The sequence below is a fragment of the Engystomops pustulosus genome, chromosome 4 (assembly GCF_040894005.1).
Source record: "Engystomops pustulosus chromosome 4, aEngPut4.maternal, whole genome shotgun sequence".
NCBI lineage: Eukaryota > Metazoa > Chordata > Amphibia > Anura > Leptodactylidae > Engystomops > Engystomops pustulosus.
In genome coordinates, this window is record NC_092414.1 from 179,658,507 (window position 1) to 179,802,685 (window position 144,179).

At 42.7% G+C, this 144,179-nt stretch overlaps 2 protein-coding genes across 2 annotated transcripts; both read right to left on the bottom strand.

Moving 5' to 3' along the window:
- Positions 1 to 13,172: 13,172 nt before the first annotated feature.
- Positions 13,173 to 16,048, bottom strand: LOC140128508 (uncharacterized). Its single transcript, XM_072150207.1, has 2 exons — positions 15,958 to 16,048; positions 13,173 to 15,300 (listed from the first exon to the last, which is right to left on the bottom strand). The coding sequence occupies exons 1-2, from the start codon at positions 16,046 to 16,048 to the stop codon at positions 14,651 to 14,653; spliced, it is 741 nt and encodes a 246-aa protein (XP_072006308.1). The 3' UTR covers positions 13,173 to 14,650.
- Positions 16,049 to 40,499: 24,451 nt separating this feature from the next.
- On the bottom strand, positions 40,500 to 113,531 carry ADRA1A (adrenoceptor alpha 1A). The gene is made up of 3 exons (XM_072148800.1): positions 113,327 to 113,531; positions 60,189 to 61,779; positions 40,500 to 41,485 (listed from the first exon to the last, which is right to left on the bottom strand). Exons 2-3 carry the CDS (start codon positions 61,084 to 61,086, stop codon positions 40,971 to 40,973), a joined length of 1,413 nt encoding a protein of 470 aa, XP_072004901.1. The 5' UTR covers positions 61,087 to 61,779; positions 113,327 to 113,531; the 3' UTR covers positions 40,500 to 40,970.
- Positions 113,532 to 144,179: the final 30,648 nt, after the last annotated feature.

Below are 144,179 nucleotides of genomic sequence, written 5' to 3' on the forward strand. Positions count from 1 at the left end.
TCCGTCATGACAGGTCTATAAAAAGAGGCCACGTAATGATCTCCACATGAATGTGTATGCAAATCTCAGGGAACAGGCAGAGGTGAACCATCTGTTATGGTATTATGGGTTGAGACGCGCGGTGGTAGCGAGTGCTCCCTGCGCCACAACTTCTATAATACTGTTGACATTCATCTGAAATTTGTTTTTCATAGACCAGAGTCTCAGAGAGGGGGAAGTGACAAAGAGAAAAATAATGAATACTGATTCCTACAGCAGTAGCAAAACATTGGGGGGGGGGGGGGATTTACAAATTCTGGCGCAAGGAAATCAGTCTCTGGAAAGCACAGCGCGATGTATTAAAGTGGCGCACGGCTGATAGTAATTCATGGGTAGAACTAAGAAGTGAAGGCTACCGCTGTGGTTATTACCACTGAAATAGAGGTTAATATGCCATTCTTAGTTTTTTCGCCTGGGAAGGGGTTAGACAGTTACTGGCACCTCCTGCCTTATCAGGCACTATTCAAAATAATTGTGGTTCACTTGCGGTCAGTATGCGTTTTCTGTGTGGCTTATATGGACATCTTGCCGATACACGGGTTGCCGTGGTGCGTTTCCCCTATAGGATATTGCTTGGATGGTCTGAGCAATACTGTAGTGTGACTACTAACACATATATTGCCATCACGCATATATTTACTTGCTCATGGGTCCAGTTCAGCTCGATGTTGTATACGGCTATTACCGTATATACTCGTGTATAAGCCAAGTTTTTCAGCACAAAAAATGTGCTGAAAAACCTCACTTCGGCTTATACACGAGTCAATTAAAAAAAATAAATGTTAATACTCACCCTCCGGTGCCCGGATCCACCGGCGGCGGCTCCCGATACCCGGCAGCGGCTCCCGAAGTTCAGCACATGAAATAAATAAACTTAGCTCTCACCTTCCGGCGATACTCACCCCGATCCACGGCGCCGGCTTCCGATCCTCGTTGGTGGCTCTCGATCCCCGGCTGCGGCTGTCTTCTTTCTTCTTTTGCCGCATCATAGTGAGCGCCGCCGGGGAGATTGCATGGACGCGCCTCCGCCAGCAAGAGAAGACAGAAGACGCGGCCGGCGATCGAGAGCCACCGCAGAGGATCAGGGGTGAGTATCGCCGGAAGGTGAGAATTAAGTTTATTTTTTTTTAAATGTGCTCAACATACATGGGGGCAGGCTGGCTGTGTACATGAGGGGAAAGCTGGCTGTATACATGAGGGGGCAGGCTGGCTGGCTGTATACATGAGGGGGCAGGCTGGCTGTATACATGAGGGGGCAGGCTGGCTGTATACATGAGGGGGCAGGCAGGCTGTATACATGAGGGGTACAGGCTGTATACCACTTGGGGCTGGCTGTATACTACACCCTCGGCTTATACTCGAGTCAATAGGTTTTCCCAGTTTTTGGTGGTAAAATTAGGGGTCTCGGTTTATACTCGGGTCGGCTTATACTCGAGTATATACGGTACTCGTTCTTTTAATATAAAGTGGTGAGACGATGGGGACTTTTTTTATGGCTTGTTAGCTATGGATGTTTTAAGATATATGGATTTTTTCACTTGTATTATGTCAGTGTTCACACACATGAGTCGATGATCATGATGTGCTAAAAATATATATGTATACGTATACCAAGTTGAGACACATGCACATTAATCTAATGATGTATCTATTAGATATTTGTATTTTATGATTGCTTGAACTTAGCACTTTGTTTGTATTGGTCAATAATGATCACATGACCTCCTCCATTTTGTTTATATATCCGTACACAATCATGGATATTCAGCTTGAGAAGGACGCACTGTTTGGAGATGAAATGTTGGTCTTTCACATGGAATAAATCCACTAAGGTATTTTTCACTACAATCCGGTGTGCTGCCTTTTTTTCATTTGTCTCTATAACTGAAAGACCTGATGCCCGACCCGCATAGGCTGCACCCGCTTTTTATTTTGTTTACTCATTGTGTGTTTTGCTAGTGCTGCTTGGATCTTTTCATACTGTAGATAACTAGACAGATAGATGGTAAGCATCTTCACCCGGGCATTCAACCAAGGGGTATTAAAGGTGTAATACATCTGTCACGGATGTTCCTGCGACCCATGTCTTAGGTCACAGGCGCACCTGTGTGCCCAACCATGCCGGCCGCAGCCTCACTCAGCTGCCATTGCACCAGCGCTTACTTCCTTGCTCCGACGTGCCCGTCTCCTACGGCGTGTGAATTTTAAAGGGCCAGCGCGCCACTACTTGGCTTTGGCCGGCTGCTGCCCTAGTATATAGCCTGCCTCTTCCTGTGACCTCTGCCAAATCTTTATGCCTCATAGCCCGAGAGAAAGCTAGATTTTGTGACATCAGTGATTATCCGTTGTGACCCTTGTTTTCGTTCCTGATTTCCGTCCCTCTTGACCTTCCGCTATGCGGCTGACCACGACTCCATAGAAAATGTTGTTTCTCCATATTCTGACCCTAATAAAGTTTACATACTATGGTGTACGGAGCTGTGTGAGGTGTCATTCTTTTTGGAGAGATGAACTGACTTTTTCATTGCTACCATTTTGAGGGCTATGCAACCTTTTGATCACTTTTTATAAAAATTTTTATGTGATGTAAAATGGTGTAAAAGTTTCAGACATAGGAGCGCTATTTTCCATTAGGTGGTTCACCGCCAGCAATAACCGTTTTTATATTTTGATAGATTGGGCATTTTGGGATGCAGCAATACCTAACGTGTTTGTGATTTTTACTGTTTATTTAGTTTCATATCAATTCTTGGAAAAGGGGAGGGGGGATGATTTGAATTTTTAATATTTCATTATTTTTTTTATTTTTTTACTATTTCCTAGACCCCCAAGGCTACTTTAACCCTAGATGGTCTGACTACAGCATACATACATCACATAAATTTTATATACATATTTTACTATACAATGTGCAGCATAATATGTATATAAAGGCACACAAAATGTGCTGAAAAACCTCACCTCAGCTTATACACGAGTCAATGAAAAAAAATAAACTTAATACTCACCCTTCGTCGTCCCCGATGTCCGTCACAGCTCCCGATCCACGTCGCGGCTCCCGTTGGCTCCCATTCTATCTTCTCTTTGCAATAGCTGGCATAGTCATGTCCGTGCGATCTGCCAGCCGGCGCACAGTATGATGCGGCAGTGTCGCTGCTGATGACGACTGTTTGGAAAACTGCGGGGGGCAGGCTGTATGCTACGTGGGGGCAGGCTGTATGCTACATGGGGGCAGGCTGTAAGCTACGTGGGGGAAGGCTGTACGCTACGTGGGGCCAGGCTGTACGCTACGTGGGGCCAGGCTGTACGCTACGTGGGGGCAGGCTGTACGCTACGTGGGGGCAGGCTGTACGCTACGTGGGGGCAGGCTGTATGCTACGTGGGGGCAGGCTGTATGCTACGTGGGGGCAGGCTGTACGCTACGTGGGGGCAGGCTGTAAGCTACATGGGGGCTTGCTGGGCTTATACTGGAGTCAATAGGTTTTCTTGGTTTTGGGGGGTAAAATTAGGCGGGTCGGCTTATACTTGAGTATATACGGTAAATGAGTAGGTTAGGGACCACTAGTAGTAGTCAGTTCACGCAATGTGTATGGGCTCACCTTAATGCAGTTGCCGATGGTGGTGTAGTATGTGTAATCGGAGGTCCGTGTCAGCTTCCACATCACTTGATCCTGGAGCGCCTGCTTGCTTTGCTCGTACAGCCAGCTGGCCGCTCTGAGAGGCGATCTCTGAATCCATGTACACCAATGTCATTCAATACAGTGTTAGCCAGTTGTGTGTGCACTATGCCACCGAACTCAGAGACAGCTCTGAGACAGGAGGATAACCGTTTACAAAGCTACACAACCTAAAGTCTGACATTTGTGTCTGTATTAATATACAGGGGCTCAGTTACTCACCTTGAGCTTTATTCCCACCATACACTCCTTGACAATAGAGGAGGTGCATTTATCTTAAGGAGACCCCATCTCAGTATTAACCTACGGTGTGGATCATACTTAGAGATGAGCGAACATACTCGTCCGAGCTTGATGCTCGTTCGAGCATTAGCGTACTCGAAACTGCTCGTTGCTCGGACGAATACTTCGCCCGCTCGAGAAAATGGCATCTTCCGCCGTTTTGCTTTTTGGCGGCCAGAAACAGAGCCAATCACAAGCCAGGAGACTCTGCACTCCACCCAGCATGACGTGGTACCCTTACACGTCGATAGCAGTGGTTGGCTGGCCAGATCAGGTGACCCTGGAATAGACTAGCCCCTGCCCGCGCTGCTCGGATCATTCTGTGTCTGGATGCCGCTAGGGAGAGAGCTGCTGCTGGTCAGGGAAAGCGTTAGGGTGTTCTATTAGAATAGTGTTAGGCAGGAGTGATTCTACAAGAACCCAACAGCCCTTCTTAGGGCTACAATAACGTTATACATTTTTTTTTTATTTGCTTGTGGCTGGGCTTGCTGGCACTAGTAGTGCAGCTAGTACCATATTGTGAGGAATTTGCAGGGGGACTTGCTACCGTTGTGTTTAGCTCTTAGTGACACACATATCCACCTCAAACACCAAAGTGGGACAATTTATTAGGGGTTTGATTAGAATTAGGCAGAGTCTGCTGATTTATTATTTTTTTTACCTTTATTTCATTTTATAGCTCAAACTCATCTTGCAAAGCAGTGTGCTTTCATTGTAGGCTACAAAATAGCCATAGGAGAACCCCAACGGCTTACTTAGGCCTACAATAGCGTTATATTTTCCTTTTTTTTGTTTGCTTGTGGCTGGGCTTGCTGGCATTAGTAGTGCAGCTTGTACCATATTGTGAGGAATTTGCTGGGAGACCTACGACCGTTGTGTTAGCTCTTAGTGACACGCATATCCACCTCAAACACCGAAGTGGGACAATTTATTAGGGGTTTAATTAGAATTAGGCAGAGTCTGCTGATTTTTTTTTTTTTTTTTACCTTTATTTCATTTTATAGCTCAAACTCATCTTGCAAAGCAGTGTGCTTTCAGTGTAGGCTACAAAATAGCCATAGGAGAACCCCAACGGCTTACTTAGGCCTACAATAGCGTTATATTTTCCTTTTTTTTGTTTGCTTGTGGCTGGGCTTGCTGGCATTAGTAGTGCAGCTAGTACCATATTGTGAGGAATTTGCTGGGAGACCTGCGACCGTTGTGTTTAGCTCTTAGTGACACGCATATCCACCTCAAACACCGAAGTGGGACAATTTATTAGGGGTTTGATTAGAATTAGGCAGAGTCTGCTGATTTATTTTTTTTTTACCTTTATTTCATTTTATAGCTCAAAGTCATCAGGCACAGCACAAAATCCAGTTGTGTGCTGTCAGTGTAGGTTAGAAACTAGCCATAGCAATAGGATAGCGTCGTTTTGTTAAAAAAAAATAAAAATAAAAAAAAATAAACACAAAAAAAATAAAAATTAAAAGTTTACACTTTAATTTGGAAAATGTTTAACCTGAGGGCTAGGGGTAGAGGACGAGGGTGTGGACGTGGGCGTCCAACTACTGCAGGGGTCAGAGGCCGTGGTCCTGGGCGGGGTGAGACACCACCTGCTGATGAGGGAGCAGGGGAACGCCGCAGAGCTACACTCCCTAGGTTCATCATGTCTCAAGTTACTGGGACTCGTGGTAGAGCACTGTTGAGGCCAGAACAGTGCGAAGAGGTGATGTCGTGGATTGCGGACAATGCTTCTAGCCATTTGTCCACCAGTCAGTCTTCCACGCAGTCCACCCATGTCACCGAAATCAGCACTCCTCCAGCTCCTCCACCTCAGCCTCCTTCCCCGCAGTCTGCCCCCTCCCAGCAAAATTTGGCATTTGAACCGGCATACTCTGAGGAACTGTTTTCTGGACCCTTCCCACAGTCACAAACCACCGGTTGCTGCTGAGCAATGTTCCGATGCCCAGGTTTTCCACCAGTCGCAGTCTGTGGGTGATGATGACATTATTGACGTAGTGGAAGAAGTGTGTAAAGCGGTGTCGGACGATGAGGAGACACGGTTGTCAGACAGTGGTGAAGTTGTTGTCAGGGCAGGAAGTCCGAGGGGGGAGCAGACTGAGGGATCGGAGGATGATGAGGTGACAGACCCAAGCTGGGTTGATAGGCCGGGTGAACACAGTGCTTCTGAGACGGAGGCGAGTCCTATAGCAGAACAGTTTGGAAGAGGCAGTGGTGGGGCCAGACGGAGAGGCAGGGCCAGAGCTGGTGCATCAGCGCCAAATGTTGCCCTTAGTCAAGCTCCCGTGGCGAGGGCTAGATTTTCAGAAGTCTGGAGGTTCTTTAAAGAAACACCGGATGACCGACGGACTGTGGTGTGCAACCTTTGCCAAACCAGGATCAGCAGGGGTTCCACCACTACTAGCTTAACTACCACCAGTATGCGCAGGCATATGAATGCTAAACACCCCACTCAATGGCACCAAGCCCGTTCACCTCCGGCCGGGCACACCACTGCTCCTTCCCCTGTGTCATCTGCTAGTCAGCCCCCTGCCCAGAACCACGGCCCAAACACCTCCCGTGCGAAAACCCCATCTTCGCCTCCACGATCCTCCACAGCATCCACCAGCGTTCAGCTCTCCATACCCCTGACGCTGGAGCGCAAAAGGAAGTATAGCGCAACCCACCCATACGCCCAAGCCCTCAACGTCCACATCTCCAAGTTGCTTAGCCTGGAGATGCTGCCCTATAGGCTGGTAGAGACCGAGGCCTTTCGAAACCTCATGGCGGCGGACGCCCCTCGGTATTCGGTCCCCAGCCGCCACTACTTTTCCCGATGTGCCGTCCCAGCCCTGCACAAGCACGTGTCAGAGAACATCATCCGTGCCCTGACAACGCCGTTTCTGACAAGGTCCACCTGACCACGGACACGTGGACGAGTGCTGCCGGGCAGGGCCACTATATATCGCTGACAGCGCATTGGGTTAACTTGGTGGAGGCCGGGACCGAGTCTGACCCTGAGGCTGCTCATATACTGCCGACGCCGAGGATTGCGGGGCCTACCTCGGTCCAGGTCTCAAAGGCCTACTATGCCTCCTCCTCCTCCCACCCCTCCTCCACCTCCTCCTCCTCCGAATTACCATCCGTGGGCATGGCGCCATCAGTCGGTAGCTCTAGGCACAGCAGCAGTGCCATCGCTAAGCGACAGCAGGCGGTGCTCAAACTGCTGAGCCTAGGCGATAAAAGGCACACCGCCCAAGAGCTATTACAGGGCATCACGGCGCAGACTGATCTGTGGCTGGCACCGCTGAACCTGAAGCCAGGCATGGTTGTGTGTGACAACGGCCGTAACCTGGTGGCGGCTCTGCAACTCGGCAGACTGACACATGTACCATGCCTGGACCATGTGTTAAATCTCATAGTTCAGCGTTTCCTCAAGACATACCCCAATCTGTCTGATTTGCTCACGAAGGTGCGCCGCATCTGTGCGCATTTCAGGAAGTCCAGCACAGATGCTGCCACTCTCAGGGCAGCGCAGCGCCGCCTCCAACTGCCCGCTCACCGACTGTTGTGCGACGTGCCCACGAGGTGGAATTCAACATTAACCATGTTATCCAGAGTTTACCAGCAGCGCAGAGCGATTGTAGACTGCCAGATGTCAACTTCCACCAGAACTGGTAGTCAGGTCAGTCAGCTTCCTCAAGTCTACAATGAGGAGTGGACGTGGATGTCTGATATCTGTCAGGTGCTGAGTAACTTCGAGGAGTCAACACAGATGGTCAGTGGCGATGCCGCCATCATCAGCCTCACCATCCCGCTGCTTGGCCTGTTGAAAAACTCTCTGGTCAGCATGAAGTTGGAAGCTTTGCGCTCGTCACAAGAGACGGGGGAAGAAGATTCCCTTGTTGATAGCCAAAGCACCCTTAGGTCTGTTTCTCAGCGCATATCGGAGGAGGTGGAGGAGGATGAGGAGGAAGAGGAGGAGGATGTTGGCGAGACAGAAGAGGGGACCATTGTTCAGTCCTTCACTGTTCAGCGTGTATGGGCAGAAGAAGAGGAGTTGGAGGAGTTGGAGGAGGAGGAAATGGGCAGTCAGGCCAGTGAGGGGAGTGAATTCTTGCGCGTTGGGACTCTGGCACATATGGCAGATTTCATGCTAGGCTGCCTATCCCGTGACCCTCGCGTTCAAAGAATTTATTCCAGCACCGATTACTGGGTATTCACTCTCCTGGACCCACGGTAAAAGCAAAATCTTTCCACTCTCATCCCTGGAGAGGAAAGGAGTGTGAGAATGCATGAATACCAGCAGGCCCTGGTGCACAAGCTGAAACAGTATTTCCCTTCTGACAGCGCTAGCGGCAGAGGGCGTACTTCTGCGGGACAAGTAGCGAGGGAGAGTAGGCGAGCAGGCAGCTTTTCAGGCACTGGCAGGGGTACGCTTTACAAGGCCTTTGCCAGTTTTATGTTACCCCAGCAAGACACTGTCACCTGTCCCCAGTCTCGGCAGAGTAGGGCTGATCTTTACAGAAAGATGGTGAGGGAGTACGTAGCTGACCATACCATTGTCCTAAATGATCACACAGCTCCCTACAACTGGGTTTCAAAGCTGGACATGTGGCACGAACTGGCGCTGTACGCCTTGGAGGTTCTAGCCTGCCCTGCCGCTAGCGTTTTGTCCGAACGGGTTTTCAGTGCAGCTGGTGGCATCATCACCGGTAAGCGTACACGCCTGTCGACTGACAGCGCCGACAGGCTGACGCTTATCAAGATGAATAAAGCCTGGATTTCTCCGGATTTTCATTCTCCACCAGGTGAAAGAAGCTCAACCTGAATAATGTATGCACGCCTCCTCCTCATTGTCCTCCTTCTCCTCCTCTTTGTACACTAAAGCATAGGAAACTGGCTATTTTTTGTCAGGGCCAACTGGCTCTAGCTATAGTACTCTATGTATTTAATTTTTCTGGAGGGCCACCTACCCGGTCCTCTGTTTTAAGCAATTTTTGGAAATGCCACATAGAGGCACTCAATCTATTTAATTTTTCTGGAGGACCACCTACCTGCTCCTCTGGTTTGAAAAATTTTTTGGACTGCCACATACAGGCACTCAATTTATTTAATTTTTCTGGAGGACCACCTACCTGCTCCTCTGGTTTGAAAACTTTTTTGGACTGCCACATACAGGCACTATCCAAATTAAATTGTCTCCATAGCAGCCTCCACATGTCGTCTTTTTAGCTGGCTCCACACGTTGTTTCCATTGCTACCTCCACACGTCATCGCCATAGCTGCCTCCAAAAGTCGTCCATATAGCTGCCTCCATACATTGTCTCCTTTTCAAACGAACTGTGTCAGGCAGAATTTTGGGTTGTTTTCATGGATTCCACATCAAACTTGTTACCACCCTGCTGTGTAATCCACAAAATATACTGGCAAACTTTTATCATTTACCGATATTATTTCAGCGCTTCTTGCGCATCTGTTTACATTCCCCTCACCCGCCATATCCCAAACTTATAAGAACGCTACTGCACTTGATCTTATACAAAAGGTTCTTAGAAGTGCTGTTTGGGGAGTAGCCTAGAGACAGGGGCTTGGATTGGCGAAAGCTCGCCTGGCAGCGGAGCGCCAGCTCCATCTGAAGAGCCAACTAACATAGTTTTAACTGCAGCACCTTTAATCTACTACTAGTTCACTGCCTCCATATATCGTCCCCTTATCAAACGAGCTGTGTCAGGCAGAATTTTGGGTTGTTTTCATGGCTTCCACATCAAACTTGTTAACTTTGTCGCCACCCTGCTGTGTAATCCACAAAATATACTGGCAAACTTTTATCATTTACCAATATTATTTCAGCGCTTCTTGCGCATCTGTTTACATTCCCCTCACCCGCCATTTCCTAATCTTATAAGAACGCTACTACACTTGATCTTATACAAAAGGTTCTTAGAAGTGCTGTTTGGGGAGTAGCCTAGAGACAGGGGCTTGGATTGGCGAAAGCTCGCCTGGCAGCGGAGCGCCAGCTCCATCTCAAGATCCAACTAACATAGTTTTAACTGCAGCACCTTTAATCTACTACTAGTTCACTGCCTCCATACATCGTCCCCTTATCAAACGAGCTGTGTCAGGCAGAATTTTCAGGTGTTTCACCAGATAAATAGTGGAACTCGGCCCATCTGTCGCCGCCATGCTAGAGACCTGAAGTTGCAATCATAGCAGCGCAATATGGATGCCCCATACTGTCGCTCTTAATCATGGAACCATTTCCGTAAAAACAATTAAAAATAGAACCACTATGCTATTCCATTATTCCTAGGTGAAATATTCAAACGACCCGGCCTGATTTGAAAATTATAATTTTTTCAAAGTAAACGCTTCTGGCCCCCAGGCCCATTTTGGGTGGGGAGGAGCCGAGAGACAGGGGCTTGGACAGGCGAAAGCTCGCCTGGCAGTGGACCGCCAGCTCCATCCCAAGATTAGGCAGCCTCAGAGGCATCCATGCATGCTGCCCCTGCTGTTTCCTGTCCATTTTGCCTCCACGATCCTCCACAGCGTCCACCAATGTCTCATTTCAACTCTCTATACCCCAGACGCTGGAGCACGAGAGGATATGCAGCACATCATCCCCTTATCAAACGAGCTGTGTCAGGCAGAATTTTCAGGTGTTTCACCACATACATAGTGGAACTCGGCCCATCTGTCGCCGCCATGCTGGAGACCTGAAGTTGCAATCATAGCAGCGCAATATGAATGCCCCATACTGTCGCTCTTAATCATGGAAGTCGTCTCCATGGCTGCCTCCACATGTCGTCCCCTTATCCCCTCGCCATGAGACTCTCTAGCCTGCCACTGCTGCCGCTGCCTCTGCATGCCGTCCCCTATAGTGTCAGGGTCAATTATTGCATGTTTTAGATGCGATCTAGCCTCATTCGGTCACTCTGTCATGGCCATGCTGTTGCCCATAATTTTGGCATAATGGTTCGATTAAGCAGCCTCAGAGGCATCCATGCATGCTGCCCCTGCTGTTTCCTGTCCATTTCCGTGGTGTTTCCATCCTTTTCTGAGGTTCCCAGGTGTTTGGCCAAGCTTCCCTGTGCAGAGCCTTGGTCCCCTTGAAAAATGCTCGAGTCTTCCATTGACTTCAATGGGGCTCGTTAATCGAGACGAGCACTCGAGCATCGGGAAAAGTTCGTCTCGAATAACGAGTACCCGAGCATTTTAGTGCTCGCTCATCTCTAATCATAATCTAAGTGTCACTCATTTGTAATTTTAAGAAATTAGGAGTACCTACACTCCTACACTATGGCTCATAGTGAATGTACATTCACATGAACGTATAAAAATGGCCGTATCTGTACCGTACCGTGCGGATACATGCATTTTTATGAACAATACGTCCAACCATTTATATTGCCGTTGTTTGACTTGTACCATACCTTACCGTATACTGGCCGCAAAAAAAAAAATATAGAGCATATTCTATTTTCTGCCGTATATCAGTCCCATACGCTCAAAGTCAATGGGAACATATAAATACGGGCTACATACATGTTGCAAATGGTTGTGCACCGTAAGCTTCCGTATATATGTGCCTTGATTATACTTGGATTTACCCCCTAATCCAAGTTCGTCCCAATGCACAGTATTGGGCCTAACTTGATGAGACGCCTACAGAACATAAAAGGAAAGGTTCTGAAAGAGTCCGTAGAACCTATAAAACCTTCCTTCGCATTATCTGTAGGAGTCTAAGCACTGACACCGCAACGTTCAGTAAGTTAGGCTTTATACTGTGGATTGGGCCGAACATGGATTCGTGGGAAAACCCCATTATAGAACAGACAAAACATATAGCTTTAAAGAACTGTGTTCAGCCATTCCTGAGCAGTGGCACAATACTACTGGTTGTGCACAGTTCATTGGCAGCGAGTGGCTTTGTTATATAGAAATATATTGCAGAGACATTCCCCTTACCAGACTATGAACTGGGGTGGAACTATTCAACTATGCAATTCTGGCAAGTCTGATTGGCCAACAGGGGAATTGTCTCTGCATAATATTTATATATAATGCAGTGTGTCGCAACCACACCAGTCTGTGCAGCCCGTGTCATAGAGCAATCAAGCTGCTTGTGTGTACATTGAAATAATCCCTCATTTTCCACCCCCACACGCAAAAAAAAACAAGATACACAAATTTTTAAAATAAATTTAATTAAAATGATGAGGTCTTGGTTGACTCCTTTGACTCCTTTTTATTTTGTTCTGCAGAATCAACAAATTAAAAAGGGGTCAAAGTAGTATTAAGCTCACAACCCGCGTCAAGGGGCCCCATCTCTTGCGAGTCCCTACACTAAACTACCTCTTTAACCTCGTAGAAGTGCAGGTCGGACTTACGTCTTCCCTTGGCCAGCTGCCGAAGATCCACTGGAGCGGCAACAACCATTTGTTCAGGAGAAATAATATGCCAAGATAATATGTCTCCAATGCCATTAGAGGCACGGAAAGGGCATTAGCCTTGATATTCTTCTCCGCAGGATGGAAATGGATCAACAGGTTGAAACAGGTGATTTTTATGGTCTGTATATACACAGACTGGATGTTAAGCTCCTTTCAGTAGATATCGCCATTCTTCCAGGGCAAGTTTGATGGCCAATAGTTCTTTATCTCCTATGGAGTAATTCCTCTCTGTGGAGGAAAAAGTCCTAGAGGCCTTTAGGCCCTTTCTGGGTGAGCTCCGCCCAATCACCTGTAGATGAAACCTCTAGATGAATGGGCTTCTCCATGTCAGGCCTAATGAGAAATGGCACTGAGGCGAAGACGGATTTCAACCTTCTTCAGCTGCCGAGAGACAGAGGCGGGGGGTAGCGCCACGATGAGAGACAACAGAGTGGAGAAATAAGGGAAAAACTGCCGATAATAGTTTGCTAAATCCAGGAACCTCTGTATGTCACATAGACCTTGTGGGTGTGGTCACTGAAGAACTGCAGATAGTTTAGCAGGATCCATCTGGAGACCTCTGTCGGAGATAATATAGCCGAGGAAAGGAAGGCTCCGTTGGTGAAACTGACATTTCTCAAGCTTGGCGTAGGGACAATTAGCCCAAAGGCGACCAAGGATTTTCCGTACTTGGAGCAGATGCTTCTCAAAGTCTGGGAAGAACACCAATATGTCGTCTAGGTAGACTACGACGCACGTATACAGCAGATCTCTGAAAATGTCATTTACGGTTTCTTGAAAGACAGCTGGCGCATTACACAGTCCGAATGGTATCACTAGGTACTCTAAATGTCCATCACGAGTGTCTTCCATTCGTCACCCTTGCTCATCCGGATGAGGTTGTAGGTCCCATGAAGGTCCAGATTGGAGAAGACCCTGGAACAAGGTCAAAGATCTCCGTGATCAACAGCAACAGATAGCGGTTCTTAACCATGACCTTGTTGAGTCTGCCAGGGTACGGAACTGAACTGCATACTCTCCCATTGATGAGTCCCCTTAGCTCAGGTTCAGCAGTGCAATCTCAGCTGAGAAGGCTCTTCCGATTTTCAACTAGAATTCCACCAGAAATGCAGCGTGAGTAGCCATGACTGGATCGCCTCTGTCCCATAAAGGGGTAGCCCAGACCAGGTCTTTCCCAGAGAGGAGGCTGATCATAAATGCCACTTTGGAACATTCAGTGACAAGCTGCGATGACATAAGTTCAATGAGTAAGGAGCATTGCGTAATAAAGCCCTTGCACAGCTTGGGGTGCCCATCATACTTGGTAGGCATAGAAAGTCTTAGCTTTGGTTCAGTGGCATATAGACAAGCCAGGGAAGCAGGAGAAGGTGCAGGAGTCTGACGCTGAGGCAATCAACTGTTGCAGCATGGCGGTGACTTGCCAAGCTGTTCTCCTTGCGAAGGACCACAACGCTGGTAAGATTAGCCAGTTTCAGAAGCAGCCAATTGGTGGGGTCCATAGCCAGTTGTTACTGTCAGGCTTGTGGGATAGTGAAACCCTTGCACCACTGCGGACAATGACACATGCCGACACCTGGGACCGGAATCTTAGTGGCATTCGGTCTTCACCAGAGCCCGCCGCAAAGTAGGATGGTCTTACTGCGGCATGGTGCTACCAGGTCGTTCCACAGGCACGACTCGTCCGCGGTGGTAGCCAAGGTCGAGGTACAGAAACACCAGGCAGTCTCGAGGTCGGTGACAGGCAGGTAGTCAGGGCAGGCGGCAGTGGTACAGAATCAGGAACGGAGCAGGAAGTCAGGGCTGGCAGCGAAGGAGCAAAGTTAGGGTCAGGTCCGGGGTCACAACAGAAGATCAGAATACAGGAATCCCTCAGGAGAAGCTTTCTCAAAGGAATGAAGCTTTAAGATCCGGCGGGGATTGCTGGGAGAAGCCGGCTTTTCAAGAATCCCGGAAGTGACCAGCTGGGACGGTAGCCGGAACGCGGAGAGGTAAGTGAGGCCGAATCGGGCTGCTGCCACGGAGAGTGGCACGGGTGTGCCTGCTATCCAAGATGTGGCTCGCAGGGGCACCCGTGACAGAGATGATGTTAGGGAGATTTCATAGCAGAGGTGTTCCTCCTTGCTACTATTATATCTCCTTCCTAAAGTTCTACACTTTAGTTCCTCTCCTCCTCTTTGTTGTTCACCTCTTTTTCTCCGTTTTGTATTCTGAAGATGTTCAGTCGTCTGACGATGATGATGACGATGATGATGATGATGACGACGATTCATCATGATGTTCACTTTCTGGAGTAATTGTTATGGAGATCTCAAAGCGCCCTTGTTCCTCTCTCCTATACAGATGTTCTGCAGTTATTTCACCTTCTTTCATTGGTGTCTCCAATTTAGTTGTTTTTTGCTGGTTCTCCTTCACTTTGTCTCCTCTTGACTTTTTTACTCCTTGAGATTTTTTCCACCATGTTGTTAGTGACCACCTTGATGACGTCTCTTTTTGTTCAGTTGTTTTATTATTTGTTTCCTCTTGATCTCCTTTTGTCTCCATTATTCTTTGAGATGTCTCCACTATGTTATCGGTGGTCTCATTGGTGGCTTCCATCTCTTTCTGCTCCGTTGTATTATCCATATTTTCCTCTTTGTCTCCTTCTCTTTCAGATGTCTCCTCTATATTGACCATGGTCTCCTTGGTGGCCTCTATCTCTGTTTCCTCAGTTGTTTCATCCTTTCTAAAGTCTTGATCTTCTTCAATCTCAATTCCTATTTCAGATGTCTCCACCATGTGGCTAGTGGTCTTCCTGTTAGATTCACTTTCTTTCACATGAGCGATTTCATCCTTTTCAGCGTCAACAATCTTTTCCTTGGTTGTTTCCACTGTGATTGTTATTTCATCAGGAGAATTTTTTCCTAATGAGAAAAATAATAGGGAACAGTCAGCGGACATTGCAGGATACAGGTTGTTTTGACTTCTACAAGAATTATTTCACTTTGTGTAATGCGGAGCAGAGAGGCTGTAAATACCCATGCTAGTGCCTAGTCACATTTCTGGTTGTGTCTGTACACCTAGCACATATGGCAAAAATAGATTTCTTGCTCCATGGACTTTTACATTTTTAAATTCAATTTACATTGCATTTCACAAAAAATGCACCATTTCATAGAAAGACTTTTCTTCCTGTTACACAAGGCTGGTGTACAGCCACCACTAGTGGATGGACTCTGGATGGGCAATGAGAAGAATCACTCCAGCACATTTGCATATTACAGTCATGTGCCGTATAGTTAGTAGGAGGGTTGGAAATGCCTTCCAATTATTGGATAAATTATTCCTATGATTTATCAAAAGTGCCTGAAGCAAAACTGTTCTAATTGCTCATAGCAACCAATCAGAGCAGGCTATAAATTGATGGCTGAGATCCGATTGGTTGTAACAAGAAACTAGAACTGCTTTTCTATCAGACAGTTGTGATAAATTTCCTCCATTGTGTCTAGATCCTGGCAGTAGCTCCATTATTACATAGAAGTTGTTACCTGATGTCTCCACAATCACTTCTTTCAGCTCCTCCACATCATCCTCCTTGTTTTTGCATTTTTTCTTCTTTCTATTGGGAGTAATAGACATGTTTTCAGTTATACTTGTGTCTTGTCAATGGTTTCCCTTTGTGGCCCCATACATAATATACTATGATATGGGTAACAATATTCTCCCTCCTCCCCTCTCTTGTAGGACGTAAGCTCCTCCTTATTATCCTTCTGGTTATTGTATATGTTTTGTAGTGGATATGTAAATCTACCGCCATATGTTTTGTATGCTATATGTTCCCTACATATAATAGATATTATCATGTGTAGATCATGTCAGTAACTTACCGATAAACACAAAAGCAGATCCCTGCAGCAAGAGCCAGAACTGGCAGAAGCAGCAGCACAAAGTAGTAGTAGTTACCTGTACAAGACACAAATGATTATGGTTAGCACTGAGACGCCGCCATTGATAAATATCAAGGAATTTCCACATTTCATGGAGCAGAGAAATCGGAAAGATTTGTGTAAGAGAAGCCATTAATGGCGTATTATTATATAGAAATCGTTCTGAGACATCCACCCTGATGGGGAACACATGAGAGACATTCACACATTGCAGCTAAAAAGTTCACTACTTTTACAACCAGATTGTTGTTCCCCAGATTGTACACTTCCTATTCCCCACAATGTCACATTCTCACCAACCTTCCATCTTCTCTCTTCAATAACCCTCAAAGACTAGCCATGTAATACACCTGTATATATAGAGCCCCATTATGATGTCATCGCCCCTGTGATGTCACTATGAGGAGATTCTAAGGTTCTAAGGAGACTTCAAGGGCAGCTAAATATTACTTTCTAATATAAAAGTAAAATAGAAATGTTATGTTTTTTATTATAATGTTTTTTTTCTATGTCAGGATTGATTTTATTTCACCCCAGTATTTAATGGCTTATTGGCAATATCTTGCTTTACCTGTAAAGTGGGTCTCCACCTTTTAACACCATTGTATCTTATATGCAATATCTGGAGCAGACTTTAATGTCTTATTCTATTACTATACTCCAAATTTCCAGATACCGCCTACAAGGGGATAAAGTTTATACAGCAGCTCCTAGGCTCCCCCTAGTGGTCGGGGGTGCAGGCTTATATTTGAATTTTTTTTTTTTATCCACGTAGCACAAGCTTAGACCCTAAAAGGGGTAACTTATGAATTTACTAAATGCATTTTTAGGTAAAAAAAAAAACACAAAAAACCTATAAGGTATATAACATTGGAGAATCCACTACTTTTCCAAATATGAAAAGTTCTACAATTCTGCTCCCCAGATTTTATAATCCCCATTCCCCACAATGTCACATTCTCACCAATCTTCCATCTTCTCTCTTCAATAACCCTCAAAGATTCAGCCAGTTGTTACACCTGCATAGTTATACGGCTCTATTATGATGTCATCGCCCCTGTGATGTCACTATGGCAAGATTCTACGGTTCTTAGGAGAGTTCAAGGGCAGCTAAATATTACTTTATAAAATGACAGTAAAATCAATATTTTGCTTTACTTTTAAAGTGGGTCTCCACCTTTTAACACCATCTTATCTTATATGCAATATCTGGAGCAGATTTTAATGTCTTATTCTATCACTATACTCCAAATTTCCAGATACCGCCTACAGGGGGATAAAGTTTATACAGCAGCTCCTAGGCTCCCTCTAGTTAGTGGTGGGGGCTGCAGGCTCATATTTAAATCTTTTTTATCAAAGTAGCACAAGCTTAAACCCTAAAAGGGGTAAGTCATAAAGTTACTCAGTGCATTTATGTTAAAAAAAACACAAAAAACTTATAAGGTATATAACATTGGAAAATCTACTACATTTGCAAACATGAAAAGTTCTACAATTCTGTTCCCCTGATTTTAAAATCCCCATTCCACCCAATGTCACATTCTCACCAACCTTCCATCTTCTCTCTTCAATAACCCTCAAAGACTCAGCCATCTAATACACCTATATATACATAGAGCTCCATTATGATGTCATCGCTCCTGTGATGTCACTATGACGAGATTCTAAGGTTCTAAGGAGACTTCAAGGGCAGCTAAATATTACTTTATAATATAAAAGTAAAATAGAAATGTTAGGTTTTTTTCATTACAATGTTATTTCCTATGTTGGGGTAAGTTATGAAGTTACTAATAGCAGTTACAGGTAAAAAAAAAACACAAAAAACCTATATGGTGTATTGCATTGGAAAATCTACTACTTTTACAAAGTACAATGTAAAAGTAGTAAAGTTCTACAATTCTGAAAAGTTGTACAATTCTTCTCCTCTAATTTTAACCTGTTAACGCTCAGCGTCCGATATATCGGACGCTGAGCTCAGTGACTTAGCGCTCAGCGTCCGATATATCGGACGCTGAGCCCATGCCGGTTCAGCTCAAGATCTGAGCTGAACCGGCATCGGGAAACACGGTGTTGTCTCTGATCGCGGGTGCTTAACCCGTTTAATGCCGCGGTCAGCGCGACCGCGGCATCTAACATGCATCTGGGGGGTCTTTCCCCCACGATCGCCTCCCCCGAACCGTTTTCGGGGGGCGCCGATCATTGCTATAGCAACTCTGGGGTCTGATCTGGACCCCAGAGTTACCTGCAAGAATTGCCGGTAAGATGGCGTCTGTGATGTCATCTTACTGGCACAGTGCCAGCCTATGCAAGTGTATAGGCTGACACTGATAATACTCTGCAATACATGAGTATTGCAGAATATTATCATGAACAAGCAATCAGAGGATTTCTTGTTCATGTCCCATGGTATAAAAGTGAAAAAGTAAAAAAAAAAAAATGTTATTCAATAAAAAAATAAAGTAATAAATCACTAAAAATGCCCAAAAGCCCCAAAACATATAAAGAGACATATAACTAAAAAAAAAGTCTAAATCATAACACAAACCCCACATATATAGTATCACCGCGTCCGTAACAACCCGTAGAATAAAAGTAAATCATTATTGAACCCCCACGATAAACGCCATAAAAAAACTGTTATAAACCCTCCAAAAATTATGATTTTTACCTATTCAATCCCACAAAAAATGCTATAAAATGTGATCAAAAAACCATGTGTACTCCGACATGATACTGGTGCAAAGTACAACATGTCCCGCAAAAAAACAAGCCATCAACCAGCTCCGTAGCCAAAAAAGTAACAATGTTATGCCACTTGGAAGACGGCAATACATAAATGATAGATTTTTTCCCCACATTAGGGTTTTGTTTGACAAATTTAGTAAAACGTAAGAAAATATATTCAAGTCTGGTATCCCCGTAATCGTATCAACCCATAGAATAAAGATAACATGATTATTAGTCTATACGGTGAACACCAAAAAAAAAAAAGTAAAAAATCCAGTACAGAATTGATGCTTTTCTACTCCTGCCCTCAAAAAAAGTTCCTAAATTTTCACCAATAGGTGATACTAACCCTAAAAGGGTAACAATGGAAAAAGCATCTCATCGCGCAAAAAAAATTGCATCACATGGCCCAAATAACGAAAAAGCGAAAATTTTATAGCCTTCAAAAGGGGCCAATGAGGAAACTAAAATCCTGGCAGCTGCAGGGCCCTCCTTCCCTTCTGCACCTCGCTGTGCGCCCATAAAACAAGTCACAGCCACATGTGGGGGGTCTTTGTACTCAGGAGAAATTGCAGAACAAATTGTATGGTGGGTTTTCTCTTTTTATATTTTGGAAATGTGTAAATTTTAGTGCTAAATGTACGTATAAGGGAACAATTTGACCATTCTAAATTTCACCTCCATTTTGATTCAATTACTATGAAGATCTCAAGGGGTTAACAATCTTCGTAAAAGCGGTTTCTGATAGCTTGAGGGGTGCAGATTTGAAAATGGGTTGGTTATATAGGGGGTTTTGATGCTAAATATGTAAAATTTCATTCAAAACTGTATTTATCCCCAAAATAGTCAATTCTGAAAATCCGGAAAAGCGATATTCTTTTTGTAAGCCGCGTGACATCAAAATAAATTATCCAGACATTTCAGAAATTATGAAAATGTAAAGTAGACAAATAGGAAATGTTATTCAGCAACTTATTTAGGTGGTAAATCTATTTGCCTGAAAACGCAATGATTTTGAATTTGGAAAATGGCAAATTTTTCAAAAAATGTATCATATTTTCTTTTTTTTTGTAAATAAACGCAAAACTTATCAAAATTTACCACTAAAATGAAGTACAACATGTGGGGAAAAAACTATCTCAGAATCGTTTTGATAAGTAACAGTGTTCAAAAGTTATAACCATATAAAGCGACGCAGGTCAGAATCCAAAAAATTGGGCTGAGCCTTAAGCTACAAAATGGCTGCGTCCTTAAGGGGTTAAAATCCCCATTTCACACAATGTCACATTCTCACCAACCTTCCATCTTCTCTCTTCAATAACCCTCAAAGACTCAGCCATGTAATACACCTATATATATAGAGAGAGCTCCATTATGATGTCATCGCCCCTGTGATGTCACTATGGCGAGATTCTAAGGTTCTAAGGAGACTTCAAGGGCAGCTGAATTTTACTTTCTAATATAAAAGTAAAATATGTTATGTATTTTTAATTACAATGTTGTTTTCTATGTCGGGATAAGTTATGAAGTTACTAAGAGCAGTCATAGGTAAAAAAAAAAAACACAAAAAACCTATATTGTGTATTACATTGGAAAATCTACTACTTTTACAAAGTACAATGTAGAAATAGTAAAGTTGTATAATTCTGAAAAGTTCTATAATTCTGCTCCCCAGATTTTAAAATCCCCATTCCCCACAATGTCACATTCTCACCAACCTTCCATCTTCTCTCTTCAATAACCCTCAGAGACTCAGCCATGTAATACACCTATATATATATAGAGCTCCATTATGATGTCATAACCCTGTGATGTCACCATGATAACGGAGGACATCACTACAATAGAAAGAAGATGGAGAAATTTGGATTGTATCTTCCGTCCAGGGGTCTGAAGATGAACAATCAGGGAACCCAGAGCAGGATCTCCAATGATAATCCATCTCTGATCAAACCTTCTCGCTCCTCCTGTAACATGTGTCGCTTTAAAATAGCGCTGAGCACGGCACGTTCTCGCTGTCTTACACCAAAGGAGGAAGCGGTGAGTCCTCTGTGGCAAACTCTGTGCTGGAGTGAAGGTTTGGTTGTACAGAAAATTCTGAAACAGGACCATCAACCTTGGACCAAGATTAAAGAATTATTTGCCATTGAACAAATACAGACCCCAGATCAGATGCCAAAATAACTATATCAGAGAGCACCCGAAGAAACAACAGGTCCCCAGTAAAAATTATTATGGCCAATATTCACAATACCCCGGACCCAGCTCCAATACTGTTTGGCAGTAATGTGTGATGTATTGGTGAACTATTTATAGACCTAAATTAAGATGGAGCTTTACTAAATATTGATTTATTTAGCCATCATCGATAATTGTTAACTAAACGTTGTTTTGCTTTATGATCCATGGTGGCTTATGATAATATGACCTTATGGTATTATTGATGTTTCTTCTGTATTTAGGATCCTCTAAGCCTCTCTAGTTCATTATTCTACTCTTTATTCCGTTGATTTTTCACAGTCTATTACTTCACATTACTTCAGAACACAAAGTCGCCCAAATTTTTTTTTTAGCTAATTCATAAAGTAAAGCGAAGAAGTCATTAGAAAATCAAATATTTGTTTGTAAAATACATTAATTTGTAATTTTTTACCTAGAAAACTCTGGCTCAACTGCATTGCTCCCTTTGACCATATCACTAAATGCTGTTAATAGTGTGGAGGCAATATGGCAAATATCCCAAATTTATATAGAAAATAGAATACAAAGAATCTCCAATAAGAAAATAGAAATAACATTATATGTTTTGTTATCTGGTATTCAGTTTATCAGACCTATAGGTGAGCTAGGACCCCTATAGATTTTTATATCTATAGAGATGAAGATTGCAAAGCCATGTAACTGCTGACCATTATAGAGATATCTGATCGTCTGATCCCTACATCTCCAAGTCTGTGGCTAGAAAGACTTTGAATAACAATCCGCGCTGATTCAGTCTCAGTTTAAGGCAATGAGGCCACTTTCACATATAGCGTTTGGATTGTGTTTTTAAAAGCAATTCAAGACTTGTGGGGAGACCTGGGGGATAAAGCATAATTACTCTGTTGTCTGTCACCTGACACGGCTGTTCCTTCTTAAAGGGGTTCTCCTGTTGAAAAGATTGAAAAACATGGCTATTTCTTCCAAAACAGTGCCACACCTGACCATGGGTAGTGTGTGGTATTGCAACTAAGCTCCATTTATATTTATACACCTGAGCTGCAATACCTGCACACACCATGGTCAGGTGTGGCGCTGTTTTTGGAAGAAAGCAGCCATGTTTTTCAATCTCGGGAGAACCCTGGATGATGTATCTGGAGTAGTGGAGGCTGTGGATACTTTATACCTGCTATTAGTTGGATTCGTTTACAACTGAATTTTCTGGCAGGGCTCGTCTTCTTTTATCAAGGCCAAGCCCCTTTTTGGACAACTTGGAGAACTGCCTTAAATGTGGAGCAAGGTACAGATTACTCCAGATTTTGGGTGTAGACGGATTGATACATCTCCCCCATTCTGCTTGAAAAGTTTTTAAACATTTTAATTTAAAACATTTTTGCACAGTACTGTAACTAGAGATGAGCGAACATGCTCGTCCGAGCTTGATGCTCGTTCGAGCATTAGCGTACTCGAAACTGCTCGTTGCTCGGACGAATACTTCGCCCGCTCGAGAAAATGGCAGCTCCCGCCGTTTTGCTTTTTGGCGGCCAGAAACAGAGCCAATCACAAGCCAGGAGACTCTGCACTCCACCCAGCATGACGTGGTACCCTTACACGTCGATAGCAGTGGTTGGCTGGCCAGATCAGGTGACCCTGGGATAGACTAGCCGCTGCCCGCGCTGCTCGGATCATTCTGTGTCTGGATGCCGCTAGGGAGAGAGCTGCTGCTGGTCAGGGAAAGCGTTAGGGTGTTCTATTAGCTTACTGTTAGGCAGGAGTGATTCTCCAAGAACCCAACAGCCCTTCTTAGGGCTACAATAACGTTCTACTTTTTTTTTTTTTATTTGCAGCTAGTACCATTTTGTGAGGAATTAGCAGGGGGACTTGCTACCGTTGTGTTTAGCTCTTAGTGGCACACATATCCACCTCAAACACCAAAGTGGGAAAATTTAGTAGGGGTTGGATTTCAATTAGGCACAGTCTGCCATTTTTCCTTTTTTATTTTACGTTTATTTTGTTTAATAACTCAGTGTCATCTCATCTGGCATAGTAGTGTGCTTTCATACTTGGCTAGAAAATAGCCATAGGAGAATCCAAACGGCTTACGCCTACAGTAGCGTTATATATTTGATTTCTGGTTGATCTGCTGGTGGCTGTACTTGCTGCAGTGCATCTACTAGCCAATTGTGAGCAATTTGTAGTGAGACTTGCGACCGCTGTGTTTTGCGCTTAGTGACGCACATATCCATTGCAAAGACCGAAGTGGGAAAATTTAGTAGGGGTTGGATTTCAATTAGGCACAGTCTGCCATTTGTCCTTTTTTATTTTACGTTTATTTTGTTTAATAACTCAGCGTCATCTCATCTGGCATAGTAGTGTGCTTTCATACTTGGCTAGAAAATAGCCAAAGGAGAATCCAAACGGCTTACGCCTACAGTAGCGTTATATATTTGATTTCTGGTTGATCTGCTGGTGGCTGTACTTGCTGCAGTGCATCTACTAGCCAATTGTGAGCAATTTGTAGTGAGACTTGCGACCGCTGTGTTTTGCGCTTAGTGACGCACATATCCATTGCAAAGACCGAAGTGGGAAAATTTAGTAGGGGTTGGATTTCAATTAGGCACAGTCTGCCATTTGTCCTTTTTTATTTTACGTTTATTTTGTTTAATAACTCAGCGTCATCTCATCTGGCATAGTAGTGTGCTTTCATACTTGGCTAGAAAATAGCCAAAGGAGAATCCAAACGGCTTACGCCTACAGTAGCGTTATATATTTGATTTCTGCTTGATCTGCTGGTGGCTGTACTTGCTGCAGTGCATCTACTAGCCAATTGTGAGCAATTTGTAGTGAGACTTGCGACCGCTGTGTTTTGCGCTTAGTGACGCACATATCCATTGCAAAGACCGAAGTGGGAAAATTTAGTAGGGGTTGGATTTCAATTAGGCACAGTCTGCCATTTGTCCTTTTTTATTTTACGTTTATTTTGTTTAATAACTCAGTGTCATCTCATCTGGCATAGTAGTGTGCTTTCATACTTGGCTAGAAAATAGCCATAGCAATAGGATAGCATTGTTTGGTTTTAAAAACTCAAAAACACACAAAAAAAAAAAAAACACAAAAAAAAGTTAAAAAAAAATTAAAGCTATAACTCTCATTTTAAAAATGTTTAACCCGAGGGCTAGGGGTAGAGGACGAGGGCGGGGACGTGGGCGTCCAACTACTGCAGGGGTCAGAGGCCATGGTCCTGGCCGGGGTGAGACACCACCTGCTTATGAGGGAGCAGGGGAACGCCGCAGAGCTACACTCCCTAGGTTCATGTCTGAAGTTACTGGGACTCGTGGTAGAGCACTGTTGAGGCCAGAACAGTGCGAACAGGTGATGTCGTGGATTGCTGACAATGCTTCGAGCAATTTGTCCACCAGTCAGTCTTCCACGCAGTCCACCCATGTCACCGAAATCGCCACTCCTCCAGCTCCTGCACCTCAGCCTCCTCCCCCCCAGTCTGCCCCCTCCCAGGAAAATTTGGCATTTGAACCGGCATACTCTGAGGAACTGTTTTCTGGACCCTTCCCACAGTCACAAACCACTTGTCCGGTTGCTGCTGAGCAATTTTCCGATGCCCAGGTTTTCCACCAGTCACAGTCTGTGGGTGATGATGACCTTCTTGACGTAGTGGAAGTGTGTAAAGAGGTGTCCGACGATGAGGAGAAACGGTTGTCAGACAGTGGGGAAGTTTTTGTCAGGGCAGGAAGTCCGAGGGGGGAGCAGACTGAGGGATCGGAGGATGATGAGGTGACAGACCCAAGCTGGGTTGAGAGGCCGGGTGAACACAGTGCTTCTGAGACGGAGGAGAGTCCTCGACCAGAACAGGTTGGAAGAGGCAGTGGTGGGGCCAGACGGAGAGGCAGGGCCAGAGCTGGTGCATCAGCGCCAAATGTGTCAACTAGTGAAGCTCCCGTGGTGAGGGCTCTTGCGGCGAGGGCTAGATCTTCAGAAGTCTGGAGGTTCTTTAAGGAAACACCGGATGACCGACGGACTGTGGTGTGCAACATTTGCCAAACCAGGCTCAGCAGGGGTTCCACCACTACTAGCTTAACTACCACCAGTATGCGCAGGCATATGAATGCTAAACACCCCACTCAGTGGCAACAAGCCCGTTCACCTCCGGCCGTGCACACCACTGCTCCTTCCCCTGTGTCAGCTGATAGTCAGCCCCCTGCCCAGGACCCTGCCACAAAAACCCCATCGTCGCCTCCACGATCCTCCACAGCATCCACCAGCGTTCAGCTCTCCATACCCCAGATGCTGGAGCGGAAACGCAAATATAGTGCAACCCACCCGCACGCCCAAGCCCTTAATGTGCACATCTCCAGATTGCTTAGCCTGGAGATGCTGCCCTATAGGCTAGTAGAGACCGAGGCCTTTCGCAACCTCATGGCAGCGGCCGCCCCTCGGTATTCGGTCCCCAGCCGCCACTACTTTTCCCGATGTGCCGTCCCAGCCCTGCACCAGCATGTGTCAGACAACATCACCCGTGCCCTGACCAACGCCGTTTCTGACAAGGTCCACCTGACCACGGACACGTGGACGAGTGCTGCCGGGCAGGGCCACTATATATCGCTGACGGCACATTGGGTTAACTTGGTGGAGGCTGGGACCGAGTCTGACCCTGGGGCTGGTCATATACTGCCGACGCCGAGGATTGCGGGGCCTACCTCGGTCCAGGTGTTTCAGGCCTACTATGCCTCCTCCTCCTCCCACCCCTCCTCCACCTCCTCCTCCGAACTACCATCCGTGGGCACGGCGCCATCAGTCGGTAGCTCTAGGCACAGCAGCAGTGCCGTCGCTAAGCGACAGCAGGCGGTGCTCAAACTGCTGAGCCTAGGCGACAAAAGGCACACCGCCCAAGAGCTATTACAGGGCATCACGGCGCAGACTGATCTGTGGCTGGCACCGCTGAACCTGAAGCCAGGCATGGTTGTGTGTGACAACGGCCGTAACCTGGTGGCGGCTCTGCAACTCGGCAGACTGACACATGTGCCATGCCTGGCCCATGTGTTAAATCTGATAGTTCAGCGTTTCCTCAAGACATACCCCAATCTGTCTGATTTGCTCACGAAGGTGCGCCGCATCTGTGCGCATTTCAGGAAGTCCAGCCCAGATGCTGCCACTCTCAGGGCAGCGCAGCGCCGCCTCCAACTGCCCGCTCACCGACTGTTGTGCGACGTGCCCACGAGGTGGAATTCAACACTGACCATGTTATCCAGAGTTTACCAGCAGCGCAGAGCGATTGTAGACTGCCAGATGTCAACTTCCACCAGAAGTGGTAGTCAGGTCAGTCAGCTTCCTCAAGTCTACAATGAGGAGTGGACGTGGATGTCTGATATCTGTCAGGTGCTGAGTAACTTTGAGGAGTCAACACAGATGGTCAGTGGCGATGCCGCCATCATCAGCCTCACCATCCCGCTGCTTGGCCTGTTGAAAAACTCTCTGATCAGCATGAAGTCGGAAGCTTTGCGCTCGTCACAAGAGACGGGGGAAGAAGATTCCCTTGTTGATAGCCAAAGCACCCTCAGGTCTGTTTCTCAGCGCATATCGGAGGAGGTGGAGGTGGAGGAGGATGAGGAGGAAGAGGAGGAGAATGTTGGCGAGACACAAGAGGGGACCATTGTTGAGTCCTTCACTGTTCAGCGTGTATGGGCAGAAGAAGAGGAGTTGGAGGAGTTGGAGGAGGAGGAAATGGAGAGTCAGGCCAGTGAGGGGAGTGAATTCTTACGCGTTGGTACTCTGGCGCATATGGCAGATTTCATGCTAGGCTGCCTATCCCGTGACCCTCGCGTTCAAAGAATTTATTCCAGCACCGATTACTGGGTGTTCACTCTCCTGGACCCACGGTACAAGCAAAATCTTTCCACTCTCATCCCTGCAGAGGAAAGGAGTGTGAGAATGCATGAATACCAGCAGGCCCTGGTGCACAAGCTGAAACAGTATTTCCCTTCTGACAGCGCTAGCGGCAGAGTGCGTAGTTCTGCGGGACAAGTAGCGAGGGAGAGTAGGCGAGCAGGCAGCTTGTCCAGCACTGGCAAGGGTACGCTTTACAAGGCTTTTGCCAGCTTTATGTCACCCCAGCAAGACACTGTCACCTGTCCCCAGTCTCGGCAGAGTAGGGCTGATCTTTACAGAAAGATGGTGAGGGAGTACGTAGCTGACCATACCATCGTCCTAAATGATCACACAGCTCCCTACAACTACTGGGTTTCAAAGCTGGACATGTGGCACGAACTGGCGCTGTACGCCTTGGAGGTTCTTGCCTGCCCTGCCGCTAGCGTCTTGTCCGAGCGGGTTTTCAGTGCAGCTGGTGGCATCATCACAGATAAGCGTACACGCCTGTCGACTGACAGCGCTGACAGGCTGGCGCTTATTAAAATGAATAAAGGCTGGATTTCTCAGAATTTCCAATCTCCACCAGGTGAAGGAAGCTCAACCTGAATAATTGATCCACTCCTCCTCCTCCTCATTTTCCTCCTTCTCCTCCTCTTTGTACAGTAAAGCAGAGGAAACTGGCTATTTTTTGACAGGGCCCACTGGCTCTTGCTATAGTACTTTATGCATTTAATTTTTCTGGAGGGCCACCTACCCGGTCCTCTGTTTGAAACAATTTTTGTGAGTGCCACATACAGGCACTCAATCTATTCCATTTTTCTGGAGGGCCACCTACCCGGTCCTCTGTTTTAAAAAATTTTTGGGACTGCCACATACAGGCACTCAATCTATTCCATTTTCCTGGAGGGCCACCTACCTGCTCCTCTGGTTTGAAAAATTTTTGGGACTGCCACATACAGGCACTCAATCTATTCCATTTTTCTGGAGGGACACCTACCTGCTCCTCTGGTTTGAAAACTTTTTGGGACTGCCACATACAGGCACTCAATCTATTCCATTTTACTGGAGGGCCACCTACCTGCTCCTCCGGTTTGAAACATTTTTGGGACTGCCACATACAGGCACTCAATCTATTCCATTTTTCTGGAGGGACACCTACCTGCTCCTCTGGTTTGAAAACTTTTTGGGACTGCCACATACAGGCACTCAATCTATTCCATTTTTTTGGAGGGCCACCTACCTGCTCCTCTGGTTTGAAAACTTTTTGGGACTGCCACATACAGGCACTCAATCTATTCCATTTTTCTGGAGGGCCACCTACCTGCTCCTCTGGTTTGAAAACTTTTTGGGACTGCCACATACATGCACTCAATCTATTCCATTTTTCTGGAGGGACACCTACCTGCTCCTCTGGTTTGAAAACTTTTTGGGACTGCCACATACAGGCACTATCCAAATTAAATTGTCTCCATAGCAGCCTCCACACGTTGTCTCCATTGCTACCTCCAAAAGTCGTCCATATAGCTGCCTCCATACATCCTCCCCTTATCAAACGAGGTGTGTCAGGCAGAAATTTGGGTTGTTTTCATGGATTCCACATCAAAGTTGTTAACTTTGTCGCCACCCTGCTGTGTTATCCACAAAATATACTGGCAAACTTTTATGATTAACCGATATTATTTCAGCGCTTCTTGCGCAGCTGTTTACATTCCCCTCACCCGCCATATCCCAAACTTATAAGAACGCTACTACACTTGATCTTATACAAAAGGTTCTTAGAACTGCTGTTTGGGGAGTAGCCTAGAGACAGGGGCTTGGATTGGCGAAAGCTCGCCTGGCTGCAGAGCGCCAGCTCCATCCCAAGATCCAACTAACATAGTTTTAACTGCAGCACCTTTAATCTACTACTAGTTCACTGCCTCCATAATAATAATAATAATAATAATCTTTATTTATATAGCGTCATCATATTCTGTAGCGCTTTACAAATCATAGGAAACAAATACAAATGTAATGTAACAGAACACAACATTTGTATGGAACAACAGGAGTGAGGTCCCTGCTCGCCAGAGCTTACGGTTTATGAAGATGATGGGGTAACACGAGGTAAAAGAATATTTAATGGTCAAGCCATTCTTCTTAGGGAATAGAACAAAATATAATAAATGGAATTGCTGTCGCTTGAACCACTCAGCCGTCATCTTATATACCAGGTCCAGGGTGAATGGGACTGCAGAGAAGTCTGGTGCCTGTTGGTTGCTGGATAACAGATGGGAGGACGACACAGGACGGGTTAGTAGAAGAGTTAAAGCTTCATGCAGTTAATGAGTGTTATAGGCTTGCCTAAAGAAATGGGTTTTAAGACCACGTTTGAAACTTTGGAGGTTAGGTATTAGTCTGATAGTCCGGGGCAGAGCATTCCATAGAATTGGTGCAGCTCTAGAGAAGTCTTGGAGACGCGAGTGGGAGGTCCGCACTAGGGTAGAGGTTAATCTAAGATCACTGGCGGATCTAAGAGCACGGGTTGGGCGATAGACTGAGATAAGAGAGGAGAGGTAGGGGGGTGCAGCATTATACAGAGCTTTATGGATGAGGGTTATTATTATTTTAAACTGTATTCGAAAGGAGACTGGCAGCCAGTGCAGCGACTGGCATGAACTGTAAGCATACATGGTCCCCTTATCAAACGAGCTGTGTCAGGCAGAATTTTGGGTTGTTTTCATGGCTTCCACAACAAACTTGTTAACTTTGTCGCCACCCTGCTGTGTAATCCACAAAAAATACTGGCAAACCTTTATCATTTACCGATATTATTTCAGCGCTTCTTGCGCAGCTGTTTACATTCCCCTCACCATATCCATATCCTAAACTTATAAGAACGCTACTACACTTGATCTTATACAAAAGGTTCTTAGAAGTGCTGTTTGGGGAGTAGCCTATAGACAGGGGCTTGGATTGGCGAAAGCTCGCCTGGCAGCGGAGCGCCAGCTCCATGCCAAGATCCAACTAACATAGTTTTAACTGCAGCACCTTTAATCTACTACTAGTTCACTGCCTCCATACATGGTCCCCTTATCAAACGAGCTGTGTCAGGCAGAATTTTGGGTTGTTTTCATGGCTTCCATGTTAACTTTGTCGCCACCCTGCTGTGTAATCCACAAAATATACTGGCAAACTTTTATCATGTACCGATATTATTTGAGCGCTTCTTGCTCACCTCCTTTGGTTCCTCTCTGCCACCCATTGGTTTGAAGCCTGAGTCCATTTAGGGTATGTCGCCATGACACTCTCTAGCCTGCTGCTGCCTCTGCATGCCGTCCCCTATAGTGTCAGGGTCAATTATTGGATGTTTTAGATGCTATCTAGCTTCATTCTGTCACTCTGTCATGGCCATGCTGTTGCCCATAATTTTGGCATAATGGTGCGATTATGCAGCCTCAGAGGCATCCATGCATGCTGCCCCTGCTGTTTCCTGTCCATTTCCGTAGTGTTTCCATCCTTTTCTGAGGTTCCCAGGTGTTTGGCCAAGCTTCCCTGTGCAGAGCCTTGGTCCCCTTGAAAAATGCTCGAGTCTCCCATTGACTTCAATGGGGTTCGTTATTCGAGACGAGCACTCGAGCATCGGGAAAAGTTCGTCTCGAATAACGAGTACCCGAGCATTTTAGTGTTCGCTCATCTCTAACTGTAACCTTTCACTGTTGGATATAAATAATAAAGAATAAAAATGTTTGATACCATATGTTTCTCAGAACATTTAGGAAGTTTATCTTAATGCAACAATGACATATACAGTATATATCATTTGTAATTGTGTTGCCTGCTCCTCCTTACATGGCAGGACAGAGACATATCACTGGTATCCAAGTCTTCCGTCATGACAGGTCTATAAAAAGAGGCCACGTAATGCTCTGTAAATGAATGTGTATGCAAATCTCAGGGAACAGGCAGAGGTGAACCATCTGTTATGGTATTATGGGTTGAGACGCGCGGTGGTAGCGAGTGCTCTCTGCGCCACAACTTCTATAATACTGTTGACATTCGTCTGAAATTTGGTTTTCATGGACCAGAGTCTCAAAGAGGGGGAAGTGACAAAGAGAAAAATAATGAATACTGATTTTATTTCTCATTGGACATCCAAGATGACATTTTACAAGAAGCCACTCGTCCCCCGATAGTAATGATTTTAGGGACGAGTGACACAATTACACAGACTGCTGAGCATTGCTGTCAGTTCTGATACAACATCTGCAGTTGTGTACAGAGGCATAATCTGAAACTGCTGGGATCAGATGCAAAATCCTTACCAAGCCCATAACTATGTGTAGTTTATGTGTTAACTTTGTGTCTTCCTCATATAATCTGTGAAATTTAAAGGGCCAGTGTGCCACTAATTGGCACTGCCCTAATATATAGCCTGCCTCCTCCTGTGACCTCTGCCGGATCTTTGTGCCTCATAGAAACGTTGAGATTTTCAAAGAAAATCTGCTGGATTGACCCACAGAGTCCCCAGACCACAACCCAATTGAACACTTGAAGGTAGAGTTGAGGAAAAACTATATTCATACCTATGTGAGTTGACCGGTATTCAACCAAGAGTGGGAATGTGTACATGAAACAGGGATCAGATTTTGGTGGAGACAGGATTGATGCATGTCCAGTGCTGACAGCCAAAGGTGGAATAAAAAAAATACTAATAAAATATATGATATCTTGATTCTGCATAATGTAGTCTATGCTAAATAGTCACAAGTCAAATTTATGTATGAGATAGTGAAGATGATTGTCTATAAAAAGATCGTCACATATTCAAAGTTTTAGTGGAGGGTGAGATCTAGAGCCTGAAACTCAAAAGTTCAAAACATTGATAGCCTTTTGCTTATTACTGCACTATAGCAGTTGTGGCGCACCTATGGCAGAGGTGGAACTCAGAGCTGTCTCTATGGTCACTCAGACTGCCACCATAGCACAGAGTTTGCCAAACAGGACTAAAAACATTCTCCTACAACAGGGGTAGGGAACCTATGGCTCGGGAGCCAGATGTGGCTCTTTTGATGGATGCCTCTGGCTCACAGACAAATCTAATAAATGGCTTTTGGCGCAGTGTGCGTAAAAGGTACACCCAGCTATGATCACTATACGTGCGATCCAGGTGCTGTTGCTGCCAGCATCATTGCTTAGACGATGGCACCTGGGTCATAGAGAGGAGTGGACACCTGATGCCAGTGTTCATTCCTCTCTATGACCCAGACGCCTTTGCCTAAGCAATGATGGCAGCGCCTAGGTCATAGAGAAAAGCAAGGGTGTGACAAGGAGCCAGCTGCAGGGAGCATTGGTAGGTTGGCATAATTTTTTTTTTTTCCTGTGACTACCTAGCTACTGGAGGACATGTGCTGTGACTACCTATTTTCTGGGGGGCATGTGCTGTGGCTACCTATCTGCTGGGGGGCATGTGCTGTGGCTACCTATCTGCTGGGGGCATGTGCTGTGGCTACCTATCTACTGGGGGGCATATTCAAATTGTATGGTTCTCACAGAATTACACTTTAAAATATGTGGCATCCATGGCTCTCTCGGCCAAAAAAGTTCCCGATCTCTGTCCTACAATCTAAGGGATCCCAGGACATGCCGTGCTCAATTCTATTTTCAAACACACATCCTGGACTTTGTGAATCCGGCGCCCCCTGCACTGCCTCGACAGAGTGCACCAACTTTTTTTTGGTGCACCTTTAACATAGAGCATGTGACACATTTCTGTTGGACTTTGTATGCTAAATGTGGTGCACGGTACGACTGAGCAACAGAACGCCCCATTCACTGCAGAAATATGTGTTGTGTCAGGTATAGTGCAGCCGGGATAGAAATGTTTTGCGGATACAATGTCCACAAGGTCATATTTGTTGGATTTCATTCCCGTTTGCAGAACTTCTTGTGACTGTAACTGACATGAGGAATATGATGAGTTCTCTTGAGGATTTTAATGTTTCCATTAATCATTCATTTATATTTTTAGTATTTGATTAGTGAAATTAGCTCAAAGCATTTTCTTAAAGGGCTTTTACCAAGTTTAGAAGTTATTTTGTATCCATTCACGAGAGTGAGACCCCCATGATCCCAAGAATGGGGATCCCAATCTTAATAATGGGAGGAGCATCAGAACCAGCGTTAGTGAGAATAGGATTGTGGGGGTTCCGTTCTTGTGAGGGTCCCAGGATCTACACTGATCACCTTGTTACCTCCTACTCTGCATATAGGAGATAACTTGGGACAACTCCGTAAAGCAATTCTTCTTGGGAAAACATATCTTTGGTTTAAAAATGACAGAAACTGTTCTAAATAAAAAAATTCTACTTTATCGTATTATATATTTATTTTATTATATTAATTATAGTATTCAAGGTTTGACAATAGCGGGATATCCATTTTATAAGGAGTACACTTTCACTGAATGAAACCCTAGAATTCATAAAGAAACGTTTCATTCTGAGCTTTACGTTTAATAGCCTATATCTTACCGTTCTATAGAGATCACAACACTTCTCGGCAGTCAGCTCAAGAACATTCTAGAAATGAATCATTAACTATAAGAAACCCTGGCCTTGTCCATGCTCCAGTGGATTGTCCAGTACATAGAAACAGTGAAGCCACTGAGTCAAGGTTGCACGAGACATGACTATGGAAAGGATAATAGCTCCCGAAAACCCTTCAACAACCTTGGCTCTGTGCACTTCCGGTCAGTCATTGTGAATTCATAAGTGGCATCCTAAGTCTTGAAGGTAGAAAAATCTCACTAAAAAGTTCAACATGACCAACTACCATCTGGATGAAATTCTATGCCGGCTTCATCACATCATCAGGTCTTATGCCTCCATCTACTGGATGATTTTTCAAGCTGCAGTAAGCATGGGTTATTGTGTCTCTGAGTCATTAACACCACACCATAAATGGCCATCTCACCTACCACTGGCTAGGGATGGCTACTCCAGGAAGATCCCCAGGGGCACAAGTAAAAACCAACTACCTCTGTGCAACCCCCTCACCAATGTTGCCCCAGAATCCAGGGACTTGAAAGAAGATTGTTAGACTATACAGGCCACCATGCGGAGCTGCTACTCCCATCCTCCTATACTCCCATAATGGTCAACAACAGGGGTGCAACTTGGGGGGTGTACAGGGTGCGGTTGCATCCGGGCCCAAGAGGCTTAAAGGGCCCATAAGGTGTCACTTTCCCATATAAGAAAACTAGTATTATAAACCTTATAAACCAATACAATATGGTTAAGGGCCTGGCAGAGACTTTGTACTGGGGACTATCAACTTCAAGTTACGCCAGTGGTGACCAATATATAGATTAAAACAAGTAAAGCCCCAGACTAACTCTTTAAAAGGATTTGGACCTTTGAGAGTCAACTGAGTCAAAACCCATAAGGGGCTTCTGTTCCTCGTTTCCTGGCATCATCATGGGTCTTAGCCACCAAATTCTCATCAATCATGGTGTCACTGCAAATCAATATTATAAATGTATAGTTAACACAAGTCAGATGAGACATGAGTCTTCATCTGGAGGAGACCAAATCTGGATCCATGTAATATCAGAAGACATTGTTTGGCACTTCTGGAACGTGAGCCTACAATGTGGAAAATATTGTAAAATAATTGTGCTAAAAACAATAACATCAAAAACTAAAAGAATAGATCTGGTTCATGATGGGTCAGTACATTCTGTTCTTCTACAAGGAAACACTTACCAGATTGCACTCTGTGACTTGCTTAGACAGAATTATCCGCCACATGTCTATTCTGCTCATTGTCATCCATCTTTCAATTTCATCCCGTATAACAAAAATTGAAAATTAAACATATCCAAAATAACCCCCGAACACAACAAACATCCCATCAAAAGGACCTTGAAATATTCCAGACACCAGAGAAGATATAATCCGGTATATGGATGGATTTTTTTATACATATTCTTTTTCACTTACACAAAATTTAATGCTGATTTTGTGAAGTGACCTTGAATTTCTCAATGTCAAGAATCAGTCTGGATGCATGGCATTTTAGCTGTGAATCTGTGGCGTGGGAGAGGGACCTGGGCTGGAATTCAACCTATTTTGGAACGTAGGGCAGCAAAGAAATAACACAGAAGGAGAATCAGATTAGAGTTACCATGGGGAGGCATTTCCAGCTACGACATGGCACAGGCTGAATTATCTGATGCTTGTTATAATAGATCCTGTAAGCAGCTATGGGTCCGCGGATGTAGCAGAGCTGAGATACTTATAGGACTCATTGGACTGAAGTCATGTGTGATTTTCGAAAAAATGGCAAATTAACCTATTATATCCATAAGCTCATCCCAGAATGTGTCACTTCCTCCACTTATTCTAATACTAACGTCCATTATTTAACTCCAACATCTCAGTTACAAAGAAAAATCATAGCATTTAGTCAGGATAAATTAATGTACAGGGGTTTCTGGTGCCTTTCCAATCAGATTAGTGATTCTTACTCATGCCATGACCTACTAGATGATCAGAGTCATTGTGATGCACAAACAGTCCAGGCCCAAAGACCTATGTATAGTTATCCATCATACACCGGAACGTGCTGTCTGCCATAGGTGAAAATCAATGAGGTATAAAATAACCGCTAGATTGTATGGGAAGCATCCACAAGGTCACCTATATAATCATGGAGGTGTATATCAGACATCCCATATTTCACATTCTATATCGGGATGTGCATTTATTGAATTAATTGAGGCGGATGAGGTTACGGCTGAATTTAATTATCTAGCGGTACACGCTGGTACCCTGTACTGATGGGATGACATAATGAGGTATGTGGAGATGTGATGTAGGAGTTCAGGAACACTTGTTTTGTAGAACAGCAGCACAAAGGAAGCGCTGTTATAAGAACAAGTCAAAGAACTATTCATTCAGATGAAAGCTGCATGTTTTTATTATAAGAAATGCCATGTCTAACCTGCAGATTTTGAGGATTTACTATTCATTAAACCAGTGCTTGTCCTTGTGGAGATTGGTTCTGGAAACAATCAGTAGCTCCTCCTCCCCTCTCACAGCATCAGTATCAGGACTTACACACAGGGCGCACATTTATGCATTCATATACTGCGCTGCTCAAGGAACGGTTACTTTATTTGCAATATACAGTAGCGGGGGACAATGTGTTTCAGGAATGGACTACTCCCTTCTTCAGGTCCAATTGGTGCAACCTGCGACTGTCAGTCCTCAACGTCTAGCCAGTCTGTGTCTTATCTGTGTCAGCGAATGAATTTTCGAGAAAGTGCACACAAAGTGCTGGTGGAGATGGGACTGCTTATTGCTGTGATGTCAAATAGGTAATCTGTAAGAGAGAGACCGGGAGCCGGTCACACACATACAGTATATACACACCATTTCCACACACATACAGTATATACACACCATTTCCACACACATACAGTATATACACACCATTTATACACACATACAGTATATACACACCATTTATACAAACATACAGTATGTACACACCATTTCCACACACATACAGTATATACACACCATTTATACAAACATACAGTATGTACACACCATTTCCACACACATACAGTATATACACACCATTTATACACACATACAGTATATACACACCATTTACACACACATACAGTATATACACACCATTTATACACACATACAGTATATACACACCACTTACACACACATACAGTATATACAGTCATTGGACCACTGGTCTGAGACAGTTTTCTTGTGCAGTTTGCCCATAAATACATGTGCAAATTTTTATGTACCATTTACATCAGTATCGCGGCTGCATTATATTCTCCCCGCAACACAATATTCTGCACCTTAAGGGGTGTTCTGATGCGCATTCCCACCGGCCATCACATTTATGTCGGCAAGTAATTGTGGCTCACGCCCGTGCACCAGAGTGCACCAGAAAAAATATTATTAAAGCCGGTCATCATTAGTTTGGAGCATTATGCACATTAGTGAGTCAAACTTCATGTAGTGCAGTTTGCCTCACTAATAGTAAAGGTAAGCCATTATATTTACTCATGTTCTGATGTACACATACATTTATACACACTTATTTATCCGGTAGTCTTAAAATTGATGCTAATTACGGGTGGGATTAGAGGTCACATGCAGCCCGCATGGAGGAAGTAGGGGGCAGGATGTGAGAGACTTCTGGTCCTGCCATCCTCTGCCCCCACATTTCTTCTCTGACCGAAAGACTCAGCCTGAAGTTTTGTACTATGCATGATGTGCAGCATAATGGGGGTCATTTACTAAGGGCCCGATTCGCGTTTTCCCCACGTGTTACCCAAATATTTCCGATTTGCGCCGATTTTCCCTGAATTGCCCCGGGATTTTGGCGCACGCGATCGGATTGTGGTGCATCGGTGCTGGCATGCACGTGTCGGAAATCGGGGGGCGTGGGTGAACGAAAACCGACGGATTCGGAAAAACCGCCGCATTTAAAAAAAAAAATTGGTCGCACGCGCCATACTTACATGCACCAGAAGCCGCCGCTGGAACGCGAATGGACCGGGTAAGTAAATGTGCCCCAATATGTGATGCTGTACATCCTCCATTCTTTAGTTTATGGCAAGGCCCCCTGACACTATGGGGCAGATTTACTTACCCAGCGGCGCGTTCTCTGCGGTGGATTCGGGTCCGGCCGGGATTCACTAAGGTAGTTCCTCCGACGTCCACCAGGTGGCGCTGCTGCGCTGAAGTTCCCCGAAGCCCGCTGGAATGCACTCAAGTACACCGGCCTATTCCTGGTGAAGGTAAATGCAAGTTCTGCAACACTTTTTTTTTTAAATGCGGCGGTTTTTCCGAATCCGTCGGGTTTTCGTTTGGCCACACCCCCGATATCCGCCGCGTGCATGCCGGCGCCGATGCGCCACAATCTGATCGTGTGCGCCAAAATCCTGGGGCAATACAGGGAAAATCGGCGCAAATCGGAAATATTCGGGTAACACGTTTTGCATGGTGCAAAACACGTATGTGTAATTTTTTGAGGAACTTACATTATGTAGAAAAAATTAAGTTATTTAACCTCCATTAACATATCCTGCAAATAATTTTTTTTACTATCAACTTCTAGTACTCACTACTCCCTTGTACTCCTGTCCTAGCTCTTGGCATTTTCACTCCATATGGACAAGAAGAAGTTGAGCTTTCACCATTGCTTTTTCTTGTATGTGCACAGTCTTTTCTTCCTTCTCCAGCCCACAAAGGCATACATATTTTTCTATGCCCTGATGCCTCATAATTCCTTATAATATTCCCTTTTTTCTCTATGTGTATCGGGTTGAGTGTATGGTACAAATAGTCCCGCTGATGCTTTTCAATCTGGAAATCTCATGTCTGCATCGAGTGGGGAAAACGGCTCGTAATTCTATTATTTACTGAGAGACGAACACAACAAGTGTCTACTAAGAGTCTTTTAGTAATTATTTCCTGAGCATCGGAGAAGTTTAATTATTAGAAGTGTTTGTGTGCAGATGTCCCTTAAGCTCCTGTAAAATCTTAATCTCACGCCACACAGAGACATTGACCATGTAGAGGGCCGTGTGGTTCAGTCACCATGGCTGAGCTAAAGCGTTCTCTTCTCGGATTGTCTGGTTCACGGGAAGGAATGCTGTGACGTTAGGTCTCTAAAAAATCTTTGTGTCTCCTGGTAACGCACCTGTACATTCAGCTTTAGACACAAACCACTTGTCTATTTCCATTCCTTTTGCGCATTTTCCTCTGATATAAATGTGTGTGGTTTAATTATGGAAATTTTAGATTGGAGGTTTCATCAACTGATTTATTATCAGCGAAGTCGCTAAAGTCTGAATGTTTGCAACTCAGATTTTTATTTCACAAATCCAGTGACATAACAACCAGTATAGCAACCATAGCGGCTGCTACAGGGCCCACAATGTTAATGGGCCCTCCCCCTGGACCACGGCTGCTATGAAATCTGAAATGGGGCCATGCCTCTCCTAGTTACACCCCTGCACAAATCAATAGCTCTTGGGATGTAGAGCAGTTTCTTTGATATCCTCCTCAGGGCAGTTTCTCAATGCCCCTGTCGATACATGAACGACGAACTGTGAAGAGTCCTGTGACCTGGACCAACACTGCTGAGGAGATAAAACCGGTGCATCATATTCATATATAATGTATGGAGTTCTTGTTTTTATATTATACACAGGGTTCAGTCCCCGGCAGAATGATGAGCTCTACGGACTCACAGAGAGGAGTTGGTGTTAACAGAGCCCCTTCATGCAGTAGCTTTACGAGCTGTTACACTGTGAAGTAGAACATCCCCCTACCACTGTTTAAGATTACCGCAGGCAAAGAGATGGGAAAGTGCTGAGGAAGCAGGGGGAGATGTGTAATACTTTATAAAGGGATTAGGAAGTATCACAAGATGATTAAACATTTGCATGTCCTTGGCACCTGGAGTACTGCTGTTCCAATCTAGAACACTATTCTCTTCGTCTAAGACAATTCCCTTGGAGGCAGCAGCTTACTCATTGACATAAATTTAAAAATCGGAAAATCGGAAATGGCACGCTTTGTACAGAAGGGGAGTCCTTGCAGTGTACAGAACTGTGATGCAGGAAATTCCCACCTGTTGTCCGGACTTCATGTGTGTAACAGTTAATAAAGTGCCAGCACTGCAGTGTGGCCTGCAGACAGGGAGTCCTTGCATCATATTTTTGTATGACGAAAGGACTCCCCTTCTGTACAAGGTGTGTAGTTCATAGGATTGAGCCGATTAAAGAGCCATTTTCCATGTGCATTCGGTTTCTGGGGTTATATTCAATGCGTCACTGTAGCATTTGTGCTGTACTGTGGTAGATGATGCTTCTATAGTAATGGTTATGAGTGCAGCAGAGGTTTAGGACAATGCAGCCCTTGCACCAATAAAGATTTTGCAGGCTTGCCATAGATGTACAGTGAAGGCCTATCGGGATTACACATGGGTGCATGAGCCCAAACTATTCTGCCTGCATTTGACTGCTAATGGCTGCAGTCTGAATAATATCCTATTTTTCTATTATTTTACATTATAAGCTATTACACCCTTTGCGCAAAAAAACCCAAAAAGTAACCTAGTTCTGCCGTTCTCTTATCCTAAGCCTAATAACTATAGTCCTTGGAAGAATCTATACTTTGTGTTCTTCCATAAAGGGAGTTTAGAAATTGTTTAAAGCACAAAGTCTACTTCCATACAACTACATATAATGACAACCTTGTGAGACCGAGAATACACAAATCTGGCTGTAATAAGTGATGACACAATTGTTTGTGATTGTGTTTATTGCAAGTGAACTGCAGATGGAAACTTTAGCCATCCGAGGCTCGATCTGGACATCTTCCACCTGTATCGAGTGCACAGCACATGTCACCCTCCACATACCGTAATAGGACATAAATAGTACAGCGTCAGGCAATTTATTTCACTCGCCATTTCCAGAGGACTTTATTTTGGATTTACATAGCACCAAGGAGGCTTTTTTAACAAGTTAGTTTTCTTTCCATGCATCCACATCCGAGGTGCAATTTTAGCAGCATTGTTCGAGGTTCAAAACGTTGAGAGCGAAAAGTCATCAGTTCAAGGGTTAAAACGAGGCTCAGATATAATGGAATGTAAATGGTGCTGATGGGAATTGAACCATGAGACTGGAATATCCAGATTGCACAGAAACGCGTGGTCACTTCCATTCCACATGCAGCACCGGACTTTACTATGATCGTTGTGTCCTCCTGTATTTAGACGGGTTCTCCATTTTCACTCGTGGAGATTTTATGGATTTTGATGGTAGGAATATTATGGCATGTGCGTATCTGCTCTGTCCCAACACAACAACAGGCCCGTAAAATCGATTTACTGCTCACCCGAGCAGTTGAACAGTTTGAGAAGTCTTTTGGTTGTCCATAAGGAGAGGATGGACTAGGTATTGGAGAAAAATATTTCCATTCGCAAACTCCATCGGACTTTGTGATCCTGTAGAATGTCTCACCAGAACCTACTGGGATCCTCACCACATCTCTTTGCTCCTCCGGACTGCGATGTACGGGGCTGCTCAGAATGTATCCGGATGAGTATTTACTTGAAGCCTGTCTCCTATGAGAGCAGCGACCATGCAGAATGTTCTGGAATGCCTTCCTAAACTCCCGGCTGGAACACGGGTAGATAACTGGGTTGATGCAGCTATTAAAATACCCCAACCAAAAAGTGATCTTGAATATAGTGACGGACGGTTTGGCGGGAGGGTAGAGGGAGCCTGTAAAATAGACAAAATGCCATCAGCATTACTATTTCCAAAAGTAAGCAGAACAATACAGACAGCTACTAAATGTGGACAATAGTTTCTCATTAGTTATGTATAAGAAACCCTAAAAGTAAAAAACAAAGAAACATTCATACATTGTAAAAGACAATATTGGAAAATCTGCCCCATTGTATTTTACTGGACCATAAGGGGCTGTGCATGCAGTCATACAGCGCCTACTACCTTTTTCTTTGCAGTAACATATATTACACATAAAATCAGAACACACATGAACTGTGAGTCTACATGTTCTTTACTTGATTCAATGCAGCCATTGTCGATTGCAATATGTTGGTTGTACTATGTGTAAATTAAAAACCAGAATAGCCAAGCATGTCACCGGTGCCCAGAATACCTCCTTGACTGTCAATCGAAGTACCTCTGGAGCCTTTTTGCACAGGATCAGGCAGCAGTCTCTCTTTACTCCTGCACCTACACCCTGCGTTCCAAGACTGTCTCTCAACTGTCACAGGTGCTCCCTTGATCCTCCATGTGCTCTTGCCCCCACTGCAAGATCTTACCTCTACCCGTTCCTGACGCCTGCCCGGCAGCCGTGCGCACGCGCGTTCCCGTCTCCTAGGGCGCGCATGCACCAGCTTCAGAAGATTAAAAGGGCCAGTGCAGCAATGATTGGTGCTGGCCCTTTCAGGAAATGGTTAAAAGCCGGCGTCTCCCAGCATTCTCTGCTGGATCTTCATGTTCTATGCCATCGAGAAAGCTTACTCCTTTGCCTTGTACCTATGATTTGATTCCCGTTGTGAACCCGGACCTGTTCCCATTTATGCTCCTCCACTGCCATGCCTGACCTTCTGATCTGCATCTGACCCTGAACCACTGCCGTCTTTCTTGACCTCCTGCCTCTCCCTAACCACGAATTTGTACATTGCCATGGCTTTCACCACCGACAAAATCGCACCTGTGGAACAACCTGGTGGTACCACGCCGCAGCAAGTCCAACCCACGGCGGGCTCTGGTGAAGACCGGGTGCCATTAAGACTCCAGTCCCCAGTGTGTCATCGTCCGCGGGGGTCCAGTGGGTCCACTACCCCTGGAGCCTGACAACACACACACATCTTTATAGCAGGGAAAGGAGTTGTAGAAGAGATGACTGTGTGTTTTATAGCTCATATGAAGCAACATTTAAGTGTGTCATTGTGTGTTATATCCATCTCATGGATCTCATCATCTCTCATCTTTTTTTTTCTATGAGTCAGATTCTAGTAAAATGCTAGAAGCTAAATGAAAGTGTAGATAAACCCTGTACCCTGATAATCTAAGCACATTGTCAGCACATCACCGCATCTCAGCACTAAAGATCATGAAGTGTCTGCTTAGAGAGACCCCACCCATACTCTGGAATATTAGACTGACCATCACTGAATGATAGGAGCTAAAACAGCAATCAAACTGAGTAAAATTGTAAGTAAGGGGTTTAACCCCTTCCCGACATTTGACGTAATAGCACTGCATCGCGGGAGGTGGGTTCCTGCAAAATGCAGTATTATTACGTCATGCTTCTGGCACCGGCTCCTGAACGGAGCCGCCGCCAGAAGCTGCGGGTGTCAGCTATATATTATAGCTGACACCTGCCTCTAACACCCGCGATCGGAGATTTCTCCAATCGCGGGTGTTAACCCCTGACACGCTGACTGCGGCGTGCAAGGGGCATTTTAGAAGAATCGGAATCGATCGCAGCCCCAGGACTGCCGGTGCCCAGGGCTGCGCGATCCTCCTCTGTGTGCCGGGTCCCTGCCTTCTGGCAGGACCCGGCTGTAACACACTGAGCATGCACAATGTAATACATCTGTATTACACTGTGTAATGTGAAGAAGAGCTTGAACAAGTGATCAGTGGATCACTTGTTCAAGCTAACCTGTAAAAGTTAATAAAAAATGTTAAAAAAAATACATAAAATAATTTTTTAATAAAAATAATTAAATAAATAAAGTTAAAGTCCCCTAAACACAAATATTCCCTATACACATGCAAAAAAACACAAAATCGCCAAAAAAACCCCACATATTTGGTATCACCGCATCCGTAACAATCCGTACAATAACTCGGAAACATTATTGGACCCGCTTGGTGAACGCCGTAAAAACAAAACTCGAAAAACACGCCAAAAATTTACATTTTTCATAAAATCTCTAAACAAAAATGTTCTAAAAAGTGATCAAAAAAAGTTATGTGCACAAAAATGGTACCAGTGAAAAGAACAACTCAACACGTAAAAAATAAGACCTAAACTAGCTCTGTCAACCAAAAATATTAAAGTTACGTCTCCGAAAAGATGGCAATGCAAAAACAAATGAGATTTCCTCTATATTAGTTTTTATCCAGTAAAATTGTAAAAATAAATGAAAAACTATATAAATGAGGTATCACCGTAATTGTAGTGATCTATAGAATAAAGATATTATAGTATTTTTAGTGTATGGTGTACGACCCCCAAAAAATACAAAAAGAAAGTAAACCAAAATTGACAATTTTCTTTTCAACCATACATTCAAGAGTTAATAAAATCTCATCAATAAGCTAATGACCCACTAAAATGAAGTATTTGTAAAGTGCATCTCATGTCGCAAAAAATAAGCCCTTTTATGTCCAAATTGCCAAAAAAATAAAGATTGTATAGCCAATAAAAAGTGACAATGCATAATCTGCTCTGAATGGCGCAGCTTCCCTTCGATGCCCTGGCGTGTGCCCATACAGTAGGTTACCACCACATATGGGGTATTGTTATACACAGGAGGGATTGGGTATCAAATTTTGTGGAGCGTTTTGGTATTTTATCCACTGAGAATTTGTACATTTTTTTAAAAACACATTAATTTAGCCAAAAAAATTTTACTTTTAAAATTGAATCCGATTTTGTTTTAACCCCTGTAAAACAATTAAAGGGTTAACAAACTTCATGAAAGTTTTTTTACATACGTTGAGGGGTGTAGTTTCTATAATGGGGTAATTTATGGGGTTTTACTTTTATTTAGGTCTCTCAAAGTGACTTGAAACCTGAGCAGGTTCCTCAATAGCAGGATTTTGCGTTTTTTATGAAAATGTGAAAAATCGCACCTAACGTTCAAAGGCCCATAACATCCTACAAAAATAAGAGTATGCATAAAAAAACCATGTCCACATAAATTAGACATTTAGTGAATGTTAGTTATTACGTTTTTTTGCGGTTATGACTATGTATGGAAAAAGTAGAACATTTTGAAGTTCGAAAATCAAGAATTTTTCCAAATTTTCACCAAATATCTGATTTTCTCATATATAAATGCAAAACATACCACCAACATTTTTCAACTAACCTGAAGTACAAAGTGTCATAAGAAACTATTTTAAAATCACTTGGATATGTTAAAGCGTTCCGAAGTTATAACCACTTATAGTGACACAGGGCAGATTTGAAAAAATGGGCCGTGTCACGAAGGTGAAAAGTGGCTTCAGCGTTAAGGGGTTAAAAATTACTTCATTTTGCAAATATAACTAGGAGATTAAAAATTGGGAACTTTCTTTCAAGGGAAAAGCTACATGACTGTTACTGCCAACGAGCAAGTCCCTTGACCATGGTGGTGGTGACAAAATTCCCCAAAGGTCTACCCGTTTATATGGCATCCAGCATCCTCATGTCTCTTAGGTATGAATGAGGAATCTATAACTTACTCCGAAACGTGTCACCCTGCCTTTTCTTATATGTTTTTTCTTTTTGTTTGTTCTGATCGCCAGTGACTTATATGCATACCATTAAAATGTAAACTTTTATCTGGAAACAGTGCTAGAAACAGTGGGTAATTGCACCAAATTTTTTTTTAGATTTTCTTTTAGATTTTTTCCAGCGATGTGCCATCCCAGCACCCGTCCTCGAAGTGATCCTATCCTTGTATCATTATAAAAATGGTGAGCTGATTTTTCCTTTTTTTTCTTTTTGTTTACAACCTACTTACCGTAGCACCTACCCTTTTCATAACATAGCGGGGAGTGGTTGTGTCATTAAGGTCACCTTAGCTTATTGCGGTAAAATTTGTCGATAAATGTTGCATCTAATGTATTGTGAAAATACGTAAGTATTTCAACATGTAAAATTAAAACCACATTTACCAAGCTGTCTAAAACTATAATACAATAACTCTAAAGACTGCAATAAATCTTAAGTACAAAATACAGAAAAGGCTCTCCAAAAAAACTGCAAAAGATACTTACTCATAGATCTGCCCAGTGTTTTTCCTAAAATGTTCCTTCACAAAGTGTCACTTACCCTCATATTTCACATTAAATCTGGATATTTTCTTGCTAGGGAAAATCCACACTGACAACTTACAGTAGAGAGCCATAAAACTGGACTAAACTGATGGGGCCTCAATAAGCAGCCGAATTCCTTTGGCATAGTTAGAGATTTCCATGACTGTAAACCTTTCCAATTTTCTTGCTGCAGATCCATGGAAACCATGCTGGGTACTATTAATTAGCTTTTCTATATCCTTTACATACTCAGTATACTGAGCATAGCATCCGGAATTATACAGAGACCAAAGATGACTTACACTGTTTTAACCCCAAGTAATAAAAAAAGGGCAAACCTAAATCCTGTTCTCTATAGACAAGGGTGAAGAAAACCTATACAGCTGTGTACAGATGAATGTCTATAACTTTTAGAGGTAATAAATACCTTCCTGATCCATGTCCATGACTAGTCACCTAACCAAACTAGTTCTCTACTGTACTGATGAGATGTAATAACATGGAAACAGCACTGTCTAAAGTTAAGAGTCTTTTTCTTTTCACTTTTGCTCTTATTATATGTCTTGTCTAGGCTTCTTGAAAGTCAGAGATTGATACAGTGGGAGATGCCTAATTTAAAGCGAACCTTATAACAACTACGTATTTTAATGATTCAGAATGCTGAAAAGACAAATCAGCACAGAATAGCATAGGCTATTGTTACCTGATAGCAGCTAAAACTGACATTCCTGCTGACAGGTTTGCTTTAAAGGGAACCTGTCACCAGGAGACCCATTTTTAGCACTCCCCAGTCCCCACAGAGCATAGTACATGTTTTTGTATTAAAAATTGGTTTTACAGAAAAAAGATATATTGTACCTTTCATTAGCATCTGCTGTGTGACTAGGCACTTGTCCCCTGGGAGGGGCTGGAAAGGAGCAGTTCCCCCCCACCCTTGGAAAACCGCTGCTCCATGTGACCTTTTCAAATATATGAAAACACCCATCACTTGGCTTAGCAACGCCCCCTGCTCCTCTACAGCCAATCCTGAGTGTGGGGAGTTATTCACATATTTGAAAAGGACACATGGAGGAGCGGTTTCCCAAGGGTCGGCGGAAACTGCTCCTTTCCAGCCACTCCCAATGGACGAGTGCCTAGTCACACAGCAGATGCTAATGAAAGGTACAATATAACATATCTTTTTTTCTGTAAAACCTATTTTTTATACAGTACTATATGTACTGGGGGAGTACTAAAAATGGGTCACCGGGTGACAAGTTCCCTTTAAGGAAGCACTGTCTGAGGCATAGTTTTCCTTCTCCACCCTGGAAAACACATTTGCATATTCCTTTTCTCTACAGGTGGCACCAGAGAGGAATTTTTCTTCCCTCCTAAATGTAACATGTTGATATTATATGCTATTTTATAAGAATAATCTACGCCTAAGAAAGTTTAACAGAGAAGTAAAGTGTCCTTGGTGACATTCAGCCTTCAATGCTTACATTATTGACAGCTTTCAGGGAATTTGCGAAAAGCTGCACAATAGAAATAAGGTTTCTGTTATATAGTTACTTTTTATTTTTTTTATACTGTATTGTCTTATGTCTTGTCGAGTACAGTACTTTGGATAAGCGATTTAAGGAACTGTGACAGCAAACAAACCCTTTTAAAGAGCACCTGACACATCGTCTGTTATCTTCTTGTCTCTTATAATAAATACTTGTGTTTCCATTATATAATTCTTCAGCATCTTTTCTCATACTTATGTGTTTACAGTGTCTCTTATGTGTTGTACAATGTATTACCCATCCTAAATGCTAAATGGGAATTATTATTCTCTCTCATATCAAGGTTTGCCCCTAGACCAGTGGTGGCGAACCTTTTACAGACCAAAGTACCCAAACTACAACAAAAACCCACTAATTTATCACAACACTGCAATTTAAGCAGTAACTTAACCCCCACCCCCTACTCTGCCACAGCTTTCAATTGTATTGGCGTTGTGAGGACACCAATACAGTAGAAAGAAGGAGGAGAAATTTGGATAATTATTGCTCAGGGTCCCCTGAATAGGAAGAATTGTGGGGCTTAGAGCAGGAGCTCCAATGATCCAGCTCTGTCCACACCTTCTCACTCCTCCTGTCCCAGGTAGTCATAGTCCCTTTAAAATAGAACTAATCATGGCACATCCTGGGTGGCCCTGGACTGAAGGAAGAGGTCTTGAGTCTAGTCTTGGGAACTCTGTGCTGGGTTGACAGCCTCGGTACCCACAGAGAGGGCTCTGAATTCCACTTCTGGCACCCATGCCATAGGTTCACCACCACTGACCTAGACAGTCTGCCACTTATTGGCCAGTATCAGAACATGGAGAGATTTTATTAGAAGAAATAACCAATAAATTGTTATAATCAGATAAATATGTATCAGGAAACAGATACAAGCTCAGGATGGGGGTGCAGGATCCAGAATGGGGTACAGGTTCAGAAACAGGCTGGATACAAGGTTCTGGGCTCCAGATCAGGTGGGGTACAAGGTTCAGGGATCAGACATGATGATCAGGCCTTGGTTCCAGGTCAGGCCGGATAAAAGGGTTAAAAGTCTGGTCAGATACAGGGTTCCAGTTATGGAGAGATACAGGGTAAGATACAGGTTACAGTTCAGGCTTGGGTTCAGGGTACCATCTCAGGCTGGATAAAGGCTCAGGTTCAAGTCCAACAAAACGCAGACAGTTGTACTACAGGTCAAAAGAGAAAGTATAACCAGTCCTGACTGAACTGGAAATTGGCTCTTTATTCAGATCCTGGACCCCGTTCAAGAAGCTGATTGGCTATCCCCTGCATCACTCAACCCACGGTTGAGACCAACACTAAGATGCTGAATGAACCACCCAACTTTCCAGGGATCAGATACAATAAAGAAGTGATCAATCAGTTCCCAGCAATGTGGCCCTGGTTGGGGTCCACAAGCTCCAAACTCAGCAGCAAGGATTCATCAGAGGATTCTAACGGAAATGCTCCCAAAAAACCCAAAGCTTTTGAACTGTCCCCCAAAATAGTGTTGAAGCCGCTTAAATGGCATATGCAGAAACATATACAAGGTGTTAGAGACAATTGATAGTACAGGCGGTCCCCTACTTAAGGACACTTGACTTACAGACGTTCCCTAGTTACAAATGGACCTCTGGATGTTAGTAATTTACTATACTTTATCCCTAGGCTACAATGATCAGCTGTTAGAGTTATCAGAGGTGTCTACAGTTAAGCTTTATTGTTAACCCTGGTTCTTATGACAATCCAACATTTTTAAATTTAATTGTCACAGAGACCCAAATAATTTTGGCCGGGGGTTACAATGATAAAGTATACAGTTCCGACTTGCATACAAATTCCACTTAAGAACAAACCTACAGAACCTATCCTGTACGTAACCCGGGGACAGCCTGTATTTACGAAAACAGCCTACACAGACCGAGGTTTGTCATACCGGGTATAATAATACGTATACTGTTCACCTTTATTCTCAGACACAGTTCCCTATTTTTATCCTGACCCCATAAGGCTTCAATATTCCAAATACATCTCCTCAAACACAATTTTCTTGGCATTACTACAGTCCTCTTACAGCAATCTCCTCATGTGACAGAAGTGACATTTCATGATGGATAGAACGTTCATGACAAAATCCATTCCCTCAATTAATTCCCCAGAGAAGGTCACATACATGGTGCCAGGTAATCTCTTATAGTCATGGACGGTGATCATGTTGGAGAAATGTTATTGTTTAGAAGAAATGAGAAGTTGCCGATGTCAGTCGTTGCATGTTGAGCAGAAAATCACTAGCTGCCATGTCCTCTGCAATGCACAACTCTGGATAAATTGACAAGTCAATGGGGCTTATTTACTAAGGGTCGCGGAACGCACTTTTGTCGGACTGTGCGTTGATTTCTGGATTTGGACAGGTATTTAACAGGGGTTTGCGCTGGGATTGTGTCGCACGTGATCGTTTTTGGCACAGCTGCGCTAGTTTCCATATGACACAAATCGGGGGCGTGGCGTTGGCCAATCAGACTAATTCGGACTGAGCGCGGGATTTAACTTTTAAATTGTGTCGCAAGATCAAGCACTTACATGCACCAGGAAGAAGAAGGTGAACTCTGGCCGACCTGAGCGAGGAAGCGACACTTGCAGGATATCGGGCGCACGATCTTAGTGAATCGCGGCACAGTGCATTATCATCGGACAATGCACTTTCTGCTAACTCCACGGACCAGGTAAGTAAATGAGCCCCAAGGTTGTAGAAAAGTTAACAATACAGAATATTTATTACTTTTCATAAGCAAATATTTGCAGACATGAAATCACATTCCCAGTGACATCCTATCTGATGAGGAAGATGTGATCGATGAGGTTTGTACTATGTAAATGGCTTTACTATAGAGCGGAGCTCTGGAGACACAGCAGGATTGTGCCGTTTACTGATTTATGTGATGACAAAACTTACATTTTGTGAAGGCGGATGAGGCTGGGAATTTATATGTAATCTCCTGAAGTAGAACAGTTAAACAATTACGGATTTGATGGCGCTGAGCAGAATACCAATATACACGGCACAGTCCCAGCGCTTCTTGAGAAGCTCTCCGAAAGGCGTCTCATATCTCCACTTGTTGGCTGCTTGGAGGTGTAGATAAGGGAGGTTATTGTAAATGTCACTATAAAGTCTATGAAAAGTGTTCAGTCTACTTTTAGGAAGCGATAACTTGAACAGCAAAAGTATCTCAGTAAAATTACAAGTCAATGGATTTCGAGGATTAGTAGCGGCTTTTTACTTTCGAGATGGTTTAGATATGAGGCAGTGAATAAGCTTATCGCTTGTTGAGTGCAGGTAGCTTTGAGATTATATCAGTACGAATCATTTATTATCACCAGGTTTTTTTCTCATACCTTATTTAACCACTTGAGGGCCAGAAGACTTTTTTTTTTGGATTTAACCTCTTCTTGGTGATTTTATTTTTTTAAATGGCTTTTAGAAGCTCTATTAACCCTTTAGGTTTTCTTCAAAGTTAAATCAAAATGGAGAGGATAGCAAAGAGGGGAGAGGTATGCAGCTGGGCAGTGAACAGGTTAATTGTATGCAAGGGATTTATGGTGTGGAGGGTCACTGTAGGCATCTGATCTCCTTTCTCTGTGAAGGAGGAGATTGGATACTGATACTAGGAGTTCCGCCAGGCAAAGCCTTCTTTTTTGCTGTGATTTGTCAGTCTCTACTAACTGACCGATCACAGCAATCGCTTGAGGGGGGACTTCTATTCCTCCCCTGAGCTTTGGCTCTCCACAACGTTATAGTGTCTTGACGCACTGCTGCCCATAACGTTGGGGAACGTCATGGTAGCTTAAGGGGTTTACAGAGTCAAGATGGTTGCCATTTACACCGCACTCTTAGCACGGATGCTTTCAGCTTACTGTGCGCCAGCAATAACGTCTCGGCCTGTCATAGGTTAACAATTACTACGATAGACCCATGCCAATGTTTTTTATTTACATATTCCTTACTCAAACTAGGTTGAAAAAGAGCAAATTAAAAACACACTGAAATCCTTATTTTTTGTAAACTTTTTTTCTCCATTTTATTTCATCCACATCTGCTGTATAGTTGGATGATGTGTTACTTCAGATTACAAAGAGGATGACTATAGTTTCCTACATGAAAGAAAATCCAACAGATGTCTTCCCACGTGATCGCACCTTCTATAAACTTTAATGTTATAAGCTTTGGCCTTTAACCCTACGGATTCCTTTAATCTCTATTATTCTTACTTTAACGGTTCAGCCAATTTAAAGACTTTCAGAATGAATGGATTGTTTGCCGTTACTTGGGTTCAGCCAAAAAAAGTCCACGTAGGAGGTAACAGCTGTAAAGTGAAAAGTTCTATTCCATCAAACAACATGTATATATTTAGTCACATGTAACACACCTCTTTTAGAACGTTTTGTCAACAATTACCGGAAGGATATTTCTAAATGCATTTTAATAGTCATTTTTTGGATAAGCATCTTTCTAGAATATTAAAAAACCTGGAGAAGAAATCCACTAAAAAACAAAAGTAAAACTTGAAAAACCTAAAGTTTTTATATATTATTATGTTCTGCCATAACCAGAACTACAACCAAATTATTAACCAGAATAAAACTTGATGGTTAATTCTTACAACGGATCTTTTTTAATTCATTAATAATGTTTTCTAATGAGATAAAGAGGTCACACATCATCCTCACATAAGGTGAATATACATTAATGTAAAGTAATGTGCGCCATAACATCCCTTAATCCCGTTTATATTGATGGATGTCTCACTCATCAGCCTAACCTCCCGGGGCCCGTCACCTCCATCAAGGTAACGTAAATAGTTTATACGTTGTAGGATTCATCCGCTGGAGTCTACTGCAAACACTTCACATCTGCTTTCTCTAAAATGACATTTATCGCCCTTTGCCCTATGAAAGGCCGTACAAGAAATACCCAGGCAGGCTAAGTTTATGGAACAATGGTTTGAACAGCAATCCCCCATTTCAAGTGACAGCTTCCTTTTCCAAACACAGACAGAGGAGCTTAACTGGTTCTAATAATATATGAGACCCTCAAACATGTTTAAATGTTTCCCTCTAGTTACAAATGCCCTTTGTGCTATACCTTTTTGGTGAATATGTTCATAATTTGGTAGTGTCACCAAAAAAAAAAAAAAAACAATTGTGTCAAAATAGTATGAGAAAAGTGAATTAAAAGCATCCCCATCTCTCTCACAGTGTGTAATACCTATTGTCTCCTGTGGTGGCGCTGCAGGTATATAGATCACCCAGATAATAGAGTTGAGCGGAATTGGTTTTTAAATTCGCGTCCGGGGTTCCGATGTTTCCACCCCTGGATCTGTCCAACTGGGGAGTGTGGGGGGGGCTGTCTTAAAGGAGCCTCATTGCTAGGAAAACACCTGAACTTAAACTCATCTGTATTGGGCATATCAGCAATGGTAATGTCTAATAATGGGATTTTACAAAAAAAACTGCACTGTATAATAACCACATTTATTATCTTAAAGAGGACCTGTCACCCCTGAAAAATAGCCCCACCAAATTAGTTCCCCCTAATCCTGTCCCCAGCCCCTTTATTGATTTTTTAATTAAAATGTGTATGTGCATACTTAGTTTTAAACGATCCGACCTCTTATCAAATAAGAGGTCGGATCATCGTAGAGGTCCCCGAGCAGTCGGCCGTATTCATGAGGGGGCCGGCCGACACCCTCCCCCCCCCACGCCCCTGTCAGTCAGGGACCTGTGAGAATCGCTGGCAGCAGCGCATGTATTGCGCAATCACTGCCGGCTCTATGCGATGCGGCGCACTGACAGCGGCCGCAGAGGGGCTTATTCACAGCGCCGGCCAAACATTCAACCAGCGCTGTGAATAAGCCCCTCTGCGGCCTATGCGGGGGTGACTGAAACTTACCAAAAAAAGTATATGATGTGATCTGAACAAATATGGTAAATGTATAGGATCACCCTCCCAGGTCATAGGAGCCCTATGGGAAATGTATACCTCTAATGTAAACTTCCAATATATGTCACTATACAGGGAACCTGTATACAAAGCTGTATATAACAATGCATACAAAATAATATGTAAGGCATCATGGGGTGCAGTTGAGTCAATAATTTACTAGTCTTGTAGGACATTCATGTCAGGAGGGGACAGGCCAATGTCATCCTCTCCTCCCCTATGACTCTTTGAATCATTTATAATACAGGGTTCTGCTGTCTTTTGTGTAATACTGAATCTCCCAGAATAAAGGAACACTTCATTGTGAACCTGCACCTGTCCCGGCTAATCGGTTTATTACCTAAATCCTTATGACAGGTTTCCTTTAATGTTTCACCAGAAATGCTGGGTATTGCATTCAGAAGATCTGCCAATGACTCTTGGCTTGTGTCCGCAGTCTTCTGGAGTGAACTGATTGCTTGGCCAGAGGAGCTGAATACAAGTCCTGTACATGACACGATAGCCAAGTGGTTGGATAAATCTATGAGTGAGCAGTAAAAGATAGAGGCTTCATGAATAGACGGCTCGGAAGAATTACCATAGAAATCTAATCATCTTAGTAGCTAGGGAAAAAGCCTTTCTTGTGTATGCTGTCTGAATATTGCCATTCAGTATCGGGAATTAACATGATTATTTGTAGAGCTGCTAGTTATCCCCCAGGGAATAGAGAACAAAACAGGGCCAGATCTAGCACCTGCCCCGAAAACATTAGCTCTACAACCTTTTTCCCCTTGTATTAGGGACGCGGTATAAGAAATATTTCTTATATTATCTAATATATCTAATTTTGTATGATAATATCCAACAATATCTTTATATTCAAATCATAATTGTGAATATAGTGGTGAATTGAATTGTCAGGTGTGTCTCCATGGTTACAGACTACAAACAAATCCTGTGTAGTCTGATCAATGACTCCAATGAAGTGAAGTATACAGCCTGTGCGGTCAGTAAATACAAAGAAACGTAGGTTTCCATTGGGTCTGCAGACACAAATTTCTAAAAATCTCATTAATCTCATGACATCTAAACATGGTAACAAAATACTCAAAGCAAGCATACTGAAAAAAATTCGAAAAACAACTGAAAACTTTCCCAAAAATGCAACCTATTAGCATTCAAGTGAATGTGGATGGGATCCAATACCAGACACAGCTAGTGCACAAGAAGGGCGCTATTTCCTGAAAACCCCTTTAATATATTGGGGCACATTAACTTACCCCGTCCCTTGGAGTTCACAGAAAGTGCATTGTCCGTGTATAATTCACTCTGCCGCGATTCACTAAGATTGTGCACCCGATATCCTGCATGTGACGCTTCCCCGCTCAGGTCCGCCGGAGTTCATCTTCTTCTTCCCGGTGTATGTAAGTGCATTGTCTTGCGACACAATTTGAATCTTAAATCCTAAAGCTCAGTCAGAGTCAGTTGGATCATCCGATGGCACGTCCTCCGATCCCAGCGCAAACCCCTTTTAAATACTTGTCAAAGCCGAGCAAATCCCAAAACCGGCGAACAGTCCGAAGAAAGTGCGATCCGCGACCCTTAGTAAATAAGCCCCATAATGTTGATATGTCCAGGGTCGAGGCCATATGAATTAATAGGGACACATGTATCATTTGTGTTCCTTTGCAAACTTTTTAAAGTTGGCTGAAATCGGCATATACTTTAGCGGTATCTTTCAAACTTTGCCTTTGTGATACTTTTTTTTTCCTGTCTCTGTTTTTGCATGTTTTTTTACATTTTTGTGCGACTTTTTGAGTGCTTTTATGGAACTTTATGTACTTCTTCTTGCACCTAAAAAGTCTCTAATTTGTTCTAAAAAAAAAAAATCACAAAACACAGAAAACATTGGTCTTGGAAAGATACATTTAGGAAAACTGAAACAGACACACCCACGGACTAACTTATTAAGACCCTGGTGCAATCACAAAATTGCACCCAAAAAGTCAAAAATTAAAAAAACTATTACAAACAATGTAATACGGTCTCCTACTTAAGAACACTCGACGTACAGATGAACCCTAGTTACAAACGGACCTCCGGATTTTGGTAATTTACTTAATGGGGTATTCCAGGAATCAGCATAATTCATATACAAATGGGCACTCAAAATATAAGCTAATGTGTAATTAGTTGTTATTTAAAATTTTGCTCCCCTTAGCAGAAAATGCTGATGACATAGACTGTAACGGAGAATTAAAATGCTACTGCCCCTTTAATCAGTCCGTTAATTTCCTCCACGCGGTCCGTTGCAGGACAGAAGATGGCTGCTGGTCACATGTCCACATCACATGTTTTGCACCTGCCTGGGCAGGTCATGTGATCACTACTACGTTTGGCTGTTGTCGGTTGGTTGCAGTGCATCCAGTATGGTCAGTGTTCTGTTGATGGCAGTTACACATCATTACTATGGTAACAGAGCAGCACAGTCTGTTACATCATCACCGCGAGCAGAGCATAAGAGGGAGGAGGAGTTACTGAGAACTAAAGGATCATGGAACTTGTAGTTTCCAGTGGCGGCCATCTTAGTGATAACTCCACCTACTTTAGAGAGGCCATAATTTTTGTAAATCATAAAATCAAATTATTTAAGCTCTGTTTTGTGCCTAATGACATTGAGTATTGTTGTATTCATTTATTTATATCATCATGGGTTTTTGTGTGAGACTTTCATATTCCTGGAATACCCCTTTAACTTTAGCCTTAAGCTACTGTAAAAAGCTATAACGGTTATGAAATGTGTCTGTAATGAAGCTTTATTGTTAATCTTGCTTCTTATGACAACACAACATTTTAAAAATCCAATTGTCACAGAGACCTAAAAGGTTTTTGTCCGACATTACAATTATAAAATATACAGTTTTACATACAAATTCAACTTAAGAACAAACCTACAGATCCTATCCTGTACGTAACTCGGGGACTGCCTGTACTGCTAAATTTCTATAACTTACTAAAAAGGTGTAGAACAGCGATTAAAGGCAATGCTGCTTATCTTCTCTTTGTCAATGGCCCTCGGAGTCTTTTATATGATATAGTAGCAAACCTTTCCTGACTTCACTATTAATAAGAAGAACTCCAGAGAGATGTCCTCACAGCAGATCCCGCACTGCACAACAACCTAATTCTCATGTTCTGAGGTAATTCACAACGTCTCAGCCTAATGTAAGGAGAACACTGCCTCAGCTCAGCAGTGACGGCCCGGAAATATACGTAAATCATTATAGAGAAGTGTCCTCAGTTTACGTGTTTATAAGACAACACACTGGGGCACCTTCACTAGAACTGGCGCTCTGCCCGGTGATATGTCAGAATGTAATTACATCAACACGTCACCTCAGGGAGGAGGCGCAGCTACAGAAATACCACAAGTTGTACCTGGCACAGTAATGTAGATGACACCTTAGAGAGCCATAGATGTCACCAGATGTGACCGGAGTGGAATCACTTGTACACCATATTATAGACTGATGTATCTAAGCTGCCATGATCTACCATGGAAAGAGCGGAGCTTCTTTTTGTAAGTTGCCATATACTATACATAGCTATAAGATGCTATCTCTCAGCTGCTATTTCTTCTGGCAGCAACTCCATTTTTGGGTGGTAAAGAAGAGAACAATGTAGGTATCTTTAACACATAATAACCTTTGTTTCTTTGTGGCTGTAAACACATGGGAATTACTACCAGTAGCCAGGCTTGTACTTATTATACCTTACTACTAGAGATTTAGGGGCAGTTCTCATGTGCTCACCACTGCGAGGACACACAGGGAGGGATTTATCATTGCATTGACGTCATGTGTAAAGATATATCACAAGGGGCTATTTGTGCCTTATTTTCCTCGACATTTACCAAACTACTGCTGGTGATTACTACTGACTTCTGATAAATTTCCCACATTGACTTTTCAAAAACGTGTAAATTTAGGCATAAATTCATTCCAGTTGCATAGAAAAAACGTTGGAATTAGTTGGAAACAAATTGTGATTTACAAATCTAATAAATCTAATACAGGCGTTAACGCCTCATGTGCCAGATTTATGAAGCAGTCTAAGCCACTATGATAAATCGCTAAAAAAAAGCTAAGACTCCCCCACTGTTTTCAGGCATTTGAGGTCTCCCAAAACATACAATACAATAAAGTGCAACTTAACCTGTGACGTCCATGCATATGTGAAGGTGACCGAACCACGATTTTTCCAAGGGGCTTAAACCTTATATACTTACACCCTTACAGAGGGAAGATCGAGTCCCGCACCTTAGCAAATAAAGGTGCAGTGCAGAGAGTGAACACGTGTCACGATTTCGTGGGCCCTTTCTTCAGAAGACAGATGGAGCTGGTAAATTCTCCCCAATTAATACAAAACTTGAACTTAATTAACAAGGCTGTGTAATGGACTATTAGCGACATAATTAAAAACAAAGGTGCGATCATTCATTGAGAAATACCATATAGCAATGAGACAGGAAGACTAATTAATCACTCATTAGGGTCAGGCTGGCAGGGTAGTGGTAACACATATGTGGCGTTCAACTCACCCATCTCTACACATTAATTCCAATGCACGGAAATTTGCCCTAAACTGGAGCCATGTATATTCAACAATGAGTTTTTTTTTCCAGCACACAGAAATGCTTTTAAAATTCTTCTTAATTTATCCATCAATCAATCAAATAGCCATGTGCATATACATTGGCCCCTAAATACCAACGCATTTTAACTCCAAACTATAACTATGACTGTTCGAAGGCAAAATGCATTGGCCTTTAGGGGCCAGTGCATATGTACCGATGGGTAAAGTAGAACTTTAAAGGCCGGCTGCTGATTTATTTACGCCCCCACTCTGTTCACTGTAGTCTGGTCCTGCCCATCAATCTCTCAGACGTCGCTCAGCGCATGTGCATTGATACTCTCCTTGCACAGCCAATTACGAGCAAGAGAGTTATAGCAGGCTACCATGAGTTAATCTGATGGTAGATGTCTTTAAGGCTCTATCTCTTTACCATCATGAAAGACAAATTTTCATATTTAATTTCCCCTATTCAAAGCCTGTGAGTGAGTTTGCTCAGTACTTTCAGATGTTGAGTGGAGACACTGTATTCCTCCCCTCGGCATGGACGTCTATGTAATCTGACGCCTCTTTGTGCTTTTGTCTATCCTCTTGGCAAGATGGTATTCAGAGGAAATTTCAGAATGCAAAGCAGATCAAGAGGAAAGGAGAGATAATGGTAAGTGGATTAAAAAGAACTTTTATTGAAAAGTTAGTGTTTATTTATTTCAGTTATTGATGGTAGATGTGTCCTAATAAGAAGTTCCTGAGTTCCTCAGGTCTTTTATCATAACTCTATATGCCGATATCACCCGAGCATCTCTGGGAGCCTCATATTTTAATTCATGCACTCCCCCCGTAGAACTGGCACCCCCTCAGAGCATACATAGATGACGGGCGGGGACCGCTAGCGCTATGCGGGGAGTGCATAAATTAAAATATGAGACTTCCTGAAGCGCTCATGTGACGTAACCTGAGTGCCCCAGGGTAATTTGCATAACTTTTATATTTTTGCGATTGTGGCATATAGAGTTATAATAATAAAAAAAACCTTCTTATTAGGACACATCTACTATCAGTAATGGTAGATGTCCTTTAATTGTCCTGACTTTTAGAACATCCTTAAATTCCCCATTAAATTTTCTCCGCACTGTTCGTCTTTTTTCCATAGAAATGTATGGATAAAGGGAGCTTGGAAAGGTCAGCATGCACTGGATGCTATCAGAGGATCTAGAGACACCGGGTAATTTTTATTCACAAACTTCTAGCAGGATTAAAGTAATGTTGAGATCAAAGATAAAATATTAAAAACTTATTATCTTATGGGGAATACAATTATTTACTAAAGCAAACACGGCCAGAAAAACGACCAAGACCTCTCTGACAATCATAATAACATTTTAGATGATTTTACTGACATCAGAAACTTTGTTCTTATCCAAAAAAGCCTTAAACGATGAACAGAGAACTCAAAGGGCTAAAAGAGAATGGAGCTGGTATATTTTCCTGTCACCTCTGCTCATTATACTTGTTTTGATTCTGGTGACTCGTTCCAAAAGTGATAATGCCAAGACTTTTTATGAATGTTATATCATTCCTCAGATTATATGCTAATGATCCAATTAAGGTAAGGACCTTCCGTTGCCAAACGCTTGCTAAAACATTGGTGGATGAATTACAGTAGATCCTTTAATGAATGTGGATAGAAATATTCTTCTACGTGTCTTGGTTTATTTAAACCTAAAGAACTTTCTCCTTTAAAGCCATTCTAACCTCAAGGGTCCTGAACAAGGGAGAGAACAAGTCCCCCCCCCCTCTTTTATTGGAGAAGAAGTTACTGTATTGAAAAAGCTAGTTTTCTAAACCTCTATAATTCCGGAACTTAATAGTTACCCATTTCAAGGCCAAAACTGTTGATGACCTATCCTAATCAGGTGTGGGTTCATTAACCAACACCCAGATACAGATCAGCTGTTTGGAGCAGGCATTAGGCATGGCAGCAAGGATCCACTCCTACGCACACCATCTGTTTGCAGTTGTAAAGGTCTTGTGTTCATTAAAACGGTAAATGCCCAAAATTAATAGAAACCTTGTATTGATGTAACACTCCATTACACACAGACTACATAATTGAAACTTTGTGGGCCCTAGTAATAAATTATAACAGAAGGTTTGCTTTATCGTGTCACTGTGCACAATTCATTTTAGGAGATGAGTATTGAAGGACCTGAGCCTTACTTGCTTAAAAAACAACATTCTACTGAATAAAATACTGATTTTCAGTCTTATGGTATCTTACCTATAGGCATTGCCAAAAAAAATGGCAGCCAGCAGAGAACAAAACATCCTACTACGATTCCCAAAGTCTTTGCTGCTTTCTTTTCCCTGGAAAACTTGAGTAGCCGCACTGAGAAGTGAGTCTTATGCTTTGCGCTGGAATTTGAATTGATACTATCTGGTGTGCTCTTCCGATGAATCCTCAAAGTCACCTCTTCAGAGTCTGATTTATCATATTTCATCCCACAGTTTAAAACTTTACTCTCCCTTTTAGCCACAATGTAGACCCTGAAATACATGACAAGGATGATGGTGAGTGGAAGGTAGAAGGATCCGAAAGCTGAGAAGAGAACATAGCCTGGCTCCTCTGTGATTTCACAGATTGTTTCATCTTCTGGTGCTGGTTCTTTCCAACCGAATAAAGGTCCAATTGAAATTACAAGAGACAAAACCCATATACAAAGTAGAGCTAGAATACCTCGTTTTTCAGTCATGATACTAGGGTATCTCAGTGGGTAGCTAACTCCAATGTAGCGGTCTATGGATATGACGCATAGGCTCATAATGGAGGCTGTGCAGCAAAGAACATCAACAGCTGCCCATATATTACAGAAGATGCGGCCAAAGAGCCAATATCCTTGGATTTCAAAAGTGGCAGAGAAAGGAAGCACCATGGACATTAAAAGAAGGTCCGCAACAGCAAGGTTCACAATGAAATAGTGGGTCACAGACTGTAGATGCCGATGACATGCCACCGAAAGGATGACCAAAATATTTCCAAGTACTCCAAAAGTAATGAATATTCCAAAGATGACGCCGATGATGATTGACTTAGAAATATTGTTTGCTAGTGGGTGGTGGGTACAGTTTAAGCAGAGAGGGATGGACTCTACTGAGTTATTCTGATTAAATAAGACCATGATCAAGGTAAGTCAAGTCTGTTCACAGAAAATCTATCCTCAATGTTTCGACAGAAGAAGCCTTTTTTATAAGCAAAAGCTCTAAAAATATTATTTTGGCCAAGATGTACAACCAGGCACTGATTAGTGTGTAAAATGTGGAATCCAGCCAACTCCGAGTTTACATTCCTGTTAATTATGATTGATGTGGAGATGGCAACTCTCACTTTTTGTTTGTAATGTTCTCTTTGGACACTTCCCCCTTAGTGAGATGACTTACAGATGTGGGGCTATCTCAATGGACATTATTTTTACAAAGAATTGAATGTTTCTAGTACTTTTGGCTGATTTTAACTTATTTTACAAAAACGTCCTTAGGTTTACGTGTTTGTTGTTGCTGTCTTTGGCTGTAAACCATTGAGAAGATCATCTGCTATGCGTGCTCCTCTGTGGTTTATACAAGATATTACTATAGTCCGTTTTGAGTTATCCACTATAAAAGTTTGACACAGCGCACTGTTATCCGATAACTTAGATGGATCTCTAGACGGGCGGTCCTTAAGGTCATAGATACATTGTAATGTACTCCAATCCTCGAACACGACTTTGAGAGATGTTGATGTAGAAGTGTCACAACAATCTTCTAACCAAAGAAGTAAAAACCGATGGTTAGGACAATATGTTCTTCTCATGTTAATCCAGTTGTGTATTTACCTGAAACGTAAAAAAAAAAGTGTCAATTTGGCCAAAGTTTTTGTATTTTCTATATCCCATCATGGTAATATGTCTAAGTAAGCTGTATACATTTTACAGAGCAATTTATGGATGATATATACACTATACAATTTTTTAATTCAATGCATCAGAGCCTTCCATCTAAAGTGTATGTTGGGAAATACTACAGTTGAAGCATTACTAAGGACATTTTTTTACACGTGGGAGAAATGCCAGAGGGAAACTGAAGTCAGAATGGATGCCTAGTTTTTTTTAATAGGATTTGTTCTGGCACAACTACTCTGTTTCCCTGAAAACATGACACCCCTGGCCTATTGCAGGTTTTTTTTCAAGCTTACACAGTGGGGAAAAAAGTATTTAGTCAGTCACCAATTGTGCAAAACCATTTGGATGTTCCAGAAGAATATTGGGAGAATGTTATATAGTCAGATGAAACCAAAGTAGAACTGTTTGGTAGAAACACAACTCGTCATGTTTGGAGGAAAGTGAATGCTGAGTTGCATCTAAAGAACACCATACCAACTGTGAATCATGTGGGGGGTTGCAACATCATGACGAGGGGCTGTTTCCCAGCAAAGGAACCAAGACGACTGATCCGTGCACATGAAAAAATAAATGGGGCCATGCATCATGAGATTTTGGGTGCAAGCCTCCTTCCATCAGCAAGGGTATTGAAGATGAAACGTGGTTAGGTCTTTCAGCATGACAATGATCCCAAGCACATCACCAGGGCAATGAAGGAGCGGCTTCGTAAGAAGCATTTCAAGGTCCTGTGGTGGCTAGGCAGTCTCCAGATCTCAACCCCATAGAAAACCTTTGGAGGGAGTCGGGCATCATGGTGGCCAAGTAGGTAGCACAACAGCCTTGCAGCACTGGGGTCCTGGGTTCAAGTTCCATCCTGGTCAACATCTGCAAAGAGTTTGTTTGTTCTATACATCTTTGCTTGGGTTTCCTCCGGGTCCTCTTGTTTCCTCCAAAAACATACTAGTAGGTTGATTGGATTGTGAGCCCCATGGGGACAGGGGCTGATTTGGATAGTTCTGTGCAGCGTTGCATAATCTGTTTTCGCTATATAAATAAAGAATTATTATAATTATTAAATTCTGTGTTGACGAGCAACAGCCCAAAACATCACTTCTGTAGAGGAGATCTGCATGGAGTAATGGGCCAACATGTAACGCCAAGCTTGTAAAGACTTACATTTGACTTCTGTCATTGCCAACAAAGGCAATTATAAACAATTTGTAAATACATTCTTTTAAAATTAGACAAAGGCCCACACTTATTAAAGCTCCTGCACCAGTTTTCTGTTATACTTTGCACATTTCATTTAAGTGCAAACTGCTTGCACATGTATCTATAAAGTGTCCATGACACATTTATGTCGCGGCTGCACTATACCTGATGTAACACAAAATTCTGCATATAAAGGGGTGTCCTGTGCACAGTTGGACCATGTGACAGATTTATCATGCAGTGTCTGACAGAATTGTGTTGCATGCTCTATATTACATGTGAACCAAATAAAGTTGGAGCAGTACAGGGAGAGGTTGTTTTCAACTTTTGCACATACCGTAACTGTCCGGACACAACTCCTTTAACGCACCCTAAAATATTTATGTTAACATTGTCAATGTTTTCAGAATTGAGGTCTATAATACTAATTAGAAAATGCAGGGGCCTCACTATAACTCATACTAATGCATGCTCTCTAATAAAACTGCCTATGAGAATCTTCATAATGTATAGTAATACACAGTAGTTTTATATTAGAGCTTGTAGCCTGTTATACTCTACCTGCCACCATGCCCACAGAATGCCCCTAACAGTACCTGACACATTACTTAAAGTACCTCTCACAGGGTACCTACAACAATATCCATGTGTGTATACCACCCTGCCCATTTGTTTGTCCCTGCTTTAGTGCCCACTATAATGAATGTGATATTGTGATCTAATTTTCCCTCCAAAACTTTCTGATCATTGGTCATGGCATATTGCCTCTGTTCTGCCAAGATAACATATTTTGTCAATGTCAGTAGTAAAATAACCCCATAAATTTACCCATCCAACTTTTAAGTGCAGTGGAGCTATACTATTCCAAAATTGAATTTTATATTTATAGTGACATTGCCTTGTATTTCCCCTGTATTTCTGTATCCTACATAGATATACAATATGATATAATGCCAGGGCAATGACAAATACTATGATATTGACTCAACTTAAAAAGATGTAATCCAAACTTACCCACCCAAAATAAAGTTTGTAAACTTATATGCAACTCCTGCATATTAAAATGTACTTGCATTGTCCTGCCTCCTCGTTTCTGATTGACATAAATAGATAAATTCTATGATATTATTCTGTATGGAACATTGAGAGAAAACTCTGTTACATCATTGTACACTTGAAGTCATGTGACATGGTTTGCATAAACTACTTCATAAGGTTGCAATGTCTACCCCATGTTCAGTATGTATCTGATCACATGAAACCAAAGCATGCCTCCATGGACTTCTACTCCTACCCATGCTCCATGGAATTCTACTTCTCCCCATCCTCCGTGAAGGCTGCTGTGATTTCATGTGATCAAATACATACATGGGGTATATGTTGCAAATGGACCTTAGGTGATGTCATCCAGGTACATGACATGAAGTGCCCAATTATGTAGCAGAGCTCTCTCTCAATGTTCCATACAGCACAATACACTTAGACCTGTCAATCAAGAACAAGGAGGCAGGGCAATGCAAGTAAATTTTAATATGCAGGACTCACATTAGGTGAGTTGCATAAAAGTTTATAAACTGATTTTTGTAACATTGTAGACATGGAAAGGAACCATTCAGGGATAAGGGCAATGCTTTAAGGTCATGAATTTTAATGAGTTCTTTATTTTGGGAGGGTTAATTTGCATGCCTGGTTCTCTTAAGTTTGACACGTAGAAACAGTAGTGACCGCACACCATGTATGGGTGGTGCTCAATGTAGGATTCTCAGTCCATCCATAATCCACATAGAGAACATGGCACACACCAAACTGGTTTTCTTTAATTTTTTTATTTTTAGCGTTTTCAACGTATAATTCACACAGTGGAGCCTTCACCGTAGAAATTGAACAAAAGTTATATAATTCTATACAGATCAGAGGTAATATACGACGTTTCGGTCATCACGACCTTTGTCAAGCATGATCTGGCAATGTCTGCAGTAGTAGGTAGGAGAGTGGTGAGGCTGCCTCACCACTCTCCTACCTACTACTGCAGACATTGCCAGATCATGCTTGACAAAGGTCGTGATGACCGAAACGTCGTATATTACCTCTGATCTGTATAGAATTATATAACTTTTGTTCAATTTCTACGGTGTATAGAATTATATAACTTTTGTTCAATTTCTACGGTGAAGGCTCCACTGTGTGAATTATACGTTGAAAATGCTAAAAATAAAAAAATTAAAGAAAACCAGTTTGGTGTGTGCCATGTTCTCTATGTAGGTTCTCTTAAGTTTGTCAAAATATAATGTTATGTCACACAAATAACTTTTTGGAAAACCAATTATTTTCGCATTGCTGTATGGAAGGAATCCTCCTAGTGAAGAGGTCAAAGAGAGGTGAAGACGTTCCCCTGGCTTTTGTTACTTAATGCTTACCAAATGTGCTTTGAATGTTTTCTTTCTAAATTTACTATTTATCTTGAAGCAATGGTTCAATGGTGAACGTGTGGGATTTGCAAAACCTCCACAAATATAAAAACCAAGCCCTGCACCAGATACTTTATAGGGTTTCCATACACAGCTTTCCTATTTCCCTACAATTGGGCAGGTCTGTTTCTTCTGGTGCACCCGTTTTTTTTAAATCTTTTATATGGTGGATCTAAAAACTTTGTGGAACAATGCTGTGTCCCGGGGTGGCATAACTAAAATACAATATCAAACATCAGATATCCTGGCATATATAGGTCTATAGCAAGGAGGGATGGCAAGTCCTATCGTATTTAAAGGGAACCTGTCACCAGGAGACCCATTTTTAGCACTCCCCTAGTCCCCACAGAGCATAGTACATACACTGCCAAAGTGTTTTTGTATTAAAAATAGGTTTTACAGAAAAAAAGATATGTTATATTGTACCTTGTTGTGTGACTAGGCACTCGTCCCCTGGGAGTGGACCTTTTCAAATAAATGGATAACTCCCCTCACTCGGGATTGGCTGTAGAGGAGCAGGGGGCGTTGCTAAGAAAGCGATGGGTGTTTTCATATATTTGAAAAGGACACATGGAGGAGTGGTTTACCAAGGGTGGGGGGAAACTGCTCCTTTCCAGCCACTCCCAGGGGACCCTTTAAAGGTGTTGTCCAGAGATGAGCCAATCATTTCTGAATTTCTAAATATAGGCAGTCTCCCCGGTGACTTATAAGAAAGATTCTATGGATGTGATTTATCAGAAGTGTCTGAAAGCAAAAATGTTCTAGTTTCAATGGCAACTAATCAGAGCTCAGCTTTCACTTTTTCACTGCAATTTATAAAATGAAATCTGAGCTTTTATTTGCTATGAGCAACTAGAACAGTTTGTTCTCTGACACTTCTGATAAATCTCCTCCTATAGATTTGCTCTTATGTTGAATTTGTAAGTAAGTCACAACAGGTATATTTATTAAGTGTAACTCCAGCCAAATTATTTTTTTAGTCCCTGCCACCACTGGATTTTTAACATTTTCTAGGTTAGGGAGCAGTAACGCTTTCACTGTGTTTACCCATAACATAGTCTACGCTATAATCAAAAGCCCTCGTTGGCCTCATTCAGACGATTGTATATTTGGTCAATGTACATGACTCATTATAAGACAATCACAGCATCTACAACATCTACAACATCAAACCTGAAACCAATGGAGACATTTGTCTCTAAAGTTTTAATAATAATAATGATAATAATCTTTATATGGCGTCATCAAATTCTGTAATGCTTTACAAATCATAGGGGACATATATAAATATATAAGATATTACAGAGTACAAACAGTTGTATGGAACAATTGGAGTGAGGGCCCTGATCACAAGAGCTTACAGTCTATGAGGATGAGGGGTGACACAAGAGCTTACAGTCTATGAGGATGAGGGGGTGACACAAGAGCTTACAGTCTATGAGGATGAGGGGGTGACAAGAGCTAACAGTTTATGAGGATGAAGGGGTAACACAAGTGGTATAAGAGCTAGTATAATGGTCCAGCTATTATTTATAAGGGAACAGAATAAAATAATTTAATAAATAAAAATGTTGCTGCTTGAACCAGTCATCAGTCACATCTTATATACAAAGTATAAGGTGAAAGTGACTGCAGAGAAGCCTGGAACTTTGTACTATATATACCTGGTGTTTGCTGGATAACCGACTCAAGGAGGACATAGGATGGATTAGTAAAGAGAGAGTTGATGTTTCATGCAGTTAGTGAGTGTGATAGGCTGCCTAAAGAGATGGGTTTTAAGAGCACGTTTGGAGGGTGGGTATTAGACTGAGAGTCTGGGGAAGGGAATTCCAGAGAATTGGTGCAGCTCGGGAGAGGTTCCAATTAATCTAATATCACCGGCAGATAGGACTGAAAAACACACATGAAAAAAGTGTTTGTTGTGGATGTAACTTGGACCTCTATTTCTATGTCTGAATCACTACAAAGCACTGATAGCTTCATACTTCTGTTATCTCACCAATTTGGAGATGTGTGGCAGCTCATCTGTGATAAAAAAAAAGTGACTTATTCTGGTACCTGAAGGCTACTACTAATAGTTACCACGTGATTGAGGCTACCATTACTACCTCTAGCTTTAAAAAAGAATAGGAGTTCCTTAAGAAGTTGTGTAATTCTGCTGTGGGATAAATATAAAGTCTATTAGCTAAAGACGACCTGACAGACTTAACAAGTTAAATGAAGCTGAACGATTTTGTCTATTATTTGCTTATTAATCATGAACTCTACGGCAGGCAGTTTGACAGCGGCAATTAGGAAATCTGCCGGAGTACAATATAAAGTAAGTAAATATTTGTTCCCTTGTAAATCTCGGCTGAACATATGAACAACATTGTTCTAATGAATCCAAATGTCATGTGGCTTCACCGAAACACTAAGTTATAGGAAAACTATCAACCCAACAAATTCTACCAGGCTCTGATCTATACCAGGACCGGTCTTCATTGGGGGCTTAGGTTGAAAAATAAGGGTCTCTAAGTTTAACTTAATTTTCCCTAAGTCTCATCCTGGATCATGCTACACCTGATGATATTCTCTCATACACATTAGATGACCGAACCTGAAACCAAAAATCCAATGACCTTATGTGCATTAACTGTCCTGACCCTACCTGATGGCAGTGTTCAAGGAAAAAAAGGGTCAGGTAAGGTCAGCTTTAACATGAGAAGCTGCCTGGCAACACTTTAGCCCTTTCTTCTCATTGAATAGACATGAATGAGCCGGAGCTTGTCCATACAGAGATGAGTGAATCATTCAGTATACACTTTGATGAAGCTTCAGTGAATTTTTCATAAGATCAGATTCACGTCCAAATCTATTCTGTCCGAACTGATGTTGCTATATAATGAAATTGGTATATAACCTCTTCTGGTCCTCTGAAACACAGAATTATTTTAAATAAAATAATCTTATCTCCTTTTGTTAACCCATAAATCTTTTTATTTAAATTTTTCACTAATATGATAATAATGGAAGCCAGCCAAATGAACACGGTGTAAATGGATAATAATTAGAGATGAGCGAGCACTAAAATGCTCGGGTGCTCGTTATTCGAGACGAACTTTTCCAGATGCTCGAGTGCTCGTCTCGAATAACGAGCCCCATTGAAGTCAATGGGAGACCCGAGCATTTTTTTAATAAAACTGAACAGTAAAAGAACAGTGCAAAAAAAAAAAATTCCAGATGTTTGCAGATGTTTTACTTGTAAGAACACATTGAAATAACACTATTCTTCACTTTGCAGGTGTTCGCGCGTGTCTCCCGCTAAGTTAGGAGATGTGCACGAACATCTGGAATGTGAAGAATAGTGTTCTTTCAATGTGTTCTGCACTTAAATGCTCCTGTGTTCACTGTTTTTAATGTTTTAATTCTATTCTTCACATTGCAGGTGTGCGCGCGTGTCTCCCGATAGGTTCGGAGTATACTAATACTCGACCGAGCAGTATACTCGGACGAGTATACTCGCTCATCTCTAATAATAATGACAGAAAGCATCAAAAGTCCATTGAAAGCAATAGATATTTCATATATATATTCGAGCGTTAGGTGCTCTTAGTCATGGCATAAATTTTGTATAACACAGTAACAATTTAAAACAAGCAGCAGTCAATCCCTGTATCGAGGGTGTGTGCTGTTGAAACGGTGATTCGCCAGAAGGGAAAACACCCAACATAGCTCATCTCCGTATACAACAGACTAATTCTAATATCAAACAACATCACACGTATATGGTAACGAAATAAAGATATAAATTTCTTCATATACGCAAGCAACAAAGTCAAATCCTGAACTGTTCATCTCAATTCATATGTATTTATCAGAAGAAAAAGCCAAGCACGCCATCATTTGTCCATAGTCAATTCAGTCTGAATGGGGACCTACAACTCACATCCAACGAAATGAGAAAATCCACAATTCCGCTGTCATTTGTCCATGATATATTAAGTCTGAATGTTTTAAATTGTTACTGTGTTATACAAAATTTATGCCATGACTAAGAGCACCTAACGCTCGAAATGCGTAGGCAAAACCTCCGCCATGTCCTCTGCAATTTTAAAATGAAGAAATAAAGAATACATTGCTTTTTAAGAAGTGCCGCGACCACTTGTTACTTTGGATTACTTTCACCTGCAGTCCTGGCAGGCCACGCGCACAGCACTCAATATTAAATTTACTCTGGAAATTAAATATACAGGCAGTCCCCGGGTTATGTACAAGATAGGGTCTGTAGGTTTGTTCTTAAGTTGAATTTGTATGTAAGTTGGAACTGTATACTTTATAATTGTAGCTCCAGGCAAAATTTTTGGGGTCTGCATGACTATTGGATTTTAAAAATGTTGGGTTGTCATAAGAACCAGGATTAACATTACATCTTAATTACAGACACATTTGATAACTGTTATAGCTGTTTATTGTAGCCTGGGGCTGAAGCACAGTAAGTTCTGAGGTCCGTCTGTAACTAGGGGTCGTCTGTAAGTCGGGTGTTTTTAAGTAGGGGACTGCCTGTATACTGGAAATACAACCAAAAAAATGTGATTTACCAAATCCTGTTTGAACTTTGATTCTTTAGAGAGATAAATAGGTTCTATAACTTTATATAACCGTTTCCTACGGCTGAAGTAATGATCCATTTAGTACGGCGCAAAAGATGAAATATGAATTTACTATTTTCTTGTAAATATTTTTTTTTTTTCACTGGGCACAAATATGGCTAAGGCCACTAGCGATTGTAGCACATTAAATAAAGGTCAGTGGGGGCCCGGGGTGATGGGAAAAAATTGTGCGCATAAGCTACTACTCAAAATGACATGGTGATACAGTATGAATATTGTCTTGCTGAAAAACATATTAGTCTACCATATGATGACAATAGATTGGATTGCTTGTTTTATAGAACACAAAACAGGCAATCACTATCCTAGCAACAGGCAGTTCTGTATGAGAATTTGGATATGGTGTGAAACTCTGATGCTTATATGGTTTATTTGGAGCCCTGTGTTGGCACTAGCTATTTAGGGCACTCTGTGGGCACTGTTAATTACCCCTGTAAAACATTCTGAAAAGTGTACCAGTATTGATATCACTGTAGTAATATCAGTTTGTATGTAGTACTGTTGACTAACAGTACTATAGAAGCATCCAAGTTAACAGTACATACCGGTAGTACTGTTGAGAAGTGGTTTACTGAGGTATATTCTTGTAAACTTGAGTTTTTTGGAACTTATTGGTTTCTAATTATAGCACTGTAATAACTACAGCACTGCTTTATAGCATACACTATAGCACTACACTAACTATAGCACTGAACGTACCACTGCACTAACAATAGTACTGCACTAACTATACTACTACACTGTAGCACTGTACTAACTATAGCATTGCACTATAGCACAGCACTAACTATAGCACTGCACTGTAGCACTGCACTAACTATAGCACTGCACTAACTATAGTACTACACTGTAGCACTGCACTAATTATAGTACTACACCAACTATAGCACTGCACTAACTACAGCACTGCTTTATAGCATACACTATAGCACTACACTAACTATAGCACTGAGCGTACCACTGCACTAACAATAGTACTGCACTAACTATACTACTACACTGTAGCACTGCACTAACTATACTACTACACTGTAGCACTGTACTAACTATAGCATTGCACTATAGCACGGCACTAACTATAGCACTGCACTGTAGCACTGCACTAACTATAGCACTGCACTAACTATAGTACTACACTGTAGCACTGCACTAATTATAGAACTGCACTAATTATAGTACTACACTAACTATAGTACTGCACTAACTACAGCAGTGCTTTATAGCATACACTATAGCACTACACTAACTATAGCACTGAACGTACCACTGCACTAACAATAGTACTGCACTAACTATACTACTACACTGTAGCACTGCACTAACTATACTACTACACTGTAGCACTGTACTAACTATAGCATTGCACTATAGCACGGCACTAACTATAGCACTGCACTGTAGCACTGCACTAACTATAGCACTGCACTAACTATAGTACTACACTGTAGCACTGCACTAATTATAGAACTGCACTAATTATAGTACTACACTAACTATAGTACTGCACTAACTACAGCAGTGCTTTATAGCATACACTATAGCACTACACTAACTATAGCACTGAACGTACCACTGCACTAACAATAGTACTGCACTAACTATACTACTACACTGTAGCACTGCACTAACTATACTACTACACTGTAGCACTGTACTAACTATAGCATTGCACTATAGCACGGCACTAACTATAGCACTGCACTGTAGCACTGCACTAACTATAGCACAGCACTAACTATAATAACACACTAACTATAGTACTACACTGTAGCACTGCACTAATTATAGTACTACACTAACTATAGCACTGCACTAACTACAGCACTGCACTATAGCACTGCACTAACTATAGCACTGCACTCTAACTGAAACTCTTCTTGTGCCCTAACTCCTATATTGGGGAACCACATTAAAAAGATCACAGAGCAGAAACTATAAGATCTTGTAAAATACAGCAGGCACCACTTTTACAAAAATAAGTAAAGAATTGTTCCGGAAGGCAAATGTTTTCAGACCATGGAGCAGAAATCCTTATAGATGTGCTGTCACCTGCTGGGAGGGGAGATCAGCATCATTTATAGCTGTGACTCTGTTCTCCAGACAGAAGAATATGAAATGATGGGTTATGGCTGAACAGGAGCCGCAGCACTTGTGAGGAGGAAAATAGATGATAAACCGCTGCATGAACAACACCCCGGTGATGGTTTATAGCAGGAAAACAGATGTAATGTTAAGCAGCAGAAATGAGCGAACTGCAAAGTGCTTTAATGTCACCATTATCCCTGACACTTTAATAGTGATAAAATGCCGTACAAAGAGGCGCCATGAACCGGTGCACGGAGAAGACATGACTGCTACCTTGTACCTGCTCAGTGTTACATGTCAGCCAGTCTTACTTTCCAGTCTGTAGATGTAGACCATACGCCGGGGCCATAATACTTTCTCTCATAGCTTTCCTTCACCCGGCGATGTCACACTATAAACACAAGTGACTACATATGTCCCAGTGCTGAGAAATACAGACAGTAACAGACTCTTCTCCTTAAGGAAAACACTAACAGGGTAGATGTGACCGAACAGGTCAAGCCATTACACACAATACGAGTTCATTTCACCAGAAAGATGTGGGATTCTAGAGTGCAGCCCTGTTCCCATTTTATGTAATACTTTGAGTTAAAATACTGGAGGCGTTTCACATTACTATAAAGATGGGGTTTTGGTAACCCTAAGGCTATATTCACACTGCCGTTGCCCGCCCGTACCGTACCGGGCAATGGCAGTGCACGGGGAGAGGAGGAGGAGGTGAGCGCAGCTCACTCCCGCCCCTCTCCATAGGAAGTAATGGCGCACGGCGCCGTACTACGGGTAAAGATAGGACAGGTCCTATCTTTTTCCCAGGTACGGAGCAGTACGGTGCCGCACGCATGCTGCACTGTACCGCTCCTGTAGGGCGCCCATTGCCGTCTATGGAGGACGTATATCGGCCGTATATACGTCCTCCATATGTTAGTGTGAATGTAACCTAAGTTATATCTAAATTCTGTAATATCATTTTACAATTTATAATAATAATAATAATTCTTTATTTATATAGCGCACACAGATTACGCAGCGCTGCACAGAGATTGTCAAATTGGTCCCTGTCTCCATGGGGCTCACAATCTAAACAACCTAATAGTATGTTTTGGAGTGTGAGAGGAAACCAGAGTACCCGGAGTAAACCCACGCAAACACGGAGAGAGCATACAAACTCTTTTGCAGATGTTGACCTGGGTGGGATTCGAGCCCAGGACCCCAGTGCTGCAAGGCAGAAGTGCTACTCACTTATAGGATTGGGAACAGGACTCCTAGGAGAGACAGTGGGAGTCCTGCTTACCACGTCATCAAACAGGGTGATTGACAGCATTCTCTGTGATGGGAGAGCTGTTTATCACCAGGGTCGGCACCAGCACTGGGCATACTTGGGCAAGCAAGTGCCGGGGCCCAGAGCTGTTGGGGGGCCCACATATTGGGGCACAGTTACTTACCCTGCTGCTCAAGTTCACCGAAAGTGTATTGTCCGTGTATAATGCTTCGTGCCATGATTCACTAAGATCGTGCCCCTGATATCCGTCATGTGACGCTTCCCCACCTTCTTCTTCATGTAAATGCATTGTCTTGCGACACATTTTGAAAGTTAAATTCTGCGCACAGTCCGAATCAGTCGGATTGTCCGATGCTACTCCCCCGATTTCTGTCACATGAAAGCTAGCGCAGCTGCACCACAATCCGATCGCGTACAACACAATCCCGGCGCACAGCACTTGCTAAATACCTGTCCAAGCCATGTAATCCCCAAAAACTGTGTTAAGTCCAATGAAAGTGAGCAGCACGACCCTTAGTTAATGAGCCCCACTGGATCCATAGGGTGAGGGGGGATTTATATAAAATAACCATGTTGGGGCTGTTTGGGATAATAAACTAGGGAATATTTAGGGAACAGGAGTTTTAGCTTCAGAATTTGCCACCATGTGAGATCACTGCATAGGGGCCTACTGGGGCTCTGTCGCCCAGGGACCTTGTGAGACCTGGAGCCGACCCTAACCTGAGCCCCGCTATGCTATTTCTTCAAAGGTCATTACACCATCTCACCCTTTCCCTGCTCCATCAGGACTTCGTTCCTTCCTCTTTTTGCTGCACAGTGAGAGGGGGAAGTGCAGAGGGAGCAGGGGTGAGTTGGAGACAGTGTAAAAACATGTCAAGACAGAGCACAGAGGGGCTCCAGTAGAGACTGTTAGCATTAGCACTTCTTCCTCCAACAGCAAGAAGAGGGAGGGTGAAGTGCGGAGGGAGTGTGTGTGTGTGTGTGTGTGGGGGGGGGGGGGTTAAGACAGTGTAACAGCCTTTGATGGGCTCAGTTGATTTTAGAAGGACGAGGCAATGAAAAAACAAATATAAGAAGATTACCACAGTCATGGTGCCTGGATTTATCATGATGGATTTTGATGGAAGATTTCCTTTAAGATACATGCGTGACACTAAGTTATGACCTATCATTTTCCTCTGAGAAAATTATTGCCTTTTTGTATTTATTTAGTAAAACAGAACTTATACCAGGAAATCCTATTACCATGAAAGCTCTTAGAATACACTATGTAGTATTCTGCTGATTGAAATTTTGTTCATTCTGTATAAGTTAATATTACATCATACTGTATTACTGTCTGTGTCTGGCTTCCAGGCATGACATTATCCCTGTACGAGTAGAATAAAACATGAGGCGTGAATACAATCAGCCTGATACTGAAGACTCCATTCACAGGTCTATATAGGCCGATTTCCAGTACAATAATGTTAGTGAACATTTATTGCAATGTATTAAAAATACTTTATGTCATAATAATGGAAATAAAATGCAGTTGTTTCAATTGTTCAAAACCTTAGAAATATATATGTCACCCAAATTCCGTGAGAAATTTCCTAGAAACCAGATAACAAAACTTGATCAACATTAAACTATCTACATTAATGCTGATGTTATATTTTTCGAAGAAAAAACATTTGTTATAGCCATAAACTCTTTCTGCTATGGCTATTCCACAACTGTATTCTAGAACTAGTTACCGTACCTCTAGATATTGAATCTAAACAGTCTTTCTGGGTAATCATGACCCTCACTGTCAATCACTGTGTGTGGGAGGGGTATTCAGGACTCTCACTGTCAATCACTGTGTGTGGGAGGGGTAATCAGGACTCTCACTGTCAATCACTGTGTGTGGGAGGGGTAATCAGGACTCTCACTGTCAATCACTGTGTGTGGGAGGGGTAATCAGGACTCTCACTGTCAATCACTGTGTGTGGGAGGGGTAATCAGGACTCTCACTGTCAATCACTGTGTGTGGGAGGGGTAATCAGGACTCTCACTGTCAATCACTGTGTGTGGGAGGGGTAATCAGGACTCTCACTGTCAATCACTGTGTGTGGAAGGGGTAATCAGGACTCTCACTGTCAATCACTGTGTGTGGGCGCAGTTATCAAGACTCACTATCAATCACTGTGTGTGGGCGGAGTAATCAGGACTCTCACTGTCAGTAAGTGTGTTTGGGAGGAGTAATCAGGACTCTCACTACTAATCACTATGTGTTAGTGCAGTTATCAAGACTCTCACTGTCAATCTCTGTGTGAGGGTAGAGTAATCAGGACTCTCACTGTCAGTAACTGTTTGTGGGAGGAGTTATCAGTACTCTCGCTGTTAATCAATCTGTGTGGGTGGAGTAATCAGGACTCCCCCTATCAATCACAGTCTATGGGTGGGGTAATCAGGACTGTATCTCCTATTTGCTCACAAATCCTTTTCCAAACTATATAAACCTATAAATCATAGAGCTCAGTTTCTTTCCTTCTAACATATCCTGCTCAGACCGGGCCACAGAAGTATCCTGACATGTTCACTTTTAATATTGACGTGTATTTGTATTCAGTCTTGACAGAACAAAGCTTAAAAAGCATAATCAGTCGACAGTGAACTGTACCACATGTGATCCGAATTGAATTAGTTTATTTTCTCCTTATAGTCGGATAATTCCTCTGTGACGCAGTTTCTTTCGGCTTATATTGCTGCATATCTATTAATTATTTTTATTGGGTGGTTGTGGTGGAATTTTCTGGAATTTATTTATTTTAGTAACATCTCAGCTTCTTTTCTGCATGACTTGTTAATGATACAAATTTGTTATGTTTTGGATTTTTCAAAATTTGTCTTTATATAAATCCAAATTTATTGTAAAAGACATTTTGCTTACTTGACACACTGTAACACATCTCTATAGCAGGACAATCATCTGGAGTCTAAACAATAAAGTGTCCCTGACCTTGAGTTTGCCGATTGACTCAATCTATATGTATTGTATTCTCCTGAAGAAAGTCACCTACTTTGTATGGTCCTGACCTTGCCTCCCCACCTGCATTATCCTTTGCTCTCTTCCTGATGGACCCTCTGTTATTGACCTCAACTTAATCTGGTCGACTTGCTTTGCTTTGTTTTCGACGCCAGTTATTTAAATTTGATCTGTTTTAGAATGTTATGGAGCAGAAGAAGATATATGGAGCTGAGAAGATGTATCAGATCAATGATGGGGCTTTGGATGAAGTTCCCAAGTTCTGTGAGCACGGAGCCTGATGCAGGTGGGCAGAGAGCGGGCATGACTGGCTGGACTGGGAAGGGGCTATAAACTTGGGTTGAGCTTATTGGGGGGAGGAAATGCAGTGTGAGGTGATAGGGGGTTTTAAAATGGGGGGAGGAGTTAGTAGGGCTTATAAGGGCTGGCAGGAAGGGCAAGCCTCATTCTGGCCAGAAAAAATTTTGTCGGCGGTGTGGGCGCAGAATCCGAGACGGGTGATTGGAATCGGTTTTGTGGGCTGTAAGAGTGGAAGATAGAATGGCGGCGTTTTTGGCAAGGATGCGAGAAGAAGCGGAGGCGCGGGGCCCTGAATGGGTGGAAGACCAGATGGCGGCCTGGGGATCGGGTGATCGTGCACAGAGCCCAGCGGATAGGCCGGCGAGGGCCAGGAGGCCGCCGGCACGATTGAGCCCATCGCCATCACCGCCTAGGGCTATGCCGAGGAGAAGCCTTACCGGGGTTCCTGCAAGTGGTTCCAGAGGAGTCGCGGGGCAGAGGAAAAGAGCCAGGTCGGTGTCGGCGGTGTCCGGAGACGGCAGACGAGGTGGGATGACGGTCCGGGGCAGCGTGTCCAATATGGCGGCGGCTCGAGGGGCCGCAAAGATGGCGACCGGAAGTTCTGGAAAACGGCGCGATGGGGACCGGAAATGGAGGTGTGGCCTCGGCGCGGCGGCTGGAAGTGACGCGGACGAGGAGAGTCCGGACCAGGGGATCCAGCGCAGCGCTACCACCAGGCCAGCGGTGAGTAGCGACATACAGCGGGGGGCAGCCAGGCGGCAGAGGGAGGCTGCGGGCACTTCAGCGGTGGGGCAGGCGGGCGAGGCCGGCCCCACCAGGGGAGAGACGGATGGGCAGCCGGCGAGCGCGGGGCAGCCAGGTTGGGCGGCTGCTCCAGGTCAGTATGAGGGGCAAGTGGTGCAACTGCGGGTTCCCCCAGGGGATGCGGGGGCACCCTGGAGGCCAGCGGTGGGGCAGCGCGAGGTCAGGCCAGCGGCCTCTATTTCGGATGTGACAGCGGGGGTGACTCTGGGCACTGCTGTCACCCCTGGGAGTGCAGGTGTGGTGGTGCAGCCACAGGGTATTAGTGAGGGCGGGATTAGGGCCGCTGTGGGGCCTCAGCAGATTTCTGGGAGGCCCAACAGTGACAGGGGATACAGGTGGTATCTGCAGCACCACCAGAGGGGAATGTTGATATGTATCAGGGTGTTTTGTCTGTGTTTTTTCCTTTGCAGGAGAGAGGTGGCTCGGATGGAGCAGTGATGGGAGTTCTGCGGCGGGCCGTGGGCTTGGCAACGCCAGGAGATGGAGCGGGAAGAGATGCTGCGGCTGGAGCTGCAGTGGCGGGACAGTCAGCGTGGGAATCTGGATCTGCGCCGGCGCCGCTTGGCGGCAGCTTGCTGCAAGCAGGTGGGGGTTCTACAGCGCAAGCGACACATATTACACGCACTGAACTAAGAGGCACTTGGGACAGGGCATTGGTACCTACGGGGCAGGCCAACACAAGCAATATATATTTGGGAGCGGTTGGGGATTTATTCCAAGGTTTTAGAAGGTTATTGACATCAGTGGAGTCGCCACTGGGGTCACAGTTGGGTAGGCCGGCGGGGGCTTGGAGGGAGCGTCAGGACCTGCCGGTGTCTGGGGGGGGGGGGGCTGTGGCCGGGGCACAGGTAGTGCCGGTAACTGCTGGGCCGGCGGGGCAGAGTTTAGTTGCTGAGGTTAGTGTGCAAACTGAGAAAGAGGGGGCGTCAAAATCTTTGCCGGTATCGGATGGGGCAAAGGGTCGTTTGTACATTTGTTTTAATGGGCCGTTGGGGGGCCATCTAAAGCAGGAGGTGAAAGAAAAAATCTGGAAGCGGGAGAACTTAGATATTTTCACGTTGTTACCGCTGAACTGGTTTAGCATTGAAAAGTGGGAAAAAGGTAAGGAGCATAGGAAGGAGGAGGATGAGGAACGTAGAAGGTATCGGCTAATTCCATGCAATTTTGGGAATTGGTTGCATGCCTTTGCGATTATGGGGAGCGTGATTGGTGAAAAGAACCCGGAGTGCTGCTCGGGGCTATTTGGGTATTTGGACACTATTTGGGATGCGTACAAGACCTATGGGGGTACGGCATGGCTGCAATATGATGAACAATTTAGGCAGAGGTTGGAAGTACAGCCGTCGTTGGAGTGGGACCAACGGGATATAGCCCTGTGGATGAGTATCATGAATGCCCCTAGGACACCAGTCAGAAACCCGTTCGGGGGTGGTGGGGGGTCCAGTGGGACGTCCTTTCAGGCCGGGCCTGAAGGGGCAAAAGGGGGAGGCTCGTCGGGTACCTTTAAAAAAGGGGTCTGCTGGAAGTTTAATGAGGGCGCATTCTCGTGGGGCACATCCTGCTCGTTTCGACATGAATGCTCAGGGTGTGGGGGAACAAACCACCCCTTGGTTAAGTGTTTCAAGCGGGGAAAAGGAGGGCAGCAGCGTGCGAGCAGCGGGGTTCAGAAAGGGGGCGACTCCGGTGCGGGTGAGCGAAATGATTCCGTGGCTAAGGATGTACCCAAATAAAGAAAAAGCGGGGTTGCTTGAGGATGGTTTTAAGGAAGGTTTTAGGATACCTTTTAAAGAAGGGGGGCAGGTTGGGTTGGTTAAAAATTTAAAGTCCGTGGCCCAATACCCTTTAGGTGGTGCGGGAAAAGATTAACAAAGAAGTGAGCTTGGGGAGAATGTTAGGCCCATTTGTAGAGGCGCCGGTGGAAGGGTTATGGGTGTCTCCGCTTGGGGTGGTGCCGAAGAAAGAGGCGGGAAAGTTTTGCCTCATTCATCATTTATCGTACCCACCTGGTTTGTCGGTAAATGATGACATCGACCCGGCACTAACAGCGGTGTCATACACCTCCTTTGATGCGGCGGTGGCATTGGTTCGGGATGCAGGAAAAGGGGCATTGATGGCAAAGGCGGACATAGAAACCGCATTCCGCCGTCTGCCAGTGCATCCTGAATCAATGCACCTGCTAGGATGTTTCTTTGATAATCATTTCTATGTTGACGGGTGCCTTCCAATGGGCTGCTCCATTTCTTGCGCCTACTTTGAGGCGTTTAGTACGTTTATGGAGTGGGTCGTTAGAACGGAGTCAGGGCAAAAAGGTGTTATCCACTATTTGGATGACTTTTTGTGTGTGGGGCCACGGGACGGTTGGGGCTGTGGGATTTTACTACAGACATTAATGGATGTGTTTTCTAAGTTTGGGGTACCGCTGGCTAGAGACAAGACGGAGGGTCCGACGACGGAATTATGCTTTCTAGGGATTGAAATTGACTCGGTGGCGATGGAATGCAGGCTGCCGGAGGACAAGTTGAATGGCTTGAGGATGGCGGTTCAAGAGGCGCTTGTAAAAAAAAAAATTTCTTTAAGGCAGTTGCAGTCGTTGTTGGGGAAGCTCAATTTTGCTTGTCGAATCATGCCCATGGGGCACTTGCGCAAGCGACGGCGTGGGTGCAGCGCCCGGAGTTTTTGATCCGCTTGAAAAAGGAACTTAGAGATGACCTGAGAGTGTGGGACAGTTTTTTGTTGAATTATAATGGGAGAACCCTTTGGATGAGCAAGCCGGTGTCAAACGAAGCCTTGCACTTGTTTACGGACGCAGCAGGTGCGATTGGGTATGAGGCTTATTGTCAGGGTGATTGGAGCGTGGGCTCTTGGCCAGCTAGGTGGGTGGAGAAGGGTCTCACGGCCAACTTGTGTCTGCTGGAACTGTTCCCAATAGTGGTGGCGGTGGAGCTTTGGGGTCGGCGGCTCGCTAGCAAATGTGTTGTTTTTCATTGTGACAATATGGCGGTGGTGGAGGTCATAAACAGGCATACAGCGTTCTCACCGCCCGTGGTGGTTTTACTTGAGCGTCTGGTGCTGCAGTGTTTGGGGTGGAACGGGATGTTTAGGGCGGTGCATATCCCGGGGGTTGAAAACAACATTGCTGATGCCCTATCTCGTTTACAGTTGGACAGGTTTCGGGAGTTGGCTCCGGGGGCATCGAAGGACCCTTTGCCATGTCCAGGGCACTTGTGGGACCTGGTGTGGTGAGATTCTTGCAGTGGGTAAGGAAGTCTTTGGAGCCGTCGACGTGGGCGGCTTATCAGAAGGTATGGAGGGCCTGGTTTGAATTTTCAGATGTGTGCGAAACGGAGGGCATGGGGGGCAGTAGGTCGGAGGTGTTGTTTTGTTTTATGTTGAACATGTTTGATAGCGGTGCGTCGGGGGCGGCTGTTAAGAAGTAGCTGTCGGCATTGTCGTTCCTCTTCAGGTTGGTTGGGGGGGAGGACGTCACACAATCGTTTATGATACGCCGAGCTGTAAAAAGCTTTGCTGCAGGGGGAGTGAGGGCGGACGGTAGACGTCCAGTTTCCTTGCAGATTCTGGGTGAAATCTTGGGTCAGTTGCCGGGGTTATGTCACTCAGCTTATGAGGTCCGCTTGTTCCGTTTGGCTTATTCATGGGCATTTTTTGGCGCGTTTCGGATTGGAGAGTTGGTGAGTGATAGCAGGAAGGCGGCTGGCGGCATTCAGTTGAGACATGTGTCTTGGGATGTGCAAGGGATTCGTATTTGGTTGTTTGGGTCAAAAACAAACAAAAGGGGTAAGGGTTTCATGGTGAAACTGGGCCGTATGTCAGGTTTTGTTGCGTGTCCGGTGGAAGTTTTAGAATCATTCATGGAAGTAAGACGGCAAGGCTGTGAGTCACTGTTGGTGCATGCGGATGGTTCGTCGTTGTCGCGTTACCAGTTTGTGTCAATTTTTAAAAAATGCATTTCAAGGATTGGGTTATGCCCGAGCGAGTATAGTTCGCACTCATTCAGGATTGGCGCAGCTACGGAGGCAGCTCGGTGGGGTCTCCGGGAGGAGAAAATAAAGAAGATAGGGAGATGGGAGTCTCAACCCTTTAAATCTTATGTGAGGATGCGGCTATTGGAGCTCTAGCTGGGGTTACCGGTGTTTTTTGCTGTTTGTTTGGGGGGGGGGGGGGCGCGGGTTGCGGCCCAACTCCTATATTATATATGTTGTTTATTTACCAGGTGGGAAGAAATGTGTCATTTGGGTGTTCGGCCATTCTTTCGTTTATTGGGCCGAAAGGAGGGCAAGGTTGCGGTTGTGTGGTAGGTCCTTAGGGCTTAACCCCGACCAGGTAAGTGTGCATTGGCTAGGCTACAGAGGCCTCACGTGGGGGAGGGGGAGGCCTAAGTTGCAAGAGAATTTTAGGAGATGGGGTCCGCCTGATGTGTTATTGTTGCATGCAGGTGGAAATGATTTAGGCAGTTTCCCTATGCGCCCTATGATAAAATCCATAAAAAGGGATTTGCTATGCCTATGGGACAGTCATCCCAACATGCTGATAGTATGGTCGGACATCATCAGGCGGGAAAGTTGGCGCAATGCGATGTCAGTGGCAGCTCTGAATCGCTGTAGAGTAAAAATTAACAAGTGTGTGGCTAAGTTTGTTCGTCTGAATGGGGGTTTGGTGGTTCAGCATTCTTTGTTGGATGCGGACGTCAGTTACACGGGCCCGGATGGAGTGCACCAAACGGATGTGGGCCTGGATATTTTTAACTTTGGCTTGTCTGAAGTGGCTGAGTTTTGTGTGCGTTTGTGGGGGAGCATGGCCACCTAAGGGGTCAGGTGGCCATGCATGGCGGGTTCTTGGCAATACCCAGTTAGTGCATTTAAATTTCTGTGATTATGCATTTTAACCACTATAGTAAGGTTGGTGGTTTGAGAACCGGGAGGGCTTTACCGGGAGGAAGGTGGTGTTTTAGTCTCCAATGGTTGGTCTAGGGCCACACCTTCGTTCGCCACTGAGCTAGGAGGTTGGCGGCAAGTGGAGCTGGGGGTGTGGTTCTCGTGCACTGAGCGTGCAATTTTGGTTTCAGGAGACTAGAATTTATATTGAATGTTTTTCGTTTAGCCGGGAAGGCATGCGATTTTAGTGGTGTTGCCAAGAGCTTAGCCATCAGTATTTTGATGTTATACATGTTATTTCATTGAATAATTGTATTTTTTCTATTTTTCAGATTGTATTCAACAATTATTAATAAAGCTGTGACCATTCATCTTTCCAACAGAAAATTGTCTCTGTGTTTTTTATTAGGTAGATGGGTGGTTAGGCTAGAAGTGTATGGTTTTTTCCCAGCCCTTGATCTCAGTCATCGCCGGGTCATGATTCTAAAGGTAGTCACAAACAGAAGATTGGTAGAGGTACCAGATGTTAGACCCTAGGACAGTTTCTAGGTACTTTGTTGTACCTAAAACTGTTCTACCTAGAACTGTCCCTCCCTCAGAATATAGGTAGACAGCACACTGCTCCCACTACATTAAAAATAAACTCCGTACTCACCTTCTGCCGCTCCATGCAGCATCTTTTCTCCCCAGGATTCTTCAGCAGTATCGCAGACAGAGCCAAGTTCGTGCACTCTGCCAGCACACACTATGCGTGACAGTGTGGAGTCATAGTGTGCGCCCGGGCAGAGTCCACGTTACTGCCCGCGTTACTGCTGAAGAATCCTGGGAGATGAGGAGTTGCGGGGAGGGGGGGGGGGGGGGGGCAAAGGGTGCGTACTCACTTTAGTTTTTTATGTGCTGGCTGCAGTGTGCAGTTGCTGGTGCCCCCCGTTTCCTCCATCAGGTGGTGCATCAGACCAGTAAGACCCCTATAGATCTAATAGTAATAGCTGTCCTGTAGATAAGTCATCCAAATCAATCAAAGATCATATATGCGAATGTTTAACTTTAAATTACACAGATACTGCAAGTTTTTTTTTCACTTTATTTGTCGGCTTCAGCTGTTAAAACGATGTCTGCTGAGAACATTTAGAGGGTGTGAATATTCACTACTTTTTCTATGCTCATGGCGAGATCATAATTACCCATATTCGCCATCTAAAGGCACCGTAGCTGAAAATTGCGCACTCCATGAATCCCATTCTTGCGCAGTACAGCTGCTCTGTGTACATACTTATAAACATATTGTTTTCTAGTCAATAGGAAGCTTCCGCATTCAGTGTTCTTCCAAAGCTGTTCTGGCGGTGCAGTATTAGTCAAGCTCTGCATGAAATCCCATGGGAACAGAGATGGAGTAAGTGGCTGAAAAAACATAGCCATATTAAAACTATAATTATACTGTGATTATACCACCTAGAACATCACGTTACAGCATAAAGAGTACGGCCACTTTTTAACTACATTGTAATTTAGTCCAATTTTTGGTGCTGATTAAAAGTTTTGTCCAGGTTTTTTTTTTTTTAGAAAATTGCCAAAAATCAGGTCATGGTATAAATGAAAATATAACCATTATATACCAGTTAAATCCCCTTCTTCTACCTCAACTGCTCTGCTCTGGTGGTACTTTAAGGGGTATTCTCATATATAGCTGATAGATGTGAACCAACAACCTATGTTGAAAGAGAGGGTCTGCTGACCATGTTCCTGTAGCTGGGCCAAATATTGAGCTGGCTGTGCGTGAATTTTTCTGGTATTCCTATTGATCTGAATAGATAGTAACCCCTCGTGTACAGCCAATTCTCCTTTTGGTGCAGTCATGGGAAGTCTATTTGCTCGGCTATTTTCGACCTGGCTGTTAGAAACCTATTTATTTGGTATATGGTATTTCGGCGCTCCAATATACCTAAATGGTCAACTCCAAATTCAGCTTGTATAAGGGTAAAGAGTTAGTGGACCCTCATGTCTTGACTGGGCACATGTACGTATAACAACTTAACCTGCTGCTTGCCACCACACAGGCTACGGTAGGTATAGGAGATGGAAGATAATAAGCAAAAAACTTAGGACACAAATAAACATTAGAACATGCAATGTCAGTCCTATAGTCCTATATTAGGTTTTGTAATGTGCCATATAGTTCCCATATGGATGGCATATGTGCTTCTCAGTCCTTTGTATGTAGTTTTAGTAGGTCTCCACCATATTTTATACTACATTACAGATTAGCACGAAGAGGGGCTCTAACATCAGATTACTGAACCCCGGAGCCCCCTACTTGTTATTCTACATCTGTCTCAGACAATGCACAGATCTCTTCAACAAACATTATAAAGAATTTTACTTCTGGCTTTGTTCTCTGGATCCCTACCCCATATTGAACCCTCTGTCCTCATCTCTATGCATTCTACATCTCCAGCTCTCCAGTGAAGCTGTGTTACTTTGTTACAGAGCGAGGGTTAAAAAATACAATCGGAAGATTAGAAATAAAAGGTTAAGATAGAAGCCGCATAATACATTATCACAACAATCAGACCAAGTAATTAGGGATAGATTGTAATTATATCCTCATAACAGCTATGACAATGACAGAAATATACAGCGGCTGTTATTGAGGAGTAAGGAAATCGCTTCATTCTTCATTGGAGGTCGTGCAACCTGTGTAGGAAAATACTGCAGGTAAGACAATGGGGGTCATTTACTTAGGGTCCGATTTGCACATTTTTGTTGGGTTTCCCGAATATTACCGATTTGCGCTGTCTTTCCCTGAATTGCCCCGGGATTTTGGCGCACACGATCGGATTATGGCGCACCGGCTTTCACGTGACGGAAATCGGGGGGGGGGGGGGCGTTGCCGGCGGAAAACCCAACGGATTCGGCAAAACCACAGAATTAAAAAAAAAAAAATTGTCGCGCTTACCTGCACCAGGAATAGGATAGTGAACTCCGGTGAACTCAGCCGGACTTCAGCGCAGCAGCGACACCTGGAGGACATCAGGCGAACTACCTTGGTGAATAGCCGGAAGACCCGAATCTTCAACTGAGAACACACCGCTGGATCGCGACAGGACCGGGTAAGTAAATCTGCCCCAATATCTATAAATTTGAAGGGTCCCCACAAAACAAAGTCAATGGTAAGGAGCCCCCCGCTACTACTACCACCTGCAAACAGATATTTTTGATAGGGTCCTTTTAAAGTTACCAAGTTCATATATATATATATATATTTTAAATAGGCGTATGCAAACTTCAACCCTATAATATACAACTAAAATTTGCCTGGGCTTTTGAAGGAAATCATTGCAGGGATTTTTCTATGGTTGGAAGAAGGAAGATTCGACTTTTAGGTCTAGTCCACACAAACATTTGGGGGCCACCATGCATAATATAGGACATGTCCTATATTATGCCGGATTACGCCAGCGAGGCAGCGACCGCTTAACTTTCAATGGAGAGCACCTGGCTGTATTCTAACCTTTTTAGTGAGCATATTTTCGTGTGAATAAAGCCTAGTGCATAGGGAGGTCACACCAAATATGGATTCTTTTTTATACTGAACTAAGCTGTATATGGTGTAGTTTATAGCGGGGCCAACTGATTGCAACTATTTTGAGAACTGTTCAACTCTACTGATTGCTTCAAAATGGTGAAAAAGTTTTGATTTGTTCATGTATTCCAGTTATAACATCCACTGTATTGGATAATTATTGTTAGAACGTAGGTTTTTGGATGCGGGGATACCTAACGTGTAACATTTTATTTATTTATTTATTTATTTATATTTTTGTTATATGAGAACGGAGTGATTTAAACACAGACTCTTTTTAATTCTACCATTATTTTAGATCAGTGCAATCTAACGGATAAGGTCAGGGAAGGAGGGAGGGGGGGGGGGGGGTTGACTCAACAATCCACTGCGTATAGTAGATTATTCCTGTAATTATAATGGGGCCCCCACTCCAGAGTACCACACCATAACAGTGCCACAAAATAACACCAATGAAAACCAAGATTACCTTCCCAGAGGGAAGGAAAAAGGGCACCATAATGCTATTGAAAAACCATGAAAACAGCGAATGTGGCCTCACTGTGGAGGAGGTCCACAGGATACAGTATAGTACAGGGTGGTAAGGCACAAAAACAGAAAAAGGCGGTCTACCAATGGGCAAGGTGGAACTATGTTATATATATGTATATAGAGACATGGTAGCAGAAGGCCAACAGAATTAGTTCCCATAGACGTTGTTCGTGACCAGTACAAGTGTACACAGTGAACAACTGGTGCTTGGTAAGTTATTTTGTTTACACACCAAGGACCCTTGATTAAAGCTACCACTCCTTACCTAGATCGTGAATGTGTTCCACCGCCCGGGAAGACCACCTCCCCAAGGTCGTCTCCCAAGGAACGCATTCACGATCTAGAAAAATGGTCAACAAGGCAGGTTATAACAGAGATAGCTTTGCAGTACAAAAATCACAAAAGAAGGAGAGTATTCTGAACAGGAGCCGAGTTTAAAGTACCAGAAATACAAAAGTGTCTTTCTCACTGGGTAAGGAGCAGGTTAAGGTAAACTATAACCGGCAGTGAACTGAATGATAGCAGAACACTTAAGGCAGACCAGATCACCGGCTCCAGACTGATTGGACCAGAACTCTGTCAGTCACCACAGTTATCAGAACAGACTGTAGGAGGATAGGGTTTGCTGTAATAAACTCATAAACAACTAGAAAGCAAAGGAAGCGTTCACACTAATGTATGAAAACCGCTATATATACATGTAGCATACAGCCCCATTCATTTCAATACATGGCTGTATTGCTCACAGTACCATACCGTGAGTGAACCATATAAAAATATAGAGCATGTCCTATTTTCGCATGTATTTTTGTTCCTTATCCCCCATCAAAGTCTATGGGAACTTATAAAATACGAGTTGCATAGGCTTGTGCACCATATTCTGCCATTTATACTACAGTATCCAGAACCAGTGGGAGGTGCATTTTGTCAGCCAGCCAATAGTCAGTCACCCATCACTTGCCAGCCCACCGTATTTTATACGGATACGGTATGGATATGGTGCCATATGTCCGACAGTCACTAGTCAGTCACCCATCACTTGCCAGCCCACCGTATTTTATACGGATACGGTATGGATATATGTCTACATATGGATGAAATGGATCTTACACCTTCTTATTTTGCAGTAATATGAAGAATTTAATAGTAAAGTAATGCATTTCATAACATCTTCTGCCAAATTATGGGGCAAAGTAATTATAGACTGACCGCCTACAATTTTTTCTTAAGTTCATTCACAAATTTGTATGTGGCCTTGATGCAATGAGGTAAAGCTAATTTAGAATAGACAAGACTATGCGGCACGCCCTGTTCCAGTAAATGTTTTCTTCCCCATTAATCTATTTTTGTACCATTGCATTTAATACATTTACGTTTATAGAGCCTTCATCCCATTTTTCTAAAGTTAGTGCCAATTTTTTGGATTTGCTCTTGAAAAGACCTTATTTTTTAATTAATTGACTTAATGTACATTACAATCTCTACCGTTTTACATTTATTAATTGCCAGTTCTGTCAGGGTCCTCCGCAAGCATAAATGTTGCCAGTCAGCGAGGGCACAGAACACTGGCATGTGGATAATCTGTGAGATTAAAATAACAAATGAAAAACAGATTAACAGGGTTCTAAATTCCACTGTGTAAATTTTGATTTCTTGGTTGTCAGCTGGCAGCTGACGTTTCCTCCGCTAGAGTAATACAGATTTTATTAAATTCCTCACTAGGTATTTAACATTCTAGCGCTTGTTCCGATTCAGAATGGCATTTAAGAAAAAATATCAAGTGCGCTTTATTAGAAAAAAACTTACAGACACAGCAATTACCTGTTTCATTAGGGAATAGATTTCATTCTTCCATCTTTCTAAAAAAAAAAAAATCAATTACTTTACTCTGTCTAATAAATGCAATCGTAGCACATTGAGAGGAATGAGACGCGGAGCAGTTATGTCTCAATCGCGCGCAGCGGCATAAGTCATTTATGGCGGCGGAATGGAGGAACGGTGAGTAAACATATTAGAAAATAACAGCGATTAAATTACATTTACGGGTTCAGTCATTTAGCCACGCTGCCTTCTATTCTTACGTGGTCAGGCCATTAAACATAACCTGCAGGACACTGATAATATTTCGAATTACAGCAATTTACAAGATCATAGAATTTGTATTTATCGACATTGTACAAACTCATTACGAAGTCTTTACAACCTAAGTGCTAAGTCGTCAGTCCTGTTCTGTTAAATATAGCAACCTATTGTGGTTGGTATATTTTTTGACATTAAAAATATTTTGCGACCTTAAAGGGAACCTGTCAACAGGAATGTGATTTTTAGCAGGTGACAGGTTCCAATAGCCTGTACTGTGCCGATTTTAAAAATGCCTTTGTCAGATTTCTGAATTATTTCAGCAGTTTATTTTACATTACTTGGCTCCCTGTCAGCAGCAAGGGATAAATCCTAGGGAAGAGGGGGCAGAAGCTGTGTCTCCTTATGCGTTCTTCCTTCTCTACACCATACCCCTCCTTCCCTGCCTACTCAGTGCACATGATAGGAAGTAGGGAGGTGGGAGGTGGGAGGGAACGGCTTGAGATTGGAGGAGAGGAGACGGACACAGGCACACAGGATGCAGCTGACAGGACAGATCCCTCTGTCAGGACAGATCCCTCATAAACCCATGTTGATGCTGGGTTATAAGGTTATGTACAGTGAGATACTCAAACATAGCATCTCTAACAAACCCCTGTGTTTTCCACAACAGTTAGACTCACAGGCCTGTACTTTCCAGGATTGGTTTTTGATCCTTTCTTGTATATTGACAACACATTTGCTATGCACCAGTCCTGTGGAACTGGACCAGTCCTCAAGGAATCTTCAAATATTAAAAATGATGGAACCAGATACAGGAACACGGGCACTAATCTGAACCCACCAATATTGCCCTTTCTGCTTACTTGAAACCACCCTTGTCTAGCTAGTAACTTATCAACCATCCCTCCCTAAGCCAAAATGTAAAACATGTAGACAAAGACAATACAGAACAAACAGATAGGAATGGTTGTAAGAGCCTTGTAATGACAGAGAGAGAAAAGAAATACAGAATCACAAAAATTGTAGAGTAGTCTGAACAAGAAACCAGGAAAACAATAAGAAGAATAATGAGCAAGGATAGAAACTAGGAGACACTCTATAGTCAGAAATCTATGAGGGGTGGACAAGACTCTTATATGATCTCAAAACCCCAGCCTAAATAGTGATTGGGCCAGAGATCCTGACCACACAGGCAGCAGGTGACTAATGTGAAGCACTAATAGGTTAACTAGCTATGAGCCAGAGCTAATTCTGCAGGAAAGTGACAGCATAGCCAGTTAAATCAGTGTTCACACTGCAGTAGTACGAGATGGCACAAAGGTACAATCAGCCCCTCTGTCTATGAACCTGGCATACATTTCAATTCTGATGCACGAGTGCTGCGCCAAAATTACCAAGAGGTTGAAACCCCTTGGCAGTTCCGGTTCGTTGGGCACTGGGTCAATGGTTATTAAGACTAGTGTTTTCCTAGTTCCCTGATCTTTGGCTCTTGTTTGAACTACTCTACTGTTTTTGTGATTTTGTACTTCCTTTCTCTGTCTATGTCATGACCTGGCTCTTATGTCCATACTTATTTAATAAGTCTATATAAGCCTATATGTTTTTTAAATTGATGATCCAAATGATACTGGGAAGCTGCAAGTAATCAGTATCCAGATTTGTTGTAATTGGTTTGAAGTCACTCTTAAATTATAGGGTTTATGTTAAAAATAGGGCAACTTCCCTTATACAGTTTTATCATGTCATGGTTTTAATTGTAAATTTTGAAAATTCTATTAAAAAAAAAATCAATCATAGTGTCTGTCATATCAAAAATCGTGACAAATTAGTAAATTCTTTTATATTTGTCATTCATGCTTCTGTATCCTCAACAAGAACAGAATAAAAGGGTGTCAAATAAATGCTGCTTAGGGAAATGGAATAATTTCTCTTTTATGGCATATGGGGAATTGGTTTTCCATGTGACATCTAAGGAACATTTCTTTTTATTATAAGTGGTAAGGGCTTGAGAGCACAGGTAAAAGAATGATTTAATGTGCAGAGACCATCGCAATCTCCTTCCCTGAGGCAGGAAAATAAAAAACATTGCTCAAAAAAGACAACGTAGGAAATATTTACACTAGAGCCAAGAATAAATGACAGTTTTACTACAACTCTGTCCCATTCCAGTGAATAGACTTGAGGTGCAATTCTATTCTTAGCCACTACATAAGGCATGGCCTGTAACTGCACCATTGCGTCTTAAATCAGCTGATCAGTAAGGCATCTAGGAGATCACTACATATTTTGTTTCAGCAATGAAGGATTCAATATAACAACAAATCTAACAAAACAATTTCCATAATCTATATCAGAGTTACACTCTAATTCAAATACATCACTACTTCACTATTAGGTAGGTATGGACATCTACCACCAGGATGAAGGATTGTAAACCAAGCACACTAACATACTGGTGTGTGCCCCCCTCTGGCAGGATGAATATATTAAAAATGATAGCGGCACAGGTGGTGGTGGGGGCTGCTTGAACTTTTGACCTTTAATTTTTTGTTCATTTATTCAAAACAAAAGCAGCACAAACAAAAATTTGAGCAGCACAAACCAGCACAGACATAGCAGAATTGTTCGGCACCAGTTTGGTTTGGTTTGGGAAATGTGGGGGGCTGGTTGACCTCTGATGACCTCTGGAAACTTTCATTATCTTAAAAACGATAGCGGCACAAACAAAAATTTCTGCTGCACAAACCAGCACAAACGTAGCACAAACGTTTGGCACCAATTTTGTTTGATTTGAACAAGGCCAGCTTCACTCAGGTGAAGTTACAAGGTGGTGTCTAGGGGCAACTGAAATTGTGTACACCAGGTTGGACTTATATCTGGAAAATGCTTCATTTTTATTTAGAACAGTGAATTAGAGAATGTGTTATTTTTTTTATCCTGAGTACATTTAATAAACTTGTCTTCGTTGGAAACGTCATGAAGAAAAACCCTACCGTGTCCAGCAAAGCCAATAAAATATAGCCAATCAGCATACATATTTCTAGTATCTAGTGCTGTTTTAAATGTTTTGAAAGTATACCAATAAAAATTTTTGTATTTTATTCAAGACATTTTGTTGTTGGCCTGTAATATATTGTTTAACTGGTGTTAGGCCTTGTTTATAGTACCTATATTGCGGACACAGACACAAGAGTCCAGAAATATAGAAGACTTCTTTCAGTGTCTTGTGATTTTTTTAAATTAGTTCGAAATATTTACAGTGAATTTTGCCAGTGAGTATTTTGGGCTGTTGATATATTTTTTCACTATTTCCAGTTTGCCTTTAAAACTAGACGGTGTCTGTGATTATACAGATAAATTATTCAGAATAAGAATGACAATGTTTTATTGGAAATTCCTCTCCATCAATAGCTTTTTAGTCCCATGATGATAGATTGCATTACGTTGTACCCTAGTCCCCTTTATATTGTGATATGTGGGGGTGCCAGATCATCGATTCCCAATATTGTTATCTTCTCACGTTTCAATGAGACATCAGAAGATACAATTTATCCGTAAAACGTCTCTGAACTCTATAGCTATATATGTACCTGGATGAGTCACTTCGTCTAATGCAGACTCTCCAAGGCCGGATAACCTCTTTTAGAAAGAGTTATGGCACAATATACACATAACATTTGTAAATCTCTCCCAGCCTCAAAATTTCAATCTCACAAAACAAGTAATAATCTTCTTAGCAAATAACTATGTAGAAAACAGAACAGAACTGATGGCCTATTACTTACCGCAGTTGACGTCAAGGTTTTGATGATCCCGTCTGATTTGCATAAAACTATAACAATAAATTAAATGCGAGGTTCCATAAAATTACATTTTTTGAAGATGCAGAGAACATGCGTTAGAAGAATCTTTAGAAGATTGAGGCGTAAGATTCAGATCTAGCATATACTAGTAAATTCATAATATAGGTCGGTAAAGGACATAGGTGACAAGACAAATAGAAGAAAGGACATATGTGACAAGACAAACAGCAAAGACCCTCTCAATGTCACGGGGTCATTGTATCTGAAGGGAATGTAATTTACAATCACCGGGGGAGGTGTTCAACGATGAAGAAAAATATCCCAACATTTGTGACTCTTCTGTATTATTATTTGTTAAATGTGTGGAAGAAATAATAGGAATAGTCTGTCTGCCAGTCATCTGCTTAGTCGTGCAAGTAATGGGGAACACAAAGAGCTGGCACCACTTGAATTTTTAAACATTTTGCTCATTACAGTTTGGTTTGTTTTGTATTTGTCGATAAAAATCACCACAGCTCATTGATATCTCTGAGGGTACATTCACACGCGGTATGCCCACCGTGCGGGCATACCGCCGTGTGCTGGAGAGGAGGAGGAGGTGGCCCCTCCTCCCTCCAAATTTGCGGCCGCATGTACGTCCCCGCAAACGGCCATGTGAATGAGCCCTGAGGTGTAGAAGGTCAGAAAGCAGGAGGACTCATTGTGAAGGTAAAACTTGTTGTCATCATGTGTAGCATATGGCTTTTCATTTGTAGTGATGTCTATGGGCTTGGTTACTGGCCCTATGAATGGTATGGTTCAGGGCCCCACAAATGGGAACTCAGAAATTAAGGCTCCATGCAGACATCTATAGATAGTGGTGAGGTAGCTGCCGTTTTTGAGGCGTGCTCATGGCCACCATAGAAGTTCATTATGAAGGAATACCTTGTGGGAGCACTCACCCCTCTACTCTCCACCCAACTTGTAGCCTAAAACACTTTGGGGCACATAGGGCGCTATATTCAGGATTTCTGAATTTTTCATGAAACTGGCGCTTCCTGCACTTCTCCAATAGAGTGCACCACTTTTTTTTTGGTGCACCTTTAACATAGAGCATGCAACACAGTTCTGTCAGATTTTGCATGTTAATTCTGGCGCACGGTCCGACTGAGCTCCGGAATGCCCCCTTCTGGGCAGAAATTTGTGTTGCATGATAACTAGTGCAATGTGTGCCACAAAGTGAGGTGTGCATCACAATTGTGTCTTGGACACTTCTTAAATAAGAACGTGCAAAGTCCGACAGAAAACTGGTGTACGGCCCTTAGTAAATGTGCCCCATACAGATGATAAATTGAAATTGGGATCCGCTCCGATTTGAGGAAACAGCCTTGGTGGTTACAAAACTCTTACGAGTAGTTGGAAGCTTGTTGGTTACATACAAGAGGCAACAGGCTTAGTGGTTACACAGATAGTAGCTTGGAGGATATAAGTAAAAATAGCATTTTTTAAAATAAAAGATCTAATCGCTTTGAGTCAACATCCATCGACAATCTCAGAGTAAGTGGATTAGTGTTATGTAAAGCAAAAAAATCAAGCACACAGTCATGTAATTGCACTAAAGAAGGATTGGGTATTATGGGTTGTACTGAACACTTCACATGGGGCAATATCATAAGGCTGCCTGTCCATTTATAAATATTCTGATCTGCCCAGTCTGCCTTTGTCTACTGTAGGGCAAACATATAGGCGAAACCAAACCTCACCCCAGTGTTAGACAGTAATGAGGATGTTCCCAGAGTTTGGATCAATGGGGCAGATTAACTTACCCGGTCCATTCGCGATCCAGCGTCGCGTTCTGTGTGGAGGATTCGGGTCTTCCGGCGATTCACTAAGGTAGTGCGACCGATGTCCACTAGGTGTTGCTGCTGCGCTGAATTCCATCGGAGTGAACTGAAGTTCACCAAGCCGGGCCGGGTGCAGGTAAGTGCGTGTCAAGCGACACCTTTTTTTTTTTAAATGCGGCGGTTTCTCTGAATCCGTCAGGTTTTGCGTACGGCCACGCCCCCCGATTTCCATCGCGTGCATGCCGGCGACGATGCACTACAAACCGATCGCGTGCGCCAAAAACCCGGGGCAATTCAGGGAAAATCGGCGCAAAACTGAAAAATTTGGGTAACCCGCTGGAAAAAAGCCCCATTGGGCTTTTCATTTCGAAAGCCCAATGGGGGCTAAACCTCCATGTCCAAAAACTCCTGACCCCATAAGTGGTGTTGTGGCTGAGTGGGCACCAATTCCTACAGGAACATTCCAAAATTTACACACAATGGGGCACATTTACTTACCTGGTCCCTGCGCGATCCCCGATCCGGACTGTCCGACAAGGATGAACTCTACTGCGATTCATGAAGATTGTGCGCCCGATTTCCTGCATGTGTCGCTTAACGATCAGGTCCACTGGAAATCACCATCTTCCTCCCGATGTATGTAAGTACATTGGATGCAACACAAATTTTAAATCCCGCACGTAGTCCGAATCCGTCGGATCGCCCGTTGGCCTGCCCCCTGATTTGTGTCGCGTGAAAGTCGTTGTGATTGTGGCACAAGCCGATCGCGTGCGACACAATCCCTGACGCGATCCCCGAAAAGTCGGGAAACTGGACGAAAGTGCGGCTGCGGGACCCTTAGTAAATAAGCCCCAATATGTTCAGAAATATGTGGACACAATGACTCGATGTCACCTATTTAAGAACTTGTTACTCACCAAGGTTCGTGAGTAGCGTCATAAACCGGCAGTCCATCATAAAAAGTGTGACATTTCTAGGATTTTTACTTGGATTGCCCGAGATACAATGATCGATGTTACTTACAAATCACCTGAGCCGCACACGTTCAGCCTGTTTGTGTTATTCCTTAGAAATATCATCTGTTGCCGCGCACCGTGACATTTCTGTAATGCAGCTTACAATAAAAAGCAAATGCAATTTTCTGCACACGACCCTAAGCAAATGGAAGAGGCAGATGGGCTTTGTAAATAAATCCTTGTGTTTTGACAATGCAGGGAATACTAATGAGTTAAAGAGATATTCTACTGTAAAAACGCTAATTCTATTGCATACAACTAAAAATAATGTCTAACCTGAACCACTAGAATCAAAATTGGGCCCCATTAAAGCGAAACTGTCACCAGAAATTAATGTTCGCTGGTGACAGGTTCCAATAGTCTATTCTATGCTTTATTAAAAAATACCTTTGTCAACATTCTGAATACTACCACTTCTTTGTAAACAATTTTTTCACATTACCTGGCTCCCTGCCAGCAGCGTGTGGCAAGTCCCAGGACCTGTCTGACTGTGTTTTAGTCTCCTCATACATTACTCCTTTACTCCCCACCATCCCCCTCCCTCTCATGACTGCTCAATGCACATAAGAGGAAGTGGGGAGGGTGATGGATGAGTGTAGAGAAGAGGAAACAGACACAGAAACATAGGCCGCTGCAGCTGCCCCCCCCCCCCCCTACCCCTCGGGACTCACTACACGCTGCTGACAGGAAACTAGGTAATGTGAAATAAAGTTTTATAAAGTGCTGAAATGATTCAGAATTCTGATAAAGACATTAAAAAAAATCAGCATAGTTTACGTTATTGGAACCTGTCACCAGTTAAAGATGACGTTCCTATCAGCAGGTTCGCTTTAAATTCTCTCAATGTCATCATATCTGAGTAAGGTGAATGCGAAAAATGCTTTAGGCAATGCTACAAGTGATGGATTTGACAAAGGAATTTTGAATACATCCATCATGACTCCCAGTAATCACGACTTGTGCTGTTGGCACTGCCATGACAGGACGTGAGTGTCTTAGTGACCACCAGCAATCAGACACGTATCATCTATCAGCATATCACTAGAAGAATCACGGTTTAGAACTGTGGACATTCTGCAGTGATTCAACCCATAGGTCAACAACCTTATGTACTGGATCTGCTTTATAGAGTGATGTAGGAGGATAAAGCGTAACCAATCTCAGGCTGTTCTAACACACATTCACAGAAGGGAGAATTTCCCAAGCTCTATACTCCAGAAATCCAGCACATTTATTTTAATGAGGAGTGAAAAAGTGAGTCTGAAAGTCATCATGCTTATGATGCTTTTAAATATTTGCAAAAATTGTCAGAGTCTCACTTTGTTATACAAACAGTGTAATTTTTTTCTGTAGCTTTTGCTGCAAACTTCAAAAATTATTCACATCCGGATATTGATATAACCGAATTCAGCATCCATATAAAGATATATTTCTTCAATTGGATGTTATTCAAAAAATCTACCTACGTGAAAATAATTTCCCATAAATGTAGTAATGTTATCCCTTAGAAAGGAGATTGCTGTCCTTGGATACAACCACCTCTGCTGGAGTGATAGCAATAGAGCACCACAGCCGTCCTGTGGTGGTTGGGCACCTCAATAGTAAATGTCTGGCCACTGCTCCCAGAATGGGGAGGTGGTCCTATCCAAGGATAGCCATTTCATTTGTAAGTACATTATTTAATAACAGGCAATAGAAGGAATGTACATATATGACAGATTAAGTAAATTAAATGTGAATGCCCACATGAGAATGCCCCTTTAAGGTTTAGGTTGAATCTAAAACTAACTGCTAAGCAGTTACTGCTAAGCCTCTATGTACCAAAAGAGGCCGGTGTGGATGGTAGGTATTGCAATGGACAGCAATGGAGGAGAAAGGTAAGTATTGGTTCCTTTTTCCATTTTTACATCATTATTAAAAATATTAGCTCAGACAACCCCTATAAGCAAAATATTCCTAGCACTGAAGTTTCAGACTTGATATAGATAAACAACTTATAATTCTATGGCTTCCCATACACAGGAGAAAAGTCTGGAAAAATACACAATTTTCATCGATTTAGCCAACCGCAGGTAAAAAAAACCAAGGAGAACAATAGTTCACGATGGCCGGCGGCAAAATGCGATGGAAACAGCAGAGTAAAAACAAATTTGGAAAAGTAAAGAGAATATTGTATTGTATGAGACGGGTTGTATTCAGCGCAGGAATTTCTAGGAACTTGACGCCTTGTGGATTAGTAATACCCCAAGTGTTCAAAGAAGTGACCGCGGGCTACACCATGTGACGTTCATTCCTCTATATCAGACCTGTTGGCTATTATATCTTTGAAGCTTCAAGATTTTATCCCCCGCTGTATAACCGTGTGTATAAAATACATTAGAAAACACAATTCCCCTGCAGAAATATCTATCTGGTATAAATAATACATGTCTATAGCACCGGATCGGGGATGGGTGGCCGGGGGCGCTTCATGCATTTTTTATACTTTATAAATGACTATGGAGATATGTATATAATATCTCTATTCATCAGAGAAGACATTAATAGATCTTATCCACGGCATCGCCGTCTATTAACCAATTTCTTACGTTGATGTTCCTCAGAGTGTCATAATGTGTACAATGGGGCACATGAAGAAGAGAGTAACAATTATACCTCCTGCAGATTCTATGTCATAAATATTTGAGAATATATACATGAGACCCGACAGGAATGATAAGATGTGCCTCACGCTTGGCTACATGTGGTTTTACTAAGGTGGAATAACCCGTAATCCAAAAGGCATGGTGCCTTATAGAATATCTGGGAAAGAGGCGCATTGCACCATAATCAGCTATAGGGATACTGTACACTGTGATGTCACAGTACGAACATAATACGCACAGTGATGTGACAGTAGAGAAATACTACACCCAGTGATGTCACAGTACAGGGATAATGCACAGTGATGTCACAGTACAGGGATAATACACACAGTGATGTCACAGTACAGGGATAATACACACAGCAATGTCACAGTACAGGGATAATACACACAGCGATGTCACAGTACAGGGATAATACACACAGGGATGTCACAGTACAGGGATAATACACACAGTGATGTCACAGTACAGGATAATACACACAGTGATGTCACAGTACAGGGAAATACACAGTGATGTCACAGTACAGGGATAATACGCACAGTGATGTCACAGTACAGGGATAATACACACAGTGATGTCACAGTACAGAGATAATACACACAGTGATGTCACAGTACAGGGATAATACACACAGTGATGTCACAGTACAAAGATAATACACAGCGATGTCACAGTACAGGGATAATACACACAGCGATGTCACAGTACAGGGATATTACACACATTGATGTCACAGTACAGGAATAATACACACAGTGATGTCACAATACAGGGGTAATACACACAGTGATGTCACAGTACAGGGATAATACACACAGTACAGGGATAATACACACAGCGATGTCACAGTACAGGGATAATACACCCAGTGATGTCACAGTACAGGGAAATACACAGTGATGTCACAGTACAGGGAAATACACAGTGATGTCACAGTACAGGGAAATACACAGTGATGTCACAGTACAGGGATAATACACAGTGATGTCACAGTACAGGGATAATACACACAGTGATGGCACAGTACAAGGATAATACACATAGTGATGTCACAATACAGGGGTAATACACACAGTGATGTCACAGTACAGGGATAATACACACAGTGATGTCACAGTACAGGGATAATATACACAGTGATGTCACAGTACAGGGGTAATACACACAGTGATGTCACAGTACAGGGATAACACACACAGTGATGTCACAGTACAGGGATATTATTACACACAGGGATATGTCTGGGATTGTCGTCTCCTGGGGTAGAGGGGCACAATTTACCAGTACATCAGTAAATTCACTGTCCACATTGTGCGATTTGGATTCATCTGACCGCAGCCAGTTTTATTCGGTATCAAAAAATAAAGCTTAAGCCTCTCCGCCACTTACTAAACATTTAGGTTTCCTTCCTCACCAGGAGCAGGCCTACTGCCAGGCTCCACGAAAACGTTATGTCAGTTCTCCGCTGCCTCGGCTCCACGGGCTCTTGGCATGGCCGGTCTGTCCCCAGGATGGAGCAAATGTGGGACGTCTGCACCAGATACTTATGGGGGCAGATTCATCAAGTGTCTGAAAGTCAGAATATTTCCAGTTGCCCATGGCAACCAATCACAGCTCAGCTTTCATTGTACCAGTGCTCATGAATACTTTCAAGAGGAGCTGTGATTGGTTGCCATGGGCAATTAGAAATATTCTGGCTTTCAGACACTTGATAAATCTGCCCCATGATGTCACTTTCCCATATGAGAAGACTATTACTATAAACCACACATTATAGTCAGGGGCCTGGCACAGACTTTGCACTGGGGCCCATCAGCTTCTAGTTACGCCATTGTCCAGCAGGATGCGAATTAGGCCTTAGTTCTAGATGAGACAACCCAGCTTTTCCTGGATGGTTTAACTTCATTTAACCGCCTTGACATTGACGGTGTAGTCATAACCGGTGTCCAGCTCTCATAACATATCTGACGTTACCTGTGACCCGTCATACAGTGCCATGGATCTGGGAAAGTAATATTATGTGCAGGCAATTAAGATAAATGGTCATCTATGTAATACTTACATATGCCATCAAAATACAACAGCCCTACTATGCACATCGTCCCGATAATCAATACCATTGACTATACACTATAAAACATCTTTAATAGACGGCAATAAAACATCACCTCTCGTATGGCGCAGTCTATTCTGGGGGGGGGGGGTTTGTATGACCTTCAGTAGATGGATATGATTCTTTGTGCCTATGACATGCAGTACTTGTCTTATTTTAGAAACGGTAAATACAGCCTGCACGCTACAAACACGCACAGCTTATTCTAGGCACAAAACAAACCTACATACTTTCCCCTTAATTTAGGCTTTGAAAGTTTTAGGTTTTATAATGACTTCGAGGACAATTAATGGCTGGGAGGTTTTTTTTTTTTTTACTCTTCCAAAGAAAATTTTACTTTCTTGGATGTATCAGTTGCACTTTCTTCTTTTAAGTATGTAGTAGTTTTAGCCTAGGCATCGTATATACCCAGTTTTATTACCCTCAACGTGCCTCCAGTTGGAATTGATTTTCTCTTTGAGGTGACAGTGGATAAAATCACCCAGAAGGCCTTGCTCTGACCCTTCTCTAAATTAAAGAGCCGTGAAAATAAATCATCTTGGATGAAGTATTTTTTTAACCTATGTCCAAGATGGCAAAACATTTTAAGATTTCAAGCCCTAACTCATTGGGAATTACAAAAACTGAAGAAAAAAAGAAGGAGAAATTTGAAGCACCAAACAGGACCCCATTCATATGACTACAATCAGTTACTATCACTTTAGTGTAACTAAACTTTATCATCCCAAATATCCCCCTTATACTTATTTTATATAAGCCCCCTCCTCACACCCTATGAATTTATTATATAAGACCCCAGTAACCCCCATGAATCCCTTATGTGGGTCCCCCCCGCAGCTCTGTGCCCAGTGCTGACGAGGGCCCTGTATAGCATATCATATTCCGTAGCACATTACAAATCATAGGGGACATATACAAATATATTAAGACATTACAGAGTACAAACAGCCATATGGAACAATAGGAGTGAGGGCCCTGCTCACAAGAGCTTACAGTCTATGAGGATGAGCGGATGACACAAGAGCGTACAGTCTATGAGGATGAGAGGGTGACACAAGAGCTGACAGTCTATGAGGATGAGGGGGTGACACAAGAGCTTACAGTCTATGAGGATGAGGGGGTGACACAAGAGCTTACAGTCTATGAGGATGAGGGGGTGACACAAGAGATTACAGTCTATGAGGATGAGAGGGTGACACAAGAGCTGCAGTCTATGTGGATGAGGGGGTGACACAAAGCTTACAGTCTATGAGGATGAGGGGTTACACAAGAGCTTACAGTCTATGAGGATGAAGGGTGACACAAGAGCTTACAGTCTATGAGGATGAGGGGGTGACACAAGAGCTTACAGTCTATGAGGATGAGGGTGTGACACAAGAGCTTACAGTCTATGAGGATGAGAGGGTGACACAAGAGATTACATTCTATGAGGATGAGAGGGTGACACAAGAGCTAACAGTCTATCAGGATGAGGGGGTGACACAAGAGCTTACAGTCTATGAGGATGAGGGGTTACACAAGAGCTTACAGTCTATGAGGATGAAGGGTGACACAAGAGCTTACAGTCTATGAGGAAGATGGAGGTGACACAAGAGCTTACAGTCTATGAGGATGAGGGGGTGACACAAGAGCTTACAGTCTATGAGGATGAGGGTGTGACACAAGAGCTCACAGTCTATGAGGATGAGGGGGTGACACAAGAGCTCACAGTCTATGAGGATGAGGGGGTGACACAAGAGCTTACAGTCTATGAGGATGAGGGGGTGACACAAGAGCTCACAGTCTATGAGGATGAGGGGGTGACACAAGAGCTTACAGTCTATGAGGATGAGGGGGTGACACAAGAGCTTACAGCCTATGAGGATGAGGTAGTGACACAAGAGCTTACAGCCTATGAGAAAGAGGCGGTGACACAAGAGCTTACAGTCTATGAGGATGAGGTGGGTGACACAAGAGCTTACAGTCTATGAGGATGAGGGGGTGACACAAGAGCTTACAGTCTATGAGGATGAGGGGGTGACACAAGAGCTTACAGTCTATGAGGATGAGGGGGTGACACAAGAGCTTACAGTCTATGAGGATGAGGGGGTGACACAAGAGCTTACAGTCTATGAGGATGAGGGGGTGACACAAGAGCTTACAGTCTATGAGGATGAGGGGGTGACACAAGAGCTTACAGTCTATGAGGATGAGGGGGTGACATAAGAGCTTACAGCCTATGAGGTATATAGGGTTTATAAAATACCCTATATCTCTTCCATACAGCAGAAGAGAGCAATCTTTCTAAATTTTTCAGTTTATATTGCGTACAGGGATTGTCTGACTTCTCTGCAATAAGTTAAAATTAGGTGAAGGGTTGCAGAGTTTAGAATTGTTAGATCCGTTCTTCCCTGTGGATATCAGCTGGATATAGCACATAACATAGGAGCCACCTGCCAGTAAGGCTATGTTGGAATGGTAAGACTATGCCTCAGGGCTGCCAAACGCTGATACAGATAATTCAATAAATATTATGTTATTTTAGTTGAGTATTAGTCATTCATTCAAAAGACAGAAGACTATGGAATTATTTTAGCCCCAATTAATTAGCAATTGTTCAAGGGTAAACTTTGCATAAATTTATAGCCATGTAATTATAAAAGGCTCACAAAGGTGTCAGAGTATATACAGTAAATGTCTATGGAGGGGGAAGAGGAGTTTGAAGGAGTTATACATGATAGACAAAGGTACAGGCAGAGGCTTCTGGATGTTTCTTTTCCACCTCAAGATATATTTCTTATCTAATTCTTCTGCATCTGTTATGCAGCTGTTTCATCTCTACTTCCTGTGTGCAGTGTATGGGAGACATCATAGCAGCTGGTCTCCACTTACTAGCGCTGACATAACTAAGAAATAGAGATAGAAGCTGTTTGTTGAAATAATAGATACATTTTTTCCAACTCTATTAAGTACAGGCGGTCCCCGACTTTAGAACACCCGACTTACAGACGAACCATGGTTACAAACGGCCCTCTAGATGTTGGTAATTTACTTTATGTTAGTCCCAAGCTACACGTTAGAGTAGTAGAGTGTTTTATTTCATAGTCAAAAGAAATAAAAATGAGTTTTGCCATTATCTGCTAAATGTGTCTTTTTTTCTATTAATCGGGACAGTGCCAACTAGGAATACATTCAGCGTTCGACGCAGAATGTCAAATTAATTCTATAATTATGAGTTATTCTGTTTAAAATAAAAGGCAAAAGTTACGTGAACTTTCTTCCCCCACAAGAAGTTCCCTTTATGTTGAAGGGATTTTTCCAGGAACCTCTGGGGTCACTGGATTTTATTCTTATGAAAGTCCTCTGAGCTCCAGCACTCCTGGCAGGGTTGGAAGTGTTGTGGGTAAGAGGACTCACTGTTGCCCATCAGTGTCCTCAGCCAGCTCTGGCGACATTGAACAAGTGACATCACTGGACCTTCTGAGGCCACTACATTTATGACCAAGGTCACAGAAGACCTGCACAATGTTGGAACCAGCGCAATGTAAGAACATTTTATACCAATCACAAATTAGTGTAGCAAAAAACAAACCCAATCACCCAACTAACAAAAAACCGACCCAATCACCAGCTCAGCAGTCATCTACTTTGGAACTCCAGAAGGTCCTTGGAAAGCTTAAGGATGGAGCATTCACAGGAGCAAAAGCTAGAACACAGTACTTCACTCTCGAGGTTCCATGATAATCCACTTTATTGCATAAAAACAGGGAAATCAATAGTAATCGACATGTTGATAAAAACTAAGCCTCTGCTGAAACATGTAAAGGTGTTTTTCTCGTTTTTATGTTGAATCAAGTGGATTATTAAGGAACCTCGAGAGTAATGTGCTGGATTCCTCCTTTTATATTTTATATCTGCTGTCCTCGAAAAACCCCATTTATGCCCTTACAAAGTACTGGGTACTAGGTTGACCCAGTTTGGTAAGTACCTCATGATCCATGTGTCCAGGTGGTTTGATCATTGTGAACATTTGACAATATAGTACATTTGTACAATACTTGGCATTTCATCTGAAGTAGTAATTAAAAGGAGACCTTATACAAGAACGTTTTCATCCTTTTAGGAAAAAAGGCTTTAGAAAGTTGACACTGTAACATGTAGTGCAAAAAGGACTACTGTGCCAAGCAAAGGTCTTCTTGGTTAATCATCTGGGTTCCTGATCACAACTTGTACTCGATTTTGTTCTCCAATTCAGATTAAAAATCAGCTGTCTTTTAGTTGTGCCTTGACCATGAATCTGTGTTGGCTGCCTTGACCTTATGCCTGCTCCTTGGCTAAGCAAAAACTGAGCATGCCCTCAACCCTGGGGGCCTCTTTACAGTGAAGAGGGACCACCTAGATGTCCGTGAAAACCCTCGTGAGTAGATAATAGAAAAATGGGTCCAAAACCAGCTGCATATAACAAGTGAATTCATAAAGCAACCCCAAAACTATTAAAACAGAGAAGTGAAGTAGAGGAAGCGAGTAATAAAAAAGCTGTAGATCAGTGTTTTATTTTATAGTCACAGGGTAGAGGCAAAGTTTTATCATCATCTGCTGACTGAGTCTTTTATCTATTAGTCAGGACAATGACAACTCCTATGAATAAATTCATTATACACAGAGGGACGCCATTCTCTAGACAGAATCTCAAATGAAATCTCAATTTATGAATTATACTGCGTGGCAAAAAAGACAAAAGTTAAAAAAGTAAACCTTTGTATGATGTCCCCAAGCCTACATCTTGTTGATGTGGAAAAAAAACAAATCCTAGAACATCACACAAACCTCTCCCTACACCTGGTAGACCACCTGCGTACCACCTATCTGGCAGAGAATGCTTGAGGAACACATTCACGTCTTGTATGTATTCCCAAATGCTCTGAAAATTGAGACCAAGCTCTGTGACAACCAGTTAGAAGACCTTCTGAGAAGGAAATAATCTAGACATATTGCAATGAAGGTTCAACAAGGGTTAACTTTAGGGTACGTATTAAATGTATTGGGATTAGACAGTCCCATATTGGAGAAGACGGCCCCACATTGCACACTGCAGGTTGTGAGTTCTGATGACTGTACAGATTGATGGAAAATGGGCCCATGGGTTATGTTGGATGTGGAGACCATGGTCAGTATTCATATATGAGTGACCAAATTAAAAGATTTGTCCATAATTACAAAACTTTACTATGGTAAGAGCATGACCCTAATAGGGTCACCTATATAGCACTTACCAAGATAAAGTTTGTATACAGTTGCCAGGGCTAGTAAGTCACACAATGTGTCGATAGCACTGGGACTTCCAGTGACATCCAATGTCCTGCTGCATTCTGGCAGATGGAGAGGTGCCGAGCAGTCATTACTGTATGCACAACTATTCTGTCATATCCAATCTAACAGCAGCGCTTAGACAGGCAAGCCAAAGACATCTGGAAATCGCTTCAACCAATTATATCGGAGTGGGTATGATGGAAGTCCCAGTCCTGCTGCCGGTGGGTCAGCAAACAGTGGCTTTATACAAACTTTACCTAGCTAAATAATATATGGGTGACACTTTTTGGGTCTTGTACCTATCCTAGTAAAGTGGCTAATATAGTAGCCAACCCCTTTAATGGCTCGGCAGAAAAATCTATGGAGGAAATGTCATGAAGTAGCTCCCCACAGTGTCTATTTGCTTCCTTTGGCATGAAAATAGTGTGAGTGGTCAATCAGAGTGGTCACTTGCAAAGTAAAGGTTGCTATACACCTTAGATAAATGGCTGACTCTGCTGATTTTGTTCTGAAGGATTCTGCCCCCCACCAGTATTGAGTGGAATACCGGGTTAGGTCCAAGTTATAAAGAGGCACAAGTGTGAGAGCATGGATTAAGTCATTAAAGAGGTTGTAATGTAATAAACATGTATCTCCTATCTGCAGGACAAGCTGCTCTCCATTAACTTTTATAGGGTTTCTGAATTATAGCAGAAGGGACTTCCAGGAAAGTTATCCTATAGGTCAGTTCTGGGGACTTCAGTCTTCCATAACTCTGTTATGGACCCACAGTCTCAAGGTAGAACTGGATTTTTCCCTGGACTTTATTTTTAATTTATTTCCACAATGCACTGACCCTGTTTCATTTCAGTAGTTTAGTTTTAAAGGCCAAAAAGTGTAGCAAATTCTTAGTTGTTTCCCTGTCTTCGCCACAGTGTCGCTATTGTCATCTCACACCACAGATTTATGGAGGAAGATCGCTATAGATCACCATATTTTGTATTACAAAAACAGACAGTGTGTTCTCAGACTACAAATGAACTGTCTAGCTCAATTCTGATCCGGGTGAAAAGGTAAGATTTAATTTTTCTGGGCATAATAAATGTTATCAATCTAAAGGTCGAATTGAATAATGTAAAAAACATGTTATTTCCTAAAATACTTTATGAATCAATTCTTCAGGTTTCATGATATCTGAATGGAAAGATTTTATGTTTAACTCCTGTAGATATATATCTGTCTCGATGAATACAACTTGGGAAATAATCTTTTCAATCCATGTGCCTCTGTGACCACATGATCACAACCAATTTTCTTCCACTGAATTAAGACCTAATTAAATACACCCATCCTGTGACTTTATGTAGAGCCCCACTCCATGCTTCAAAGATCAATCTGGGGTTGTAGTGTTGCATTCTGTCTTGTACTAGTCTGAACGCTACCTTACTGGTACTAGTCATTCTGGCTGTCTTAATTGAATTCCCGTCTATCTCCTGTTGACTTTGGTCTGGCAGCAGAAGGTTAAGCTAGTTGTGAAGGACAGATGCGTTCTCTTCCTTCTCTGCTGGTCTATTTTCTTTTTGGGTTAGATGTTAGAAGGGTCCACTCTATAGGGGACTCTATAGGAAGTTAATTTGCCCTCTTCCTAGCGCTTTCTATAAGTAATCTGTGTGAGCTATATAAATAAAGGAATTATTATTATTATGGAGAATCACATTTGGGTAGGCATAAGATGGACATACTGGGGCTCATTTAATTAGGGTCGAGCTGCTCATTTTCATCGGACTGTGTGCCTTTTTCAGGGATTACATGGCTTGCACAGGTATTTAACAAGCGTCTGTGCTGGGATTTTGGCATCCGCGATCGTCTTTTTGGTGCAGCTGCGCCAAGGGGGAGTGCCATCGGACGACCTGACTGGTTCGGACTGAACAGGATTTAACTTTCAAATTGTGTCGCAAGCCCAAGCACTTAGATGGTGAACTCTGTCGGACCCGAGCGGGGAAGCGACACATTCATGATATCGGGCACATTTTAGTGAATCGCAGCACGGTGCATTATCATCGGACAATGCACTTTCGGTGAACTCAAGCGGCCAGGTAAGTAAAGGAGCCCCACTGTTTCTTCACTGCCAAAGAATTTCTGGTGTGTGTTTTCTAAAAGTTCTATGTGGTGACTACCCAAAACTGAGTGGTTTTTCCTGCAGCTTACCTGGTGTGATGGCAGTACTGTGGGTGAGGTTTGAAGGAATATTCCCTCTATACATCACAGTGGACTAGCCACCGGGACATGGACTGTTATACAGAATGAGTAAACAGAATGAGAGGGATCATCTTTCTATAATAAGAAAAGTATTTTTAGGAGCTGCTGAGTAAATCTTTCAGCTCCATTAGCTGCACCTCAGCTAAATTGTCTAGAGGCATCGTGTGTGACCTTGTTGTATCTATACCCGTAGATCACAATGTAAGTGTAGATAGTTACTCTAGGCTATAAATGTGTTACATAATTAAAGCTCATGTGACAACATTAGACATGTTGGATTTACAACGTCAAATGGGCAGTGATCATATTTCACCTGAACAGTAAATGCACATGACTGGTCTATCATTATCTTATTGCCTTATAGTTACAACTAGTATTTACTTACTGGTCAACATCAAAGAGAAAACAACGTCCTACAAAATATTTACAATTTTCTTGTCCTTCTGATAAAGAGAAGGAAAGATTTATAGACAAGTCCTGCTCTTCCACATTTTAAATCTAGATTTAGGCTCACAAACCAACACCAACCTGTAATATAGGACAATGACAAGATCACAGTGATGTCCTTCTAGATACCAGGAGATCAAACACTACGAAGAAATAGGTCTTCGAATGTTGTATTCAAATCATCAGTAAGGAGTTAAAGGTGTATTAAGGAGCTAGGATGTTCTCTCCTGAATGAATTGATGTCCAATTGTCCAGATACACCATAACAAGTCAGCAGCTCCTTAAGAAAGCTTATAATGAGGTCTATTTGGGACACTAGGCTACACAGGAGAGGACATCCTAGCGGAACTCTTCCACCCATGTGACTCCTTACAGGTCATTTGTATGCAATTTTCAAAGATCTATTTCTGTGTAAAATCATGACTGTGATACTTCCCCCATCTATGATAACAGGTTGGTGACAGCATGCAGGCCTATCTATATCTTCATGACAGGTTCCTTGTAAAGTCAGGAAACATGGGCCTCCTCTTTTCTAGCCTTCCATTATAAGAAAGACCTTCCATTCCACACAGTAATCGAGGAGGTTTATTGTTAAACTCTCTATGCTTTCCTATATTTTTGGTTTAAAGAGCCAATTTTTGGGTACCATTTTCAAGATCCGGTCTTACAAGCCATTTCTAAAGGGGAACATTATCTCTCTATTGATACACCCTACCATTGTTGATCTTATTTTACCTATACAGTTCCCACCCAGCGATCACAAAAACATTGACAAAGAGTGCTCTCCATTGGTCCTATAGAGACAAATGGAGAAATAGCAAGCATGGTCAACAAATGGGGACCTCCATTCTTACGACTAGTGGGTGTCCCATGCTCACGGGCCCTGGATAAGGTTGAGCTTTGACCCTCCTTCCCTGTATAATTTTTTCTGGTCCTCTCAATGATCGGTCAGAGTGTTAGCCATGGGCGGCTCTAGCTTAGGCGTTTGGCCACAACTGAGACAAATCTTTATGGGAGGACAACCGCTTTAATGACAATTGATTGTTTCAACGCGTGGTGGATTCCTATGTGATAAAATTATGTTGTCTCCACAGGAAATCCACAGGAAGTCCATGGTGGCTCTTTATATGACTATTTCTAAAATAAGAAGCTTGTGGTGAGAAACGCTGGAGATTTTCAATAATTGCTCTACTGAGAGATATAAATAGTATAATAGTAGTCACGACAGCTCCAGTAGCTCCCACTGTATACTCTTTTCTTACATGGTGCTTAACTATTACAACATTTAAAGTAGTTTTCAGGTTAGAATCACAAATGCATTTTTATGGAACATTTCGGAGCCAAAATCTGGATAGGATTTAAAGGGATTAGGACATATACAGCCAGAACCACTTCTGGCATTGACTCCTGAATAAACTGCATGTGTGTTTCCAGCTGTAGTACGTTATACTGGACACTACAAACCACTCCATGTGTGATAACAGTAAGATGATTTTTGGATCTGTGATGAATGCAAGGGTTTTCCATAGTTATGACATGGATAGGTGATAACATTGGAGAATTGTGGTGATCTGACACTCAGGAGCTATACTGGTTAGCTGATTTTGGCAGCCTTTGGTGCTGCAATCAACAAAGAAACTGAAGTTTTAAGTCAAGCTCCATTCTCTCTGTAGTGGCGGCACCAAGATCTGCAGTTGAATTCAGCATGGTAGGTCAGTGGTTAGCACTACACCCTTGCAGTGCTGGGGTCCTGGGTTCAAGTCCCATCCAGGTCACCATCTGCAAAGAGTTTGTATGTTCTCTCTGTGTTTGCATGGGTTTCCTCCGGTTGTCTCCCACACTCCAAAACATACTAATTGGGTGATTAAATTGTGAGCCCCATGGGGACAGGGACTGCAACTCTGTGTTGCTATGTGTGTGCTATGTAAATAAAGGAATTATTATTTTACTGTTTAGTGGTCCAGTCAGTGCACAAAGAATGGAGCTGGATTGCCAGCCTCTGTTGCCATTTTTGTGCCAGAGCCTTGCAACTTTAGAAAACGAAGCTGACTATAAAAGATAAAAATTTAACATCTAAACCAAGCATGATGATCTAATATCTACTCATAGATCCAGGAACAGTATCTGTGGTAATTTTCATATATTTGTTATCATGGCCTCTGTCCTTCAAAAATCAACTTTTAAAATTATGCAAATGAAACAGAACCCCTCTGTGCTGAGCTTCACAGGCTGTTCAATGGGCTAAAGCACCTCCCCCTCCCACTGTGTGAGATAACAGCAGGTAGAGGAATGAGGACATACCAAGGGTCCTCCTGCACAGTGTAATAGCCTATGAAGTTGCATCTTTGATGGGTTTTGATAATGCCCCACCCTCCCCACAACGACCTTCTGGCTCATTATTGTCATTTGAAAAGTTGATCTTCTGTGTCTGCAGCAGTGCTCTCTTCTCCCTTACACTATTTACACACAAGGAAGAAGTTTGTGTGACTGTTCCATATATCTGAATTGGGCTGCTTACAACAATCCCATGTTGCATTCAGATTCTTTACAAATTATACATTTTTATTGAGTCAAAAGTCGTAAAGGTTCACAGAGGTCTAAAAAAGAGTATGTCGCCAAGTGGCCCCCTACACCAATAGAGCAAATGCAGTATAATGAATGTCACTGCACAGGCTACTGTGAAAAATGAGGCAAACTTTACACTCCAGTGAAGTCCGTTTTGGAATCCAGTGGATGATTGGGGGTCTGTGTATCTGTTTACAGTCCTGGTGCTTTCCTGGATGCACAAACATAGTGTGAATGATGCCAAACAGAACAGTTGTAGAACATGTGAACAAGTCCTTAAGATTTCCTGAACAATATCATACGCGCCTATAAAATCAAGGTCAAGTTTTCTGAAATATATATGGCCAGTATTACTGTATGTTGGATATCATGTCATATAACATTACCTTATTATTAATATCCCCACCAATGGGAGCAACTACTCGGAATCACACACAGCACTGACTCCATATGGACTGATGCCATAGTACACTCTACAGAAAGATTGATCCCCGCAAAAATTCCAAATAGCAAAGGGAATAATATATTTGCTGAAAACGGCAAAAATGCAAGTGTAATCCAAGTTATTTTAAGCTTCAAGTGATTTGCTGGCAAACGCGTTATATATACCCAGAGGTCAATGCTTTGTTATTTCCAGAAATTCTGTGATTCAGGCGTCAGGTATTCCCAACATTGCAGAGTAAGAGCATATTCACACCTAGTAGATTGGTTGCTGAAATTTCTCCAATTGTCCAATTCATCAAAATGTGACTAGGAAAATCCCATGTGCTGGTCCTAGTGAGACTCCTCCATTCAGAGGTAAGGGACTAATGCAGAAATTTCTGTAACAAATCTCCACTGGGTGACTATACCGAGTTACACCTATAGTATCCCATATACGTATTATCACAGCATATTTGTATATTAAAGATCTTATATCAGCAGGACATATTGTTACACAATAGATATTGCATACTGATCTCATATTAGTTCATATTGATGTATAATATGATACATTATAGATCTTTGATACAGAATATTATACATCTCACATTTACTGTACAGTGACATATGACAGATCTTGTAGAAGCACATATTGATATATCATAGACCATATATTAGTGCATTTTGATATATTATAGTTCTTATACTTGCACATAATGATACATTATAGATCGCTGATATATTACATACCATACATTAGCACAAATTGATATAATATAGAACTTATATTTGCACATATTGATATATTATGGATTTCATATTAGCGCACACTGATACATTATAGATCTTGTATAAGCACATATTGATATATTATAGATCTAATAGTTCATATTGATATATTATAGATCTTATACTAGTACATACTGATACATTAGAGATCTTGTATAAGCACACATTGATATATTATAAATCTAATAGTACATATTGATATATTATAGATCTTATACTTGCACAGACTGATACATTATAGATCTCTGATATATTACATACCTTACATTAACACATATTGATATAATATAGAACTTACATCTGCGCATATTGATATATTATAGATTTCATATTAGCACAGAGTGATACATTACAGATCTCCTATAAGCACATATTGATCTATGTATTATAGATCTAATATTAGTTCATATTGATAGATTATAGATCTTATACTAGCACACACTGATACGTTATATATTACTGATATATTACATTAGCACATATCGATATAATAAACACCTAATATTAGCACATATCGATATAATAAACACCTAATATTAGCACATATCGATATAATAAACACCTAATATTAGCACATATCGATATAATAAACACCTAATATTAGCACATATCGATATAATAAAGTCCTAATATTAGCCCATATTGATATTATAAAGACCTAATATTTGCACATATTGATATAATAAAGACCTAATATTAGTACATATTGAAACATTACAGATCTCGCATAAGAACATATTGATATATTATAGACCATATATTGGCGCCTATAGATCTTATACTAGCACATTTGTACATTACACATCACTAGATTACAAATATATAGCACATATGGACTGTATAACATTAACTTTTTCCTCTCAGAGACTAAGTAAGACCAACAGCACCCTATATCATGCCCTCACATTGAAATATTAGGTGCCACAGCCTCTGCCCATAGGCTTAATGTCATTGTAATAAAATATCCAAGCCGCAATGTTTGGATACTAAATATGAAACTACAATGATACAATTCCAAAAAATGCATTTTGCATATTGTTCTCACGTCATATATATATTTGGCGATGTTACCAGCCACATGGATCGCACCGGTGCTGGAGAGTTTATGGAGCGTGATAGAATATTTCACATAATTATCGTAAATCACTTTAATTAGGAGATAATGAAATATTTGGGAGTAATCTAATAATGATTATAACAATATCATTTCAATCAAAGTATAGGCAGTTGTACGGAGGGGAGCACTGCAGCTATAGTCAGAATCATCCTAGAACGACCACTAGCCCGTGATCCCAAAAATACAGAAAATAAGAGAAACTTTGGAAGCCGGGGGACGTGTAAGCACCTAGGGTCACATTCACACTGTGAGAGGAGCCCTGGATTGTGTGAGAACAATGGCATTGTCCTTTAAAGGTGTCAATAATCAATATAATAATCAATCACTCACCTTATCAGCAGCCTGATGCCATCACCACCCAGAGGTGACCTGTCCCCTGTCATTGCTGAGCAGCATTCCTGCAGTACAATCTGCATGGCACATACTCCTGTGTGACAGGACTCTGCCTGATCCTCACATTAACACCCGCATTATGTGAAGGCAACTTTACTCATCTCTTCATGTAGCAGAGGGAGAGGAGAGAGCAGTCTGACTGCTACCGTAATGTCTGGTGTGTAGGAGCACTCAAACACTCCCCTATATGTGCTCAGCCTCCAGCAGACTCTGGTCCCTTTAAATGGAGGCAACTACATTCAAAATAAGCTCCGGCAACCAGTGGCTTCTGTATGTGCAGATTCTATGTAAAGTCTATGTGACACTATAAACCCCACAACTACTGGGTCACTGGCGCTTACTTATTATTTGTATGAATGAATGTGCGGAGTGGGTTGTAGATTTAAGGTGTTACTGGGATTTCTGGCTGCAAAGAAGCAGTGGTATCATGTACAGATGGGTAAGGTAAACCCTTTAGTCTCTGGAACGTCAATTAATTATAAAGGTGCTAGTTTGCCATTTCTATCTATACCGTGTTACCCCTCCAAAACACTAGCTCTTTAAGGGTATCTGCATACGTAGGGCATTAGCGGGGCAAATCTGCATCCTTATCCTGTAGCATTGTAGTGTGTGGTATTGAAGCCAATCACATGCAGAAATGCGGAAAAAATCGTGTTTGCACATAAAAATTCACATATTGCTGCACTTGGGGACTCAGCTAGTATGCAGGTACCCTGAGATGGTGATGGGAAACCTTTTAGAGACCTAGTACCTAAACTACAACCAAACCCACTCATTTATTGCAAAGTGCCAACATGGCAATTTAAGTAGAAACTGCTCTGTCACCGCTTTCAATCGTATCAGCATCCTAAGGACACCAATACAGTAGAAAGGAGGAGAAATTCAGATAATCATTGTGGCTTCCCTCCAAGGTCCCCTGAACAGCAAAAAATGTCAGGGCTGGAGCAGAAGCTACAATTATAATCCAGATTTGTATACAGCTTCCCAGGCACTACTGTCACTTTAAAATAGGGCTGACCGTAGCAAGTCCTAGACCAGTGATGGCGAAACTTTTAGAGACCAAGTGCCCAAATTACAACCCATACTTATCTATTTATCACCAGGTGCCAACATGGCAATTTATTCCCTAACTTATTGTCCCCTGCTTTGTTGTAACCTTCAATCGCATCAATGTTCTGAGGACACCAATACAGTAGATAGAATGAGGACTAATTGAAGATCAGTAGGAATTTTTCTGCCTATAGAAGGAACTACAATGATAATTCCAATATGTCCACACCTTCCCATCTCTCCTGTAGTCCCAGGCACCGCTGTTGCTTTATAATAACATTAAGCGTGACAAGTCCTGGGCTGCCCTTTGAGTGCAAGTAGATACCTTGAGTCCACTTTGCTGATGGCCTGGGTGCCCACAGAGAGGGCTCTGAGTGCCACCTCTGGAACCCGTGCCATAGGTTCGCCACCACTGTCCTAGACTGTCTGGGTCTGTAGAAGGATACCTTGAGTCTTCTCTGGTGATGTCCTGGGTGCCGAAAGAGAGGGCTCTAAATGACAAATCTGGCACCGGTACTATAGGTTCCGCCACTGCCCTGAGAAGACTACCTCATTCACACCAACATTACTACCACCTAACTTGAATGGGCTTTTTGGTCCTAAAAATAATGGAAAGTCTGATGAAAGCCCAATAAACCCCATTTTATTCAAAGGGTTCAATTGGGTACCATTAGTGTCGTATAACGGACCAGGACAAAGGAAGCCCCCTATCCAAGTGTGAAACTACCATATACAGAAAGCTACTATTAAATGTGATCTGGGGGTCATTTCAATCCTATCTTATACATAGTGGGCAGGGGGAAGTGATTTGTTTACATATGTCTAAAGCTGAGCATAGATGTAATGATAGCCGCACATCACCACTAATCACATTGGAATGTATGTTGGGAAATGTTGGGAAAATATATTTCCCATGATAATGGGGAAATGCCTACTATCTGTATTGCTACTCTATAGGCCATACTCACCAGGATTGTAATCCCAAATCTTAAATGATCTCCATGATATCTATCTGAATAAAAGTTAGTAGAAATTCCCACCCATCTTATTATCAGACCAAGTATAGAAAACAACCATACACAGGGATGGTCATTGTTACTGTTCAGCTTGTTTTATGGATTTTCACCATCACATTATCCGGTGCCTTTCTCACTGAATCTTCCTGCTCAGTCTACTTTGTTATAGCGAGACTAACAGGATGTCACTGAATATTTATACAGTATAGGATTCTATGGGGAGGGGAGGGGGACTCAGCAGCAGCTGATTTGGAACAATTAGTCTTCATCTGACAGTTTAAGAAGAGCCTCTAAAAGGCAACCCTGTTAAAAAATGCAGAATACTGTTAGCATAAAACCTGTAAAAAATGTTACTATTCATTTATACTCAACTATGGTATTGATTTAAGCAAACTTTAAACAGATTGCGGGTGTTAACCATTTAAGGGCCACAGGCAAAGCCATGGCGTCATGGGTAGGGGTGCTTTGATAACCTGGAGTCTCTCCAAGGCTCCCAAAGCTGTCATAGTGTGATATGAATTAGACCCTGCTGGAGGCTGGGTCTAATTTAGATGCAGCAAGTTCACCATATACGTCAATACAGCTGTATAGCAACATATTGTATGAGCAATCAGTTCCCCTATGGTTCAAGTAGCCTAGCGGGCCTAAAAACTGTAAAAAATAAAAATAAGTTCAAATCTACACACCTTTTCAATAGAACAGAAACACATTTACTTTTCACCACAGATAAAGATGTTGTCCAGTTCCCAAAATAGTAGCAAAGAAATGATGTTTCGTACAAAAGATATTCATTTTTTAAATTTGGTATCCTCATGATTGTACAAACTCAAAGAATAAAGGGGAGATGTCATTTGGAGAGAAGAATGAAAACCATAAAAAATAAAACCACAAGAATAAGCTTTTTTTTTTCAATTTCAATGCATTTAGAAAATTTTCCAGCTTCTTAGTACATTGCTTAGAATTTAAAATATTGACATTAGGAAGTACAATTTGTTAAACGCAAAAATACAAGCTCTCATACATCTCAGTAGAAGGAAAAATAAAGAAATTATGGCTTTGAGAGAAGATATAAAGGAATAGGGTATAAAGGAATAGGGGCATCGGTGGAAAGGAGTGAAAGGGATTTTCTAGTAATATGGAAAACCCTCAGCGGGCCCGGTGAGAATAACAGAACACTTACTTCTCCCGTTGTGGGATTTTGCTTTTGATACTTCCGGTTGTGGCCTGCACCCAACTGATGGAAAGTTCTTTATCTAATGACTGTCCTTCTAAGGAAGGAAATTTCCCTTGAAAGTGGAAGTAAAAAGTTGGCAACTCATTGGATGAAGCAAGTCTCTTGATCCCCTTGGAACTTCTGGTAGACCTCCTCTAGTAGATACGTTATCATATGTATCTCCAGAGACCCTCCAGACAAATATACATAGTTCCTATATACTAGCATGACCTTCCAGTAGATTTCGGATTCCTTACAATATGCTTGAAATGGGTCTGTATTTTAGACCCAGATACAACCTCTCTTTTGCATATTTAAGATATTTCTGCAAAGCGGCTGGAGATCTATTCACATGGTTCAATGCACTTTTTTCATTACGAATTGGCTTTGTCCCAGCTGATCAGCAGATTTTTATTAATGCAGCTTCATACAGCAGCGTATATCATCTGTCCTTTACTGGCCGCCTAGTAATATAGATTAAAAGTGGCTCTATAGTAAGACGCTTACTCCACACTTACTGCACCATCACAACCGTGACTTACTGCATGAGGATTTATGTAAAGACATTCCCGGATCCATAGAAAGACATGGAAACCGAAATGGCAAATAAAAGCTAATAGCTGTTCTTATTAGAAAGAAAACCATTTGCTTGTTCTGTGTTTTATTTTACTTTTTGCATTGATGACTTTTCTTCTTGGGTTATGTGACTGCAGAGGCTGGAACAGCGAAATTGGTGCAGTATGTCACAGCACTTAACACAATGCAACGGAAAGGGAATCATTCCCAAGTTGCTGCAAAGAACTAGATAAATATAAATATATGTTTTCTGTACTTACAGTGGATACGGAAAGTATTCAGACTCCTTATAAGCTTTCATTCTTTGTTTCATTGCAGTCAATTGGTAGGATCAAAAAAGTTCTTTTTTTTGCTCATTAATGTACACCCTGCATCCCATCCTGAAAGAAAAAAACCAGAAATGCAGATATTTTTGCTAACTTATTAAACAAGAAAAACTGAGATATGACATGGTCTTAAGCATTCAGCCCCTTTGCTCAATATTGAGTAGAAGCATCTTTGACGCTAGTACAGCCGGGAGTCTTCTTAGAAATGATGCAAAAAGTTTTTTACACTTGGATTTGGAGATCTTCTGTCTCTTCCTCTCCAGTTCCCTCAGGTTGGATGGTGAATGTTGGTGGAGGCCATTTTCAATTCTCTCCAGAGATGCTCAAATGGGTTTAGGTCCGGGCTCTGGCTGGGCCAGTCAGGAATGGACACAGAGATGTTCTGAAGCCACTGTTTTGTTGTTTTAGCTGTGTGCTTAGGGTCATTGTCTTGTTGCAAGGTGAACCTTCGGCTCAGTCTGAGGTACAGAGCACTCACCAGTGGTCCAGTCGCTGCCCCCATAGCCTGATGCTGCCACCACCATGTGTAACTGTTGGGATTGTATTTGCAGGTGATGAGCAGTGTCTGGTTTTCTCCACACATACCACTTAAAATTAACACCAAATAGTTCAATCTTTGTCTCATCAGACCAAAGAATCTTCTTTCTCATAGTCTGGGAGTCCTTCATGTGTTTTTGCACACTGTAAGCAGCTTTAATATGTCTTTCACTGAGGAGAGACACTCCCATAAAGCCCTAACTGGTGGAGAGCTGCAGTAATAGTTCACTTTGTGGAACATTCTCCCATCTCCCTACTGCACCTCTGGAACTCAGCCACAGTGATCCTGGAGTTCTTCTTTACCTCTCTCACCAAGGCTCTTCTCCCAAGATTAATTAGTTTGGCTAGATGGTCAGTTCGAAGAAGAGTTGCGGTCATCTCATACTTCTTCCATTTAAGGATTATGGAGGCCACTGTGCTCTTAGGAACCTTGAATGCTGCAGAAATTCTTTTGTAACCTTGGCCTTATCTGTGCTTTGCCACAATTCTGTCTTTGAACTCCTTGAGCAGTTCCTTATACCTAATGATTCTCATGCTTTTGCATGCACTATAAGTTGTGAGGTCTTATAAAAACAGGTGTGTGTCTTTCTCATCAAGTCCAACCAGTTTTCATTAAACACAGCTGGACTCCAATGAAGGAGCAGAACCATCTCAAGGAGGAAGATCAGAAGGAAATGGACAGCATGTGAGATAAATATGAGTTTCACAGCAAAGGGGTTCAGAGTGTACATTAATAAGCAAAACAAAGATCTTAGCAATTGGCTGCAATGAAGCAACAAGTGAAATGGGTCTGAATACTTTCAATAGCCACTGTATGTATAAGTTTACTGTATCTATATAGCTAGAGAGAGAGAGAGGGTTGTTGTTGTTACAAAAAAGTGCAAATTAAAGTGGATGTTCAGCCACATGTAGTTTTCCCCCATCTACAGGATGGTGTATAACTTGCTAATAGGTGGGATGTTATAATTGGGACCCCCAAAGGAGCATGAAAATAGGGATATGTTATACTCCACATCTGAGCAAACTGCAAACTGCCAATCCATTCACAGTTTATGGCTATAATAGAAGTAATCGGGTACTGCACTCATTTATCTCCGTTATCACCATATATATAAATACAGCAGAACATGCATTTGCAAGCAGCTGCTCTGTTCGTACAATGGGCCCCCATTCATATGTTCAGTGGAATTCCCACTGATCAGCAAGTTACCTTGCTGTCTATAGGGGAAAACTTGAAATGGCACTTCATGTGGCTGGACAATCCCTTTAAAACTACTGGGCCTCAATGCAAAATCTGTACCAATCACTCTAACTATAATGTATTGTATACAGTACTGGCCTTTTGTGCCTTACAGGCCGTAGTGGTTTATAATATAGGTGTTTTGGGCGGCAGCTCTGGGCCCAAAGCTTCTAGGGGTCTGTGACCACCCATGAAATCCCCATACATCTGTTCCTGCTCTAAATACACATGTACACAAGAGCCATTTCATTTCAGAAATTAGGCAGAAGGGATGCATCCTCCATTCTCCAAGAAGCTGATTCTAGTACCATATGTAGGAAGTGATTCCAGACTTGTAGGGGCAATAATATCCATATAGACCAGGGCCCATGGAGGTCTTAATCCGCCTATGCTTACAGGCTATCTAAAGCTTCTTGCCCTCGGCGACTGAACACTAATTAAGCAAATAAGGCACGGCCCTCTTGCACTTTAAGGCTGATTTGCATGTGCATGAAAGGATAATTATGTATGCATTCTTAAACGAATTGGCGCCACAAAGCTGTGGTCATCATAAGGGTATCTATTTATCTATCTATATATTTATCCCATATCTATCTATCTATCTATCTATCTATCTATCTATTTATCCCATATCTATCTATCTATCTATCTATCTATCTATCTATCTATCTATCTATCTATCTATCTATCATCTATCTATCTATCTAATATCTATCTATCTATCTATCTATCTTTTATCCATCTAATATTAGTCAATATCTGTTTTTCTATAATCTACATTCTTCCACTACATCTTTGCACATGTGACTTTCTGTGTCTCTTCCTCTGTACATTGTGTTCATAGTTGGCTGCAGGGGTCTGTGGACGTGTTATAACCTTCTTTATCTTGTGAAAAGTATGGATTCTCTCCCTCCATTTACCTGTCTGACCTCCTGTTTTTCTCCTTTGTTCTGAATTTTTAGGATTTAGCTCAGGTCATGACATTCAGTTCTCCAGGCACCAATTATATGTTTGTTTTCCAAACCTGAGTCTTGTTGCACTTGCCTTCACCTGTACTTCCCCAGTGCTCCCTGCAGGGGTCATACAACTTCTTCATCCATCCACTATTCAGAAGAACATGCACAAGAACTATATTACTCGTAGGAAAGATAGGACAGTATAGCTATACCCGCAGTTTACTGTCATATAAAAATGGAATATGAATTCACATAGGTGTGTACCTTGGTGTAAACTATATGGACTTTCACCTATACGAAGAACAACAGCCATAAGTGATAAATTCTTGCAGTTGCAAACCTAAAAAGGGTGAATAAGCATCTTTCAGCTGCGATCATTCCCGGCAGGATACCATGTCTGTGACAGCTTATTAATCCCTTGTTATCACATAGGTCTGACCCCCATTCAGTACAATCCCTGCTCTAAGGTCAAAATGCACTTATGCCTTTTTTTACGCTCCTTTCTTCCTATTTGGATCATATTAATATACTATATCTATAATAATAATAATACTTTTATTTATTTTTATAACGCACACAGATCACGCAGTGCTGCACACAGTTTGCCAAATCGATCCCTGTCCCCAATGGGGCTCACAATCTAATCAACCTACCAGTATGTTTTGGAGTGTGGGAGGAAACCAGAGGACCTGGAGGAAACCCATGCAAACACGGAGAGAACATACAAACTCTTTGCAGATGTTGATCCTGGGACTCCAGCGCAGCAAGGCTGTAATGCTAACCACTGAGCCAGCAAGCTTTCACTTCTGAAACCTTGTATTATTTTACTTATTAGAAATAGTCGTTTCTCAGGAGTGCAGGGGCTCCTTGCATCACCTATTACCATCAATTTCGGAGTCCTGTTCTTGGAAAAATGTTTGGAATCCAGTCACCACATGGGTAAGATTTATCAGGGCTTGTACTGTAGTTTTTTGTCGTTCATGCCCTGAAATAGTCACAATTCTTGGCACAGGGTTGGGAATAGTGACTATATACCCCCTTAAGCCAACTCCACACCAAGTGGTCGAAGAGGGGCTTGAAGGGGGGAGCTTCTGCTGGCAAAGTGGACCAGTGTGGGGTGTTCCAAGTCTGCGCCTAGGGCAGTGATGGCAAACCTTTTAGAGATCGAGTGCCCAAAATGAGACCCAAAAAACAGTAGCTTTTCCCAAAGTGCCAACACGGCAATTTAGGCAGTAACAAACTTATTGCTACCAGAATCTTTGAGCTCCAATCCGACCCTGTCCACACCTTTTGACTCTTTGGACAGGACAAAGCAGCACAGGATGGGTCACTTTCAAATAGCTGGGCACTTGGACCATGGTCTGTGTTTCACAGAATGAGCAGGTTAGTGTGTTTCAGCCCTAATATGCCACATTTGCATATTGCATGACAACTATGAACATCATATGGGTCATCAAGCAACTTGTGTAGCTGCAAGAATGGAAGCAGCTGTCACCGAAAGACTGACCCACCACAATGAAGAAGGCAGACGGCCCCCGACTTAAGAAAATATGACTTACAGATGACCCCAAGGATCTCTTTTTCCTCCTTTTCCCAGAATTTAGGTTATTGTAGCCCCCAGGGCTGCAATGGTTAACATAGGAGTTATCAAATGTGTCTGCAATGAGGCTTTATTGTTAATCCTTGTTCCCTGGACAGCCCACGAAAGAATCCTATTGGCACAAGGACCAAAAAAAATCTTTTCCGGGGTTACACTTACAAAATATATCACTTCCGACTTACATACAAATTAAACTTGAGAACAAACCTACATAACCTATCCTGTATTTTCATGGAGAAATCAGCACTAACAAAATGTAATAGTAAAAAAGTAAAATGTCTTTAACCTCTTAACGCTCAGCGTCCGATATATCGGACGCTGAGCGCAGTGACTTAGCGCTCAGCGTCCGATATATCGGACGCTGAGCTGATGCCGGTTCAGCTCAAGATCTGAGCCGAACCGGCATCGGGAAAGACGGGGTGCCGGCTGTGACTGATAGCCGGCACCCCAGTGTAACACCCGCGATCGGAGTTGTCTCCGATCGCGGGTGCTTAACCCGTTAAATGCCGCGGTCATCGCGACCGCGGCATCTAACATGTATCTGGGGGATCTTTCCCCCACGATCGGCCCCCCCGAACCGTTTTCGGGGTGCGCCGATCGTTGCTATAGTAACTCTGGGGTCCGATCTGGACCCCAGAGTTACCTGCAAGAATTGCCAGTAAGATGGCGTCTGTGACGTCATCTTACTGGCACAGTGCCAGCCTATGCAAGTGCATAGGCTGACACTGATAATACTCTGCAATACATGAGTATTGCAGAATATTATCATGAAGAAGCAATCAGATGATTGCTTCTTCATGTCCCATGGTATAAAAGTGAAAAAGTAAAAAAAAAAGTTATTCAATAAAAAAATAAAGTCATAAATCACTAAAAATGCCCCAAACCCCCAAAACATATAAAGAGACATATAACTCAAAAAAAAGTCTAAATCATAACACAAAGCCCACATATATAGTATCACCGCGTCCGTAACAACCCGTAGAATAAAAGTAAATCATTATTGAACCCGCACGATAAACGCCGTAAAAAAAAACTGTTATAAACCCTCCAAAAATTATGATTTTTACCTTTTCAATCCCACAAAAAATGCTATAAAATGTGATCAAAAAACTATATGTACTGTGACATGATACTGGTGCAAAGTACAACATGTCCCGCAAAAAACAAGCCATCAACCAGCTCCGTAGCCAAAAAAGTAACAAAGTGATGCCACTTGGAAGACGGCAATACATAAATGATAGATTTTTCCCCACATTAGGGTTTTGTTTGACAAATTTAGTAAAACGTAAGAAAATATATTCATGTCTGGTATCCCCGTAATCGTATCAACCCATAGAATAAAGATAACATGAATATTAGTCTATACGGTGAACACCAAAAAAAAAAGAAGTAAAAAATCCAGTACAGAATTGATGCTTTTCTACTCCTGTCCTCAAAAAACGTTCCTAAATTTTCAACAATAGGTGATACAAACCCCAAAATGGTAACATTGGAAAAAGCATCTCATCCCGCAAAAAAAATGGCATCACATGGCCCCAATAACGAAAAAGCGAAAATTTTATAGCCTTCAAAAGGGGCCAATGAGGAAACTAAAATCCTGGCAGCTGCAGCGCCCTCCTTCCCTTCTGCACCTCGCTGTGCCCCCATAACACAAGTCACAGCCACATGTGGGGGGTCTTTGTACTCAGGAGAAATTGCAGAACAAATTGTATGGTGGGTTTTCTCTTTTTATCTTTTGGAAATGTGTAAATTTTAGGGCTAAATGAACGTATAAGGGAACAATATGACCATTCTAAATTTCACCTCCATTTTGATTCAATTACTATGAAGATCTCAAGGGGTTAACAATCTTTGTAAATGCTGTTTCTGATAGCTTGAGGGGTGCAGATTTGATAATGGTTTGGTTATATAGGGGGGTTTTGATGCTAAATATGTAAAATTTCATTCCAAACTGTATTTATCCCCAAAATAGTCAATTCTGAAAATCCGGAAAAGCGATATTCTATTTGCAAGCCGCGTGACATCAAAATAAATTATCCAGACATTTCAGAAATTATGAAAATGTAAAGTAGACAAATGGGAAATGTTATTCAGCAACTTATTTAGGTGGTAAATCGATCTGCCTGAAAACGCAATGATTTTGAATTTCGAAAATGGCAAATTTTTCCAAAAATTTATCATATTTTCTTTTTTTTTGTAAATAAATGCAAAACTTATCTGCCAAAATTTACCACTAAAATGAAGTACAACATGTGGGGAAAAAACAATCTCAGAATCGCTTTGATAAGTAACAGTGTTCAAAAGTTATAACCATATAAAGAGACGCATGTCAGAATCCAAAAAATGGGGCTGAGCCTTAAGCTACAAAATGGCTGCGTCCTTAAGGGGTTAATGACCTTATAGGAACTCAGTGCGTACAAATAAAAAAAACACCAACAAAAAAAAAAAGCATGCTGTAATGGGTCTTAAGACTCAGATAGGACAGTGAGCCCGCAAATCCTGCCCCCAACTGCCGTAACCTGCTTGCCTTTGTGTATTCTATTGATATGGGACAACCATAAAGACAATCCCTCCCTAAACTACTGGGCAGACAAGTAACAAGATAAACAGAAAAACACAGTAAGGGTAAGTAAACAAGCTGGGTTGCAACAAATGCCAATAATACAGACTTCTAACCCTGCTCTAGCAATAAAAAAAATTCTCTAAAAAATGAATATGGATATGGGAAAAAATGTAGAAAAAAATATTTTACTAGGATTTTCTTTTACTACTTAAATGTTAAAAATAAATTACCTTTATCTTTTGTTTTTTTCTTACATTTTCTACAGACATTAAAATATAATATGGATTTTTTTAAATATCTTTAAAAGAAACCCCGAATGTACTAAAAAACTAATAATGTATCTGGTCAGGAACTAGGGCCGATGGTTTACTTGTTAGTAGTGATTGATGTAAAAGACCCTTATGTATGGGTAAACTAGTTTTCGGGGGGAGTTTTTTGCTCTCCTATTTGCGTTATGTGGATCATATTACATTTACTTTACAAACTAAAGAATTTGGGACTTCGGTTTATATCTTGATTTAGTGTCTGAATGATGCTGGATATTTCTAAAATTTGCCTCCACTGACTTTATCTTTCATTTTTTATTTTTTTCAGTATATGTTTAAAAAAAACAACTTTCTATAACAAATGCATGTCCTTTAGGTGATGTGAACAGTGGCTTCCTGCATCTCCCTATCAAATGAGGCATTTTACACTAAGATACCAGCTGCTTGTCATAAAATTCTGCAGTTTCAGTCCATTGGTGAACTTGCTCCTCGTTGTATAGCTCAGCAGAGAAATATAAAAATCTGAAGTCTACAATGTCAGGGGATGGCAGGCTTATTATTATTGTTATGACTATAGGCAACATTTTTGTGTTTGTAATAGAGAATTTTGATTGCATAGCGTTAGGTTGACTTTCTGGGTGTATAGTGTGACCGGCAGGGAAGCGGCCATGTGGTGAACATGTGTCCCAGTGTGAGTGCCTGCGGAGATGTCACCGTGCCTTGGCCAGGTTAATTGGATACAGAGTTAGGGCAGTGAGCTGGAAATTCCATGTACAATAGGAGGAATATATAGTATAATAATGAAATAAGCATTTTATGGAGAAGTAAGTCAGTAAGACACATTCATAATAAACAATTCCTTTATTTATATAGCGCACACAGATTCTGCAGCGCTGCACAGAACTTGCCAAATCAGACCCTGTGCCCAATGGGGCTCACAATCTAATCAACCTACCAGTATGTTTTGGAGTGTGGTAGGAAACCCACGCAAACACGGAGAGAACATACAAACTCTTTGCTGATGTTGACCCTGGGACTTTAACCCAGGTCCCCAGCGCTGCAAGGCTGTAATGCTAACCACTAAGCCACTGAGCTGTCCATTCATCTTCTATTCCAGATGGGCTAAATGACATTTATCTTTTCAAATTACCGTATATACCGGCATATAAGACGACTTTTGAAGACAGAAAAATCTTCTGTCTTCTCTGGGGTCGTCTTATACGCCGGTAATCGTCTTATACGGCGGCGGTCGGGTCCCGGTGCATGTCGAGGGCTCACGAGCTGAGCCCTCTCCATAGCCGGTAAGTCTTTGCTGCATATTGCTAGCACCGATCGCGGGTGTTTGCACAGCAATGGCTGCCGGCAGCCTCAAAAAGCTGCCGGCAGCCTCAAAAAGACATCGGGGCGCATACTCACCCTCCGTTGGCCCCGATGTCCGCGCGGCTCGTCTTCAATCTTCTGCGCCGTCTTCTTTCTCCTGCTGGGCGCCGCCATGCTTTTCCCCAGGGCGGCGCCTAGTATGGCGTCAGCAGCGGCGCGTCATACTAGGCGCCTGCTGGGGAAAATCAATGGCGGCGCCCGGCAGAAGAAAGAAGACGGCGCGGAACACTGAAGACGAGCCGCGTGGACATCGGGGGAGCAGCGCAGCACATCGGGGCCACCGGAGGGTGAGTATATAAGTTTTTTTTTTTTTTTTATGCTGGGCTGGGCTGTATACTACTGGGGGCTGTGCTGTATACTACTGGGGGCTGTGCTGTATACTACTGGGGGCAGTGCTGTATACTACTGGGGGCAGTGCTGTATACTACTGGGGGCTGTGCTGTATACTACTGGGGGCTGTGCTGTATACTACTGGGGGCAGGCTGTATACTACTGGGGGCAGGCTGTATACTACTGGGGGCAGTGCTGTATACTACTGGGGGCTGTGCTGTATACTACTGGGGGCTGTGCTGTATACTACTGGGGGCTGTGCTGTATACTACTGGGGGCAGGCTGTATACTACTGGGGGCAGGCTGCATACTACTGGGGGCAGTGCTGTATACTACTGGGGGCAGTGCTGTATACTACTGGGGGCAGTGCTGTATACTACTGGGGGCTGTGCTGTATACTACTGGGGGCAGTGCTGTATACTACTGGGGGCAGGCTGTATACTACTGGGGGCAGGCTGTATACTACTGGGGGCTGTGCTGTATACTACTGGAGGCAGTGCTGTATACTACTGGGGGCAGGCTGTATACTACTGGGGGCAGGCTGTATACTACTGGGGCAGGCTGTATACTACTGGGGGCTGTGCTGTATACTACTGGGGGCTGTGCTGTATACTACTGGGGGCTGTGCTGTATACTACTGGGGGCAGGCTGTATACTACTCGGGGCAGTGCTGTATACTACTGGGGGCAGTGCTGTATACTACTGGGGGCAGTGCTGTATACTACTGGGGGCTGTGCTGTATACTACTGGGGGCAGTGCTGTATACTACTGGGGGCAGTGCTGTATACTACTGGGGGCTGTGCTGTATACTACTGGGGGCAGTGCTGTATACTACTGGGGGCTGTGCTGTATACTACTGGGGGCTGTGCTGTATACTACTGGGGGCTGTGCTGTATACTACTGGGGGCAGTGCTGTATTCTACTGGGGGCTGTGCTGTAATGGTAATGTTGTTGTTGTATGCCTTATGTTTATGAGCGACAGTTTTCCAGCTATATACCTGCATGTCATAAGAATTTAAATTAAAAAAATGACCATGTTAAATTCGAATGTGTTTTTTTAAAAATTTTTACCGGTGTTTTGTATGCGTTGGAAAAGGGGTAGTCTTATACGGCGAATATATCTTAAACTCTATATTTTAAACAGGAAAGTAGGGGGGTCGTCTTATACACCAGGTCGTCTTATACGCCGGAATATACGGTATCTTAAATTTGCATCATTTTTTGGCACAAAAAAATCCAGACAAACCATATTTAAAGATTTTTTGAAACATACCATACTCTGAACCCCCCCCAAACAAGCCCTACCTACTTTCTCAAAAGACTCTTAATGGAGGCCAATAACTAGGCAAAGTGAAAATCACATAGAAAAGTACAAAACAAATATAAACAGGTAAGAATGGTTACCAAGCTGGGTCACAACAGAGAAAGCAATGAAGTACAGAATAACTAGATGGAAGAGAGTTAAAAAAACATGCAAAAGACAGGATACCAGGGTATGCGGAAGATGATGCTAAGATGGTGTTACATTAATCTTACTGGACAAGGCCCAGGTCCGACCTTCAGGGTGGATAGAACAAGTCTTCCCAGGTCCCAAACATTCCTTTGTCCTTTGTTCTAGTTTGGAACAACAAGAATGAAAAATATATTTATATTCCAGGATTGTAGCTGGACATGAAGCATTGAGGAGTGTGCTGTGAGTTCTATGAATTGCACTGCTACACTGTTGGCCTCTAGTCACTGCTGCAGTATCTAATAATAAATAGTGTAAAGGTCACATAATACAGCAGTCACGCAGAGAGGAGATGCTATGAAACAGAGTATTGTAAAGATCTTCTACAACTGCAATTTGAGGACCCACCCTCAGTGCTGCAAGTCCAGCTACAATTCTGGATTCTAAATGCATTTTTTTCCCAGTCCATCTGCTACTATCAACACAAACAAAGTTATGCTAGCACAAATCTCCATGGCCAATACCTAACACCGTTTACAGCTGGTGACTCCATTTAAATTTGGTTTCCCATTGCATAAAAGGAATTAATCAAAAATAAATTGTGTTTGCAGACTGAAGTATCTACAAGATCTGTAATATATAACATCTTGGAGAATAGGATTTTTTTTAGAGGATACATTTTGGATCCTAATGATGAAGCTGTGAGTATTGAGTATTGCATTTATCTTTTAGATATGATGATGATGTTATACTCTTGTACTGTTTCGTGCTCTATTAATGCCAAGGTATTTACACCACTAAATATCCTGCAGTTTATTGAACTCCCCGAACCATCCGCAGTTATCTGTATAAAGTAGCAGGTAATTAGCAGGCCATAACAATTCCATTAATTGGGGAAGTGCTTACAGTCCTCTCTTGCATCACTTTGAGGAGATTTTACACCCCAGACCACTCAACCCCATCCCACTGATGATATGGGGTTACCCACAGGTAGCATGTTGTGTACAGCAGCTTTTACTTTATGAATCCACTTTTCCTTCCACATTTGAGTTGCTGGTGTACATTTACTAAGGCCCTTGCGCCAGTTTATCGTCAGACATTGCACGTTCTTTTAGGTTCAAACTGCTTGCACTGGTAGTGAGGTGCATGTGGCCCCTTTGAGGCGCAGCTGCACTATTCTTCATGCGACACAAATTAGGGGGTGTTCCAGTGCTCAGTCGGACCGTGCACCAGATTTTACATGCAAAGTCCAATAAAAGTGTGCTGCTCACACTGGGGCTCATTTACTAAGGGTCCAAATCGCGCATTTTCGTCAGGTTTCCAAAATTTTTCCGATTTGCGGCAAATTCCCCCAGGGTTTTGCCGCATGCGATCGGATTGTGCCGCATCGGCCCCGGCTTTCTTGCAACAGAAAACAGGGGGCGTGGCCGTTGGAAAGCCCGACATATTCAGAAAAACCACGGAATTTAAAAAAAAAATAGCAAGATTAGCACTCACATGCACCTAGACGGAGGAAGTAAATTCCGGTGGACTTCAGGGCAGCAGCGCCACATAGTGGACATCGGGCACACGACCTTAGTGAATCGCGGCAGAACCCGAATCAGCGTCAGAGAACGTGCCGCTGGATTGCGACTGGAGCGGGTAAGTAAATCTGACCCACTGGGGCAGATTTAATTACCCGGTCCATTCGCGATCCAGCGGCGCGTTCTCTGCGGTGGATTCGGGTCCGGCCGGGATTCACTAAGGTAGTTCCTCCAACGTCCACCAGATGGCGCTGCTGTGCTGAAGTTCCCCGAGGCCCGCTGGAATGCCCTGAAGTACACCAGCCTATTCCTGGTGAAGGTAAGTGCAAGTTCCGCAACACTTTTTCTTTTTTTAAATGCAGCGGTTTTTCCAGATCCCGGGGCAATACAGGGAAAATCGGCACAAATCGGAAATATTCGGGTAACACGTCGGGAAAACGCGAATGGGCCCTTAGTAAATGACCCTCACTATGTTAAAGGTGCACCAAAAAAAGTTGGTGCACTCCGCACACTACACAGGCAAACTGCATATAGTACACACTGCACTGTTGTTAGTAAATGTGCCCCACTAAACTATTTTTATCTCATCCCTTCTTGCTAAATATTTTAAAGAGCAACTGCCACAAAAACTGATTAGGGGCACAGCGGCCATCAATTATAGTTGTTGCATAAGGTATTTTTGTTATCTACAGGATAATGTAATACTATCCGTTTTCAGTAGTTGAATAAAGTAACAGTTGCAGCATCCTCCCGTTCCGGGGCGTAACTACAGTGGTAGCAGCCATAGCAGCTGCTATGGGGCCCACAGTGTCAGGGGTCCCCATCATCCAACCTGACAAACTAAAGAATGGAGGATATATACCATTGTACAACATAATATGTGTGTAACATATATGTGATGTATATATGCTGTATCTGTGATGTATATATACTGTATCTGTGATGTGTATATACTCGATGTGTATATATACTGCATTATGCTCTATATGTGTACTGTGTATACTGTGCAACTGTAACTCACATTTGTAAGCATATAAATATGTATATTTTTTTTAAGGGGGAAGGGGGGCCCCATTCAGAGGTCTGCTATGCGGCCCTGCTTCTCCTAGTTACGGCACTGCTCCCGTTCCAAACAATACTAAAGGAGCAGTAGTAAAGTAGTAACTTTATAAAGTGTCCGAGACACTGACACCTGAAGCGACACAAAACTCTGCACTTAAGGGGGCGTTCCGGTGGTCAGTTGGACTATGCTACAACCCCTTTAAGATAAAGGATACTCTTTGAACTGTAAAGGTCAAAGCAAACGCAACACTTGGATTTCAGTAGATTCTGTGGATTTAAGTAGATTCTGCTCTGTCTCGTTTTACGACACAGTTTTTATCTCTTCTGGAGTCTCAGAGTTACTTGGACATGCAGTCTACAGATTATTTAAAGATGTTGAAGTTCTTGGTTGCTTTACTCTTATCCTGACATCACCTCTGGAGGAATATAATGATTTTGGTGATCCCTGTGGTGCTCCATTTTCTCCAAGTATTGATGGTTGGCTTCAGGGTGTTCTATGGTCCATGTAATGACATTGACGTTCCTTTACGCTTCTCCTAGGGAATATGTTTCCTGCAACAACAGTATCACATTTTGTATTGAAAGCTACTTGCAGCATTTAGCTGCACAGAAATCAAGGAAACTAGAGAGAAACTTTTAAGTGAAGAATAATAACAAAACATCTTTAAAAAACGACCAATATTCTGTGTAGACTAATTCAATAATGTATTATACATGAGGTGGTCAGAAAGCTTTTTTTGCTACTCAACTTCAAATCCCCTGCAGCATCAATGACAGTGAAGCGCAGTGGTGGCGAACCTATGGCACGGGTGCCAGAGGTGGCACTCTGAGCCCTCTCAGTGGGCACTCAGGCTGTTGCCCCAGCACAGAATTCCCAAGACAGGACTTGAGGGATCCTCCTGCAGGCCCAGGTAGTCCAAAACGTGAAGCATCTTGGTCTACCTGAGACTGCAGGAAGAGAAGGTGAGGACATGGTCAGATTATCATTGGAGCCATTGAAGCTCCTGCTCTTGGCCCCACAATTTTTCATGTTCAGGGAAGCTCCAATGACAATCTGAATTTTCCCACCTTCTGTCAACGATATTGGTGTCCTCAGGACACCTGAAAGCTGTGGTATAACATGGAGCAATAATTTAATGCTAGAATCGCTGTGTAGGCACTTTGCAATAAATAAGAGGGTCTGGTTTGCATTTTTGGCACTCGGTTTCTAAAAGGTTCGCCATCACTGGTGTAGGGGATCCTTTGCATATTGTTTTCCAAAAGTAAAAATTTGGGCCAAAGAAGCGTGTTGCCAAAAATGACAAAAAAATCTAGTCACCATTCAATAGGTCCAGCAATTCCACCTCTCTGGGGATTCCAATCCCTGTCAAGTAACAATGTTATGTTCATTGGTCTCAATGCTCACATGTGAGTGGAATACCAAAGCTGCAAGTAGGGGGATGGTGGGAAGGGGATAACATGTATTTATTATGAACAGTATACAGTAATCTACGGAGCTCCCCCTTGTGGTGGCTGCAGACATTTTTTAAATTTACGCAGTTTTCTGTTTGTCTATGCAGAGGATTTAGAAAAGTTTTGAAAATTATGGGATATTAGTTAACCGCCATGTGCAACTCAAAAACTTGTCTTCCTATGGTGTCAGTATTATGTTATAGGAAGTACCTGTTTCCTGTCTGATGGACGAAATCTCCGCTGTTTCCTTCAAAAGTGAATTTATCTCAATGTGGCTCATTTACCTACCCGGTCCAGTCACGATCCTGCGGCGTGTTGTCCGACGAGGATTCGGGTCTGCTGGGATTCACTAAGGTCGTGCGTCCGAGTTCCTGAAGGTGTCACTGCTGCGCCGAGGTCCGCCGGAGTTCACCTTCTTCTTCCCAGTGCCGATGCGCCACAATCCGATCGCGTGCGCCAAAATCCCAGGGCAATTCGGTGCAAATTGGAAATATTCGGGAAACCCGACTAAAGTGCGGCATTCGGACCCTTAGTAAATGAGCCCCAATTTGTTTCTAGTCAGAATGAATTTGATGCTGGATGGAAAAAAAAATTGGAATGGGAATTCTCAAATCTACACAGATACAATCCTAATTAAGAGATCATATATAATTGGCTTTTTGTCATGCTTTCAGTTACCAGGGTAGAAGCTTATAGTTGCTCTATTTAATACTATCTCAAGAATGGAGCCTTTAATAAGGCAGGGTATGTAAAAGTTTTTTATATCCTCTGTAGGAGTCATCGCTGTGAATGTATTTCTGTTATCAGGCATCTAATTTGAGTGGAATTCCCTTCTGCAAGTCAGGTTACTAAGGAAATACAATACTGACGATGTTCTATAACCATATGTCGTACTGACTCATCTCCTCCGTATATGTAGTTACATCATTAGATATCTGACTGTTACAATGACATTGAAAGTAAGCAGTTCAGATCTCGTTACAAGACGCCAATGTCTTTGCTTAAAATAATTCCAATTAGATCTTTCCTGATTTATAGCGAACACAAAGATTAGAGAGTAGCAAAGAGAGGGCAATCCATGACCCCAGCAGCTGCCGGAAACCTAACAATAGAACTTTATATATTCATTAAACTTATTGGACATTACAACTAAAAAGAGTTTGTAAGAAAAATCTTGATCCAACTTTTAAAAAAAAGTCAAATATAAAATTTTCTAAATCCATATAAATTTGCAGACACAAGAGCTTACAATCTATGAGGATGAGGGGGTGACAAAAGAGCTTACAATCTATGAGGAAGAAGGAGGTGACACAAGAGCTTACAGTCTATGAGGCTGAGGGGGTGACACATGAGCCTACAGTCTATGAGGATGAGGGGGTGACAAAAGAGCTTACAATCTATGAGGAAGAAGGAGGTGACACAAGAGCTTACAGTCTATGAGGATGAGGGGATGACACAAGAGCTTACAGTCTATGAGGATGAGGGGGTGACACAAGAGCTTACAGTCTATGAGGATGAGGGGGAGACACAAGAGCTTACAGTCTATGAGGATGAGGGGTGACACAAGAGCTTACAGTCTATGAGGATGAGGGGGTGACACAAGAGCTTACATTCTATGAGGATGAGGGGGGTGACACAAGAGCTTACAGTCTATGAGGATGAGGGGGTGACACAAGAGCTTCCATTCTATGAGGATGAGGGGGGTGACACAAGAGCTTACAGTCTATGAGGATGAGGGGGGTGACACATGAGCTTACAGTCTATGAGGATGAGGGGATGACACAAGAGCTTACAGTCTATGAGGCTGAGGGGGTGACACATGAGCTTACAGTCTATGAGGATGAAGGGGTGACACAAGAGCTTACAGTCTATGAGGATGAGGGGGTGACACAAGAGCTTACAATCTATGAGGAAGAAGGAGGTGACACAAGGGCTTACAGTCTAAGCCAGTGATGGCGAACCTTTTAGAGACAGAGTGCCCAAACTATAACCAAAATCCACTTATTTACCGCCAACATTGCATTTTAAGCAGTAACTTATTGCTCTTTAACATCTCTCAATTGTATTGGCCGCCAGAGGCCACTAATACAGTAGAAAGAAGGAAGGAAAATTCAGATTATCATTGTAGCTTCTCTCCATGGCCTCTCTGTACAGGAAGAACGGTTGGTCCAGCAGGATGACCTACAAAGATAATGCAGTTCTATCAACACCTTCTCACTTTTCCCGCAGTTCCAGCCAATGAAGTGTCACTTTAAAATAGCACTGAGAGCAGCATCTCTTAAATTGGCTGGGACTCTAGGAAGTTTTGGTGAATTTGGTCCTGTTTGGTGATATCTGTCTTGGGGTCAATGGCCTGAGTGCCCACAGAAAGGGCTCTGAGTGAAACCTGTGGCACCCGTGTCATAGGTTTGCCACCACTGGTCTATGAGGATGAGGGGGTGACACAAGAGCTTACAGTCTATGAGGATGAGGGGATGACACAAGAGCTTACAGTCTATGAGGATGAGGAGGTGACATAAGAGCTTACAGTCTATGAGGATGAGGGGGTGGCACAATAGCTTACAGTCTATGAGGATGAGGGGGTGACACAAGAGCTTACAGTCTATGAGGATGAGGGGGTGACACAAGAGCTTACAGATTATGAGGATGAGGGGGGGACACAAGAGCTTACAGTCCATGAGGATGAGAGGTTGACACAAGAGCTTACAGTCTATGAGGATGAGAGGGGTGACACAAGAGCTTACAGTCTATGAGGATGAGGGGGTGAAACAAGAGCTTATAGTCTATGAGGATGAGGGGTGATACAAGAGCTTACAGTCTATGAGGATGAGGGGGGACACAAGAGCTTAATGTCTATGAGGATGAGGGGTTGACATAAGAGCTTACAGTCTATGAGGATGAGGGGATGACACAAGAGCTTACAGTCTATGAGGATGAGGAGGTGACATAAGAGCTTACAGTCTATGAGGATGAGGGGGTGGCACAATAGCTTACAGTCTATGAGGATGAGGGGGTGACACAAGAGCTTACAGTCTATGACGATGAGGGGGTGACACAAGAGCTTACAGTCTATGAGGATGAGGGGGTAACACAAGAGCTTACAGATTATGAGGATGAGGGGGGGACACAAGAGCTTACAGTCCATGAGGATGAGAGGTTGACACAAGAGCTTACAGTCTATGAGGATGAGAGGGTGACACAAGAGCTTACAGTCTATGAGGATGAGAGGATGATGGGGTGAAACAAGAGCTTACAGTCTATGAGGATGAGGGGTGACACAAGAGCTTACAGTCTATGAGGATGAGGGGATGACACAAGAGCTTACAGTCTATGAGGATGAGGGGATGACACAAGAGCTTACAGTCTATGAGGATGAGAGGTGACACAAGAGCTTACAGTCTATGAGGATGATGTGGTGACACAAGAGCTCACAGTCTATGAGGATGATGTGGTGACACAAGAGCTTACAGTCTATGAGGATGAGGGGATGACACAAGAGCTTACAGTCTATGAGGATGAGGGGATGACACAAGAGCTTACAGTCTATGAGGATGAGAGGTGACACAAGAGCTTACAGTCTATGAGGATGATGTGGTGACACAAGAGCTCACAGTCTATGAGGATGATGTGGTGACACAAGAGCTTACAGTCTATGAGGATGAGGGGAGTGACACAAGAGCTTACAGTCTATGAGGATGAGGGGGTGACACAAGAACTTACAGTCTATGAGGATGAGGGGGTGACACAAGAGCTTACAGCCTACGAGGATGAGGGATGACACAAGAGCTTACAGTCTATGAGGATGAGGGGGGTGACACATGAGCTTACAGTCTATGAGGATGAGGGGATGACACAAGAGCTTACAGTATATGAGGATGAGGGGATGACACAAGAGCTTACAGTCTATGAGGATGAGAGGTGACACAAGAGCTTACAGTCTTTGAGGATGAGTTGGTGACACAAGAGCTCACAGTCTATGAGGATGATGTGGTGACACAAGAGCTTACAGTCTATGAGGATGAGGGGGTGACACAAGAGCTTACAGTCTATGAGGATGAGGGGGTGACACAAGAGCTTACAGTCTATGAGGATGAGGGGGGAAACAAGAGCTTACAGTCTATGAGGATGAGGGGGGGACACAAGAGCTTACAGTCTATGAGGATGAGGGGATGACACAAGAGCTTACAGTCTATGAGGATGAGAGGTGACACAAGAGCTTACAGTCTATGAGGATGAGCGGGTGACACAAGAGCTCACAGTCTATGAGGATGATGTGGTGACACAAGAGCTTACAGTCTATGAGGATGAGGGGAGTGACACAAGAGCTTACAGTCTATGAGGATGAGGGGGTGACACAAGAACTTACAGTCTATGAGGATGAGGGGGTGACACAAGAGCTTACAGTCTATGAGGATGAGGGGGTGACACAAGAGCTTACAGCCTACGAGGATGAGGGATGACACAAGAGCTTACAGTCTATGAGGATGAGGGGGTGACACAAGAGCTTACAGTCTATGAGGATGAGGGGGTGACACAAGAGCTTACAGTCTATGAGGATGAGGGGTTGACACAAGGGCTTACAGTCTACAAGGATGAAGGAGGTGGCACAAGAGCTTACAGTCTATGAGGATGAGGGGGGTGACACAAGAGCTTACAGTCTATGAGGATGAGGGGTTGACACAAGAGGTATAAGAGCTTGTATAATGGTACAGCCATTCGTTATAAGGGAACAGAGTAGAATAATTTAATTTTAAAAAATGCTGTTATGGCTGCTACAACCAGTCATCAGCCGCCATGTTATTTATAAAGTCCAGGGTTATTGGGACCGCAGAGAAGCCCGGAGCTTGGTATCTGGTGTTTGCCAGATAACAGATGGGAGGAAGACACAGGATGTTTTAGAGTCAATATTTTATACAGTTAGTAAGCGCGCTAGGTTTGCCTAAAGAGATATTAGTCTTATAGTCTGGGGAAGGGCATTCCAGAGAATTGGCGCAACTCGGTAGAAGTCCTGTAGACATGAGTGCAAGGTTTTAATTAAGGTAGGAAATAATCTAACATCACTGGCAGATCACGAGTTGGGCCATAGACTGAGATGATAGAAGAGAGGTAGGTAAGTGCAGCATTATGCAGAGCTTTGTGGATGAGGGTTTCATTAGTAATGCAGTAAGAATGGCATGCTTGATAGAAGAGGGAACGACACCAGGAGAGAGAGAGAGAGAGAGAGAGAGGTTGAAGATATTAGTGAGGTGAAAAGTGACTGCTGGGGAGAGGGACTGTATGTGAGGAGAAGGGGTCACTGATGCAGGTAGTTGAGTGAAAAAAAAAGAGATAAAGAGTTAAAGAGTTAGCAATGAAGATCCCCAGGACAGGAACCGTTTCCAACCTTAGCACTAACTATACTATGGAGGTGTGCTGGACTGAGTCTTCTCTAACTCTTACTATGAATTGGTACATTTTTTGGTGAAAAGCAATGCAAAATGCATAAAACAGTGTCAAATGCAATAACAAATGCACAAACCCATGGAGAAAGAAATCTAGTTTTGCCATATTGTACACAACTGCTAGGTGTACAGACACAACCAGCAATGTGATTAGACACTAGCATCAGTAGGGGATTATAATATAGGCGGTTTGGGTGGTTACCCGTGGCCCAAGCTTGGTAGGGGGCCCTGGGCCACCCAAATCTCCCACCAAATTTTAAACTGAGAAGGACCTTCATGTATGAAATCCTTGTACATCTGTTCCTTCTCTCAATACACGTGTACACACGAGTCCTTAAACTGCAGATTGAAAGCAGGTAAATAGGATACCTATATGATTCCTAAAAAAGCTTAATTTTAGTACCATAAGTAGGAATTATATTTCCTGTATAATAGCACCATACTGATCTAGTGTAATACCACCACACCATGACTTCTTTCATTACTGCTACATAGTTATTGAATACCACCACACCATTACCACTACTATTTAGTGACTGAATAATACCACCATACTGATCTTGTATAATCCTGCCACACCATGACCATTAACACTACATAATGGGGCAAATTTATCAAGCTGTCTGAAAGTCAGAATATTCCTAGTTGCACGTGGCAACCAATTACAGCTCAGCTTTCATTTTACCAGTGCTCATGAATATTTTAAAGGGGAGCTGTGATTGGTTACCATGGGCAACTAGGGATATTCTGACTTTCAGACAGCTTGATAAATCTGCCCCAATAACTGAAAAATACTGCCTCACGATACCCCTCGTACATCCTGGGAATATACTCAGCTGCGGCACTTTTATAACAAGCATAAGGTAAACCTCAACTTACATAGAGAACTACGCCCCTTTGAGCCCCTATGCCTTTCCCCCACTACCATTTCTCACTCAATCTCAGTGCTGTACGGGCTCTACCAAGACGAATGGGCTAAAGCTACTCCCCCCTTTGTAAAGACCTGGGAAGAGGAACTAGGGCAGACATACACACCAGACAATGAATTTTAAGGAAAAAAAGGTACCCAGACTCACGTAGGGCGCTGACAGTGCACTTCCCAAGAAAATATACAATACCCTCAATTTAGGAAAAAACAATGAATATTTAATCTATTAAAATACATACAATAATATATGTCCAAACGTGACGCGTTTCGGGTGTACAACACCCTTTCTCAAACAAAGGACAATGTATAAAATATCACAATAACATTCATATATAGTATAAGGAAGATCAAGTGACTTACGTGATTACACGCTGCTCGGCTCAAGTTTCCGGGTTCGCATGCCGAAAAAGCCCGCGAACGGCAGTGCATTAGTGCGCATGCGCAGTTGTCAATGGGGCGCCGGATGTTTGACCGGCATACCATGGCAACGCTCGTGCGCATGAGGTAAGTATTAGTAAACATAAATTGAGAGAACAATAAGGCGCAATCAAGCGCTAGTAATGATGTGTTAATAAACAAGAAAGGACTAATAGTTAATGAAAAAATTGGTTAGTAACAAGATTAATTAGTAGCGGAAACGGAACAGTATGAGTAGTTGGTTATAAATGTTTGAGTATAAAGATGTAAAATAACAATTATGTATAAAAAATATATAAGAAATATAAAATATAAAATTAGTAACTTGTAGGATCATAAGTTATTTGTAAACGATGTAAGGGGAATTATAACCAACCTATTCATAAAATAATGATAGTTAATGATCTAGAGTAGAAATACTAGGGAATAACCTAAAATTATTATTGGAGAAATATAAGAATCGATTAAAACACAATTGTTCTGTACTCAAGGAGAATATATAAAAAATGGAGTAGTCCTGTACTATTCCATGTGATAGTCCTGTGATTCCATCACTAATACCAAGAGTTTACAACAGATAAAAGGTGAATAGATATATATATATATATAAATATAAATATAAATGGATATAAAAGGATATAAAAGTAAATGTACCTAAACGTAAATATTTACTTTTATATCCTTTTATATCCATTTATATTTCTATTTATATATATATTCATAAAATATTTATATTTATTAAATATTCATTGTTTTTTCCTAAATTGAGGGTATTGTATATTTTCTTGGGAAGTGCACTGTCAGCGCCCTACGTGAGTCTGGGTACCTTTTTTTCCTTAAAATTCATTGTTTTACCGGACGCCTCAGGCGCTACCGGTTCTTCCTGACTGTGGGAGCTGCTCAGACAGTGTACACCCTAAAACATACCCTAATAATTTTCTTCGGATCCTGACAAGAAATAAGAAGGAACCTCATCATATACTGTATTTTACGAGCATATTTACAAGAAACCTTCAGGTGAGTACCTCCGCCATACATTAGTGTTGGATTAACCAGACGTTATTACCCGAGGCGCCGTCCTCTGTTGTGTTCTTTTTCTCTTTTTTCCGTATTTCAAGTATACACACCAGACGAATGGTCCAAGGCCTATGAATTATGTCATAAGGTATCCATTTCAGGGAAGGCCCAGGAAACAAATTTTAAAATTCTATCCAGGTGGTACTGGATAGAATTGGCACCAAACGATTTGGGTTTTTGCAGGATTTATCCATACTGTGCCCCTAAAGATACTATAGTTACTTAGAGTATAACTTCATCTGCATATATATCAGTGCTTAACCACTCCCAGACAGTCATTAACCGGCCCTTCTGGACCCTGCAAAGAGTCAATAACCCCCCCCCCCAGAGAGTGCTTCCTGGTCTGGCAGTACTTAATCCCCTCCCCTTGACGGTGTGTCCCCCTCAGACAGTGAAAAATAAAATAACAAACCTTTACTTACCTCTCATCCCCCAAGTCACTGACAGGAGCCTCTGCAGCCTGGCTCTTCTGCTTTGGCTACTGACACAGAGGCATGATCGAGCTCAGAGGGCCATGACATCTGCTGACCCTGTCCCCATTTGCCACCTTCTGACTCCCTCCCCGAACTTCAATTCTACCTGCAACCAGGGACAAGGGCAGCCAGCGTCGGGTGTGGGCCGGCAAGCCACGAGGATGTCAACTCATCGTGCCTTCCGGCCACAGCCCCCGCCCGACACCTGCTGACCTGAATGGCTCAGATATTTATGGCTCATACAGTGGGTTTCTGATAGCTCTTTAACTTATTTTTCCTTGACAGTCTGTTTTTATTATTTCCACCTATGTAGGTGTAATTTCCTGTGACAAGCGTGACACATGTATGTGGGACGAGGCTGTATTAAGTTAATACTCTTCACCAGAAGCAGAAGGATAAAGACTGTAATAAGGAATGATGACATGATTGAAAGGCATTGGTAATTGTGTGAAGATGCAGCATGGGCTGATAAGTGACTGATTGCTGGATGGCGCTAATATCAAAGGCTTCCAAGATGAGGATGCACACAGGCACGGATGTCCTGAAACACACAGCGGACGCGATCTGGGCCTTTCATCCTTGTGTAATTAATTATGGCGTAAATGCGGGAAATGTTTGCACTCGTTGACTTTCCTGATACTGATGAAGTGTAACATAGATCGTCGGCTTATCAGCCATCAGAATGAGCAGATGCATTGTGTCTTGTGATTCTAAGTACCGCTAATCAAAGCAGATTTCACTGATTGAATACCCCCGAATTTTGATGTAGTCCCAGGTTACATAAGAACAATGGCTGTACAGTACTGAATTGTACAATAACTACGGCAATGAGTGGCAGACCGCTGTCTATCCCAATGTTACGCTGACGTGTATTGTGCAGCTGTCATGCTAAAGTAGCAAAGTACAAATGAAATTGCACGGAACAAATCACTTTACATAGTTTATTAGTAATTATTAGTCATTTTAATGCCCCCTCCCCCAAAGTGAGGATAACTACAGAAACAGAGCAAGACTAGTGAGGGAAGGTGATACTGTAAGATTGGCATATTAAAAAAGTATGTAGGGACTTCAAAGAGGAGCATTATACTTTGTGGTGGGGTAACAAATTTTATTGAAAACCCAAAAGATACAGTTTTAAGGGAAGAGAGGCAGTCAATAGATTTCCATTGGGCACAATTATTTTTTAGGCACTTCTCTCTTTGTAATGGGTAAATGTCATGGTTAGCGCAGCATGAATCTCCCTAAGGGTTTCCTTTAAAGCGTAACTGTAATGTTACGTGACAAAAAATTGTTTCAGCACAGCTGGATAGAGCCTTTGACAACAATTCCAACGATGCCTGTATCATGGCTTCTTCCTATCCTATGAGCTTTAGCTTCAAATATCAGCCCTATTTGTAAAATCCTCTGAGCTTTTACTGAAGTGGACTTCCTGGTAGTGACATCATCTAAGGGCATTGAGGCCAGAGCACTGAGGACACAATCCGCCCAGCCATGTAGGACACATAATCTTAGTTTTAGTGCAGAGCAAGGTAGAAGACACAGAGCTGACAGCACAGAGCACTGGATCTCTGCATCATAGTAAGAAATGATCATACAGTAATCTACCAAACCACAAAGAAAAATATATATTAAAACATCTCCACACCTATATAGGAATAAAAAGATAACCGCATGACAATATCACTGTATGTGTACATATACTATATATATACCGTATATACTCGAGTATAAGCCGACCCGAGTATAAGCCGAGACCCCTAATTTTAACACAAAAAACTGGAAAAACCTATTGACTCGAGTATAAGCCGAGGTGGGGAAATGCATTGGTCACAGCCTCCCCAGTATATAGCCAGCCCCCTGTTGTATACAGCCAGCCTGTCAGCCCCCTGTTGTATACAGCCAGCCTGTCAGCCCCCTGTTGTATACAGCCAGCCTGTCAGCCCCCTGTTGTATACAGCCAGCCTGTCAGCCCCCTGTTGTATAAAGCCAGCCTGTCAGCCCCCTGTTGTATACAGCCAGCCTGTCAGCCCCCCGTTGTATATAGCCAGCCTGTCAGCCCCCCGTTGTATACAGCCAGCCTGCCAGCCCCCCGTTGTATACAGCCATCCTGCCAGCCCCCCGTTGTATACAGCCATCCTGCCAGCCCCCAAAAATAATAAACTCAGTACTCACCATTCCAACAGCCCGGGCAGCTCCGCTTCCATCTTCATGTCCGTGTCGGGTCCGCGGCATCTCCGTCTGCAGCGCCTCTTCTCCTTTAGGCCAGCGCTAGGATCGCGATGTCTCAGTACGCACGGCCCGGTCGGCACATAACTGTGACATCACAGTTGCTGATGTCACAGTTGTGTGCCGGCCGGGTCGTGCGTTTGGGGATGTCGCGGTCCTAGCGCCGGCCTGAAGGAGAAGAGGCGCTGCAGACGGAGCTGCCGCGGACCTGCCGCGGACATGAAGATGGAAGCGGAGCTGCCTGGGCCGTCGGAATAATGAGTATTGAGTTTATTTTTTTTTATATACCCGAGTATAAGCCGAGTGGGGAATTTTCAGCACAAAAATTGTGCTGAAAAACTCGGCTTATACTCGAGTATATACGGTATACACTCACCGGCCACTTTATTAGGTACACCTGTCCAACTGCTCGTTAACACTTAATTTCTAATCAGCCAATCACATGGCTGCAACTCAGTGCATTTAGGCATGTAGACATGGTCAAGACAATCTCCTGCAGTTCAAACCGAGCATCGGTATGGGGAAGAAAGGTGATTTGAGTGCCTTTGAACGTGGCATGGTTGTTGGTGCCAGAAGGGCTGGTCTGAGTATTTCAGAAACTGCTGATCTACTGGGATTTTCACGCACAACCATCTCTAGGGTTTACAGAGAATGGTCCGAAAAAGAAAAAACATCCAGTGAGCGGCAGTTCTGTGGGCGGAAATGCCTTGTTGATGCCAGAGGTCAGAGGAGAATGGGAAGACTGGTTCGAGCTGATAGAAAGGCAACAGTGACTCAAATCGCCACCCGTTACAACCAAGGTAGGCAGAAGAGCATCTCTGAATGCACAGTACGTCGAACTTTGAGGCAGATGGGCTACAGCAGCAGAAGACCACACCGGGTGCCACTCCTTTCAGCTAAGAACAGGAAACTGAGGCTACAATTTGCACAAGCTCATCAAAATTGGACAGTAGAAGATTGGAAAAACATTGCCTGGTCTGATGAGTCTCGATTTCTGCTGCGACATTCGGATGGTAGGGTCAGAATTTGGCGTCAACAACATGAAAGCATGGATCCATCCTGCCTTGTATCAACGGTTCAGGCTGGTGGTGGTGGTGTCATGGTGTGAATATTTTCTTGGCACTCCTTGGGCCCCTTGGTACCAATTGAGCATCGTTGCAACGCCACAGCCTACCTGAGTATTGTTGCTGACCATGTCCATCTCTTTATGACCACAATGTACCCAACATCTGATGGCTACTTTCAGCAGGATAATGCGCCATGTCATAAAGCTGGAATCATCTCAGACTGGTTTCTTGAACATGACAATGAGTTCACTGTACTCAAATGGCCTCCACAGTCACCAGATCTCAATCCAATAGAGCATCTTTGGGATGTGGTGGAACGGGAGATTCGCATCATGGATGTGCAGCCGACAAATCTGCGGCAACTGTGTGATGCCATCATGTCAATATGGACCAAAATCTCTGAGGAATGCTTCCAGCACCTTGTTGAATCTATGCCAAGAAGAATTGAGGCAGTTCTGAAGGCAAAAGGGGGTCCAACCCGTTACTAGCATGGTGTGTGTACTGGCCGGTGAGTGTATACAGCCTAAGCTCTGTCTTATTTGTGCTACATTCAAACTGCCATAAATACACAATTCTGCTACAAATTTAAGCTTTAAAGCACAACCAGCCCTGCTACAAACA

What these genes read in the sequence shown, in the direction of transcription:
- ADRA1A (XM_072148800.1), bottom strand. Translation starts at nt 61,086, where the DNA reads ATGGTCTTATTTAATCAGAATAACTCAGTAGAGTCCATCCCTCTCTGC. An exon ending in TTTTTTGGCAATGCCTATAG is followed by an intron (nt 41,486 to 60,188) that starts GTAAGATACCAT and finishes TCTATTTTACAG; the next exon opens with GCTCCCTCTACCCTCCCGCC.
- LOC140128508 (XM_072150207.1), bottom strand. Translation starts at nt 16,048, where the DNA reads ATGTCTATTACTCCCAATAGAAAGAAGAAAAAATGCAAAAACAAGGAG. An exon ending in AGTGATTGTGGAGACATCAG is followed by an intron (nt 15,301 to 15,957) that starts GTAACAACTTCT and finishes TAACAATCACAG; the next exon opens with TGGAAACAACCAAGGAAAAG.